Source organism: Gracilinanus agilis, chromosome 4 (assembly GCF_016433145.1).
Source record: "Gracilinanus agilis isolate LMUSP501 chromosome 4, AgileGrace, whole genome shotgun sequence".
Taxonomy (NCBI): Eukaryota; Metazoa; Chordata; class Mammalia; order Didelphimorphia; family Didelphidae; genus Gracilinanus; species Gracilinanus agilis.
This window is the reverse complement of record NC_058133.1, coordinates 35,234,176-35,375,168: the sequence shown is the minus strand read 5'-3', so window position 1 is coordinate 35,375,168 and position 140,993 is coordinate 35,234,176. Positions and strand designations below refer to the sequence as shown.

At 46.5% G+C, this 140,993-nt stretch overlaps 6 protein-coding genes across 6 annotated transcripts in view; 5 read left to right on the top strand and 1 right to left on the bottom strand.

Annotated features, from left to right (window-relative positions):
• The window catches only part of LOC123245839 (nuclear body protein SP140-like protein), a 34,644-nt gene extending 10,887 nt beyond the window's left edge, over nt 1-23,757 (top strand). Inside the window, exons 7-19 of the mRNA XM_044674834.1 lie at nt 2,788-2,835; nt 3,854-3,931; nt 8,530-8,574; nt 11,658-11,697; nt 13,531-13,659; nt 14,742-14,881; nt 16,942-17,007; nt 18,562-18,677; nt 19,321-19,444; nt 20,308-20,379; nt 20,647-20,793; nt 21,612-21,704; nt 22,881-23,757. Of these exons, the coding sequence (XP_044530769.1) occupies nt 2,788-2,835; nt 3,854-3,931; nt 8,530-8,574; nt 11,658-11,697; nt 13,531-13,659; nt 14,742-14,881; nt 16,942-17,007; nt 18,562-18,677; nt 19,321-19,444; nt 20,308-20,379; nt 20,647-20,793; nt 21,612-21,704; nt 22,881-23,087 (1,305 nt within the window). The 3' untranslated portion in view covers nt 23,088-23,757. The remainder of the gene's footprint in view (nt 1-2,787; nt 2,836-3,853; nt 3,932-8,529; nt 8,575-11,657; nt 11,698-13,530; nt 13,660-14,741; nt 14,882-16,941; nt 17,008-18,561; nt 18,678-19,320; nt 19,445-20,307; nt 20,380-20,646; nt 20,794-21,611; nt 21,705-22,880) is intronic.
• An 8,619-nt stretch (nt 23,758-32,376) lies between these two features.
• AIRE (autoimmune regulator) lies at nt 32,377-45,803 on the top strand. Its single transcript, XM_044674833.1, has 14 exons — nt 32,377-32,553; nt 32,955-33,129; nt 33,324-33,512; nt 33,701-33,772; nt 36,058-36,171; nt 36,375-36,508; nt 37,111-37,194; nt 38,581-38,696; nt 40,386-40,476; nt 40,678-40,863; nt 40,992-40,995; nt 43,638-43,774; nt 44,600-44,668; nt 45,723-45,803. The coding sequence occupies exons 1-14, from the start codon at nt 32,377-32,379 to the stop codon at nt 45,801-45,803; spliced, it is 1,629 nt and encodes a 542-aa protein (XP_044530768.1).
• Nucleotides 45,804-48,723: 2,920 nt separating this feature from the next.
• On the top strand, nt 48,724-54,247 carry FAM183A (family with sequence similarity 183 member A). The gene is made up of 4 exons (XM_044672212.1): nt 48,724-48,943; nt 51,942-52,001; nt 53,039-53,142; nt 54,052-54,247. The coding sequence occupies exons 1-4, from the start codon at nt 48,811-48,813 to the stop codon at nt 54,160-54,162; spliced, it is 408 nt and encodes a 135-aa protein (XP_044528147.1). The 5' UTR covers nt 48,724-48,810; the 3' UTR covers nt 54,163-54,247.
• A 103-nt stretch (nt 54,248-54,350) lies between these two features.
• Nucleotides 54,351-60,607, bottom strand: EBNA1BP2 (EBNA1 binding protein 2). Its single transcript, XM_044672211.1, has 9 exons — nt 60,485-60,607; nt 60,303-60,386; nt 59,914-60,074; nt 59,676-59,799; nt 56,307-56,396; nt 55,774-55,849; nt 55,594-55,687; nt 54,519-54,681; nt 54,351-54,428 (listed from the first exon to the last, which is right to left on the bottom strand). Exons 1-9 carry the CDS (start codon nt 60,545-60,547, stop codon nt 54,378-54,380), a joined length of 906 nt encoding a protein of 301 aa, XP_044528146.1. The 5' UTR covers nt 60,548-60,607; the 3' UTR covers nt 54,351-54,377.
• A 100-nt stretch (nt 60,608-60,707) lies between these two features.
• On the top strand, nt 60,708-115,750 carry CFAP57 (cilia and flagella associated protein 57). The gene is made up of 23 exons (XM_044677187.1): nt 60,708-60,762; nt 60,905-61,081; nt 64,031-64,347; nt 68,758-69,044; nt 73,409-73,616; nt 84,547-84,699; nt 85,691-85,830; nt 86,355-86,520; nt 87,535-87,654; nt 88,659-88,865; nt 92,513-92,686; nt 93,598-93,759; nt 97,169-97,324; nt 100,893-100,986; nt 104,098-104,288; nt 104,729-104,902; nt 106,412-106,570; nt 106,857-107,000; nt 113,304-113,420; nt 113,728-113,862; nt 113,952-114,095; nt 114,322-114,454; nt 115,122-115,750. The coding sequence occupies exons 2-23, from the start codon at nt 60,925-60,927 to the stop codon at nt 115,325-115,327; spliced, it is 3,744 nt and encodes a 1,247-aa protein (XP_044533122.1). The 5' UTR covers nt 60,708-60,762; nt 60,905-60,924; the 3' UTR covers nt 115,328-115,750.
• Nucleotides 115,751-125,720: 9,970 nt separating this feature from the next.
• Nucleotides 125,721-127,294, top strand: TMEM125 (transmembrane protein 125). Its single transcript, XM_044673682.1, has one exon. The coding sequence runs from the start codon at nt 126,103-126,105 to the stop codon at nt 126,787-126,789; it is 687 nt and encodes a 228-aa protein (XP_044529617.1). The 5' UTR covers nt 125,721-126,102; the 3' UTR covers nt 126,790-127,294.
• The last annotated feature ends 13,699 nt before the right edge of the window (nt 127,295-140,993 follow it).

Sequence of the window (140,993 nt, the reverse complement as noted above, 5' to 3'; positions counted from 1 at the left end):
ATGAAGTGATAGGTTTAGACTTCTTCTAGTTGGCCCTAGAGGGCAGAACCAAGAGCAATGGTTGGGGAAGGTGTTGTAGGCTTGATGTCAGGAAAAAATTGCTACCCAACAAAAGTTGCCCCAAAGGACACCAGGCTGCCCAGGCGGATGTAGTGAGCTCTGTCTCCTTGAAGGGTCTGCAAGCAGGGGCTGGATGACCAAGTGTCTGGTATTTTGTAGCATGTATTTATGTATGTTTATGTATATTTATATATGTGTATATATATGTATAAATGTATGTAGGTAGGTACATTATAAAAAATCAAATTTCCTGATTTAAATTTTTAAAAATCTGTGCCAAAAATGTGTTTTCAGAGACTTTGTATTGTTACTCGTTTGTAAGTGTGCTTCATTTAAACATGGTCCACCTGCCATCCCCAATCCATTCTCTCAAACTCCCTCTGCCCCTCCACCAAATGGGAGTGTTATTCATTTGTACAAAGAGACTTTTTATTCCCCCTTCTCTCCTGTAACACTAATTAATTTATGGAACTGTTTTTTTCTCGGTGTGGTTTTGCTTTATGTGTCCACTGGATGACAATCTTTATTTAAAAAAATACAAAAACATAACAAAAGAGATATAATCAAAGTCCCAAGCATGGTGTTTGGGGAGAACAGGCCGGCTCTGTGGCTTTCATCAGGAGATCAGGGGATATGATTTTTGCTTTCTTTTTAACCTTTAGCAGTGGCTGGCACATAATAGCTCATAGGAAGTGCTTATTGACTGAGATTTCTAAGGTTGACCTCATTGGACTGACTAGACTATTCTTGGTGACACCTATCATAAGGTGAGAATAGCATGTTATATCACATATTGGCAATATTAGTTCCACTTGGAACTGATGAACTCGATGCAAATTGAAGTGTAATTTTCTCACTTCCTTTTATGATATGGCTAATAAGGAAATATATTTTATATGATTTCATAATGATTTCATTAGCTGATATAATTTGGCTTGCCTTTTCAATGAATGGGGATGAATTGGGAGAGAGGGAGAAAATTTGGAACTCAAATTTTTAAAAAAGAATGTTAAAAAATAAAAACATAATTTAAAAAATTTAAAAATCCCTTTCTTTACCAGTTTCACTTAATTCTGATCTTTACCATCCTAATGCAATTTTTATAGGACCATACCAGGCTCTTATATTTAAACTCTGTTCTCCACCTTACCTTCTATCTTTTGTATATTTGTTTCTAAAATCTTAGTGAGTACCTTGTGCATCCCTATCAATCTGTTAAGACATCTCATTTTTCTTCCTCAGTAAAACTATTTCCCTTTGTATCTTCAGAATTTGTTCATTTTTAGTTTTCCAACCTTCCTGGACTAACTTCCCCTGTAGAATTTTAGACCATGGGATCTTATCTAACTCCTACTCCTAATTTCATAATTACCATATTGTAAGTAAACATTAAATCATCATTTGCTCATTACCAACTTTTAGGTCTTTCTTAACCTTGTTAAATTTCTGATGGATGCTTGGTCAATGGAGGCATCAAAAACTCAGTTCTGAATTCTTTAGCTAGAAAAGATTATATTTCCTAATTGAATTGAAGAAGCTTTATTGTGATGAGTATACTTGGCTTTGAAGGAAAAGCAGTTTTGGAGTACAACCCATTTGACATCCTTTCCAATAATCTCCTTTCACTTGTCTCTTTCTATTTCCTGTTCTTGCTGAGAAATTTTTCACAGTTAGAATAAGTGCTTTTTAAACATGCGAATTGCTTCTTTCTAACTGTTGGAAAGAGACTTTCTTTGCCATTGAAGCTCTGGGTTTTGTGATTACGTTACTGGGTGTATTACATAGGAGGCTTCTTTCTGTTGGGCTCCTATGATTGAAGTACAAACTCTTCATCTAGATTTAAAGCCATTATGCAATCTGACTTCAGCCTACCTCTCCAGACTGATTCCCATCCCACTTACTCCTCCTCATGTTCTCTATGTTCTGTATGAACTGGCCTACTTACTCCTTCTCTTATATAATATTCCATCTCCTACAGTCTTATACAAGCTGTCTTTCTGATTGGAATACTCTCCTTTCTCCTCTTCTTCTTATTTCAATCCCTAGCTATCATGGATCAGCCCCAGTGCAACCTCCTCTTCAAAGTCTTTCCTGATTACTCCAGTTTTTCATTTCACAATCCCTTCCTCTGACCTATCCCAAAATTACTTTGTATATAGTTTATGTTCATTTCTGTGTATACATATTGCTTTCTTCAAGCAAAATTTAAGCTCTTTGAGGCCAGGAACTGTTCAGCTTTGTCTTTAGATCCCTAGCACTTAATATATGGGTATATAGTAGGTATTTAACAAAGGTTGGTTAAATTGAGTCAAGTTGAATTGTGTTAGTCCAGATGAGATGATCACAACCTTCACTATGGTGATGGCACTGAGTATGTAGAAGAAAGAAAGAATGATAGAATTGTGAGGGACTATCCACAGGACTCACCAGGCACCCATAGGTGGAAGGTTATGGAAAAGGTGACACCTAGTCTGCCTCTGAGGCTCAGATCTTGAGTGAACTGAGAGAGGAAGTGTCCACTATAGGAAGTACAAAGTCAGAAGGAGGAACCATTGGGGGAGGAGGGAGAGGGAAGACTGTGAATTCTGTTTTAGCTGTTCATAATTTGATATAATGAAATTTGGGGATGGAAATCAAATGCAGATTTAGACATGTGGAGTGTGGGGAGTAGGGCAGAAGAAGCCACAGACAAGAAGACACTGCTTAATAACTTTTTATCCCTTTCAGAAAAAAGTTCTACCCAATCCTCCAAGAATATATGGCAAAAGAAAAAAGGTAATTATGATCTTTCCAGGAGGCCATATGGTAGATGTTTATGCTTCAAGTATTCCTAGATCAACAATGTCCAACTCAAATAGAAACAAAGGCCACTAAACTATACCTAAGAATCTCCATGGGCTGTATGTTGCCCTAGAAAACAACATATCAACATTTTTTTTCATTTTGTTAAATATTTCCTAATAATATTTTAATCTGGTCATGCTGGCATTGGACCCTACCATATTTGATGCCTCTGACCTAGGGATCCCTAAGGGTATCAAACATGATAAATGCCTACTCCTGAGAAGAATCTCTTGTATTTATTTTGTATATATGTGTTTTATACTTGGTTTCTCTCCTTATAGAATGTAAATGCCTTGAGGACAAAGTCTGTTTCATTCTTTATATCCCTAACACATAGCACAAGGCCTATCAAACAGCAGATATATAATAAATGCTTATTGATTGTTTGGTAGTTGCAGCTTAAGGAAAATGTGTTGTGAACACTACCTGATTCCTAGGAGCCAGTTATGCTTCAAACTATTAATAGGGCATAAACAGGGTTATGAAGATGTGATAGAGAAAGATCTGGAGGTCATCATAGCTGCCAAGCTAAAAAATGAGTCAGAAATCTCAATGCTTCCACACTTGCCATTGGGTAAACATCAGTAATAACACACTTAGGGAAAATAAGGTCATCTTCCTTTGAGTTGTTTTTTTGTTTTTTTTTTAACCCCTATCTTCATAGTATCAATTCTAAGAAAGAAGAGCAAGTGCTAGGTAAGGAAGATTAAATGACTTGTCCAGGGTCACACAGCTAGGAAGTGTCTGATGTCACATAAGAACCCAGGTTCTTCTACCTCCAGGCTTGACTCTCTATCCATTGTGCTACTTAGATGATCTTTCTTTGAGGTGTTGTTTTTTTTTTTTAACCTCAATTTTCACACAAATATTTCATCCTCATGTCCTACTAGTGACAGTAAATGAACTCAGAATTTAATTAACATGAACTAACTGAGTATGGTCTCTGCAGATCCTCTCTGCAGATGAAAGTGGCAGACAGCCAGAAGCCAATAATGGGACACCTACATGTCAGCCTTCACCTGCTCAGGTAAGACCTTTAATCTCAACGTGTTTAAGAAACAAATGCCTCATTGGTTCCTTCCCTAAACTTTATTTTGCTCTCTCCCAGTCTTGTGTGTTTTGTTGTCATGATCCATCTGGGAGGGAGTCCACTGCTTTATTCAGAGTCTCCAATGGTTTTTCTGAACTATCAGGATCCTCCTCTTCTATTCTTCCTTCCATCTTTGCAGGTTACAAAATTTCCTTTGAATCTCAATGAGTTCCAACTTCTCTGAAGGCTCTTGTGGGTTGCCCTTTCTCCTTTGGGGGCTCTGGTAATTACAGGCTTGATCCTTCCTTTCAGAGATCTTTCCTCCCTTTCATTTCTTCATTCTCTGTTAGTTTTCATTCTTTCAGAGGTTTTCCTAGTAGTGTCTCTTTCCTCTTTCCTTATATTTGAAACTCTTTTATCTTGTTCACATTTGTTACTCTTTAGAGATGAGGTCTGAGGAGTAGAAGGCAAGCAGAGCTGCTGATTGGAGAATGGAGTTTTCCAGGAGAGTTGTGTTGTTGTTTAGTTATTTTTCCATTGTATCAGACTTTTAAGGCCCATTGTAGGGTTTTCTGACAAAGATTCTGGAGTAGTTTGTTGTTTTCTTCTCCAGTTCATTTTACAGGTGAGGAAACTGAAGCCAACAAGGTCAAGGGGCTTGCCTGGGGTCACTCAGCTAGTGTCAATAACAACAAAAATTAGTGCTCCGTTCCCCAACTTACCACTTACAAGGAATTGTGGGTGACTTGAGAAGGTGTTGAATGTTCAAACCTGAGGTCATTCTTTATGGTGATGGGTTTTCAGGTGATCAGTTTATGGGGAAGTGGGGCACAAGGAAGGTATATTATTTGGTTTGTGGAAATCAAGCAGAGCTGCTGATGGAGAATGGAGTTCTCCATGGCATTGCAAGTCCAGAAGAAGGATACTCTAGGATGGCCCAGATTGTCCAAGGTTTGAGTTGGCTGTGGCCTGGTCATTGGAAAAGAGATCTTGGATCCTCTGGGACACTGAAGCTCGTTATCAAATGAGACAATATTTATAAGAAAGGGCCTAGCACAGTGCCTGGCACACAAGTGCTATCTAAATGCTTATTCCCAGTCCCTTCCCCTGAAGCTCCAATAATGTCAGAAAAGACCACTGGCTCTTGTCAAATGGTATCATAGAAGCCAACAATATGTGTGGGACAGAAAGACCAAGGGAAGTCTACAGCCAGAAGTGAAGACCAGAGGGCAGACAGGGAAGAATGAATAGTGTAAATTTTCTATTCTATTAAGTAGCAAGATAGTACAGTAGATAGAGTGCTGTACTTGGAATCAAGAAAACTTGAGTTCAAATCTGGCCTCAGATATTTACTAGTTAACTGTGTGACCCTGGGCAAATTACTTAATAGCTTTCAGCCTCAGTTTCCTAATCAGTAAAATGAGACCAATAATAGTGCCTACCTCTCAGGATTGTTGTGAGGAACAAATGGGACAGTATTTGTAAAGTGCTTTGCAAACCTTAAAGTGTCATAGAAATATAATAAATGGGCACTAATTATATACAAATAAATATAAAATTAAATGGTTATCATTATCACCATCATCACCATTATTACATCCCTTCACAAGAAAATAGTTCACTATATAAAAGTGTAGTTTGTATGGTACTCTCTCCTATTGAGTAGAGACTAATTACCTGATTTCCCATTCCTCCTGATGGTAAGATCTGGAAGCTAGAAGAGTACAGATCTGTCTGCTCTGTAGCTCTCACTAATTCCGCTCTCCTGACATAGTTTGGAACATTGAATATTCAGTCTCTGCCAATGAAGAGAGAATCCTACACAATTGGTCCTTGGAGGGATTGGCCTTCTGATTGGAAGGATTGTCCCCTTCTTCATTTAAATGTGACTCAATATACAACAATACTTATCACAGTATTTTAAGAACTCAATGATGGCACTGTCCAAAGCTTAAGTCTTGGGTCAGGCTTCCATGGTCATGGCTGCTTTATTTCTGTCCATGCCACATTTCCCTCCCTAATAATGATTTACAAGGGGTGGCTGCTCAAAGAAATAACTGGATCTATGGCACCACGTACACTGTGCTGGACAGTGGGCAGGGCAGATAGTGGGATGAAGGCCCTGCCTGGAGCTTAGATAGCAGTCAGGGAGATGGAGCAGTTTGCAAAAGGAATCCTAATGCAAGACAGAGGATGCAGCAAAGCCCACTAAGAAACCAGAGGCATTAATGGAGCAGGCCTTTTTTTCAAAAGATGGGGGTGAGATGACTGAAGGGAAGTCTAGGCAGGAGGTAGGATGCCACACAAGGCCCCAGCGGGTGGGGAAGATCACTGCATCTTTCATTTTTTTAGTTTCAAAGATATTTCATTTTTGCAATGACATGTAATAACAATTTTCAACACACATGTTCCAAAATTATAAGATCCAAATCATCTCCCTTCCTTCCCTGTTCACTCTCAGAGATGGTAAGCAATTTGATCTGGGTTTTACATGTACTGTCATGGAGAATATTCTTTCATGTTGGTCATGGTTTTAAAAGAATGTGCATATAAAACCAAAACCCCAAAATAAAGCCATAAAAAACTTGATGTGAAAAATGGTATGCTTTGATCTGCATTCCAGCTCCAACAGATCTTTCTCTGAAGGTGGATAGCTTTCCTTGACATAAGTCCCTCAGAATTATCACAGATGTTTGTATTGCTGAGAGTAGCTAAGTCTTTCATAGCTGGTCATTGCCTAATGTTATGATTTAAAATGATGAGGGCCGAGATCAGAAGGGAAAATAGTATTTTAATAAAAGCCATGCTGATAGAGATAAACTGACCACGCGCCTGTAAGAAAAACCTATTCCAACCTCACCTCAGCCATTTACCTTCCTCTCTCCTCGAGCTCAGGTAACTAAAGAGGAAGTTCCAAGTCACTACCCCCTACTTCAAACAATCCCTCACCTTGAATACGTCATCCAAAACCGGAAACCCATGAAACCCGTTGGACCACAGGAAATGTAGTTTTAAGGACCCCCACAGGTCCACAGAAGTTTGTCAAACACTATATTGAGGTTCAATCCTTCCAAATAGAACCCCAGGTGATTTTAACTAACACACTAATATTGCTGTTAATGAGAACAATGTTCTCCCAGCTCTGCTTATTTCACTCTGCATCAGTTCCTGCAGATCTTTCTAGCTTTTTCTGAGATCACCTTGCTTATCATGTCTTACAGCACAACAGTATTCCATCACAATCATATGCCACAATTTGTTCAGCTATTCCCCAGCTGATGGGCATCCCCTCAATTTCCAATTCTTTTCCACTCCAAAAAGATATGCTATATGGGGGCAGCTGGGTAGCTCAGTGGATTGAGAGCCAGGCCTAGAGATGGGAGGTCCTAGGTTCAAACCCGGCCTCAGCCACTTCCCAGCTGTGTGACCCTGGGCAAGTCACTTGACCCACATTGCCTACCCTTACCACTCTTCCACCTATAAGTCAATACACAGAAGTTAAGGGTTTAAAATAAAACACACACACACACACACACACACACACACACACACACACACACACGATATGCTATAAATAGTTTTATACAAGTACATCCTTCCCCCTTTTTTATGGTTTCTTTGGTAAACAGACCCAGTAGTGGTATTCGAGGATTAAAGGTTACACACAGTTTTATAGCCCTTTGCGGATAGTACCAAATTGTCCTGCATAATACTTGGATCAGTTCACAATTCCACCAGTAATGTATTAGTATCCAATTTTGCCACATCCCCTCCAATGTTTATTGTTTTTCATTACTGTCATAGTGGCTAATCTGATAGGTATGAGATGGTACCTCAGAGTGGTTTTAATTTGCATTTTTCTAATCAAGATGGATCTAGGACATTTTTCCATATAATTATTGATAGCTTTGATTTCTTCATCTGAAAACTGCTTGTTCCTATCCTTTGACCATTTGTCCCTCGGGGAATGAAAGTCATCACAACTTCACATGTCATGACCTTTTTCCTGACACCAATCCCAGCCCCAACTTGTGCTCACTTGCCCTACTAGTCACATCCATTATTAATCATTTTGTCTCTTGAGGAAGACTCAAGAGATGCTAGAGATGAGCCCAGGGAATGGTGGCTGGGCAGGCAGGTCCTCACTTAACTTTGTGATTTGTGATATAAAAAGAAAAGAACAAGTAGCTGATAAGGAGAGGAAGGCAATGACTCCTGTGGATTCTGGCCATGGAAGATGGCATTCCCTTTCTTCTGACTGATGGTGGGTTGGGGTGATATGACCTTGGGGATAGTCTGCACTGAAGCCAGGAATATGAAGAAGGATGGGACTGGAAAGGGAAATGCTATGAAGGGGCTCCCAAGATGGGGTGAGCAGGATACCAGGAGCCACATCAGGAAGTCCACAGCCAGAAGGGGAGATTAGAGAGCATATGAGGGAGCAGGGCTAGTATTCCTTCATATTAGCTGAGTTTGCATAATCTGGACACTTAAAGATGAGCATTTACATCTGAAGCAGGTGGAAATACACAGCTAGAGAAGAGAGAAAGGAAGCTCCAAGGTGGCTCTATTCATTAACTTTTTCTCCTTTTCAGAATGCATCTCAACCTGGTCCTAAAAGAAGATACATCAGAAAGGAGGTAACTGATTGTGACTTTCCCCCAGAAGTGCTAATGTGCCCCAAGAACTCTCTGAGCTCAGAACCCTTAGAGCTGGGGAGGAGGAGGGGGATGTGGTAGCTAGTCCCAAGATTCATGGGAGGAAGGACTCTTCTGCCTGGCTCCCAAGGACATTCTGAGCCAGAATGAGGTAAGGAGGTGGGAAACTACAGAGAGGGGTACATGGAGGCTCATTCAGGAAAAACTTCCTCACTCTGAGAACTGTCTGCTTGTGGAAGGGATGGTCACAGGTCCAGGGAAGAGAGGGTTACCATAGTTAGGGGTGATGCATTCCTCTTTAAGTCTGGGTTGGACTGGATGGTTGCTGAGGTCCCACCAGTTCCCAGGTCTCTAATTGTTTGGAATCTGATGAATCTCCATTTGTAGGCAGTCTCTTTTGCTGTCATTTCATTTCCAGGAAAGGAAAGGGTAAAACTTTCCTGTCTTAATAGTTAGACCAACTGGGACCAAGCATCAAGGATGATTTGTCCCCTTCATCACCACTCCCCTCACTCCCCACATGGAGGCCAATGACTGCTCCCAAATTGTGGAATGTTAGCTCACATTTAGAGCTAGCAACAGAAATAGGATTAGAGACAGGGTGTTCCTAAACCTAATTGCATTTCTCCTCCTTTAGATATTCATCCCAGAGCTCTGTTAGGGATCCAAGTGATGCTCATGGGCCTACCCCTTTGGGAGAATGGGCACTGGCTTATTACCTCCTACTCCAAACTCATGCACAGAGAGGTCCCTTCTGGGCAAGACAGCACTCCCACCTGCCAGGTCCTTCAGGCCTCTTTCTTTTTTCACTGCCCCAGTGGCTGTGCCCTCCATGGAGTCATGCCATGCAGCTGGCAGGTGATCACTCACTCAAGCCCACTCCCAATTGCCCTCCACTTATGAGTCCTCCCTAGGGAGATTGAGGGCTCAGGCCATGTTGACAAGACTGGCCTTCCCCCTGGCTGGGGTACATGTTTCTCTGATTATATCTTTAGATTTGTAATTGATGTCTTGTGTTTTCAAAACTGAGATCATGTAGTAGTAGTCTTCTTCCCATTTCTTCAGTGATGGCACATGTAGCTTTCTTGTGCCCCTAGGCAAGATTCCATTGATCTTATTGATGATCTTAGACAATGACCTCTCAGAGAATGCGGTATTCTGGGGCTCACAGCCAGACAGAGCATCCCCAGAAGAATATTGGTGTTACATGTATGAGAATAAATTAAACAGACACAAAATAAGAATCGGTTTAGAGTTGGGGAATGGGCTAGCAATACCACTGATTCAAAGAACTCTCAGAAGAGGATGCTTCATTTATCAGTGCTAGTCTGGGGAATAGCTAGATGGCTCAGCAGATAGAGAAGCAGGCCTAGGCATGGGAGGTCCTGGGTTCAAATGTGTCCTCAAACACTTCCTAGCTGTGTGACCCTGGTCAAGTCACTTAACCTCCATTGCTCAGCTCTTTCTCCTCTTCTGCCTTAGAACCAATACACACTAAGACAGAAGGGAAGGGTTTTTTAAAAAATCAATACAAGTCTTTGCCAGCTCTGAAATCATCTAAGAAGGTTGCCCCAAGAGCTAAGATGATAAGTGACTTGGCCCCTAGCCAGCAGGCATGAGGGGAGAGGTTAGCCTGATACCAAATAAATACAAGGTTATTTTAGAGGGAAATATCAGCAAGGAGGGAGAGAATGAGGAAGCAGATTAAAAAGGCGTCTAAGGTAGGCTCTGAAGGGAGCCCGGCATTCTGGTAGAGTATGGAGGACAGAGAGGAAGATAGTGCTGTGTGGGGGGAACAAAGAGAGGCCAATGTGGATGGACCTTAGAATGTGGGGAGAGCACTAATGGAGGCTGGGAAGAGCTGTAAACTCCAGAGGGATGCTATTGATCCTGGTGGCTTATGGTAAAGTGAACCTGAGTTCAGAAATTTCCAAGAAAGTGTTTCGCAGGAAGTTGATATTAAACACGGGTTTTATTATTAAAAGGCTCAGCAGTGAGTGAACAGAAGCATGTACACACACTCTCTGTGGCAATATAAATAGAGGTTCTCCCCAGGAAGGCAAGAAACTCAGCTCGAGGGGGAGGGAGACACGTTGGAGACATGGAAATAGGCTCAAAGCTGGGGTTCAAGAGGCAAATGTACGTCCCCTAAGAATGGGGGTTGGTGGAGAACCAGTACCCGGCGCCAGATGTGGGAGGGAGCCTTCCTCGGCGTACCCAGTCATGCTAGAGAAGTTCTTGGAGTCACTTCGCAATATCAGTTTGGGGTGTTACAGAACTCCTAAAGGAGTCAGTAAAAACCAAGTCATTAATCAGGAAAGAGGTCGGTCCAGTCATCATCCGCTATGGCAGAGCCAGGCACCCAGATAGAACACAAAGTCGGAACCCTGGGGGGGCTCCGGAGACGGTATCTCTGGGAGGATCCCCGCGCGAGATGGTTCTCCAGAGAACAACAGAACTTGGGGGGCCGAGACTCCCTTTGGGGAACCCTGCACACACACATTGACAGGGTGCAAGCAGGCTTGGGAAAGAGGATGCAGCCAGCAGCTGGGGTACCCGGGAGTGGTCTACTACAATGAATACAAAAGGAAAGAGCCAAACCAAGGGCTGGGCTGCCTGTGGGAGAAGCTACCTAGACAAATAAGGGTACTTAACATTGGACTGTGTCCACTAGTCCGGCCCAGACTGGGGTCACCAAACCAGGTCTACTGTTCAGTCTGAAACAGGTGAGTTCCCGGGGGCAGGACCGTTGTGAGCTACACGCTGAGGAGCATGTGCGCCACCACACATAGCTTCGGGCTCCTCCTCATGCAGGCGCAACACGGAACCAGGGGGAATCGCCACGCCTCGATATTCCAGGCTAGACCCTGGGACGGCTGGCCTCTGCCTTCCGTATTGTCTTCAGGATTGAGGAGGAGAGGGCAAAAGGTCCTGGCACTGGGCTTTGGGCACTGGGCTTTGGGTGTAGGAAATCCACATAGGTCCATTCCCTAAGGAAGAATCATTCTGCATCGTGCATGAACACACCCTGACGGGCATCTCTGTTCCATTGTTTGCCACTCCAGGTAGCAGGAAAGCCACATTCGAGCCTGCCCCAGTTACCAGGTTAGTATCAATTTTTAACTATGTAAGATTGGCAAAAGGAACAGATTGTGACTTGGGATCATGAGCACACTTGAATATTCCTCACTGGTGGCGGCATTAAGGGTGTGTTATAATGATTATAGCTAGGATCAGGAGAGCACTTTTTTCTTTTTAAATATTTTTCTTTTTTCTTTTTTAATATTTTCCCATGTTTATACTTTATATATATTAACTGAGTTGATCTTCACAACAATCTTAGGAGATAGGTGCTATTATTATCCCCATTTTACAGATGAGGAAATTGAGGCAGATGGTAGTTAAGTGACTTGCCAAGGGTCACACAGGATATAAATTCAAGTCTTCCGTAATCCATATGCATCATGCTCTCTCCTCTGGTCCACCTAGCTGCCTACGTAAAAGAAACACATTTATGTGAATGTATGAGCCACAGCAGTTAACATGTGGGAGGGATGGGGAAGCAGCAGCTTTTGCCAGTAATACTGACAAACACATCAGTCTCTCTCTCACTCTGAGGCTTCCTATATGAGTCACAAAGTGCTTGGTCTTGACAGGAGAAAAAAACAAGAGAGTCCCATGAGAACATTTTTTGTGACAGCAATGATGCTCTAGGGAGTTCTGTTTACTTTTAAAAATTTTATTTAAAATACATTTAACTTTTAAAAATTATTTAAACTAAATTAAATGTTAAAAGTTCAATGAAACTAAATTAAACCTTTTACTAAAGATGAATTTAAAATTTTAACTTACAAAAACCAAATGAAACATTTTAATTTATTGAAAACAATGAAATGTTTTAATTTATTAAAAACAAATGAAATATTTTAATTTATTCAAAACAAAGTAAACTTTAAAAATTTACTAAAAATAAGGCTCAAATTTTACTCAAATTAAAATTTTTAATTATTTAAAAATAAATTAAACTTTAAACAATTTTATTTAAAATAAATTAAAATTATTTATATTTTTATTTTCTTACTCCGAACCTGACAGTCATCAATAAACATGAGCCTTTTCAATATATTTGACATGCACAGAAGAACAAGGAAAGAGGATTGTGCAGGAGACCATAAGTCAATACCACACAAAGTTTGTTTTTAAAAAGAATGTCTTAAGGTGGTTCAACACACTTTCAGGCTTGCCCTGCTTGTCTTCATCTTCTCTGGAACTCCCTTCTGCTCTCTTCTATGTATAACTAGCTAGTTGACTTTCCCTGTGTTTCCCTTCAGTATCCATCTCTGGAGACTGGGGGTGTGCTAGACTGTGCTATCAATTTCCTTGGGGTCCCACACCTATAAAGTTCTGTATCACAAGGTCAGTAACACCCCTTTTCTTATTCTCCATTCCCCTCTTCTTTCTTGTTCTCTCATTCTCTTTTCTCTTTCCTTTATATTTCTCTCCTTCCTCTGTCTCTCTTTTTCCCTTTTATAATCCTTCTATCTCCATGCACCCTTATTCCCAGCATCTTTGCTTTGGCCATGTTGGGATATGCAGGGGACTTATGGCAACCTTTTGCTTGCCTCAACTATTCTATGGGATCTTCACTGGATTTATCAGATGGTGGCCATGAGTTTTGTCTTTTGGAAGGTCCAGTTTGAGTCACTTTTTTGTAACATCTCCAGTCTTCCTTTGTGCTCTGGCAATTTCAGTGAAATGTCACTCCCAGAGGGAGATGCCTGTTGCTTCAGAATTTCATCCGTGGGAAAGTGAGCTGTCTTGCCCAGAAGGCTGTGATCCTTCTTTAATCTCAGTACAGTCAGGGCTAAGGATGGCTGGGGATTCTTTGGTGCCCCTGAGCATTAAACCAGCATCCTCACTTTTATTTTCTTGTGCTAGAGAGCAGTCCAGTAGCAGTTTCACTGGCCAACCGACCGAAGTATCTGGCAAGACTCCAAGCCAGAGACTGTATTTCTGTGAAATGCCAAAGGGGCACTGGGATTTTGTACAAGAAAAGATTTGCTTCAGGTGAGTTCTCAGACAGGCAGCTGGGGTGTCCTTCAGGGCCTTCCTAGCCCATTACACAGTATGGTCTTTGGTTCTAACATCCTCCAAGGGACGTCACTTGCTAGATTGAACCAGAGAGAAAACCGAAGGAAAAGTGAGTGATTCGTTCAAAGTTCTCCATAGCATGAAGGTTTGTTGTCTTATGGTGTCTGGGTCCATGGATGGCACAGCCGTGAAGGTAAGTGGGTTGGCTCTAGGGTGGGAAAATTCTAGAAACAGAACTTAAGTGACACTATGGTGTCTCCATGGGACCATGATTATAACATGACCCTGTCACTGTGGCAGAGACAATCTATGCGGATTCCTAGGACTGAAAATTACTATCAGGACAAACCTGGGGCAGTTCTGCACCAGCACCAGCAGAACTACCATGCCCGTCAGCCAGGGTCCTCAGAAGGGACCGATCCTGGCACCACCCTGCCGAGAAACAACAGAGGACCAGGCGTAGCTTTAGCCTTGCTAATGGGGAGAGGGGTGTAGTGAAGTGGACAGACCATAAGTGGATGAGAAAGATGGTGTCTTACATTTAACAAGTCTACACAGTTCTACTAGCCTCGCTTGCAGGTCACCCCTCAAACTGCTATTTGATTCCTTCCCATATTTAACATTATCCTTCTGAGCTCTAGGGTAATCTAACAACAATAATGAATAAAATTTAATAAATTATTTAAATTTAATTTAAATTTTAATATAAGTTAATAAAATTTGGATTTCTCAATTAACAACTAAGCCCAGAGCCCCCACGTCAGTTTATCAAATATTATTTATTCAATAAACAGGAGAAACAAATGGTAACTCATTTCCAGGAGGGTATAGTTAAAATGCCTAACAACTGGAGGGGGCCCGGAAATGTATGCGGGACAAACTTTTAAATTGAATCTGCATTATTAACATTTTCTCCATAACTTCTTAAGTCTAGATAACCAACAGAACACAAAATCAAGCTCTGATTTTGAACAGATGGGCTGCGAATCCTGAAGGCCAAGTCTGAGGGGCTGCCGAGTGTTCCTCCTCTTCCTAGTCTCTTTCTCTCTCGTTTATAGTCGATCGGGGGAAATGCATCCTCACAGAGACACAGTGGTGTACCCCGGCCGAGTTCTTGTGCCCAGACACTGAGATGGATCTTGTGTCCTGGACCCACAACATCTTCACTGGCAAACTGTCCCTGCAGAACCTGATTGAGGTAGGCTCGTGGACCCAGCTCCTCCCGGGCTCTGGGCACTCCTTGCATGCGTGGGAGGAGAAGGATCTGAATGAGATGGCACGAGGCCACGGAGAGGCTGGCAGTGGGCCGCGAGCATCCTGTGCCCCAGAGCTCACTCTCTTTTTCTCTCCTTACTCTGAGTCAGAACTTGTCTAGCTTGTGGCTCTCTCCCCCTCAAGACCCTGAAACAGTGTAAACTGATCCTCTAAGACAGGCGCATGTGTTTGAATGGGAGCTAATGACTGACTAAGAGAGGGCAATCCTGTCATGGCATATCCTGCTTATTTCTAAGCTACATTTTTTATCCTGTGATTTTTTTTAAACCCTTAATTTCCATCTTAGAATCAATACCATGTATTGGTTCCAAGGCAGAAGAGTAGAAAGGGCTAGGCAATGGGGGTTAAGTGACTTACCCAGGGTCACACAGCTAGGAAGTATCTGAGGTCAGATTTGAACTCCCATCTTTAAGTCTGACTATCTACTGAGCCACCTAGATGCCCGCCCTGTGATCTTCCTGACAGAGAATCCTACCTTCCTTGCCTTAAGTGGGTCTCTAACATAAACTATTGGCAATAGAATGTCACCTCAGAACCCCCTAAGGGCAAAGATCATTTTGCTTCTGTCTTTTGATCCCCAGTTTGTTCAGTCATATCTGACTCTTTATGACTTTGTTAGGGATTTTCTTGACAAAGATGCAAGAGTAATTTGCCATTTCCTTCTCTGGCTCATTTGACTGATAAGGAAACTGAGGCAAACAGGATTAAGGGACTTGCCCAGGGTTAAGGGACTTAAACCCATGGGAGATCCTGGGTTTAAATCTGGCCTCAGACACTTCCTAGCTGGGTGACCCTGGGCAAGTCACTTAACCCCCATTGCCTCAGCTTCACTGCTCTTCTGCCTTAGAACTGATATCCAGAATTGATCTAAGATGGAAGGTGAGGGTTTAAAAAAAAAAAAAAAGCAAAGGTAAAGTGGTTCTCCATTAAGCTCATGAAGAACTAAAAGGTTGTCTTCCCTTTAACAAACTGAGGCTGGACGTTGGGGAGGAGAGCTCAGGTCCTCCCACCCTGGGAAGAGCTTATCTGTCCCCGCAGAAAGCTTCCTTGTCTCTGGCCTCCAGAAACTCTACAGGAGGGTCTCCAGGTCCATGATTCTCCTACAATAGCTTCAGGAGCTATAATGATGAACCCAGTAAAAAGGACTCCGACCTAAAATAAATAGGGCTCATCTTCCCTGACAGGAGTGGCCGGAGGATTGTCTTCTAGTCATTTCAGTCTAGGAAGGGCCTCCCCGGACAGCTTTTCACATTCTAACCTCTGATCAGAGCACTGGAAAGGACATTGAGTCCATCCATCCAACAAGCATTTCAGGAAGCCCCTCACAAACTAAGTGCTGGGTACCAAGCTATATTGTGGGGACACAAAGACAACAGTGAAGCAGTCCCTGCCCTCCTTGAGGCTCTGACGTTCTGCGGGGGGAAGCATGGTCAGGGTCCCCCTGAAATCCCGAGAGAATGGGGAAGGACTTGCAAGACCTCGTCCAGGATTCGGCCATTCCTAACTCCTTGACATGGCGTTATTGCTACTCAACCCTCTGATGTGCTTCTGCCCAGTACTTTGAGCAGCCCACATACTCCAGGGTGAAAGACTTGAGCCCAGAGATTCACACTTCCTAAGGTAACCCCAACACAGGGTCAGCTGCTCTAGTTTCCCAGAGCCCTGATGCTCTCTTGCTCCCCTTGCTTCTGATCCCATGCCTTTCCAGACCTTGGAGCAGGGACAGATGAAGGATACGAGCCCGGGAGCCTGGATCTTCGGGTAGCTCGGCTCCACTCGAGTCCTTGAGCGTGGCTTTGACTTTCCTCTCCGGTGGGTGAACAGTTTCAGCAGCTACGTCTGAGGAAGATTAGAGCACAAGCTGGTCAACACAGGGTCAGCTGTTCCACTCGCCCCTTGAAAAAGAGATCTGACCAAGGAAGGACATTGTGCCCCTTAGCTGGTACCTCCCTCAGTGCCACTCCATCTTCTTCTCTCTAACAGAACAAGATTTTGAAACTTCACCCCGACAGCTGCACCTGTACCATCTGTAAAGGAGACTATCCCTTCGTAAGTTCCATCTACCTCTCTTGTCCTGACATAACTGTGTCCATCTGTCAGCACAGGAAAGCCAGGCTGGAACTTCCCCCACCTTCTCATTTACCCATGAGGAAACTGAGAGCAAGAGAGGTTCATTTACTTAGCCAAAGTCACCCCAACGAGGCAGTAGAAGAGCCAAAAACAGAAGTCAGGCCTCTACACCTACACTCCAGAGCCCTTCCACTGTACTTCAGTGCCCACCTCATATCATCAGATGCACTGAATTTGTTTTCTCCTGAAGATATAAAAAATAACCCCCATGCATACTTTTGTTGTTCAGCCCTTTCTTCATGACCCTATTTTAGGTTTTCTTGGCAAAGATTTGAGAAAAGTTTGCTATTTCCTTCTCCAGTTCATTTTACAGATGAGGAAACTAAGACAGAGTTAAGTGGCTTACCCAGGATCACAGCTAGTAAGTATCTGAGGCTGGATTTGAACTCAGGTCTTCCTGACTCCAGGCCTATACTCTATTCACTGCACCACTTGGCTGCCCAAGCATGCATCAATATTTGCAAAGTATGCAAAGCACTTTATAAATATTATCTCATTGGATGCTCACAACGTCCCAAGGAGGTCAGTGCTATGATCATTGCCATTTTACAGATGAAGAAACTGAGGCAGATAGAAGTTTAGAGACTTGTCCTAGGGTCACACAGTGACTGAGGTAGGGATTCAAACTCAGGTCTTTCTAATTCCAAAACTACTCTTTCCATTGCCTCACCTGGCTGCATGCCAAGGTTGTCAATAATGCCAAGGTTAATCCGTGTTTAAGGGAATGCCCCTACTAGTGAAATCATCAATTCCTCAAAAAGTCAGGTTCAATTACTGACTACTGCCATGTATTTATAACATGGCAGGCCTGTGTAAATGTGAGTTGTTATTACTATATCTACATTTTTTTAAAAATCAGCTCACGAAACTGTAAATTTGTTTTATGCCATTTATGTCAACTAAAAGAAGTATACCAAGAACTTAAAAATTGGTCAAGTCATTTGACAGAAAAGTCTGTGAGATTGCTGTGGTGCAGTGAAGACCTGGGTTTGAATCTGTTGCTTGCTCCCTATATGTCCTCTTGAAAAATCACCAAAGTTAATTGGGTATTTGTTAGGGACCTACCACCTCATAAATGTCATTGGATGTTGGTGGGAAAGGAATCTCTTGTTCAAAAGCAGAAAAAAAGGAGGGGAAAGGTTAGCATTATATATCAAGAAGGTAACCTCATGGGCAGTGGGGAGTATGGTAAAAATCAGTGGAAGCAACTGCATTATTATCAGTGAAGTATACTACAGATCACTGGGACAGAGAGAGGATATAGATGAGGAGTTGGAGAAATCTCACAAGCCTGGCAGAGAGGCACTCACTCCTTCCTATCTCATCCAACTGTGTGGTTTCCTCTGTATTTCCTTGGTCATGGAGTTTATCTTATCTTTATAGGAGAATTCAAGTGCTTCCATGAGTATAAAATCAAATAATTCCAAAATCCCTCCAGATTCACAAGTAATGTCTTCCCTCTCACTTTTTCAGCCAGAGAATAGTGATGACTGTTTTGTGTGTGGAGAGGGAGGCTACCTCTTCTGCTGTGACTCATGCCCCAAATCTTTCCATGAGAACTGCCATATTCCCACTATTCCGCAGACTTGGTAAGATCATAGACTCCAACAGGCAGAGTGTCTGGATGGGGAAGGACTCCTACAAGTGTCAAGTTTCCAGGATCCTTGGCTATTTACCCTTTCCCCATTTCCCCAAAGGTGTAATTATGCTAACCATCAGGAGTAATATAGAGACTCATGTATATTGGCATAGAAGGACCACATCGAAGCACACAGCTCTTAGTTTGGTCCATCGTTATTCAGAAAATTGGGATGGGATGGTGGGGCCTAATATGCCACAGTTGGCCAGCATCAGGACCGTGACTCCATTAGGAGTCTAATGCTGCCAGACCCCCAGATCTAGAGTGAATTTACCATTGGTCCCTTTAGAGAAAGAGAAGGAGATGCCCATTGTATCCCTAATGAGTGATGGTATCAGCAAAGAATCTAGTTCATGGACCCAGGGGCATAGTAGAGTATCTACTATGGTCCTCAGACATGATGGAATAAGAAATGTGGAGTCAGGAGTCAGGAGTTAGGGAACTACAAAAGCACACTCCTGCCTAGTTTGTTGTCCTCCCTATCAGGTTGAGAGTGAGCTCCTTGAAGTGTTTGGCCTCTTTCTGTATCCCCAGCACTTAGCACAAATAAATGTTTATCGACTGACTAACTGATTGTTTCTCTGGCCTCTCAGGGCAGAGTTCATTTGCACCTTCTGCATAATAAAGAAGAATAAGGAGATGAGAGGTCAAAAGAGTAACCCCTCCCAAGCGGAGTCCCAAGTTATAATGCAACCGATGAAAATTGAGCAGCAGATGGTGAGTCAGGATGCCATCCTTTGTGAAGGTCAGGTCCTTTCCATTCACAGTGACCACCAGTCCCTCCCTCCCTCCCTCCCCCTTTCTTTCTTTCCCTCTCCATCCCTTCCTCTTTCTCTGTCTCTGTCTCTCTGTCTCTCTTTTTTTTTCTCTCTCTTTCTCACACACACACACACACACACACACACACACAGAAGCTGGTAGGTAGAAAGGAATTGGAATAGCCCCATTTCACTTAGACTCTACATCTGTCTACATCTCTATCTTTAAGGATGAAGGTGGCTTTCAGCCCACTTTCAGCATCTTCCAGATACCAAGAATTCTTGTGTTGTGGACAGAAAATGCCCCTCCCTCCTCTAGGATAGAAGTCAATAAAAGGGCTCATTTCAGCCACTGTAGCAAGCCAAGACAAAGAGAAGCACCAGTGTCTCCATGAAGCAAATGAAAATCAGGTTCAGGCTACTTCCCCACAAGCTCTCAGAGTGTACAGAAAATCCATAGTTATGCTGGGTTTACAGCCATTGAGCCATTGGCCTTGGGGGCAGGAGGGAAATACTCCCTATTTATATAATACTCTGCTCATCTATTATTGACCTCAGGGCCCAAGCAGGATGGACTCTTTGCTTTGGCCAGTCTGAAATGGTAACTAGCAAATGAAGGCCAAAGTTGGAGTTCAAGGAGAGCCCATTCATATGGAAATAGCCAAAGCTTCATCTCCAATGGAGTCATTTGTGTCACTGCTCCTTCACTGGCATGTTTCAGCTTGACAGTGAGTGTATCAGATCCCTAGCTCTTTGGAGACCCTGGGTGACACCTCCCAGTTGGCCCAGCTTTATCTCACACACAGGTTTCATTTTCTGCAGAAATGTGAGTTTCTTCTCTTGAGAATGTACTGTAACTTGGAAAGCGTCCCCTTTACCAAAGATCCATGCCAGGTAAGTAACAGAGATTTGAATAATAATCTGTATCACTGAAGACCAATTGATTAAACATTCATTAAACCTCCTCTGCCTGCCAAGCTCTGTGCTGGGCACTGACTGCCTAGGCAGTAGAACAGAATGGGTACCCTGTAGCCAAGTGCATCTGCCAGTACCTTGGGTCCCCTGGATTCCCTTGGTTTCCATGTGGGGCTGGAGTTTCAGCAGGAAGTGATGGAACCAGCTGCTGGACTAGCACTCATGTCCCTTTCATGTCTTTTTTAGCAAATTAACAACTATTCCCAGCGGATCAAAAACCCCATGTGGCTGGACCAGGTGAAGGAACGCCTGAGAACCGAGACTTACAACATAGTAGAGGGGTTTGTCCTGGATGTACGCCAGATTTTTAACAACTGCAAGAAATTTAACAAGGTAAGAGGCACTGCCTGCTCCCTGATGACCTGGCATCCTAACCCTGGCTCTTCATTCTGACTTCCCTGTACTGCTGCCCATCGGTTCTCTCATCTCCCCTTTACCTACTATCTGCTTAGACTACTCAGATCATAGATCAGAGTTCTCAAAGCTTTCAAATGTCATTTGTTTTTGTAACATATCAATTGTAACATCAGGATAAATTGCTCCCTTCACTCTGCATCAGTTCATACAAGTCTTCTCAGGTTCCTCTGAAACCATCACATTCATTAGCTATATTCATATACCATAACATGTTTGACTCTTCTCTAACTCAAAGGCATCCCCTCTCTTTCCAGTTCTTTGCCACCACAAAAAAAAAACACAAATAAACAAACAGAGCTTTTATAAATGTTTTTAATATATGGTTCCTTTTCCTCTTTCTTTATCTCTTTGGGATATAGGCCTAAAACTAGTGTCACTGAGTCAAAAACCAGGTACAGTTTAATGATTTTTGGAATAAAGTTCCAAATTGCTTTTCAGAGTAATTGGATTCATTCACAACTCTGCTAACAGTGCATTAGAGACGCTGTTGTTCATATCTGGAAAGCCTGTATTCACGTCCTACCTCAGGGCAAGTCTGACCCTGGGCAAGTCACTTACTTCTGCCCGCCTTAGTTTCCTCAGCTCTAAAATGGGGGGGGGGGGGCAGAAAACAAACAAAAAACAAAACAAAAAAACAACAGCCAAGACCCATCTCTCAGTGTTGTTACAATGATCAAATCAGATGATATTTGTAAAGTGCTGGGGTAATGTCAGCTATTTTCTTTTTCTTTCAGAACAACTATTTTGGTCTTCTGGGAGCAAAGTTGGAGGCAGAGTTCGAGAAGGATTTCAAAGCAGTCTTTGATATTAAGGAAGCAGATAAAGAGGTCTGATGAGTGTTTCCATGACTCCCTGGTCTTTAGCTCCTCGTGATGTTAGATGTGGACCAATCCATCCCTGAGCCTCTGCTTCCTCCTTGGTTGGGAATAAGAAATCTTGAGTCTCTCTTAGGGCCTCAATGCCAAGGAGCAGCAAGATTCTAATCTCTTTGTTAGCCTTCTTCATTCTGGCCCATCAGTCCTTAGCTTTACCAAAATCCTAGCAGGCTTCTCTTTTCATTTCATTTCTAAGCTTTTCTGGCTGGTTCAACAAGCATTAGGACAGAAAAACAAGGTTGCCGATAATAAAAAGATATTTTTTCCTCATTTCCCAAGCACTTACTAGGAGATGAAGCTAAGATCACAAGCAGCACATCTTTTAGATAATATTGCTAAAGACTTAGAACTTCCTACAAACTTATTAACTCCTTCCTTACAGTAAACAGAAAATTAAAACCTAAGGTGCTAGCTAGCAGCTTCATTAAATTTTGATCCAGTATAAAAAATAATACTACAACCAAAGCCAAAAATAAAGAGATATTTTTAAATGGTATATATATATATATAAAAGAGAAATTTTATATAAATCATGACAATTGAATAAACTACTCAAATACCTATATGGAAATATTAGAAATGAAAAATTATACGTTTTATGGGAAAAATCTAGCATGTGTCATTACACCAAATGCAAATTGTACACTAAGCATTTCCAAATCTTTAAACAAAGTAAATTAGTAATGAAAGGATAGTCTAGCAACCCATCCCACAGCTCCTGCCTTACCAGCCCAAAGTGAAAAGTTTATTATGAATGTTTTGCAGCAAAGAGAAAACAATTAAGCATTTTCCTTGACTTTCGGTATAGAAACAACTGGAAGTTTGAAGCCATCATCAATCCAGATAACATTAGTGGAAACAACCCCCATCAAAATTATTAACCCTTTTTCTATATGAATTGGGAAGAAGTGCCAAATAGTTTAAGCATTATCAGTGAGTACTGAAACTCAGAAAAGACTGGAAAATTATTGGAAAGAAAAATTGGTAATCATTTATTAAAAAAAAAAGGGAAATACCATACTATATTTATACCGTACTGTATTTGAAAGTAACATTACCAGATCCAAACCTATCAAATTTTTACAGAATTATAACATGGGAGTCAAGGTTTTGCTTTTATTCACACAGGAAATGAATGAGCCTGGATCCACACCACCAAGACGGAGCAGCAATATGATGCAGCAGAAGACTGTCAGGAATGATGAAGTATGGAGAATACAAATGGACACCCCAAGGACTCAAGCCATGAAATCCATAACTTGGGGACAAGTCAAAATTCATATGGCAGAACAATCCCTAGAGGTGACCAGCCTCCCCAGGATTGATCTATCTTAACTAAGCCACTTCTCAAAAAAACATTTACCCAATTTTATGTTAAGTGATTATATCACCCTTTGTTTTAACCCCAGCCCAATCCAAAGAGCCCCATCCATCGCATCTGTAACTTATCATATCATTCCCCTTTCACAAACCCTTTTCTTGTCATTCTTCTAGTACATACTCCTGATCCCTGGTAGTCAGACTCAAATATCTATACTCCACTTCTACTTCAGATAATAAAAAATTGACATCAAGCATTTACTTCAGCTTTGTTTGTCTGATAAGAGAGGAGCAGATTTAGCGGGCAGAGTCTGAAAAAGCCCCTTGGAGCAAAGCTCTGGGAAGCACAGACCCTCAGAAAAACTGAGGCCATAGCTCAGCTGAAGTTAAACATGTAGCTCACTCCTCACCTGAGGTCTCAAACCTGTCCTGCTGTAACTGAATGTTCCTACAAAAATCACTGATGTATGCATTCTCTGAGAATCTGGTTTAGATGATTACACATTAACATATTGATTTATTAACCTATAGAAAACTGTTTAGATTCGATGAGGTAAGCCAAATCCATTGTACCACCTTGTAAATCATTGCCTTTTGTTGTGCATGTGACCTAAGCTCTTGGCTTGTTTCTACACTCTCTATAAAATGGAAAACACAATCAATAAACTTTACCACTGATCAGCAATCAGCTCATAGATGGTCTTCCTGATCCCAAGTCTATTTCTCATCTCCTCCACCCCGTCTTAGGGACCCTTCAGTAATCTGTGTGAGCAGGATTCATCAGACTCATCAATTCCTATGATGTGCTCAATGTTGCCAATTAAACATTTCCCCCACAAAGAAAAGTAAAGCACTTTTGCTACACTCCCCAAATGTCAAAAACAACTCCTTGTGAGCCCTGTATAAATGGAGATTTTGAACCTTGGAATTCATCCCCTATAAGTCCCTTAGTTTTCCCAAAATTCCCTTTAATCTCTCCTGCACCTCCACATTTGTGTGGTCACGTTATTGTTTTATAGTTGGCTGTAACTCCTCCCTCTCTCTCTCTTTGGTTCCTGGGAGTGAGCTGGTTAGTACCTTTTAGTTAGTCTTTTTTGTTAGTTTATGATTAATAAAAACTTTATTAAATATAATATTTAGTCACTGATTATTAATTTTAAAATCCACATCCCATTAGCCTGAGATTCCTGCTTTTGTTAATTCATCCATCCATTCATGAACCAAATACTTACTTAAAGGAACCCAAGACTGATTGAGAGCTAACCCTACCCTCTAATTTTACACATGAGGAAAATGAGGCATGAGAAGGAATGCATTTGACTAAAATCACATGAGTAGAAAATGGCAAAGCCAGAATTCTAACCCAGGTCCTGTGTTCTTTCCACAACTCCATACTGCCTCACTGCATACCCACCCAGGCAGGGTCCCTGCCTCAGAGGGCTTGGGACATCCTAAATTCACTTGTTCTCCCAGCACAGACAGTAAGAAAACCATACTTGATGGGACCCTGACAGCTTGGAGCTTCTTTGGGGACTCTTAGGAGGTTTCCAATTCCTAGCCCACATAGACACTGAATGAATATTTGTAGAATTGCCCCAGATCCAATTTGAAGAGAATTGACACCTAAGTCAACCACAATCATGCTTCCCCCAAGTCTGGCATCTTGGGGGATCTTGGACATCTCACTGCATGTCTGGGGACCCCAATCCCTGGGTTGCTTCTGTCCATCCTTGTGCATCATATACCCTGGAAAAGAAATGCTATCTTGGGGATTGAAGGATGCAAACTTACAGGAGCAGCCTCTCTCCAGGCACACTGGGATGAGAGCCATCAAGACAACAGCACAGTCCCTGTATGGTCAATCTTATACCAGGCCAAAGGGGTGGTAGTTATGTGGTTTATCAATAGAATGATTCCCAAAGGCCAGAGGATCTTTGCAAAGTGCATAGCACAGTGCCTTGTACATAGGAGAAGCTTAATAAATGCCTGTTCTGTTTTTTCCTTTTTCTATTCCTTATGGAATTCTTGGAATGTAAACATTAAAACAAAAGAAAATGATACCTCTATTTAGTTAAAATATACTTGACAGGGACAGCTAGGTGGCTCAGTGGATTCAGAGCTAGACCAGGAAGAAAGGGAGGTCCTGGATTCAAATCTGGCCTCAGACATTTCCTGCCTGTGTGACCCTGGGCAAGTCACTTAACCCCCATTGCCTAGCTCTTAATGTTCTACCTTGTAATCAATACACAGTATGGGTTCTAAGACAGAAGGTAAGAGTTTTTTAAAAAATCAATAGGATCTGACAACTAGTTGCATATAGGTTTAAAAGAAAAAGTGAGGGGTTAAGAGTGATGCCTAGATATGAGTGACCGGGAGGGTGATGGTGCCCTGTGCAAAATAACTTCACCCTGTGCTTATTGCCAATCAATATTATTCAACCCAATGTCATTTCCATAGGGGATGTGATCGATTCTTTTGTACCTATCTCTTAGTACAGATGAAGTGAAGGTAGTTTAATCAGTTAATGTGAATCAATTCCTATTGCTTTAACTAGGTTAAAAAGATTCTTTCTATAGCAGACCTTTTAGGCTATAAGCAGATGTTAGTCCAAAAACCTGGCAACAAAAGTGGCCTCGCAAGGCAGAGGCATGGTGACAACCACCCAGAGACCTATCTTCTCTGTTACCGATACTCTGGGGCAAAGTCCTATTTGCCTCTCTCTCATTATGCATGGTGCCTGGTTTATAGTAAGTACGCAATAAATGCTTGTTGAATTGATTTAAGAATTGATCAAATTATAGAATTTTCTCTATATATTGTGACATATTTTTCCATTGAGAGAAATGTATTTATCAATTTATTAAACAAATATTTTTTAAAATTAAAAAAAAAAAGTGGCCTCGCTGGAGGATACCCGCCACGTGGCTTAGTCACTAAGTGCCAGGATGGGGAAGGGGACCTCTGACTTCCCTTCTCTGACATTGTCTCATTGCCCACCTTGGGAAGATAAACATTCTCCGGCCCATCCTATGACCCTTTAGTCTACATCCTGCCCATCCTCTTGGCAGAGGTGACTCTTGTTTTGCTCCTCCTGTGGCCACTCATGGAAAATCCCCCGGTTATTTTGGGAGCCACTCAGCCCTTTGTCCTTTCTCGCTGTTGCCTGACTTTGGGAGGAACGAGTAGGATGGGGAGCGCAGTTTTGCTGGCCCGTAACCGCCAATGAAATTTTGTATCTTGCTGGACCTTCTATGAAATATGGGTTATGGGGGCAGCTAGATGGCTCAGTGGATTGAGAGCAAAGCCTAGAGATGGCAGGTCCTGGGTTTAAATTGGGCCTTAAACATTTTCTAGCTGTGTGATTCTGAGCAAGTCACTTAACCCCCATTGCCCAGCCCTAACCATTCTGCTGCCTTAAAACCAATACCCAGCATTAACTCTAAGATGGAAGGTAAGGATTTTTAAAAAGAAATATGGGTTATAAAAATCTGGACCCTGGAGGGAAGGGCATCTCGGATCACAAGGAAGGTCTGGTCCCCTTGACAAATAGCTTTTGGCTCAGAACTCTGTCGCCATTGTTTTAATACAGATTAGATTGATTTTTTTCCCAGTCCTCAACAATAACAGGAAAGTTAGTGTTAAAATCATTATCTGGGACAAGATGGATGCCACTTTGAATGACAGGACCAGCAGTTGAGAACCTCGGAATGTCCCCAGGTGCCATGAGCCATGGGCAAAAAGCAGTTGGCCCCAGCCCTATAAATACCCCCAAGTGACAAGATAAGCTGGCTCAGATTGGAGCAGGCACTTGGGATGGTGGGAGGTAAAGGCTGAAAGAGTAGGCCTGAAACCTGTGACCTGTTATCCTACTGAGCGAGCTAGAGAGCAATCACCATCCTTGTTAACAGAGCTGAGAGAGTTTACTGATATCATCAAACAATATCATCAAATAGCCTTCTCTAATTTCTGGCTTGGCTGTGGCCAAGTCAAGTCAGAGTTAGTGAGAGGGTGAAGAACCTCCAGTTTCTACTAAACCTAGCAATCACCAGAACTTGATCAATAACCTAGATTATTAGCCTAAATCATTAGCAATAGGGTTCCTAAATCCTCAATCCCATTCCCTTATTTCCTAATCCCATCAATAGATTCAATACAGTGTTTATCTTATCATCAAGTAACTTTCCTGAGTGGTGATTATACTAAAGCCCTTGGGAAGGGGAGATCAATACGCAGTCAGATTATACTGTTCTCCAATAGCTAATCAATAGCCCTTACCAACAAATATTCCAACCTCAGGTTGGGACCTAGAGAGGTTAACCATCCACACAACCTCTCGGGGGTTCCCTGCCTGGGCAAATTGTTAGAAGGGGATAACTGACAAGCTTATCCAACCAAGCTTGTCAGGGAGGAAAGACACAGATTATACCAACAACTGTGAGAGGAAGTGTGCTTTCTCCCTCACCAACTACAGCCAGCTTAGGCCTGGGCATACAATCCCTCCTCCATCCATACTATCTCTGAGATCCATCTGTATGATCTATTTTTCTCTGAGCCTCTATACCAGTGATTCCCAAAGTGGGCGCCACTGCCCCCTGGTGGGTGCTTCAGTGATCCAGGAGAAGCGGTGATGGCCACAGGTGCATTTATCTTTCCTATTAATTGCTATTAAAATTTTTAAAAATTAATTTTCAGGGGGCTAAGTAATATTTTTTCTGGAAAGGGGGCAGTAGGCCAAAAAAGTTTGGGAACCCCTGCTCTGTACCATCATAACATTAGGAAGAGGAAAGAACATTAGAGGAGACCTAATGAATCCAGTTTGGGACTTATTAGTTTAAGAAGTCTCTAGGACATCTAGTGTGAGAGGTCTAATAGGGAGTTAGAGACTGAAGATCAGGAGAGAAGTTAGGACAAGCAGTTCTGAGTCATCTGGCTGGTGATGATCACTGAAACTATGGAGCAAATGGGATCCCTAAGGGAAAGAATATAGAGAGAGAAAGGAAGGGAGCCCAGGCCAGAGCCTTGGAGGACATCCACTGTTAGCAGGCATGGCACGGCTGAAGAACCAGCAAAAGAGACTGAGAGTGGGGAACTAGGTGACTCAGGGGTTGGAGAGCCAGGCCCAGAGATGGCAGGTCCTGGGCTCAAATCTGGCCTCAGACACTTCCTATCTGGATGACCCTGGGCAAGTCCCTTAACTCCCCATTGGCTAGTCTTTACAACTCTTCTGCCTCAAAACCAATACATAATATTGATTCTAAGAGGAAAGGTAAGGGTTCAAAAAAGAAAAAGAGAGAAACTGAGAAAGATTGAGCAGACAGGTAGAAGGAAAACCTGGAAAGAATAGTGGAATGCCAACCAGAAGGAGGGTGTGAGTAGTAGTGAGTGGCAAAGGCTGCAGGCGGGTTAAGAAGAAGGAGGACAGAGCAAAGGGCATTAAACACTGGGATTGCAAATATAAAGGAAGAAAGCCAGGCCCTTCCCCCAGAGAGCTGATGATCTGTTGGGAAGACAACCCAGAAGCCGAAGAGGAAAGAGGGAGAAGGCATCCCCATGGTGTAGGGGCATGGTGGAAAAGTCCAAAGGAGTTAGTTCAGTCTTGTGGGGAGAAGGACAGAGAGATCTGAGCTCCATCACTCAGAGGAGCTGAACTCTATCTGAGCATCCGTGCTTGGTCACTGAAGGGATGGGACTCAGTTTCTACAGCAGCCTTGATAAACAGTAAAAAAAACACACACACACAAAAACACAACCCTTCAGCTCTATGGAAAGTCCATAAATTCTGCAGGTGGCCCACCTTAATGGCCCCAAACCATGGGAGGCCTCTATGTCCTGCGGGCAGATGGATTACCCCCTCTCTACCAGCTGAGTTTGCTGAATCAGAGCCCAACTGAAGTCATTCATTTAATGAGCTTAATCAAGCGTTCCCGATTTCAGAAGCCAGAGTGTTTGTTTAAATAAAAAATGTGAAATCTAGCCCTGCCATCAGGTCTCCTTCTCCCTTTGCTGATGTCCCATTAGTGTTAATTAACCCAAAGCTAGATAAAACAGAGAAGATATCGGCAACATGAGAACCAGAGACAGAGCCACAAAAGTCCTGTCTCGGGTGAGTCCAGGGCCAACAGTGGAGTGTCATGCCACACGTCCCAGCCACCAGAGACTGCTCTCCTACCTCCTGACAACCAGACTATTAAGCAAACCCAGAGAGGGGCACTAGGGGCAGCCGTACCAGCCCCCTCGGGCAAAGGGGCATCACTGAGCCACTCAGGGGAACATGGCAGCAGGCTCCTTACTTAGTTGGATGGTTTTATTTCTTGTCTTCATTTTTTTCTCTGCAATCCCAGAAGGCAGTTACTGGGGGAGAGGGAAGGTCCAGCTAAGCTGCCCATTTCCACAGGAGAGCAAAGTCAGAGTTCCAAAGTTAGCTGAATTCCATGAACCTGAGAGGTCAGGAACATGAAGGTGTGGGATGGGGAATGTGTGAGTCAGAAGGACAGGAAGAGAGAGGACTTCAAGAATTCCTCTCCAGGGGTAGCTGGGTGGCTCAGTGGGTAGGGAGCCAGGGCTGAAGACAAGAGGTCCTGGGTTCTAACCTGAAACACTTCCTCGCTTGGCGGTCCTTGGGGCAAGTCACTTAACCACAGGCAATTACCTTCTGCCTTGGAACCAATTACTTGTATTGATTCTGGTAAGGGTTAAAAGGGGAAAAAAAAAAGGAATTCCTGTCCTTTCTACAGGACCACAGAGGTCTTGCCTACTCAAGGAAGGCTCATGGACAACAGTGTCTCCCTAGCTCTCTAGACCCACTACAACCCCAAGGGCAGAAGTCTAAAGTAAGAACTATTATTATTTCCATTTTACAGATCAGGAAACTGAGAAAGCCAAAGGTTAAAGTGACTTGCCTAGGGTCACACAGCTAGGAAGTATCTGAAGCCAAATCTTACTGTCACCAGATCCGGCACTTGGTTTAAGAAGGACATTGAGAAGGACAGCTAAGGTGGCTCAATAGATAGAAAGCCAGAGCCAGAGATGGGAGGTCCCAGGTTCAAATCTGACCTCAGACATTTCCTAGCTGTATGACCCTGGGCAAGTCACTTAACCTACTTTGCCTGGCCCTTACCATTCTTTTGTCTTGGAACCAGTACACAGTATTGATTCTAAGATGGAAGATAAGGATTATTGAAAAAGAAAAAGACATTAAAGAAGCTGGAAGTGTCCAGAAGAGGCGGCCAGCCTCCAAGGTCAAGGATCTTGGGTCTATGTCTTCTGGGGATAGGCTGAAGGAACAGGATTGTTGTCTTCAAGAATTCAAAAGGTCCTTATTGTAGGAGAGGAGTCAGACTGGTTCTGTTGGTCCCAGAGGGCAGAGCCAGAAGCAAAGGCGGGAGGAAGAGTTTAAAAAACTCCAGTCCGTTAGCTCTTGAGGAAAGCTTCCTATCAATGAGAGCTGTCCCATAGTGGGGAGGGCCTTCCTCTCCGGGTGGTAGGCTTCCCCGCATGGAAGGTCTGCAAATAGAGGCTAGACGGATGCCCCCTGTCAGAGACTCTGCGGAAGGGGCCCTTCTGGATATGAATTAGAGAAGATGGTGCTTGAGGTCCCTGAAGTTCTGAGGGTCCTAAAGGGGGCACCATCGGCTTGGTTAGGGCTAGGTTAGGGCTCTGGTTATTGCCTGTTTTACACCTCGGTGCCGGCTTCCTCTTAAACGACAACTTCTGGTCCTCCCCCATCAGTCACAGACACACACAGAGAGAGACACAGCCCTGAAACGGCCCTGCTGAGCACGGGCCTCGGAGGGGTCCATCCCCAGGCGCTGGCCCTTGCTCTGAGTCAGGCCCAGGCAGAGAGATCTCAGAAGGGGAGCCCACAAGCCCAGCTCTGCTTAGGTGCTCCCCAGATTGACCTGGGCCCCGTCCAGTGCCAGGGAGAATCCCCCCACCCCAGGCCAGGCCCACCTGCTCACCAGGATGCTTGTGACTAACGCTGACTGATTGCCTGGAAAAGTCGCCCAGGGGCCTCCGAAGCCTGACTTGGGAAAGTCCCCCAGCTTCCGCCTGGGCACTCCTGACCTCCTCTAAGCCTCAGCCACACCTCTCAAGTCACAAGTTCCCCTGGGGGTCCTGAGGAGCTCCTCTAATGGGGGCTTTTCTGTTCTCCCCATGGATAGAGCTGGGTATAATAGCACAGGAAGCAGGGCTGAGAAAGGGGACAGCTCAGGTGCCGTCTGGGTCATCCTGTCCATTTTCCCCAAGATTCCTGCTGCATTTGTCAGAGAAAGAAGGTGAGCTACCTGCCAGGAGTCAGAGAGCCACCTGCGCCCAGCCAAGGCCAAGAGAACAGAGGAGAGCCAGAGGCAAGTCCTAGCACTGAGGCAGAATCAGAGAGAGATGGACAGACAGACAAGGAGACCTTCACAGAGCATTTCCTGAGTCCAGTGGGGTACAGAGTGGGAAAAGGGGTGTCTGAAATAGCATAAACTTGGATAGGGATAGACGGATACCCTGTTATTCCAAACAAAGTGAAGGGAATATTCTCTTTCTTGGTCTCTATTTCTCTGGGTCTCTTTCTATCTCTGTATTTCTGTGTTTGTCTCTGTGTCCATATTTCTTCTCTCTGGCTCCTTCTGTCTCTGTATTTCTCTCTGTTTCTGTTCTTCTGGGTCTCTACTCTCTATCTCTATATTTCTCTCTCTGTCTCTGTATTTCTCTTTCTGTCCCTGTGTTTTTCTCTCCCTCACACACTCTCTCTGTATTTCTCTCTCTAGTTCTGTCTCTGTTATTTTTCTCTGTCTCTGTCTCTGCCTCTCTGTCTCCTTGTCTCTGTCTCCCTGATTCTGTGTCTCTGGTTCTATCTGTTTGTCTGTCTCTCCCTCTGCTTGACTAGGGAAGCCTTTATCTCTGTCTCTCTGTCTTCTTGTCTCTGTCTCTCTGTTTCTGTCTGTCTCCATCTCTGTCTCTGTCTCTGTCTCTCTCCTTTGTCTCTGTCTCCCTGTCTCTGTCTCTTTGGCTCTTTCTATTTCTGTCTGTCTGTCTGTCTCTCTTTCTGACTGAATAGAGAAGTCTTTGTCTCTGTCTCTCTAATTCTGTTTCTTTCTATCTGTCTACCTCCCTGTCTGTCTTTCTGTCTCTCCCTCTGACTGACTAGAGAAGCCTTTGTCTCTATGTCTGTTTCTTTGTCTATCTATCTGTCTCTCCCTCTGACTGACTGAGAAGCCTTTGGCTCTGGCTCTGTCTGTCTGTCTCCCTGTCTCTGTCTGTCCCTCTCTCTCTCTCTCTGACTGGAGAAGCCCGGGAGGTCAGCTAGCTCGCCATGCTACCCGGCCCTGCCCCTCACAGGATGTCCAGCTCAGACAGACCCTCGGGGGAGACAGATGTCCGGCAGCTTCTGAAACTCTACCGAACGGAGATCTCTATGGCCGTAGATGACACTTTCCCCCTGCTCCATGGCCTGGCTGATCATGATGTCATCACGGAAGATAAGTTCAAGGTAGGAGGACGAGGAAGGCGTTAAGTCTCCAGGCTTCCTCCCCGAGGCACGTGGGTATCTCCCACCTCTTTGTACCCTGATGCTGGATGAAACCCCATAAAGGAAGCCTGTTCCTCACCCCTCCCATCTCACTTTGGGGAACAGCCTTGATTTGATGCTGCCACCTCACACTGCAGGCCTTTGGGGTTCACGCTGGGAGTCAGGGTCCCCTTTTCCAACCCTTCTTCTAAACTGCTGTGTGTCTTTGAAGAACTTCCTTCCTCTCTCTGGGTCCCAGTTTCCCCAGCTATCAAGGGCTGGGCTCAATGGCCTCCAAAGTCACTTCTAACTCCATGCTTTCAGGATAGAGAAAAATCGAGCAGAGCTGCCCAGACCTTCCCATGCCCTGTGCTTCCTCTTAGGAGACTCAGAGTCTGAGAGAAAAGGATGGCTGCCACAAGGCCCTCCATGCCCTGCTCAGCTGGCTCCTGGGGAGGGACTCGGCCTCCATACGTGGCTTCTGGACTGTACTGTTTAAGGACTACAACCTGGAGAGATACGGGAGGTTACAAGCCATTCGTAGCAGCTTCCCCAAAGGTGAGGGAAGGCCGGTCTGGGGGCCTCACTGTCCGCCTGACCTTCTTCCTTGAGCCCCAGCTGCCCCACCTCTACCTCCTCTCCAAAAGAAAGGCCGAGGAAATCAAAATACAAGATCCGGAGCCCCCTAAGGCAACTATTCCCCCAGAGAGCCCAGCCTGCTCCCAGCTCACTTGGAAGCCCGTTTCTTGCAGATGTGGACCTCAGCCGAAGCCACAAAGGGAGGAGAGCCCCAGCCAGCACCCACAGACTCCAGGGGAAGAGGAAAGGCCCTGAAGAAAAGGAGTCCCCTCAGCCAGCCTCTCAGGCGCTGAGAAGTGCTTCCAGTCCAGGTGTGTGCCAGAAAGATGTCTGGAATGTGCGTGGTGGTCCCGTGGCCCTCGGTGACCCTGCTGCCCTGCTCCCAGGCCCCGGCCACCCTGGTGGTCCATCCCCACCCGCTGTGAGCACTCACCCTGCCTTAGTGGGCTCTGCCTAGCACTAGCCACACACTGCTCAGGCCCGCCATCTTTTCCCATGAAGGACACCCAATCTCCATCTAGGAGCTGTTGACTCTCTTGTAACCATGCAGGACCCCCCCACAAGGTGAAGCCCCCCAAGAAGCCAGAGAACCCAGAGCCGCCACGCTTCCCTCTGGGAAATGGTGAGTAAACTCTCTTTGAGGCATCAGTCACAAGGGGCTCCGGTAGGATACTGTAGGATACTCCCACTCCCCCACCAACCTGCCACAGCCAAGTCAGCTCCTAACCCAGAGCCGGCCCAGCCTCCTTTAGGGGCTGAGCCTGAGCCCCGCAAATGCCTGCCTTCGGTACAGCAGGGAGGGGTGAGAAGAGCAAGGGCTTCTGAGACTGCTCTGCCCATGGTCTCTTTTTTTCTTTTTAAACTCCTACCTTCTGTCTTTGAATCAATTCTGAGTATCGGTGCCAAGGCAGAAGGGCAGTAAGGATAGGCAATGGGGGTGAAGTGCCCTGCCCAGGGTCACCCAGCTGGAAAGTATCTGAGGCCAGATTCGAACCCAGGACCTCCCATCTCTATACCTGGCCCAGAATCCACTGAGCCAGCTAGCTGCCCCCTGCCCACGGTCTCTGTTTGCACTTCAGACTCCTTAACCCAAATCACCAACATATCCATTTGAGCTTAAGATTTGCCACACTCTTTACAAACGTCTCTTCATCAGGCCCATTTCACAAAACACTGAGGTTCCGAGAGACTCGGTGATGTCCACAGTCATACAGCTGATAAGGATTCGGATCTAAGCTCCGATAGTTTGGATGGGGATGGGGAGAGGAGCAGGAGACGATGGGGCAGGGCCGGCAGCTAATTCACCCTCTCTGGAAGGATGTCGTGGGCAGTGGCCGGGAGAATCATTCTCTGTTGTTTCTGAATTCACCTCTCTGTTAGTCACTGGGGCACTGGTGAGACCTGGTCTGCCCATGTGGCGATGGGCACAATTGAAGAGTCTGGGGCCAATCCTGGGTGACCCGCCTGATGTCCATCCCACTTGGGCATGGAAGCTAGACTAAACGCTAGCGTGTGGCAAGGAATGACGTCTCCAGGGCTTCCAGGCTAGAATGTCCGATGCTCAGTTTATTGGTCGACTGGCATGTATTAGGTGTAAACAGACTAGCAATATTCTGGAGAGAGAGACAGACACAGAGACAGACACAGAGACAGAGAGAAAGAGATGTGGGTAACTTGGGGGGAAAACTGTTTCCAATGATGAGGTCAGCAGCCACGTTACAAAGATCTGAGAAGTTAGAGAAGAGGTAGTAAGTGTAGACAGTTTTTTTTTTCAAATCTGAGTGAGAAAGAGAAGGGAGATAGAGGATGGCAGTTAGCAGGGATGATGGGAGCTAGCGAGGGTTTTTTGAGGGAGAGGGAGACAATAGACAAGGAAAGGCTGAAGATCAGAAAATGGTGGTGATTGAGGTGGCAATCTGCTAGAAAAGGTAGGAAGGGATGGAATTAAGGATACATGTGGAAATATTGACCTTCATGAAGAGATATCAACCTCTTTATAAGAAACTGGATAAAGAAGAGGGTAGAGGATGATGCCAAGAGGTTGTGAGAGGAGGAAGAGGGGAGAAGGGGAAGCTCTCAATAAATGGTCTCCATTTTTTTTAAGTGTGAGGTGAAGGTGCTCAGCTGATAGGGAAAGTTTAGAAAAGCTACTGTGGTAAGCAGGATAGTGAATCAATTAAAGTATAAAAGGAATGATCAATGATACATGTAAAACCTAGTGGAATTGTGCATTGGCTACAGGGAGGAGGAGTTTGGGGGGTAGGGAAAGGAACATGAATCATGCAACCATGGAAAGATATTCTAAAAAATAATAATAAAAATAATAAAGTATAAAAGGAAGGGGGCAGCTGGGTGGCTCAATGGGTTGAGAGTCAGGCCTAGAGATGGGAGGTCCTGGGTCCAAATCTGGCCTCAGAAACTTCCTAGCTATGTGACCTTGGGTGAGTCACTTACCTCCCATTGCCTAGCCCTTGCCACTCTTCTGCCTTGGAATCTTAGAACTGGTTTTAAGACAGAAGGTAAGGGTTTAAAAAATAAAGTATAAAAGGATTGCCTTGCTGCAGTGAGAGCCCAGTCAAGATTCTATTGTTATGGATGGTTCTGTGATTTTCTCTTCTAGCTCCATTTAGTAATATGTGAGTTGGGGTGCAGGCGTCAAAAGCTGAGAGTGATCCTAGACTGAAGCATCAAGATGGGGAAGGAAGGAAAGTGTAGCTGGAACAAGGGTTTTGGCCCAGGAAAGAACTGAGGGATGGATTGAAGATTGAAGGTTGCAGTGAGGATGAAGAGCAGAGTTAGGTATCTGATAGATGTGGGGGGAGGTTGTACGTAGAAAATGTTCAAATCAGTGTGTGCTTTGGTGCATGAGTGGATTGACAACCATCTTCTTATTTCTTGGTCCCACAGGAATTCGGAGCATGTCTGCATCAGTCCAGAGGGCTGTGGCTGTGGCTTCTAGCGAGCTCCCAGGCACCTGTGGGGCAGTGGAGGGAGTCCTTATCAAACAGGTGTTTGAGTCAGGTAGATGATGTTGGAGGGCAACTGAAGCAGGAGGGATGAGAGACTCTCAGACCATCTTGTCACTATAACCAAAGTAGGGAAAGGGCCTGAGTCTGATTTGATAAGATGGTCCAGCCACTCGAGTCATCCTCCATCACAGGCACGAGGCCAGGAGAGCTGACGTGGGGAGCTCCATGGCTGATCCCAGTTGCCCCACTTTCCAGGTAGCTCCAAGAAATGTATCCAAGTTGGTGGAGAGTTTTATACACCAGGCAAGTTTGAGGACTCCATTGGAAAGAACAAAACAAGAAGCCCCAAACCACCAGCTCGAACCAAAGCTACTCAAGCATCCCACCATGTAAGGCCTGCAGGGAGGTAGGATTTACAGCCCCTGTCTGAGAATGCAAAGTCCTGTTCCCTAAAGTAGGCATCTAAGGCTTCCTCTCCCCTGAACTACCCAACCCTGTTCAACAGCAGCCCCAACATCAGGGCCTCAACCCAACATAGAACCAACAAAAGCTGTTGATCAGGATCTGAGAAGTCTCATAGGCAGTGCCAGAACTCATGTGGTCCACTGGACCATCTCATCCGAGCTGCTGGTGGCCTTTTTGTGACTCCCAGTTCTCCTGGACAAGCCCAGCCAGACACCATCCCTGATCATCCTGCCAGAAACAATGTGATGATGGGGACCTACTCAGAAACCCAGTGGGTGGACAGGACCCCCATAGAATCTCCTCATCTATTCACGGGTTTGGGGGCCAGAAGAACTGCCTCTGAAATCTCCAAGGGCACTTTGGGTGCCCCTCCAGCTTCTCTGTAGCTCAGTCACATCTGCAGAATGGGAACATAGCTCATCTTTATGGAACTGCTGTGGAAACTCCTCTTGAAGGAGCTTTGCCCACTGTGGAAAGCTACGACATGGAGGCAGAGCAAGAGTGCCATCTTGTTTTCCAACCACAGGGCAGCAGGGCAGAACTACAGCTGAGCCAACAGGGCAGTGTGTCTGCCACACCAGCCCAGCACCCTGAGCTGCACCTCCACCAGGTAAATATAGGCTACTTGCTCCCCTACCCCCTTCATCCCACTTACTCTCCCTTCTCTGTTTCCTCTCCTCCTCCTCCTCTCCCCTGCTCTACCCACCAGGTGGCACAAGCACAGGCATTTACAGAAAAGTAAATCTATTGGGATTCTAACCTGCTCTGACTGAGGTACTAGAGCCCCAACGAGTCCCAGAGAGGGGCATGACTTATCCAAGGTTACCCCAACACATGGTCACTCCAGGACTGGCACTGACGACCTCAGGCCATGTCCAGGTCTCTCTCCACTCCATTGTCTGTCTTCTCCAGCAAGGTTGTTTTGAGCCAGGCCCCAGAGAAGCCCAGCCCAGGAACCCCAGGGAGGTCTTACTGGGGAGTCCAGATGTCCTTCCTGGATGATGCTAGACAGAAAACTAGAGCTGCATCTGTCCTTCCCAGAGCAGGCCAGGGGCAGCAGCAAACTGGCCTCTTCCTGGCATGCTTAGCTGCCAGGTGGTTTAGCTGCACTCACAGATTTCCCTTTTAAAGACCCAGAATCCCGACACCCAAAGGACCTTGGGGCTAGTCAGGACACATAGTCCTACTACCGTGGAGCTGAGGAATGGACAACTGGCTTCTGTTTGGAGACCATGACAGGGCTGGGAGAGACATAGATGCAGGAGTTCACACTTAGGGCCCCTCCTGAAGGAACTTGGGCCTCTAGAGAGCTCTAGGTAGCTACCTCAGGGTAAATGGAGTCATCATGGTGCCCCGTCCTGCCACCACAGAGCACCATTTTCATAAGCCTTGGGACCTGTGCCCTCCTGATGCCTCTATCTGTATTCCTGTTGAGCCCAATATCCAAGAGATCGCTACACTTTGATTTGGATAGATGTGGCCATTTTTAAGTATCTGAAGGGCTGTTCTGGGAAGGAGGAATCAGCCTTGTTCCATGTGACCAGGACAGAGCAAGGGGTGAGGAGGGGGAAGAGCTGCAACCCGGGTAGCAGAGAAGACCTTCTAACAATTCAAAGTGTCTCCATACAGCAGGAGCTGCCTCAAAAGTGAGCTCCTCCTCCAAGTGGAGGCTGAGTGACCCCTTTCTAAGGACACCGTAGAGGAGACAGCCTCTGAGGGGATGAGAGTAACTACATGATTATATTAGTAGCTCACTGGACTTTGGGAAGACCCTCAAGGGAGCCAAAGCCAGCTGGCAGGTCTGGGCTCCCAGGAGAGAAGAGATGAGGCTGAAGAACCCCTGTTCACTGGGTGGGTGACCTCATAAACGGTAGTTGTTGCCTGTCATGTTTCAATGAACCCATCAGACTGGGGTCTCTGGCTTGAGTCTCTGCTTAAGGAGGAAGTGTACCAGAGCTGGCCCTAAGACTGGCATTTTGATTCCCCCTGGATTTAGAAGAATGACGATGAGTGTGCTGTGTGCAGGGATGGTGGGGAGCTAATCTGCTGTGACGGTTGTCCTCGGGCCTTCCACCTGGCCTGCCTAGAGCCGCCATTGACTGAGATTCCCAGGTAAAAGCCCATACTCACAGGCCCCTGCTTAGCAGGTCAGCCCAAGGTTCCCATGCTTGGAGGTCTTGTCAGCCTTACATATCCCTTTGTATACCTCCTCTTCTAACTGAGGAGAAAAACTAAGGGGGTGAGGTATGATTTGCCCAATTAACCATGGTCCTAGCCATTGTTCAGCATGACAGATGGGGGTACTGGGGGCATCCTATGGTGCATTATCATCACAAGCCACTCTCTAGTCTGCCTCCCAACCAGAGGATGAGAGGTTTAGCTAGACTGTAAGTTCAGCTGAAGAAGATGGAAGTGGGGAAAAGAAAGAGTAAGTGGGTAAGTGGACTACAAGCTCAAGAGGGACCGATATTTACTATTGCTGAATAGATAGCTGTATAGTTTAAAATAGCTAGAGTTCTTTTTTTAAAACCTTTTCTTCTGGGGGCAGCTGGGTAGCTCGGTGGATTGAGAGTCAGGCCTAGAGATGGGAAGGTCCGGCCTCAGACACTTCCCAGCTGTGTGACCCTGGGCAAGTCACTTGACCCCCATTGCCCACCCTTACCACTCTTCCACCTAGGAGCCTAAACACAGAAGTTAAGGGTTTAAAAAAATTTTTTTAAAANACCTAGGAGCCTAAACACAGAAGTTAAGGGTTTAAAAAAATTTTTTTAAAAGCCTTATCTTCTGTCATGAGTTGGAGGTCCCAGATAAGGACAGAGGGGTAGGGTAGCACGAAGGAGAGAGACACTCATACTGGCAGGCTACTAACAATCTAGATTTATTCCACCGTGTTCCTCTATCAACAGGCTCCAGGCTACTGCTTCCTCCTAAGCTAGAAGCAGACCCTATTTTATCTCTTTTTTCTGTGGGAACGGAACTTAGCTCATTAAAGGAATCAGTCAACAAGCACAGTTTTGACTAGAGCCTGGCCTCTGGAGCCAGGGAGGAGACTTCTCTCTGCCTTCACATCATTATACTCAAGGTTACTCCTTCTTGAAGCTGTACCCTTTTCATGACCCTTTTACAGGAGAAGAGGGGAAAGCATTTGGGGGGATTTAATCCCTTGGTTCCCACAGTCCCCCACAATCTTCCATCTTAGAATCCAAGTCAGAAGAGCAGTAAGGGCTGGGCAACTGGGATTAAATGACTTGCCCCAAGAGCACACAGCTAGGAAGTATCTGAGTTCAAATTTGAATCCAGGACCTCCAGTCTCTAGGCTTGGTTCTCTATCCACTGAACCACCCAGCTACACTTCCAATGAGTTCTTAAGCTGCATCCAGGACCAGAGGGCTAAGTGCTTTGCTAACCTCTGCTCTGGTCAGACTCCTTCTGGAGCCCTGTGGTCAGTTCTGGGCAGTACAGGCTGGATATAAGGAACAACTCCCTAATCATGAGACTCATCCAGAAGAGTAAGGGACTGCCTTGGGAAGTGGTGAACTCTCCCTCTTTGGATCCTCAAGCAGAGGCCACTTGTTGGGTCTGTTAAGATGGGGGTTCCTTTAAGGTAAGGGTTGGATTAGATGCCTCGGGGGCCCTGCCAGCCATGAGATGCTATAATTCTGTGACCAAAATAAAGTCATTTCTAGACTTCCTAAAATGATGTGTTTGGAAGGAAGTGGTGCTAAGAAGCGCTGGTGAAAGGGCTCTCCCCTTTCCCCCCTTCTTTGCCCTCTTCTGTCTGCTGAGAGACACTGTTTCCAGCGGGATGTGGCGGTGTGGATGCTGCATAGTTGGGAAGGTGCACCAGGATGGGCATCACGGAGAGGAAAGAGACCCCCACTCAGAGACTGCGGTATGTACTTGAACTAAGGCCCCTCGGATCTGGAGTTACCTTGGCTATGGTCCCCGTCATCTCTCCCAGAAAGGGCAGGACCCCAAAGTCAGTGGGGTAGGGAGATGGTCAGTCTCAGGGTCAGTCTTCCCTTCACATTAACATCGTCCAAAAGCAGTCATTTAATACTCAGGGCTGGCCATTCCTGTTCTGTCCAAGCAGACTCTCCTTGGACTGAGGCCGGCCAGAACACAGGAGAAGAACCCCATCCAGGAGCCGAGCCCAGGCCTGGTGGCTACTTTTGCCTTCAAACAGCCTCTCCCCGCTGCTGCTTCTCCATCTCTGATGCCGGCAATACCTTTGGCTACCTGCCAGCCCCTGCAGAACCCGGAGTCCGAGAGCCAGCAGGTGAGTGAGACGCCACAGGGTCATGGGCCTTTTCTGACCTGCAGGACTTGGTCTGCCTCCTTGCTTCATCGGGCCTGACTCCAGGATTCTAGGCCCTTCTACTCTTTCTTCCTTACAATTGTATCCAGATAGGTAAGTCCGAGGCAGGTGCTGATCGGGGAGTTACTAAGGACCAAAGCAACTGACAGGTACCCAGAGCATCCCTTAGAGGGGAGCAGCCCAGGCCTTTTAGACTCAGGTCCAACTGATGCAAAATGTAGTGAGATTGCAGCCACCAAAGCAGAGTCAAGCTGGGGCCACACTGAGAGGCATGGTGTCCTGGGCTGGGAGGTAAGCTCTGTCCTGTGCCTTAAATCAGACCTCAGGGAGAGGACTATGGTCAGTTCTGGGTGCCACAGTTTAAGAAAAGTGTTCTCAGCCTGAGAATGTCCGGAGGGAGGCAGCCAGCCTGAAGAGAGAGCTAGAAGTCTGGCCCAGTGCACCAAGGGTGTTTGGACTGGAGGAGAAAAGACTGGCTTGGGGAAGGAGAGGTGGGAAAGATAGAGAACATTGTCCTCAAACATTGGATGAGCTGTCACCTGGAAAAGAGATTAAACAGGCTCTCTTTGGCCCTAGAGGAGCCATGGCAGATGCCAGAAAAGGCCAATGAATGCTTGATTGAGGGAAGAACTTGCTACCAATGAGAGTTAATCCACCCACCAGCTTCCAAGTGGCCTAGACTGCCTCTGGAGGTGCTGGGTTGTCCCTCGGGGAGATCTGTAAGCCAAGGACTTACACTTTCCTTAGCCTGGGAGATTCTTTGACTACAACTAAAGTTATGGTTCAGGATGAGAAGATAGTAAAGCTTCGATTTGTTTTTGGCATGTATAAAGGTGGCATAGTGGATAGAGTCAGGAAGTCCAGAGTTCAAATCCAGCCTCAGACTCTTACTAGTTTGTGTGATCTTGGGCAAGTCACTTAACTGTTTTCCTCAGTTTCCTCAACTGTAAAATGAGCTAGAAAAGAAAATGACAAACCACTCCAGTGTCTTTGCCAAGAAAACCCCAAGGTCAAGGCCTGAGTTAGCAACATGGTGATGAGCTTAATCTGAGAGGGCGTCTTTCTCCTGAGTTGCAAACTGGTAGAATATCAAGTGGGAGCTCTCTGATCCCTCCAGAAAGCCCTTTCATTCTGGGGAGCTCCCAGGCTGTGGATGGATGGGGCTGCGTTTATTCTATTCTCTCTCAGCAGTCTCAGACCGCTCTTCTATGTTTTCACCCCAGATGTCCTTTTTTCCTGTCTTTTTTTTTTAGTAAAAACAATAGTCACATAAGAAAGGAGGCAGCTCCTTACATACCACACCGGGGTCCACTGTGGGGCCGTACCTACAGAACGTCCCAGATGGGGGCCTCTCCATCACCCAAGGCAGTGCTATGGTCTCAAAGACACAACAATTCATCCCCAGGTCTCCTTTTTTCTGGCAGGCTCTCTCAGAAGAGGAGGGATGCGTTGGCAGTTGGGGTGAGATGGGAGGAGGGGGTATGCCGTGCTGCCTGGCTTCACATACCCACACTCCCTTCTGGTGATGGACTCTCTCTGCAGCAGAAGCTCTCAGTGGAGGACAGGTGTGAGGTCTGCCAAAGAAGCGAGGATTTGCTTCATTGTGCCCAGTGTACCAGGACCTTCCATTGGCACTGTCATTTTCCAGCCAACTCTAGCAGGACAGGGTGAGTTCTGGGTAATGCCAGGCTGCTGGTCAAAGCAAGTCTGCTGGAATGAAGCCCTCTAGGACTGTAGCCATGTACTTTTCTTTAAACCTTTATTTTCAGTCTTAGGATCAATACTTTGTATTGGTGCCAAGACAGAAGAGTGGTAAGGATTAGGCAATTGGGATTAAGTGACTTACCCAGGGTCATACAGTTAGAAAATGTACAAGGTCAGATTTTAATCCAGAACCTTTCTAGGTCTAGACCTGGCTCTCTATCCACCAAGACTCTGTATATATATATACACACATATATGTGTGTGGTGTATGTTTAAACCCTTTTATTTTTTTATTAAGAAAATATTTCCATGGTTCCATGATTCATGTTCTTTCCCTCCCCTCCTCCTACCCCCCTCCCATAGCCAACATGCAATTCCACTGGGTTTTATATGTGTGTAAACTTATACTTTCAAGACTCCATGGGGGACCAAGAAAAGATACCCTTGGAACTCCAGAAATTGGGTACCTTAAGCACACCTTATGACCTATTAAAAGGATACTGAAATTTTGCCTTTAGAGATACTTTACTTTGGAAGTCAGGCATTATGGGGCCTTTACATATTACTATGAAAGTTTAAGTTAGAAAGAGATTATCCTTGGAACTTACAGTCCAGAGGGAAGGACAGGGGTGGATGGGGAAGATGGGAGACTGGAGCTTCCACAGGACACCAAAATATAGTTGAACGTTAAAGCTTAAAAGACATCAGAATTGCTTGCTTTCCCAAAGGGTGGATGACGGGCAAGAGGGAGGGAGGGAGGGAATTTGGAACTCAAAATGTTTAAAAAGAATGCTAAAAATTTTTAATTATAATTGGGAAATATTTCATAAAATAAGTTAAAAAAAATTTTTTTAAGATAGAGTTGATCTAGGCCCCGGGGCCATTACTGACTACAAAAACACCTGGGACAACCTTTTCAAACCCAGTTACTTGAGCCTGGTCAACTGAGCCCTTCCCTAGGAATGGAAACATTCATGTGAGGGGAACCCGAGCCTCTGCTCTCCTTTGTCCGCCTGCGTCTGCCGTTGCAGGTGCCCAACGGTACCTCTTTGACCTCTCTTCCCACTCTAGGGGGATGGTCAAGTGCAAGCTCTGTTCTGAAGACGCCGTCCTCACTGCTGGAGAGGAGACTCTGAGCTCCAGTATCCCAGCCCTGGACTCTGTGAAGGTCAGCAGGCCTACTACAGCCTTTACCAATCTACTGCCCAAGACGTGCCAAATATGTATGCGATGATACATCCTACAAGGTCTAGGAAATCCTTCTTTATGTGCACAGGGGCGATGCTGAGATGCCCACTGTATGGGTTCTCAGGAGACGTCCCAGGAGCCATAGTATCCCTCAGGCTCTGCCCTGTACAAGGTTTTACAGGTCCCTGCCCACTGGAGAGGAGGGGAAGCTGGGAGGTCCAAGAATGGGCCACGTCCTCTTTATGTATTCGTCAGTCCAGAAGGCACTGATTAATGTCTTAATTAACTAGTCCTTTTTTTTTAATCCTTAGTTCTGTCTTTGAATCAATACTGTGTATTGGCTCCAAGGCAGAAGAAAGGCAAGGGCTAGGCAATGGGGCTCAAGTGACTTGCCCAGGGTCACACAGCTAGGAAGCGTCTGAGGCCAGATTTGAACCCAGGACCACTCATCTCTAGGCCTGGCTGTCAATCCACCAAGCCACTTAGCTGCCTGATTAATTCTAACTTAATTAACTTAACTAACCCTAAGTTCATGTTGCCAGCTTTCCAGGCTCCCTAATCCACAAGGTTCTCCAGACTATCAAAGGGAGCTTAAGGCAGAGCCCCTTTGGGCCTGTGAGGAAGGATGGAGAGTGGGGTGTGCACTGGCCACTCACCCTTCAGGACTGGAGGCTAGCAATACTCCAGGAGGATCAGGGCCTCTGGGGCAGGCTGCTAGTTGGGGCTGGTATTTCGGGGAAATATCTCACTATGGCCCCAATTTCCACTGGTAGTGGGGCTGACGATTCACTTTTCTCCAATCCAGGTGGTTGGAGATGCTTCTGGGAAGGAGACCATTGTGAACAAAGATGAGCTGGACGTGTTTCTAGGAGAGGTAACTGCCCTGGGGGACCTTATGTTAGCCCTCGAGAAGTCCATCCTATTGGATTGGACTCGTCCTTCTAGCCCTTTGAGATTGCCCTAAAGTCTGATTCTGCCACCCATCATGTGAGCCTCGAAAAGTGTCCCTTCCATGCCTTCATCCAAGTCATTGCTAAAAATGCCAAATAATCCAGGGCTCAGCACAGATCCCTGAGGCACTCCATTAGAGACCTCCATCAAGGCCAAAATGGATGGATAACAAACTGTGAACCCCGTTCTTCAGGCAGGCACGAGCCTGGATACTTATTCCGCCTCCCTATTCCTCTTCATCTTTCATGTAAGACTTTGTGACATAAGAGCATGTCTAAGGTACCTTCCGACTCTGACTCTAGGGCCCCAGGGTACCTCTTTGGACTTTAGTCTCTGCATTGATGACATGAGAGGCCTGGACTGAAGGGTCTTTAAGGGTCCTGCCAGTTCTGTTCATCTGGTCTTCTTGGTGTCAAGGAACAGAAACATTTTACTGGCATCTGCAGTGTCCTAGGACCTGGCATGGGGAGTTCCTACATCTAATCAAGTTCCCGGTCAAAGATAATTATTTTTGGGGGGATGAGGTCAGGGTGGGGCTGAAGTAGAGGGATGGGTTGGGGTAGATGGGTGAAGAGAGAGGATCTTAAAGTTGGTGTCTAGGAAGATGGAGAACAAAGGCCCTAACTCTTAGGATTCTGGACTGAGACATAGAAAGGATCTTAGAAGCCATGGAGTCCATCGCTCTCGTGTAATGAGTGAGGAAAACCGAGGCTGAGCATGGCTTAGGGAGTTGCTGAGGGTGCCCCAGCTATTGGGTGTCTGAGGCAGGACGTGTAGGTGCCCCTACCTCCAAGTTCTGCACTCTACCCACTAAGCCCATGGCACTTTTCAAGTAGATGTGTGAATGGGACTCCAACCCCTTCCCTCCACTCCAAGGCTAAGAGGGAGGTAGGTGGGTGGCCTCATCCCCTTTTCCTACAGCATGGTGGTCCCCTGCACCCACTGAGAGCATGGGGTGGGGCGGCTCTGTGTTCCAGAACTCTTTTGATGGAATCCTGCAGTGGGCACTCCAGAATATATCGCGTCCCCTCTCCGAGACCCAGAGCTTTTTCTCTTAATGCTCTATAAAGATGGAGACCAGCCAGCTCAGGAGGATTGTGGACAGATTGTGGTGACAGACATCTGGAGAGGCCCTGGTCTCTTCTCCACAACTAGGACCATCCGCCTGAAGATTTCTCGAGCATCCTCTGAATGCAAAAGCAATAGCTTCAGTATTTGAGTATATGATGTCGGAGGATAAAATTACTCATTGACTTACTCAAGATTACTCTTTTCTGTACTTTGTGGGAAGAGTTAGGGCCACGTTGGTGAACCTATGGCACTTGTGCCAGAGGGAGCTGCTCCCTTCCCCCTCTCCACTGCGCCTGAGGAAGTTTCTCACATCACCTGCCCCTCTGCCCTGCAGACTAGTGGGAGTACTTCCTCCCTCTCCTGTCTGGGGTAAAGGGAAGGGCACTCACATGCAGTGTGAGGGTTGCATTTTGGGCATTTGGTCTCTAAAAGGTTCCCCATCACTGGGCTAGTGGGTAGAAGGAGAGTGGGATGGAATGAGCCAAGGAAGGAGGCCTCACCTTATCCTGGATAAAAATCATTGAGGTGAAGAAAATAAAGACTAAAAATCCACTTTAGAGGCTGTGTGGCATAGGCAAGAGGGGACTTCAAAGTTTACCTCTGACATTTAGCTTCTGCCCATGACCCTAGACAAGTCACCTTCCCTTTGGTGCATCAGGAATCTCCCTAGGGTTTACCTAGCAAGGCATCAGATGGAGGGACTCATAGTAAAAGCTCATTCAATGCTCAGCCATGGGACAGGTGTGGCTGAAAGGAATTGGTTTGAATACCAGCTTAAATACTCAGGGGTCCACCTCCTCCTTGGTAAGATTAGGTATCTGTTAGCTCCGATTCCCATGACTCCAGGGCTCTCTTGGCTGCTGGAACTTTGCTGTTCAGTCATTTCAGTTGTGACCTACTCTTTATGACCCCATTTGGGGTTTTCTTGGCAGAGACACTAGAGTGATTTGCCATTTCCTTCTCCAGCTGATTTTACAGATGAGGAAACTGAGGCCAAAAGGGTTAAATGACTTGCCCGGGGTCTTACAACTAGTAAGTGTCTGAGACCAGACTGAACTCATGAAGACCAGCCTTCCTGACTCCAGGCCCTATCACTGAACATCTAGCTGGTATTTAGAGAGTCTCATCTAGTAGACAGGTCAAACAATTTCATCCTACCTTTCAGGGTAGGGAAATATTCCAAAAACAGTGAATTGTGCTTAAGAATGAGAGAACAAGAGGCCAGAATCTAGAATTCTTTCCTCAAAGGTTTTGAAGCCTCTGCAGCAACAAGAAGGTATGACTGGCTCAGAGAGGAGCCAGGCACAGTGTAGCTTCAGAGGAAAGGACCACTTCATGGAGTATAGCTTTCTGGGCTTCCTGGAGCCATATTCACAGTCTTGGTATGGGTCTGGGATCTCCTTTGGCCAGGGTGCACAGCCTCTCCTTGGGCACTGGACTTGGAAACAGCATGCTCATCTCAGACCTCTCTGTCTCCCTGTGTGCCCCTTGGCCAGAAAAATGACTCACTATGACTCTTTCTTGGATTTCCCCAACAGGATTCAGTTTGGTGCTTTTCTAGGTTAGTTTGAAGGAGTTTGGGAGGAGAGTTCATCCTACTTCTTGCTTACTTTTCTGTGTTGATTCTGCCTTCATCATAAACTTTCAATTCAAATCAACACCTACTATGTGCTGGTCGCACAAAAATTAAATAGACCTTGCCCTCAAAAACTTATATTCTACAGGTCTAGAGCCAAGAGATCCTGGGTTCAAATGTAGCCTCAGACATTTCCTAGCTATGGGACCTTGGGCAAGTCACTTAATCCCTTCCTGCTTTTCTGCCTTGGAGTCAATACACAGTACTGATTCGCAGACAAAAGGTAAGGGTTTTAATAAAATAAAAAGTCAACATGAGGGGCATCTAAGTAGCACAATGGATGGAGCACCAGGCCTGGAGTCAGATGGAAATCTTTGGTTCAAATCTAGCCTCAGAACTGTGGGAGGAGGAATACAGAGGAAAAACAACTGCTTGAACACATGGGCTGATGGGGATATTACTGGGGATGTAGACACTAAACGATAACTCTAGTCCAACCATCAATGATATGGATTAGGTCTTGATCAATGATACATGTAAAACCCGATGGAATTGTGTGTCAGCTAAGGGGGGCAGTAGGAGGGTTTGGGGAGAGGGAAAGAACATGAAATATGTAACTAGGGGAAAATATTCAAAATAAAAATAAATAACGAGCTTCAACAACAAAAAATCAAGCCTCAGACTTCCCAGCTGTGAGACCCTGGGCAAGTCACTTAACCCCCATCGCCCAGCCCATGCCCCTCTTCTACCTTGGAACCAATACTTAGTATTAATTCTGAGAGGGAAGGAAAGAGTTTAAAAAACAAAACCCCAATATTCTACCAGGGGTGTGTAACACGTAGGCGTGTAAATACAAAATCCTTGCCAGTGAATACAAGTGCTTCGGCCACCAGATCGGGATCCGGGATCCGGGGTGGTGGACCGGTACAAAACAAGGAAGCCAGGTCGGCCTTTCCAGGGCCTGCGGTGACCATTCCTAGCCTTCGGGAGCCCTTGGCCAAGGCCAAAGCCAGGAAAGGGAATATTGATGGACAAGTGGAGCAGGAGATGGGGAGGAGCCGAAGCCAGCTCCCAGGGCGCTGGGCTTTGGGGGCCCCCATCCGTGGCGGAGGGACACCACGTCCTGGCAGAGTTCACGGACTTTTAAAACAGTTAACCGTGGGGGAGGGGGCGCTGCAGCACACCCCGGGAGAGGGCAGACCCTGGCCTCGGAGCGGGCAGACCCTGGCCTCGGAGCGGGCAGACCCTGGCCCGGGAGCGAGCCCTGGGCTGTTCCAAATGCAGTGCCGGGGTCGGGGCGGCCTCTACCACTGCGGGCCACTTGGGGGGGCGAGGCTGGACAGAGGTTGCCTGGAGACCGCGTCTGAGTGAGCGGCAGACTTAAGCCTTTCGAGTAGCCAGAACAGGGGATCCCGGCCATGGCGGCTAAAGGGCGAGAGAAGGAGCCTATTGACGAGGTGCACCAGACCCAGATCATGTGTGAGGTGATCCGCAAGGAGCTGCGAACGCAGAAGCTGTACACTCAGTACCACGTGAACCCCCACCGCAAGGGTGCGCCCTCCGCCCGGGGGGTGGGGGTGGGGGAGAGGCGGGAAGCCTGGCCCCTGGTCCAGGGATGCCTGCGAGAGGATTATGGGAGTCCCGGGACTCATGGAAGGGCACCCACACCCACCCTTAGACCCCAAGGGTTCAGTGGGAGTCCGCCTGGAAATTCCCCTAGCCTGCTTTGTTAATGTGTAAGCCAAGGCGGGCCGCTTCGGGGTGAGGGGATAAAGAGAAGCGTCCTGGGCGGCTCAGCAACTAAAGGGCTGGACCTGGAGACCCAAAGAACAGCATTCAAATCCTGCTTCGGATATGTATTGGCTGAGGGGCCCTAGTGGGTCATTTGCCCCCTGCTTCAGTTTTCCCATTTGTTAAATGAGGAAACAAGACAGTTTAGCTGCCCCCCTACTGTTAGGAAGAGTCTGAGGCAGAATTTGAAATTGGTCCTTTCTGATCGCAAGTGGGGGATTCTGGCCACTGATTACCTGTCTAATGGAGCCTACCCTAGCTTTTCCCCTTTCCACTCTTCCCCCAGTGAGTAGTGGTCCCCCGTCTTTCCTTGAATTTCTCAGCCCAAGCTATTTGACAGTTTACTCCTTGTATGTACATATTTGCTTTTCTTTGCTAAACTGCCCCCCACAAGTTTTCTCCCAAGTACAGTGATGGCAAATCTATGGCACAGATGCCAAAGCTAGCATGCTGAGCACTCTCTGTGGGCACCCCCCCCCAGTTCTTTACTAAAAAGGCAGAAGGCCTCGGGCAGAGCTGCCCCCTTCCTCCTCTCCACTGTGCATGACATTTTTTTCATATTCCCACCCCCCCTTGCCCAGCACCCCAATGGGAGAGCATGGAGGGTAAAGTGGGTAGCTCACAAGTAGCAGAGCTGGAGGGGAGCGGAGTGCTCCATCCACTCCCTCCTCCTCCATACAGTCACTGGCTGAGGTCATCTCACAGCACCCTGTCTCTGGGGAGGGGGGGGGGGGTAGGGCCTGGCACTCCCATCTCTAAAAGGTTCACCATCATTGTTCTAGTATCTAGAATATTAGGGTAAGCCTATGTTCTGGCATAATAATATAGAAGAACCTGGGGATGGTAAAGATTCTCTCTATGCTCAAACTGGTCAACTCTGTTGAGAGCCTATGGCAGGGAGGGATTCCAACTCAGATTTCATTCCTGTGGGTAGCATCCAAAATTTAATCCTTCCCCCAAGGCAGATCTGGATTAGATAGACTTAGAAAGCTGCCTCCTTCAGGCTGAGATCAAGGAGCCTGCCCAGGGTCATACTATATGCATCAGAAGTGGGATTTGAATTCAGGGTTCCTTAACTAAGAAGCCTGGGCTCCATACCCAGCACCATGGTGTCTCTTAGCCCAATGGTTAAACAAAGAATCTCAGTTTGGAAATAAGGTTCATCTGGCATGATCTGCTCTTGATGAAACCATATTGGCTTTCTATGGTCACTGCTTCCTTTTCTAGATATTACTCAGCCATCCCTTTAATAATGCATTCTAGAGTTTAAGAAACCAGATTTTGCAGGTAATTTTTTGTGAATTCCTTTTCCATTCTAGGAGATCATTACAGTGAAAAGTGGACATGGTTTGAAAAGACAATCAACAAACGTTTATTAAACACCTAGGTGCCAGCCCATTTACCAAGCTCTAGGGATGCCAAGGCAAAAACCAGGGAGTGCTATGGACAGTTGAGAAGTCGGGCACAAAGTTGGGCATCATGAGTAGAGAATCTCGGGGAGGGGGGGAGAAAAAAAGGACTCCAGATCTTAGACCTAGCATGGAGTAGAAATCTTGAATAGAGAATATCAAGGTGGGAAGGTGATAGTTGAGGGGAACCCAGTAGGGACAAGAGGAAGAATTCTGGAGCTTGGTTTATACCTCTGAAAAACACAGATGTGGAGGAGCTAGGTAGTAGAGCAACAGGCCTGGAGTCGGGACCCCAGTTCAAATTTGAACTCAGGCACTTCCTAGCTTGTGGTCCTGGGCACACTTAACTTCCATTGCTTAGCTCTTGCAGCCCCTCTTAGAACTGATACTAAGACAGAAAGTAAGGGTTTAAAAAAACAAAACAAAATCAAATCAGAATACTACCCATGCTGACTACTTCACAAGGTGGTTGGTTGTGAAGCGCTAACAGAATGCATAGAGTGGGATCTAGATGTCTGCTATCAGCACCACCTTGACAGTGAGACAAGAGGGAACTAGTGGAGACGGGTCATGGTCCTCTGGCATTCTGGCTTTGGCAGGGGGGGTAAGCTATGAAGGGAAGGGGAGTTAGTGCTGTGGTCATGGTCTCTTAATGTTTTATTGAATTGTGGAATGGGGGGGGGGGGTTGGAAGGGACATTAGTGGCCAAAAACCCCAACCCCTACCCACAAAGGAATCCCCATTTACAACATCCCCAAGCAGTCATCCTTCCACCTTCTGGTTTCTCTGCATCTCTCCGCAATTCACACCATTACTATACTTTGGGCAGGGAAACGAAGGTAGGAGAGTTAATTTTAGGCTAATAGTTCTCTATTACTGTTTCTCTGCATCTCACACCATCACTACTCGAGGGATGGGGCAGAGGGGGAGGTAGATGCTGAGGAAAAGGCCTTCTGTCATCGTATCCCCGAATCATCCCCAGGCTTGGGTAGGATTAGAACAGACAGCAAAGGAGTGCTTTAATGTAACATTCCCAGGTGCCGTCTCCAGTTCACACCAGTCTTGGGGCAGGTATTGGGTAGAGAGGAAGAATTAATGCTGAAACAATACCTCTCCAGTTTACACAAGGCTTAGGACAGAAGCGGGGTGTAGAGGAGAGTTAATGTCTCTCTTGTATTGGTGCCTCTTCAGTTCACATCAGGCTTGGGATAGGAGTGGGGCATGGAGAGGAATTGTTAATGCCCCTCATATTGGTTTATCTCCAGTTTACAACAGGCTTGGGCCATGGGGGTGGAGGGAGGGGAGAGGATTAGTGCTGGGATAATGGCTTTCTTGTATTCTTTCACCAGGTTACACCATCACCAGAAAACCTATGTCTTGGCATGACAACATAGAAGAACCTGCAGATGGTAAGGATTCTCTCTCTGCTCAAACCGGTGAACTAAGTGAAAACATTTTACCCTGCTGAGACCCCATAAGTTTGGTTCTGCCCCATTCTGGCTCCTGAGGCTGTGGGGCAGGAGCAGCAAGTTAACAAGCATACAAGTAGTAGTGTTCAGAATGGGATTCAGAGGGCTCAGATTTTGATGTGGCTCAGGTCTGGAATTACAGCCAGATCATCCCGAAGCCTGCTTTTTTAGGTGGAAGGAAGAGTTTACTCTTCTTCCATCCATCTTCCCCTGACATCTCATCACACCCATGGGGTACCCTAGATCCCAAAAGGCTAAGAAAGTATTGCATTCAAGTTGGGCCCAATGATGCATAGATAAATCATGGAGATCATTTATAAGCATACTTGTGTGGGCCAGATCTGCAAATGGACAATGAAATAGGCCCAGAGTTAACAGGTAGCAATGTGTGGGTTAAGCAGCCTAAGAAACTGTCCAGTGCTTTTACTGACTATAGGCTGCTCTGGAAAATGAAAGTCATTCTTTTTAACACTAAACATTCCTGTGTCATCTTGGCAAGTAAAGACTGAAAGTGGACTATCATGGGGAAAGTGAGGTCAGGCTACATAAGGGAATGATAAACTGTGCAGAAGTGGTATGAAGAATGTCATCTGGGGCAGTGAGGTGGTTCAGTGGATAGGATCTAGGCCTGGAGTTTGAAGGGCTTGAGTCCAAAATCTGGCCAGTCACTTCCTAGCTGTGTGACCTTGGGCAAGTCACCTAATCCCCATTGCCTAGCCCTTACCACTCTTCTGCCTTGGAACCAATATTTAGTATGGTTTCTAAGACAGAAGGTAAGGGTTTAAAAGTCATCCAAGTAACACAGGATGAAAAAACCCACCACTACCACCACCACCAACCATTGGGCTGGCCACATGGCGAGAGAAAGATCAACAGCTGACCCATTTACCCACTGTGACACATTTATAGAGGGAAAAGGCCAGAATACAATTGGATGGCAATCCCAAATCCTCCCTAATTTGTCTCTTATCTCATAGCCAAATTCCTCAATATCATTCACTACGCTGCCCAAGGACCCAAGAAGAAATATTCGGAACCTCAGACAGAGAGCCAAGAAATTGGCTGGGACTCAGATCCTTTGGTGAGTGTCCTTACCCACACCCTGGGGCCATCCAGGTGCCAAATGGTAAACTCTCACTTATTAGGAATACCAATGAATAGATTTTCAACATTAGTCCTACTGATGCCCTATCCCCTATAGCCAGAGACAAAATGACTAAAGACAAGATAAGGAACACTAATCCTCCCTCCCAGAGGCAGCCCCCACTCAGCCTCCAAAAGCACAAACAACCCTAAGTCCTCACACAGCAAGCTTCAAAGCTGAAAGAGACTTCAAAGGCCTACTCCAACCCCTGCCTCCCTTTTTATAATAAAACTGGGGAGTGGGGTGAAATGTTTTGTCCAAGTGAAGCAGCAATCAGGATTCCAATGCCCTCTGCTCACTTGCCAGCCCCCTGGATTTCCATCCTTTGTCCCCTCCCTCTCCTCCCTTCAGCCTTGATGCTGTGGTTGAACAATTCAGCCACTTCCCATGTCCATCTTTTCCCCCCTTCCCCCTTATGCTTTCCATCCTTAACTCAGAGATGAGGAATTGAAATAGAAAGTAACCCAGTAAATCAGTTCAGGACTGAATCCAGGTCCATTGCTGACCCCTGCCACATCACAAGTGGTGGGTACCACAAATAGGGCACAGTGGGCTGAGGCTGCCATTCCAGAGAAGCAAGGGGGAAATAGATGAAGCCATTGTGTCCAGAGAGCATAGAGGAAGGGAAGCCACTCCCTGGGCCCACTCAGGGCTATGCACAGTACACATAGGAGCCTTAATATTCTTGACAGTCATTTATTATGTTCTTGACAGTCATTTATTTATATGGCCCTTGGAAAGGGGCTGGCTAAGATGCCTAGAGGCAGGGACAGGGAGATTCGGGGCAGGGTACAAGAGGGACAGCTGTCCACGCACTTGCTCACAGCCATGTCCTCCCCTTTCCAGATCCCCAGTGAGCGCTGGGACACCAGGATCAATTTTTTCCGTAAATACATGGACATCACGAAGTATATGGCAGAATTCTGGCGCATGAAGGCCAGAGAGAGCTCAGACTAGCAGGGCCAGGGACATTTGGCTCCTTGGTCCTTTGTACACTCCAATCCATCCTATGGTCCCCACCCTACCCCCAGTTCCCTCTAGCCAGCCAGTGCTGCAGGGGTGGCCCCCACCTGCCCAGCCCCCCAACTCAAACAAAGGCAGCCAAGGGATGGCTGAAGCATAAGCCTACGTCCTGTCTTTTTTTCCCCAATCCTCTGCATAAAAGGTGGCACTTAGCGTGTTCTATTCTTCATTTTGTCTCTTGCCCGTTTTCCAGGTCTCTTCTAAAATAAAGACAAAAATTCAGTCTTAAATGTGTCCTGCTGCTTTTCCCCTCCCACCAGCCCTCAGGCCCAGCCTCTGGGTTCACTCACATTGGACAACTTCTTGCCCATCTTGTGGGGGCCCTTGCCATGGGCGGTCCGGGCCCGGAAGCTGGACACGTCATCATAGCTCTCCTTAGTGTTCCGCTTAGAACCTTTCTTCCTCCCACCAAAACCAAACTTCTGGTTTTTGTACCGTCGCTTGGCGCTGGGCCTAAAATGAAATATTAAGGTCTCTCCCCTCTAAGCTCTAAAGGTCGTCTTAGACCTATTCTCCACAACTCAGCTGCTATGGTCATCTTTCTAAAGCTTGGGGCTGACTCTAGGAACCCTCCCCTCAGTTAAATCCAGTGACTCCCTGGGACCTCCAGGATCAAAAAGACAATCTTGTTTGGCTTTGACAGACCTTCCTAACCTGGCACCTCCCTCTCTTCCTCCATGAGTTCTCTGATCAGTGACAATGGCCTCCTTCCATCTCCACAGCTTGCCTCAAAAGCCCCACCACCTTGTTGACCACCCACCATATGCCACATCCCACTTCTCTTCCAGGGCCCTTTCTCTAAGCTTACTTCTCATCCCCTCCAATCTAGCCTGAATATACACCACTCATCACATGTTGTTTTTCTCAGTAGAATTTGGGCTTTCTTGAGGACAAGAAGGGACTGACAGTAAATGCAAAATAAGTGGACCAGCCTACCAAAGGCTTCTACCCCTGGCTGGCTTCTATGTAATACAGTGGACAGACTTCAAATCTAAACTCAATGACTAAGCTGTGTGACCCTAAGGCAAATCCCTTAGCCTCTGTGGGTTGAGAGCCAGACCTAGAAGTAGCAGGTCCTAGGTTGAAATCTAGCCTCTGATACTTCCTACCTGTGTGAACCCAGGCACGTCACTTAACCCCCACTGTGTAGCCCTTACTGTTCTGCATTGGAATAATATTGATTTTAAGATGGAAGGTAAGAATTTAAAAAAAGAAAACTAACCAGGACTTACCGTATTAAAGTGATGAGGATCAAACACTTAACATGGCACACAGCATTTAATCCAACCCTCCCCCCCCCAGACTCTTAAATAGGTTTCTTGTCTTAAACTACTCATACAAAAGCAGGAGAAAACACAGCCTCACCCTTTCTTCATCTGCTTGGCCTTGGCTCCTTCCTTCTGGCCCCGTGAGAGTGCCTTGTCATCTCCCTCAAGGAAGTCTAGTCTGTCTGAGAAGCCTGGATTTGCAGAGTGAGCTGGTGAGCAGGGCAATGTCCCAGGAGAATCTGCTTCCCCCCATCTCCCACCCAAGCCAGTCCCCAACCTTTCTGGTATTTCTTGATAGCCGTCATCATCTTTGATTTCTCCTGCTGTCTCTTCTGAAGAACTTCTGTCTGCACCTGTAAAAGACATACCCTGGGCCAATCCAGAAACTCCAAACATGCTGGTGAACACACGCACAATGCCCCAGAAAACATAAGTAGTAACAAGGAACCAACAAGCTAAGGTGCCCCATACCCATGGAAACATCAAGGTGGGGCCTCAAGATGAAGCCCTAGATTTCTTTTCACCTGATCATGGGTGCAAATCTTCAGAAATCCAGACCAGGATAAATGATCCCTGGGCAGCAACACCAATGCTGTCCCATGGCATTTTTCTCTGGCTGCCGGATGTACAGCCATAGATACAAAGAAAACCCCCTTCTCTAGTAACATCAGGAAACAGCACCAAGAGTCGGGATGGGGCCCAGGTCTTGCTCCTACTAACAGACTGGATACCACCTCCCCTGGTGTTTGACCCCAAAGTTAAGCATCAAAACTGGGCCCTAATAAGCCCCACTTTCTTTCTTCCTCTTACCTTCTTGCCATATTTCCTGAGTGCTCGAAGCTGCTTGGCCTTTTCAGACTTCGCCATGGCAGCCTGTTTTGTTTGCAGCTTTTGTCGAATCTAGAGGAAAGACAACAGAAGAAGCACTGAGGCCAATGATGCCTTGACTGGCATCTGGGTTCCCTAGTCCTCAGCATTAAGTCCTAAAAGGCAGAATTCTACTCATTAACATCAACAAGAATTTGGGAAGTGGCTACTCTGTAGCAGTCACTAAAAATACAAAGGCAGAAATCATAGCCATCACCCTCAAGGAGCTCCCAGTTCAAGGAGAAAAGACAACATGCCAATAGCTGTGTGCCAGCAAGACATACACAGAATATGTCAACTTTAGAAGGAAGGTGTGACACATGGGACCCAGATTGAGAAAAGAGTCAGGAGACAGAGGCAAGAGGGAGAGCATTCATCTTGCAACACTCTCAGGCACCCAGAGTTGATGAGAAGGAATGATCTCATTCCCAATGTGTAGAATGGGATATAGAAATAAGCCCCCATCAGGGGGAGACTGGGAAGAATATTGGACACAAACTCTCTGCCCCACTGCTACTACTACCAGTGGGGGAAAGCTTTGCAAATATTCTTTTTATCTTCACAACAATCTTAGGAGTTGATCATCCCCATTTTAGAAGAGGAAACAGAGACAGACAGCAGCAAAGTGAATTGCCTAGGAACACACAGCTAGAAAGTGTCTGAGGCCAGACTTGTCTTCTTGACTCCAAGTTCAGCAGTCTATCCACTGCACTACCTAGCTGCCTCTGTCTGTGTCTGATGCAAAGGAGATGGTGAACACATCAAACTCAATCTGTCTGGGGAAAGCTACTCTTAGGTCACAGATGTAAAGATGAAGGGCCTCAGGGCCATCTAGTCAGGGTGGGACAAACCCAACCTCTGCCTTCTGAAGGCCTGTCACATGAGGAGGCATCTCTGAGCCTGGGTGGGATGGGACTCTGGCCTGGCACATGACCCTGGGGAGACAGACAGAACAGATCCCAAAGAAATAGACTGATGGAAGTAGGGAGAAGGTTGTTCAGCCCCAAACATTAAGATAAAAGGAGACCATGGTGGAGAGTGTTTGGGTGAAGCCCAAGGGAGGCAGAATTAGAAGGGACAGGCTCACCTTGTCTGCCAAAGGAAATGGATGAGAAATTCTAGAGGTGGCTGGTATCCATGGCAGGGACTACTTGAAGTCCAGACCTGGAACTACTGAATATATAGAGATTCCAGACCCTGAAAGTCAAGTGACATCTTCCCTAACCTGGATGAATAGTGACCCCAAAGCCCCACTGCCAGTAGCTGTCAGAGGCAAGACTTGAACCACTACTTCAGGTGGATTTTCACAGTAGTGATAAAGCAATTTATTTACATTTCAGTTAAAGAATCTTTCATTAAGCACCACACCCACTCTCTGTGTGTGCCAGGCCTGGTGCTTCTGGAGGAGCTCACAAACACATGAGCAAGTCCCTGACCTCCAGTATACATATTTTATGCAATCAACACAAAGGGATTCTGAGAGAGGAGCACTAAAAACAGAAAATCAAGAAAGGTTGGCCCTGGATATTATTTGAGTTAAAGTTTTAAAGGGAGCAAGTGATCCTAAGACAGGAAGGGAGGGTATTCCAGGCATGGAGGACAACCTGTACAAAGGCTAAAGATGGAGAATGGAGTCCAGGGGATAGGAAGGAAGGAGACAAGCATCTATCAAGCACTTCTGTGCCAAGTAGTTTGTCTAAGAACCAGCCAAGTTAGCACATTGATAATAGGAAAATTATAAAAATGTAATCAGTCTGGAGAAGATGGAAGCCAGTGTAAGGCACTTTAATGCCACAGAAGGTCATCTGTATTGTCCTAGAGGCCAGGGAGCCAATGGAGGGCCTTAAGCAGAGGAATAGTGACATCAGACCCATGCTTGAGGAACACCACTTTGGCAGCTATGTAGAGGACCAAAGATGAAGCTGGAAGACAAGCCAGAAGACCATTAGAGTAGGAGATGGTGGACTAGAGAATTCTGTAGAGGGGCAGGAGTGAATTCTTGGGCATGGGGGACAAGGAGGGTGTCAGGGAGTATCCAACAGGCAGGAGGAGTCATGGAAACTTGGATGAACACAACTGGGCATCCTGTACACAGAACCAACAGGGCTGCCACCACCCCACCCCTAAACCCACTGGTAAGAAAAGGGAGAAGCCACACACTGGCAGATACCTGCCCCAACTCCTTCCCCAAGCTTCAGCCAACAGCAGTGCAGAAACTGATTTCTTAACTTTCATCCTTCAAAAGGGAAGGGGGTGTCCAGGCCCTGATGCTGACCTGGCTGGGAGGGACTCACTGGCACCTTGGCAATGAGGCCCTGATGAAAGGAGAGCCAGACACATCAGCACCCACTCTCACCTTCCACCTGGTTCAGAGATGTATCTCCTATTTACTTATTTTCTCAGTCAAGAACGACCTCAGGATCAGAAAATATAAGAGGCTAGCACCCATGATAAATAAGGAAATATCAAGAAAACTTGGGGCAGCTAGGTAATGCAGCAGACAGAGTGCTAAGCCTAAAGTTAGATAGATCTGAATTCAAATCCAGCCCCAAATACTTTGTAGCTATATGCCTCCATTTTCCTCATCTGTCAAATGAGCTAGAAAAGGAAATGGCAAACCATTCTAGGATCTTTACCGAGAAAATCCCAAATGGGGCCACCAAGAATCAACTGAAAAAAATTGAACAAGAAAGAAAAACTCAGTGCCTTCAAAGAGTTCAAGTCATAAAGTCATTGATCTAAGACACAGAAGCAATCCTGATAGATCAGCCTCTCTCTGTTCAGGTTTAAGTGGCATGCCTGGGATCACATGGCTAGGAAGTTTCTGAGGCCAGAACTGAACTCGGGAAGATGAGTCTTCCTGACTTCAGGCTTGGCTGTCCATCCACTTATCTGCCCAAAAGGAGATATGACAAAGTAGAAAAACGTCCTGTCAATTTGAGTTTTTGATAATGAAATGAAGGAATTGAAGAGAAGGTGGTTCCCTCTACTCCTTATTCAAAGAGAGGCTGAATAGCCACTTTGGGGGACAGGAGAGGTATCCCAAGAGCAGATTTTTTTTTGATCTGATATGGTTGTAGTCTATAAAGTGGTTTCCAATACTATAAACTGAGAGCTTTCTTTCCTGCAAAAATCAGTAAATATTCTACTAGACATTGACATTTAGTTGCCAGAAGATCTGAAGGGAACCAAATCCCACCTGACTGAATTTCTTCCATTAGAAGAAGCAAGAACCTATTTTCCAGCAAACACAGCCCAACGAGAAGTAAGAAAACAAGGGTAGCTCTGCCCTGCCCAGGGGCAGACACCAACCTTCTGCATCTGCTGGTCAGATTTGGCCATCTCTGCGAAGTAATCCTGGGGCCTCTTGGTGGGGATCTGGTGCTGGTGGAGCCGGGGCAGCACTGCCAGGACAGCAGCCTGGGCCTGTCGGTAGCTGGCAGAAAGACACAGGGTGCTGCAGGGAGTAGCATCTCTGCTGCCTCCCCATCCACATGACCCTAGCCAGGCGGGAGGGTCAAGGTCAGGTTGCCCCTCTCCCACCACTTACAAGGTCATCTCCCTCCGGAAGTCATCCTCGGGGTCCACGGATCCAGGTTCCACAAGCGTCTGCTGTGATGGGAGCTCTGGCGCTGGCCCCACGGTCACGTCTAGGCGCTCCAACCATGCCAGGTCCCTTCGGAACTCAGCCAGACACTGACCGAGCCCAGCCTAGGGAGGATTCGCCGTAAGCTCCGCTAGGGGGGTGGAGAATGGGAGAACCAGCTCCCCGTGCACTCATCTGCGACCCCCAAACCCAGGCCAAACTTATAAATACGCGCACGTGCTCCCTAGCTCCACCCCCCACCCCGCACGCATGCTCCTCGGCTCCAAGAGCAGCACATGGAGCCAGAACAGCATCCCACTCCCTTCCTCCACATCTTCCCCGTCCGCGCTCACCACATCATTGCGCCTCCGTTTCGGCGCCTCGAGCTCCACGTTGAGCCCCGGCTTCAGATCGCCCCGAGCGAAGGCCTCCTGCAGCTGCAGAGACACAAAAGGGAGGGAGGTCAGGGAGCTCCCAGGAAGGGAGCGGGATCGGGGCCATAGTCGGGCTTGGGAGGGGTAAGGGAGTCACTAACCTCGGCATCCGAGAGCGCCTCCGAATCCGTCTCCGAGTCCGAGACTGAAGCAAACGGTGCCATCGCAGCCTCCCTCTAGCCGACACTCTCCTACTCTTCTCAGGCAGTCTGAGCGCCGCCGGAACCCCGTCGCCTTCGCGTCCGGAGATATACTTCCGCTTCCGGCAAGCGAACACGCCTTTTCCTGTTTGCCGTTGCCGTGGGAACACATCGCTAAGAGAGGCGAAGCCGAAGAAATAAGGAGAGTAAAAGAGAGAAAGAGACAAGACAGGGGCCAGGTGAAGCGAGGACCCTGGGGTCAGAGGTCACATCCAGGGGGTGGGGCAGTGGGAACCCAGCTCGGAAGGGTCGGGAGGTCCCAGCCCGGGCTGACGGACGGGGTCAAAGGTCAGGGGTCACGGTCACTCTTCACCTCTACAGCCCCTGCCCCCCGCGGCGCCATGTCCTCTGTGGTGGCTCAAGCCCTGCACATCTTTGGGCTCCGTGCTCACGTCGCTAACAATCTCTGCTTCTTCGACGAGCAAATCATCATCTATCCATGTGGCAACCACTGCGTGAAGTACAACGTGGACCAGAAGTGGCAGAAGTTCATTCCAGGTAAGTACCTTTTCAGGCAGGCGGGGAAACTGAGGCAGACCGCTCGGGGCACCCCCACCCTTCCTCCCCTCGTGTGATACACATTCTTCCTTCAAGGTTCCCTTATTACCACAGTGCCCCACATTGCTAACAGACCTCAGGTAACATTGACTGACTACTTCATTTCTGGGGAACTTTAAAAGTATTATCTCCTTGTGGGAAGTAGGTTCTGTGGTTAATCTCATTTACAGATTAGGAAATCCGGACAGACAGTTTAAGGAACTTTTCCAAGCCCCATAGCTAGTAAATGTTTGAGGCAAAATTTGAATCCTTTTTTTCTACTGTTTCCTCGTTTCATGCTCTCTCTCTCTGTCACTTTGGAGATCTCATGTGCCTTTTCATTCTTTATTTTACTAAACTTCTGCCAATCAATCCACAAGCTTTTATGAGGTGATCAGAGTTGGCACACTTGTGGAGGATGCTGGACCCTGGCATTCTCTCCAGATTCTCTTTCATGCTGGTATGAATTCTCATTTAAAGCTTTCATTTTGAGGGCTCAGTGGATTGAGAGCCAGGCCTAGAGACAGAAGGTCTTAGATTCAAATTTGACCACAGACACTTCCTAGCTGTGTGACTCTTGGCAAGTTATGTAACCCTCATTGCCTAGCCCTTCTTGATCTGTCTTAGAACCAATACACAGTATTGATTCTAAGATGGAAGGTAAGAGTTTAAAATAGTAAATCCGTAAAGCTTTCATTTGTGTAAGGACAGAACCATAAAGAAGAGACCCTCTTCACTTTCTCTGGAATTGCCTACAGGCTACCTGTAGCTAAAATCCCCAGCTTTGTCAGTCTGGTTCTCATGGGTGGTACTTGAACATGCCTTTCCTTGACATCAGGGGAGCAGACAGACTTCTCATGAGGGAGCTCCTCACTTGCAGAAATCATGACTTTGGATTGTCCAAATTCTTAGGGCTTTGTGGGTTGTGGTAGGGAGGTTAGTACTTGAGGGTTCCCCTCCTTTAAATCGTGGTGTTTGTTTTTTCTTTTTTAACACATCAATACTATATTGATTTTAAAAATTGGATTTTTAATCCTCCCCATGAGCTAGATCCTGTGCCAAATGCTAGGGATACAAAATATCCACCCCAGCCCTACAAAAGCTTAGAGTCTAAGCAGTGATTCCCAAAGTGGGTGCTACTTCCCCCTGATGGATCCAGGTGGGGCAGTGATGGCCACAGGTGCATTTATCTTTCCTATTAATTGCTATTAAAATTTTTAAAAAATTAATTTCCAGGGGGCTAAGTAATATTTTTTCTGGAAAGGGGGCAGTAGACCAAAAAAGTTTGGGAACCACTAAAGGGATAACTTGCAAATAACTAGAAATATAGAAGATCTATAGAGAGTAACTTGAAGATGATCTCTTAGGTAGCTGGAGGGACTAGGAAAGACTTCTTTTAGAGTTCGGGATTTGTGGTCTCAAAGGAAGCCAGTGAAATTAGGAAGGGTAGGTGACAAGAGCATTCTAGCATAGAGAACAGCCTAGACAAGAGGTGTCTTGTGTGTGGTATAGCAAGGAGGCCATCAAGGCAAACTTTTGAAGTATGTGAAAAGTAAAGATTCAGCTGTTTATTAAATATTTGTTAACTACCTACTATGTGCCAGGCACTGTGCTAAGCTCTGGGGATATATAGAATCCCTGTCCTTAAAGGAGTTCACAATCTAAGGAGGGAGACAACACACAAATACACAAAGCAGGCCATTTACAGGATAAATAGAAAGTAATCAGCAGGGGAAAGATGCTAGAATTAAGAGGGGTTAGGGAAGACTTCCTGTAGAGGGAGGGATTTTAGTTGGACTTATACCAAAAACTGGAAAGGGGGGAAGGAACCACCTGGAATGGGTATGAATAACAAAACAGAGGGCTTTCTCTTTGTTCCTTGAGGTAATAGGGAGCTTGTAGCTTAATCAAACAGAAGGGTGACATCCTCTGATCTGGGTTTGGAATCACTTTTGTGGCTGTGTGGAAAATGGGAGAGACTTGGTCTATGGAGACCATTTTGAAATAGATTGACTTGGTGGCTTCCTGTTAGGCCTTTTCTGCCTTTCCTCTCACTCCCCCTTTGACCCACCCTTTCTAATCAAAACAATTCAGCTCCATACACATTTCATGAAGTTCCTTCTCCATGGCACCTTGCAAGAAGATGGAGGTGAGCAGAGAGACTCTATAGAACCCCTCCGCATTTAGGGGCTTACTTCCTACTTGGAGGGAACCACATAATCGGTAAGGGCAAAGCAATTTCAAAAGAGATTGTTAATAATTCAGATTAATTTTTCACTACTCATACAACTCATTAGGTCTCTGCTCAAAACCCTTGAAGACACTTTATTTCCTACCAATTACAGCTCAAAATCCTTAGCACAGCATTCAAGACCACCCACCCAGTCTAGCCACGCAGCTTGTGTTTCACAGTTTGCCCAGGTGGAAAATTCACCCTGTGGATCCCATAACTACGACCCTACTTTCAATAAGCAGCCTGTCTCGGCTCCCTTGCCCTCTGTCAATTAGCTCCCAATTATCCTGTCTGTAGTTTGTTGATATTTAGTTTTATCTGAGGCTCATGTCAGCCATTCTCCCACTCCTTCATTGTCCATACAGATGTCTGCTTGTACACCCCAATTATATGAGGGGATTTTCTCCTCCTTCCTCTCTCCCCTCAGCCCAGTGTATTCCTCTTCCCCCTCTCTCCATTCTCCTCTTAAGATCATCAGTAACAGAGACACTCTCATCCTTCTGTGACTTCTGATAATAATAGTTAAGGCAGGAACACAAATCATCTCTTCATATTAGAATATAAACATTTATCTTTGGTTGGCCCATTGTGACTAATAATTACTGGCTACATGAGCAAATTGATTAAAAAATTCACTACATTCCACATGACCCAATTGCATTGACTTCCATTTGCAGGTTCAGAGAAGAGTCAGGGTATGCTAGCCTTGGCCATCAGCCCCAATCGGCGCTACTTGGCCATTTCAGAGACTGTGCAAGACAAAGCTACCATCACCATTTATGAGCTATCTTCAGTTCCATGCAGGAAGCGAAAAGTCTTCAGCAACTTTGACTTCCCAGTTCAGAAATTTGTTAGCATGGCTTTCTCTCCAGACTCCAAGTATCTTGTGGCCCAGACAGGAGCACCTGAGTCCAACTTAGTCTACTGGTTGTGGGAGAAGCAGAAAGTGATGGCAATGATTAAAACTGATAACCAGGGCAACGCAGTCTACCAGGTAACACCTGCTACAGCATAGGCTATGTCAATGGCTGTGGGAATGAATAAGAGGTGGGCCCTTCCCTCACAAAGCTTGTGGCCTCTGGGCCAGTGATTAAGATCAGGAAGTCAGAGCATCACAGCATCCCTGAGCTGGAAAGGCGTGGAGGGGCATTTTGCTTCCCTCAGTTATTAAGATGAGGCCAGGAGAAATGGAGGGACTGAAGGTGGAAAATGAATGTGTCCTTGGCCCCTCCTGTCTTTGATAGGGGCTCACATCCAGCACATACTAGGGAAGAACCTGGAGTAGACTTTCCTAAGATTGTAGATTTCCAAGTTTCTCAAGCTGTGAGCTTTGAGTGACATAGGAAGCAGAACCAAGGTTTGGCATGAAGCCTAGCTGTGTTATGGTGTCCATGTCACCTTCATTCATGTGCCCAGTAAACACAAACTGAGCCTGTGCTCTGTGTTTGTGTACCTGTGTGAGTTATGCTCTCCAGGCTAACCAGGAGGGCTATTCAGATGTATGTGCTTCCTATCTTCCAGGGGCTGGATAAGGCCATAGGAGAGATCCAACTCTGAGGCCTCAAGGGGAGGAAAAATGGTACAAGATCATGGGATGGTAGACACACAGAGCTACAGGAGGACTGAGAGGGGAGTAGGACCCCAGAGAAGAGGGCTTATACAGGCCAAGAATAGCGGGGCTGGGTTCAGCCCTGGGAGATCTACTTCCCAATCCAGGCTTCCTTCCTTGGCATCTCTGCCTTACCTTCTCTTTGTGAAGGTTAGGCAGAAATAGGTTGGAGCAGATGGTCCCAGATAAAAGCATCTGCCAGAATGCTTCCTGGGAACCAGCTTGATGGTGATGATTCCAACTTCTTTGAAGCTTCCAAGTCTCCAAAAAGTTTTACATACCTCATCTCAGCTGGTCCTCACAGGATCCAGTGAAGTGCACACTTCTGACACATGAATAAAACAACACTCAGGTGCAAGGAATTTCCCAGAGTCCTATAGAAGCCTAGAAAGTACAGAAGGCAAGTTTGAAACTCTGTTCTTCCTTACTCCACTTCTAGACTTCCTCCACCATAGCTTGATGCCTTCTAAAGCCGAGAATAATAGTTGGTGACCCCATAATGCCAACATCTGTTTTCCTAACATGGCCCATGTGTGAGGCCAGGGAGGAGCTGGTCAGCTCTCTTTGACCTACAGGCAGGGATCTTGAAGTCATCTAGATCAGAGATCTCCTCTTGTTTTGGCTTGAAGACGTCCAGGAAGGGGAGGGAGTGAGCTATGATGGAGTGGTCCACCCTTTCTAGAGCAACTGGCATACTGGCTTTTCTCCAAAGATACCTGTGTAGGGGGGCAAAGAGCCAAGATGGCGGCATAGTAGCAGGGAAATCCTAAAACTCCTCTGAATATCCTTCCAAACTAATCTTTAAAAAAATACCTCAAAAGGACAGAAGTCAAAGCAGGACAAGCGAGGGGGCTCTCCCACTGAAATCAATGTGAAAAATAGGCAGAGAGAGTGTATTTCCACAAGTTAAAGGATAACTGGTGGCAAAACTACACAAGAAAAAGTGCAGGCCAACTACCTCCCCCCAACCCACCATGTCAGGCAGAGCCAGTACCTGGGCAACCTCAGGATTCTAGGACATGGGCTACACTAACAAAAAAGTGCCACAGACCTACCCACCCTGGAGGTGCCAGGCCCTGGCAGTGAGATTCAGAGCTCCATAACACTGGGATCACTTGAGTCTCTACAGCAGTGGTAGCAGCAGCAATGAAGATAGTCTCAGGGCAAAACATTGTGAAGTGTGCTACACTAACCAAAAAACACCACAGACTACACCTGGAAAGCCCAGGCCCTGGAGGTGAGGTTCAGAACTCTATAGTACCAGGCTTAATCGGGTCTCTGAAAGGGCAGTGAAGATAGCCCCAAGGCAAAACCCTGTGAGCCAGAAGCTAAGATAGAAATCCCCAGCAACGTACAGGACTCCTAGTCCTTGAGTTGGAAAATGAGTAAACAGCAGCAAAGAAAGCTCTTGACCCTGGAAAATTTCTATGGAGAAAAAGTACAAAAAATAGAAGCAACAGGAGAGGGTGAGAAACAAGCAAATACATGCAAACTCTCCCAGAAAAATGAAAACTGGTCACAAGCTCTGGAGGAACTCAAAAAAAGAGTTCAAGAACCAAGATAGATAGAAGAAAAATGAGAAGAAAAGTAGGGAAAAGATGAAAATAATGCAAAAAAAGAAAATTACAGCTTAAAAGGCAAAATTAGTCAAATGGAAAGGGAGAAAAAGAAATCAAATGAAGTAATAAGCAGATTCAAAACCAGAATTGACCTGCTTGAAGAACAGGCAAAAAAGTCCAGATGAAAAGAGTGCCATGAAAAGTAGAATAGACCAAATGGAAAAGGAGAATCAAAAGATCATGTATGAAAATCAATCTTTAAAGATTAGAATTGGGCAAGGAGAAGCTAATGATTTCATGAGACATCAAGAAATAATAAAATTAAAAGAAAGAAAAAATAGAAAAAAACATGGAATTTATCATTGAAAAGAAAACTGACCTGGAAAATAGATCCAAGAGAGACAATTTGAGAATTATTGGACTACCTCAAAGTCACGACCAAAAAAAAAAAAAAGTCTAGACATCATATTATAAGAAATTATCCAAGAAAACTGCCTTGATATTCTTGAACAAAAGGGCAAAATAGATGTTGAAAGAATCCACAGATCACCTCCTGCAATAAATCCCCAAATGACAGCTCCCAGAAATATTACAGCTAAGTAGAAGAGCTCCCAGGCCAAGGAAAAAGTACTGCAAGAGGCCAGAAAGAAACAATTCAGGTATCAGGAAGCTTCAGTCAGGATTACACAGGATCTGGCAGATTCCACATTGAAGGACCATAAGACTTGGAATATGATATTCCATACTGACTATATACTTTCAGGGGAAAGTATGAGCATTTAATAAAATAGAAGAGTTGTCATTTGGGGTAAGAGGCTGGAGCAGAATTTATTGGGCCATCAACTGAGAAAATGAAGACAGGAGTGCAATCATGATCTCTGACAAAGCTAAATAGATCTGATTAAAAGAGGGAAGGTAATTACATCCTGATAAAAGGCAGTATGGACAATGAAAAAATATCAGAACTCAACATATGTGCACCGAATGGTATAACACCCAGCTTTTTAAAGGAGAAACTATTGGAGTTTAAGGAGGAAATAGATAGTAAAACTATACTAGTGGGGGACCTCAATCTTCCCCTATCAGATCCAGATAAATTGAACCAAAAAATAAAGACACGTGTATCTTTGCCCTTACCATTCCCTCAATTCATCCTCCAAGTGCTCCCCAGCCTCTCTCCCATATAGACACCTTTCCTGATCCCTCTTCAAACACAGTACTTATATTTGGTACCTCCCTCAGTATGGCATTAACTCCTTGAGGGAAGAAAAACTGTCTCATTTCCTCCTTTGCCACCCCAATACCCAGTGCAGTGTCCTGGTGCATCACAAATGCTTATTAAATGCTTGCTGACTGGTAAATGGTCAGACACTTAGGCATCCCCCAATTCAGGTCAGGTTGGGACCTTTAAGTGGAAGTGATGAGAGCCCCTCACTAGAGAGAGGAAGGAACAGCCTCTGTTTGCAGACCTCCAAAGAGGAGGAGCCCACCACCTTTCTGGACAGCCCACTCTTTACTCCTGCTTCTACATGAAATTTGTTGAGGTCCTCTGGCTGCAGCTTGCTCTGACCAGCTCAGCACAGAATGGGATCAGTGAGTAACCAGCCCTGGCACCTCTGACTGATTCCCTTTGATTCCTCCCACCCTTACCACAGGCCATCTCTCACTCCAGTCCTCATCACAGAGATTAGAGGAACTTCCCGTTAAGAATAATAACTTTGGCAACCAGTACCCGGTGATTCTCCTTTCCCTTTTCTAGGGGTTTAGTTGCTAGCCTTTTCTAAAACCCATATTCAAAATTTGGCTAGGATTGAAAGTCAACTTATAACTTCATCCCAGACTTGCCTAAACACAGGGATTCCCCCATTTTACATCTGTTTTGTGGGCACCAGTTTACTGGATTCATCAAAGTTCAGGTGCCAAGGAGTCAGCCGGATCTGAAGGTACACCAGAACTGGCAACCATCTGGGCCTTCATCATAACCCAGGCAGTCAGGCTAACGGGTTCTTTCTGTTGAGATTCTCCTTTCAATGATACTAAGCTACAACCTAGAAGGAGGGTTGCCTGTGTGCCCGAGAGCACATGGTGCCTAGGGGATATGTGCCCATGGACACATGGGGCATCTTGGAGAATGGGGAGCAGCTCTATTTGGTTGAAACATGAGCTGTTTGCAAACAGAAGATATTTTCTTTTGGATGCATCTGAAAAAACTGGCTTCAATTTTTCCCTCCTGCAGGTGAGCTTTAACCCCCAAGATAGCACCCAGATTTGTGTCACTGGAAATGGAATCTTTAAGCTTTTCCGTTACGCTGAGGGAGCATTGAAACAAACCAATTTTCCTCGGGGAGAGCCCCAGAATTACCTGGCCCATGCCTGGATCTCTGAAGACCGAATTATTGTGGGCACTGACATGGGCAAACTTTACCTGTATGAATCCGGAGATGTGCGCTGGGAAACCAGCATTGTGTGCAAGGAGTCCTCCACTGATGCTAAGAAGCTGGATCAGCTTCAGGAGTCCGAAAGGTAACAGGGCTCTTCCCATTGGGTTCAGGGAGGTGGGATGAGGTGCAGGGCAGCCAGTAGTTTCTCTTTAAGCCTCTCAGCAGGCCTGGTTTAATCCAGCTCCAGACCTGACTATCTCAGTCATGGATTGGAGGTTCATCAGGTAGGGGTCTGCTAATATCACTTGGGGTCACCCATCCATTGATCATTAGGGAGCCTTGTCCCATGCCTTTTCCAGCTCCCTGACCCTCCCCTGGAACTACAAGAGCTGCAAGTGTGGAGGAAGAGGCGTCTGGCTATCCATCTTGGCCCACATCCCATCCCTGCAGGATGCCTGGCCTTTGGCCAGCCTTATGGGTACCAGCAGGGCAATGAGCCTTTCTATGCATTCAGGGAACAGATCTATTCCATGGGTTGTGTTGCCTAATGTGTATACGTCAAATTGATCTGTTCCCTCATGAGGTTTCCTAAATTTTCCTAAAGTCAGAGAATTATGGGGAGCCAAATCCTAGAGCTGGAAGGGACTGGCACATTTATGAAGCACCCCCTGCTGTGGGTACTCAAGTCACAATAACAGAAATAGGCCATGCCCTGTGGGCACTTACTTTCTCAGATGTCTAGTTTGGGGCCAGGCCAGTGATGAGTGAAAGGCTAGGTGCACTCTGAAAGGAATCTCCTCCACCTGCAGGGGCACATTGGCCCTTGCTCCAGAGTCACCCGCAAGAGGTCACTCAACCAGGATGTGTCAAGAAGTTGTGTGGCAAAAATGAGAGAACCCACCATCCCACTGGACTCTCCCAAAGTCCCTGCTGTAGCCACCATTCTACAGATGAAGAAACTGAAGCTCAAAGGGTTGCTGACTGAAGAACTCCCAGCTAGTAGATCCAACAGGGAATTGGTACCTGGTCTGGGATGTCCATTTTGCCCTGCAGCCCTAGGGTAAATTCAAGTCTCAAGAAAAAGTCTAGGTCCGTGTTGGTGAAGACATGGCATATATGCCCTAGCACTGGAGGGGGCCATACCCCCTCTCCACCATGCTTGAGTACATTTTTGCATACCCAGCAGCCAAATGTGAGCACTTCCTTCCCTGTTTGGGGTAATTGGGGGAGGGGGTGGTTTGGCCACTCAATCTCTAAAAGATTTACCAACACTGGTCTAGGGTCATATGATGAACCCATTTACCTCAGGGCAGCTATAACCCTGGCTTAGACCTTCTACACTCCCCACCCACCAAAGTAGGAGGCAAAAGAAGGGAGTTGTTCCCACTCGGGCTTTGGGGAAGAAAGACTCCTCCCCCTTCAGAGCCAGGAGTGATTAACTGGGAGCAAAAGAGAAAGGTACCAGCTGTCTACTAATGCCTTCCATTCATGCCGCACTTGAAGTTTTACAAAGCAGTTTCCTCACCACTCAGCCAGGTGAAGAATATGTCTCCATCATTCACACTGTCAGTGAGGAAATAGAGACACCAGATCATGGAGCTGGTGACTTGGAGATGCAATATGAACTCGGGTTTCCAGGCTTACTTTCTGGTCTACTCTATCTGCCCCAACTCAGTTCCCCCTCTTTCCCCTACTTTCCACCTCCCCTTCAGGTGTTGCCTCCCCTATTAGAGTGGAAATTCCTCAAGGGGAAGCACATGCCAATCTCCATTGTTCTTTTACTTTTGTATCCTCAGTGCCTAGCACATAGTAAGTGCTTCAAGAAATGTTTTAAGTTACTATCCAAAAGTTTAATGTCCAACACTCTCACCCCACCCTCACTCCCAGCTGGAGATCTTCATATGAAGGCTGGATGATGTTGATGATGCAAATGATGGTGGTGGTGGTGGTGGTGAATGAGTGATGATGGTGACAGTGGTGATGCTGGTGGTGGTGGTGGTGGTGGTGGCAGTGATGATGGTGACAGTGATGATGGTGATGATGATAGTGGTGGTGGTGGTAGTGATGGTGATGATAGCCAGCAAGCACATAGTACTTTAATCTTTACAGAGTATTGTGCATATGTGATCTCGTTGAATCCCAATCATGGCTGCTTTGGAGGGAACATCCCTTCTGGTCAGGTACAGGTTGGACACAAGATGTCCTTGCTTAATTCTTCCCAGCTGTCAGCACATGCTCCTGCCCTGAATTTGCTTGTCATTTCTTACCTGGAATCATGTTGCCCCTCCCTTATAGGATATAAATTCCCTAAGAGTGAAGCCTTGGGACCCCATCTCAGAATCTTATTTGTAAATCTTTAAAATAAAACAGAGAAGAAACCAATGCTTTTGAAACACAGCAGGGGCAGCTGGATGGCTCAGTGGATTAGAGCTCCAGATCTAGAGCCAGGAGAACCTAAGTTCAAATCTGGTCTTAGATACTTACTAGCCATGTTACTCTGGGCAAGTCACTTAACCCCAATTGTGTAGCCTTTATGGCTCTTCTGCCTTGGAACCAATACTCAGTGTTGAGTCTAAGAAGGAAGGTAAGAGTTTTGGGGGGTGGAGGGAGAGAAGATAATGAGTTCAGTTTGGGATACATTCAGTTTAAAATGTCTGTGCAACATCCAGTTTGAGATATCTAGTCTAATAAGCAGTCAGAAGCAGGAGACTTGAAGTTGGGAGAGAAATTGGAGCTGGATTATCATTAGGAGAGAGAAGAGAATTAAGATCATGGTTGCTGAGGAGATCACCAAGTGAAATACTGGACTATAGAGGGAGAAAAGAAGAGGGTCTAGGACAGAGCTCTGACTCTACAACTGCTACAACTACCAGATTTGACCTGAATGCAGATAGCAAGTGAGACCTACCCTAAAGAAGCTTTCTGCCAAATCCAGAGAACACAAACCTATTACAGAACACATGCCTATAAAGAGTATGCCAACAACTAAATCATCAGGGCATGTGTAAATGCAGAGAGAAAATCAGATGCTGATCTACTCTGGGTGGTTGGGTTATTGAAGTTCCATGTTTGGACAACTCATTTTCCAAAGCTATTGGAATAGGCTCAGCTCAGCAGGTATTCAGAGGCCTCCTAACAGGACTGCCTACCCTAGGCAGGTGAGTGTCCTTCAGGATCCAGGCCTCCTGTTGGGTTGTTTGCAAGCCGTTTTCTTGTGCTCCTGGTAGAGACTACAAACAGCTTGTTCACCTTCCTGCTCTGATCCATCTCTCTTTTGAGCAACAGCTGCTACCACTGCAGCTCATGAGCCCTCCCTTGTGGCGTGGCACATCACCTGTGTGCTTCCCCTCCCACCCTAGCCTCTCACTTGGAACAAAAGACACCCAGACTCTTCTGATTTCCCTACCAGAGACCAAGAAGGTCAGGGGGGCAAAATGATGAATTGACTCCCTTTGAAGCCTCCCACCAACTTCACTAAACTTCCTCATGGGTAGAACACAAGAAAAGGGGACCTGGGGACTGAGTGAATATAGGTGAAGAGTTAAAGTTAAAGAAGAGAAGATGTAGAGATGGAACAGAGACACAGACACATAGAGTTCCAGCCTAACAGTAAGTCTGACAGCCAGTTAGCTCTGAGCCAACATACTGATTTATTTGGGGGTTATAAAAAGGGAAGGGGAAAGGGAGAGTGATAAAGGGTGGTCTGATCAATTAACATTATGAGGTCATTGTCACCAGATACACGAAACAATAGGCATAGCTAAGGCCTAGATCAGGAATTCATTTGACTTAAGGCATCTGAGCTTGTTTGATACAAATGTTGTTATTGGCAAAACAAAGATACTGAGATATCTGGTCAATCTTCCTCTGAGATGGGTTAGGAATTTGACACAATTAAGGTCTTCACTGAACTCGAGGTTACAGAGCAAATTGCTCATAAGAGCCAGCTTTTGAGTACCCCTAAAATATTTTCAAGATTAATACACCCCTTCCTCTCTCTGTTTTAAGTATCCTTTACACACCTTATGGCCTGAGAGAATGCATGTGTTTTGTGCTAGGTCACTGGTACTTCAGAGCACCTCTGTCTGGTCTAATCTTAGGAGGAGAGATGCAGGCCTTAAAGCAGAGAAGTATGGGACTGCATGGCGAGAATGAAACATTTGCTGTAGAGTAGTGTAGACACTCTGTGCACTAGACATGACAATTCTACCTATATTAATTTACCTATTTTTGGTTTATTAAATACAGTTATATATTACAATTATACATTTTTGTTATTTAAACTATAAATATCACGAAATTACAGTTTTTTTCTTAGTGACACTTCACCTGAGTTATGCTTTGTTTTTTGGCAAATTTTGACACACCAAGCTCAAAAGGTGAGCATCCGCATCCTGTTCAGCAGCCATTGGGTTTCTTCCTTCTCACCACAGGTAGCCTCAGCCCCCCCCCTTTTTTTTTTGAGGCTCCTGTGGATTCATGTGATTTGATATTTTCCTTTTGCAGCCTCATTGAATTCCCAGTACCAAGCTCTCCTGATATGTCTAATGAGCAGCTCTTTTTGGAAAGGGGCCAGAGCCAGAATTTGTTGCCCCAGGTGTCTGCCATTGCTCCCTACTCGAAGGGCTTTGCCTGCTCTGCTGGGCTGGGGAGAGTCGTACTCTTTGAGAAGATGGAAGAGAAGGATTCCTACCGGGAGAGTCGGGAGATTCGGGTAAGGAAGAGGGCTGAAAGCATAGCAAGAGCTCCCCTGTCTATCTTCTTCAGGATTCCTTGGGAAAGTAGGGAGAAGGACAGCCCCCTGGATCTGGATTAGGAGTTATATTTGGATTCAGGCAACCTCCAAGGAGATAAATAACTAAGGGACTGCAGCAGAAGGAGTATTTGGAAGTGACTCTGGGGACCAGGGAGTGGTGTGACTCCCTCCAGGATCACTGCATCATGGGTGTGAGAGGTACAATTGGTCCTAGAAAGAGTGGCTAGGGATATGGTGTCATCAGCTATAGGGGAAGTGTGAGGGCCAGAAGATAGAAGGAGCAGAAAAGGAAGAGATCTAAAAAACCAGACTGACCTGAAGACATAGCCAGATCTTGTTGGAAAGGTCCTGGAATCTCCCAAAGGAAGAGAAAAGGTACAAGGAGGATTACTGAAAACAGATACTCCTGCATCTTTCCAAAGTCTTCTTGGGTTCTTGAAGGCCCTTCTAGAAGCTTCTACCAAGCTGGGTCCTACAAGAAAGGGTATGCCACAGGAGGCTGAATCTTCAATACAAAAAGTATTAAGTGCCTACTATGTGTTGGGGGCAGTGTTTGCCTTCAAAGAGTTTACTCACCAATGGGAGATAAATGTTATCACATAAGAAGTGAAAACAGGTACTAAATGAATAATGAATAAGAGGCCTCAGTGCTAGGAGACAAACAGCCCAAACCTGTGCCAAGAGCCTGATCTGAAAGGAACCCCAAGATTTTGAGAGAACTCAGGAAAGTTGGTAGGATGGAAGGGGAGAGGCATCGTCCAGAGGAGGAGAACAGCATCAGTGTACCTAAGAAAATGCCTAGGGAGAGCCAAGGTGGGACAGCAACGTCTCCTTACCTGCCCTGACATCATTTCTTTTGTGCTTTCCCTATTTGAATCTCATCATTGATAGAACCACTCTCTCCAAAGGTGTCATGTGCTCTATAACCCAATCTTAAAGGTGCTGAGGTCCACAGGATCTAGGTTTCAAAGCTGTCTATCTTCTTGGTGCTCTCTAGCCTACCTTCTCTTCCCTTCTCTGATTTTTTTCTTTTCTTTTTTAAACCCTTAACTTCTGTGTATTGGCTCCAAGGCAGAAGAGTGGTGAGGGTGGGCAATGGGGGTCAAGTGACTTGCCCAGGGTCACACAGCTGGGAAGTGTCTGAGGCCAGATTTGAACCCAGGACCTCCCACCTCTAGGCCTGACTCTCAATCCACTGAGCTACCCAGCTGCCCCCTCTGATTTTTTCAAAAAGGTTCCTCAATAACTATTTTTCTTTCTTTTTTCCTTTTTTTAAAATATTACTTCCCAATTTGTATCCACCCCTACCTTTGCTTTCCCCATTGGAAAAGAAAAAGGAACAAATTCCCTCACTAGCTTCATCCAAAATGTATGTTTCCTTCAGTCTCTTTGAGTTGATCACCTCTCTTGTAAGAGGTGGGAACACACTTCTTCATGAGGCCTCTAGAGTCATAGTTGATCAATGTGCTGATCAGAATTCTCATATCTCAAAAAAAGTTGTTTTTCCTTATACTGTTGTTGTTGTATAATTTGTCCTCATGGTTCTTCTCAGTTGACTCTGCATTAGTTCACATGAATTTTCCAAATTATTTCTAGGTTTCTCCAAAACCATTTATTTTGCCATTTATATATTTCATTTCAATTCATATACCTCCATTTCTTTAGCTATTGCCCAGTAAATAGATAATTCCTTGGTTTCCTGTTTTTTACCACCACAAAAAGCTGCCATAAACATATAATTTTCACACATATGGGTCCTTTTTCTCTGATCTCTTTGGGGCATAGACTTAATAGTGGTTTCACATGATCAAAGAGTATGTACAGTTTAGTGACTTTGGCTGCAGTAGTTCCAAATTGCATTCCAGAATGACTAGACCAATTCACATCTCTCGTAATAGGGTATGTCTATCTGTTTTCTCACAGTCACTCCAGCATTAGTCATATCCTTCTGTCAGCTTTGCAAATCCAATAGATGTGAGGTGGTTTATTTAATTTACATTTTTCTTATTAGTGATTTAAAGCATTTATCATGTGGGGAATGACTCTTTTTCTTATAAATTTGAATCAGTACCATATATATCTTGGATCAGAGAAACTTCCTACAGATATTTTCCCTTCTAATTATATGTATACATGTGTGTGTGTATATAAATGTGTGTGTATATATATATTTAAAATCCTTTAAATTTTACATAAACAAAATTGTCCATTTTTTTTTGGTGATACAATATCTATTTTTTGGTAATGAGCTCTTCTCTTCTCTTATCCATGGATATGATAGGTAATTGAAGGGGCAGCTGAGTAGCATAATGGATAGAGCATCAGGCCTGGAGTTAGAAAGAAGGTCCTGGGTTCAAACCTGGCCTCAGACACTAATTAGCAATGTGACCCTGGGCAAGTCACTTAACTCCAGTTGCTAGGCCTTGCCACTCTTGTGGCTTAGAATGGATAATAAGAAAAAAGGTGAGGGTTGTTGTTCTTTTTAAAAAGAAAGGCAATTAATTTCTCCTTTGCTGCTCTAATTTTTTTATAATATCAACTCTATATCTAATGCATGTATTTGGAATTTATCTTCATAGAAGTTTCTGCCAGATTATTTTCGCAGTTTTTCAAACTGCTTTTGTTAAATTTTTTTTTTTAACCCTTCCCTTCCACCTTAGAATCAATACTGTGTATTGGTTCCAAGGCAGAAGAATTGTAAAGGCTAAGCATTGAGGGTTAAGTGACTTGCTCAGGGTCACACAACTAGGAAGTATCTGAGGCAAGAACCCAGGACTTTCCATCTCTAGGCCTGACTCTCAATCCACTGAGCCCCCCCAGGTTACCCCCTGCTTTTGTTAACTATTGAGCCCTTATCCCAGCTCCTAGGGTCTTTGCATTTCTCAAACACTAGGCAACTGTGTTTATACCTTTCTATTGTATATATAATCTCTTCCACTCATCATATTCTATTTTTTAAACAGGACCAAGTAATTTTGATTATTACTGCCTTATAGTCTAGTTGAAGATCTGGTACAAATAGGCCTTCTTCTTTCCCACCTTTTTTTTTCATTCTTTCCCTTTAGATTCCTGACCTTTTGTTCCTCCAGATCAATTTAATTATTATTTTTCTAGCCCTTACAAAATAGTACTTTAGTACTTTGATTGGCACGACATTGAATAAGTTCTTTGTTAGTAATTTTATTATATTAGTTTAACCTAGTCATGAGCAATTAATATTTTTCCAGTTATTTTGGTCTGTATTTCTATAGAGATTGTTTTGTAATTATATTCATTTAGTTCCTGTGTGTCTTGGTAGGTACATTCCCAGATATTTTATTTCTTACATTATTTTTTATGAAACTTCTATTCTCTTCCTACTAGGTTTTTGATAATATATAGAAATTCTGGTGATTTGTTTTATATTTTGCAGTTTTACTGAATGTATTAGTTCTTTTAGCTCATTTTTAGTTGACTTTTTCTAAATCCCTTACCTTCTGTCTACTAATACATAATAATAATATTGGTTCCAAGGCAGACGAGCAGTAAGGGCTAGGCAATTGAGGTTAAATTACTTGCGTAGGGTCACACAGCCAAGAAGTATCTGAGGCCAGATTTGAACCTAGGACCTTCTGACTCCAGGCCTGACTCTCCACACACTGAGCCACCTAACTGGTCCTTTACTTGACTCTTTAGATTTCTCTACATACACCATCATGTCATTTGCAGAAAATATTAATTCCATTTCTTCTTTGCCTGTGTTTATGCTTTTGATTTATTTCTCTTATCACTAGATTGAGAACTTCTAGAATTATATTAAATTGTAGCAATAGTAATGAGCATTGACCCTTGCTTTACCTCTATTCTTCATGGAAAGTCTTCTAATCTTTCTCTATTACATATATTTGTTCTTGATTTTAAATATATGCTACTTACCATGATGAGGAAAAGTCCATTTATTCTCATGATTTCAAAAGTTTTTGACAGAAATAGGTTTTGGATTTTGTCAATCTTTTCAGCATCTATGTATATAATGTTATTTTCCTTATTCATATGATCTATTATAGTTGTGATAAATTTTCCTTTTATCAAACTGAACCTGCATTTCTGGTAAAAATTTAACCTGGTCAGTGTATATAATCTTTTTAATATGTTTTAGTCTCTTTGCTAGTATTTTATTTAAATTTTTTGTAACAATGTTCATTAGGAATATTGGTCTATACTTTTCTTTTTCTGCTTTGTCTCTCCATGATTTAGGTATCAGGATCCTATTTGTATCATAGAAGGCACTTGGAAGATTCCTTTATTTTCCTATTTTGGTGAACAGCTTAGGTAATATTAAAATTAATTGTTCTTTAAAGATTTGATAGTCCTAGTGTTTTTTTTCTTTCAGAAATTAATTTACACCTTATTCAATTTCTTTTTCTGATATTAGTTATTTAAATAACCTTCTTAAATAACTTACTTCTTCTGTTAATCAGAGGATTCTATTTTTTTTGCAAATATTCATTCATTTCATCTGATTTATCAATTTTGTTGGCATGTTAGAGTTGAGTAAAATAGCTTCTGATAGTTTCCTTCATAATTTTCTTAAATAGTTGTGAATTCTCTTTTATTTTTGATATAAACACTTTGCTTTTCCCATCTTTTAAAAAATTAAACTAGCTATTTTATTAGTTTTCCCCAAGAAAAACTATTTCAAGAATTATATATCTACTCACTGAAGTCCTTTCTTTTTAACTTGTTAATATCTTCCTTGATTTTCAGAATTTTTATTTTGGTATTGGAGGGTTTTGATTTGTTGTTTTTCTAGTTTTTGAGATTTTTTTAGCTATATGCTCAAAATTATTAAGTTGTCCTTTCATTTATTGATGAAAGAGTTTAAAGTTACAAATTTTACTATAAAAATTGCTTTAGCTGTATCCCATACCTTTTGGTATATGTCTCAATTTTTGTCATTTTCATTGATAAAATTTTCTATTATGCCCGTGATTTATTTTCCATTCTTTAATTCTTTAAGATGTATACTCCAATTAATTTTTATTCTTTCTTCAGAGATCCCTTATTGAATATAAATTTTATTATATTATAGTCAGTAAATGATATAGTTAATATTTTTGCTTTTCTGCACTTATTTATTTATTTATGCCCCACTGTCAATTTTTGGAAAGGTGCCATGAACAATAAAAATAATATGGAAGCTTCTTTCTGTTCCCATTCCAAAGTTCTCTTTATATCCTTAAATTCTCATTTGTCTTTTTATTGTATTTGTTTAATTCTTGACAGATGGCATGTAAATAGATTGGAGGTTGAGTTAGAAAAGATACATTGGGATCTCCCAGTTAGAGGATTTTTCTCCCTTTTTTTAATAATTTTTTTTTAATCAGCAAAAATCTTCCTTTCCCTCCCACCTATCTAGTCCTTCCTTGATAAAGAAAAACCCCAGTTACAAACCTGTATAGCCAAGCAAAACAGATTTCCATATTATCTTATCAAATATCAAATAAAATCTTACAATTTAAGTCTTTCACCTTTCTTGGGACTCCTAGAATTGTAGTTGGTTCTTATACTAAGTTACTCAGTCTTTGGCTTTACTGTTTTGTCACTGTATAAACTGTTCTCCTCATTCTGCTCACTTTATCAGTTCATACAAGTCTTCCCAAGTTTCTCTAAAACCATCTCCTGGATCTCTTCTTATAAGACAAGAGTATTCCATCACATTTATATATGAGGATTTGTTTAATCATTTCCCAGTTGATGGTATCTCCTCAGATTCCAATTCATTGTGACCACAAAAAGAGTGACAAACATTTTGTACATTGTTAGAGTTTGTTTTGCTTGGAACATTAAATCTCTCCCATAATGTAACCTCCTTTTAATTTCCTCCCTCTCCCTTCTTCCCTTTCTCTCCTATTCCTCTCTTGAGAGAGTATTATTTCTGTGCCCAACTTTGTGTTTTCTTCCTATAAAATAATGAAGACATCACAAGACACTCGCAGGCCTTCTCTTAATTAGACACCTTATATGACCCCAGATAATGATAGGGTTTAGACGGGACACATTCTCCATATTAGAATGTAAACAGATTATCTTTGTTTAGACTGTCCCAACCCTGGTGTAAGCCCTTTTCACCTCACAACTAGACCACTGTACTAGCTGCTACTGGGTCTGCCTGTCTCAAGTTTCTCCCCATTCTGGACTATCTTCATTTCATAGCAAAGTGACCTCCCTAAAGTGCAGATTTAACTGTCACCCCCTCCCCTACTTAATAAACTCCATTGGCTCTCATCACATCCAGATCAAATATAAAATCCTCTGTATGGCATTCGGAGACCTTTTTAACCTTTCCTCCCCTCTTCTTGTCCAATCTTCAATAAGATGTAAATCTTCCTCTTCATATAGTCTGTGATCCAGTGATTGGCCTCCATGCTGTTCCTCAAATAAGACATTCCATCTCCTAGTTCTGGTCATTTTTATTGGCTGTTCCCCATGCCTGGAATACTTTTCCTCCTCATCTCCATTCCTTGGCTTCTCTGGCTTCCTTTGAGTCCCAGCTAAAAATCCCATTTTCTACAGGAAGCCTTTCCCAAACCTTCTTAATAGTAGTAATGCCTTTCCTCTCTTAATTTTCTCCACTTTATTCTGTCTTTGGCTTATTTGTATTTAGTTGTTTACATATGCTTCTCCATTAGACTGGGAGCTCTTTGAGAACAAGGACTGTCTTTTGCCTTTCTTTGTATGCCCAGGCCTTAGCACAGTGCCTGGCACAAATGCTTGTCAACTGACTGATTAACTGACTGTCTCTGTCTTTCACTGTGCTGGAATGGAGGACTAGGTCATGGGAAATCATTAAACTGAGGAACTAGCAGGTTAAGGTATTTTAGAAAGTATCAGTATGTATGCTGAAGTCTTCTAGTTTGAGAGTAAGAGTTGGTTAGGAAAGACTGCAAGCCAGGCCTGAGCTCTGAATGTCTTGGAGGTCTGTAGACAATAGCTGGCAGAATCTTGAATAAATGATAAGTATGGGGAGCTAAAAGGGCAGAGGGGATGATCAGGAAGGGGAAATTCAGCATTCTGGATTGTAGAGATGTAATGTAATGAGATTTGTAAATGCAACTGGGGAGAATAGAGAGCCAGATGCTGTGATGGGAGGCCAGACTGAGGCGACACCAAAGTGTCCATCCATGTCCCTGTGCTTAATGTACCTGAAGGGAATATGTTAGCTGACTTCAAGAAAGCCTAGATCCTCGAAGGCAAGAGTCCATCTGCCTTCTGCCCTGATTTGTCTATATCTCTAGGACAGTGTTCAGTTCTAGGTACCTGAGGGGTACTTAGGGGTTGAGAATTCAGCAAAAGCCGAAGGTCTATAAGTGCCTAAAAAACAAAGATAGTATAAGGTAAAGGCAAGAGCCTTCAAACGGAAAATAGATTTTACTTAGCTGAGAAAGGATGGGAGGCTTGAATACTTTAGTTGCATATGAAAAAGCCTGCAATACAATGAACTTACCCCTTACACCTTGTTCCTAGATAATTCTATATTATATTAGATTGCTCAACAGTATTAGAGTTGAAACTCACTGAATCTAACCCCTAGGTCAACATGCAATGGCTTACTCTAGATGAGGGGTTTTTGAGACAAGAAGATTTGGTCAATAGGAAGACAAATCCTTTTTCTCCTGGCTGGACCTGAGCCTCTGAGGGAGTCCGAGGGGATATGTTTCTGTTTCTCCTAAGTTTCTCCTAAGCCCTAGCTGAAAGAGCTTTGTAGCATTCCTTATGAAAAAAGGACATAGGTAGCACTCTGACTGAATGAATGCACAGTACTGCCCAGCTCAGCTGATGTCCAAATGTTGAAAAGTACCAATGCTGCCCTTTGAAGAATGAGCCCAGGAGACCAGCATGAGTCTCTGGCAGAGACGCCATGTCTGAGAAGGGCCAGCTATTGAGCCCTACCCAATCTGGCAGCTCTCTGGCAGCCCTGGCCAGCAACAGTGTGGCCTGCTTGGCACAGTCTAGGAACAGCTGAGCATGGTGGTGAGGAGGCCGAACAGTCAATGACATGACCTGCTCCACCCATCCTAGCAACAGCGTAGCCCATGCAGCCCCACTACAGCCTTGCCAGAGCCAGCCCAGCAAAGCTGCCCATCCAGGGGAGGTATCGTGCCCTGCAAAAAGCCAGCCCTGCTGAACAGTGTAACTACCTGTAGAGAACTTTGGGAAGCCCCTCTGAAGAGAGAAGGACATTGGGGTCCACAGTTCCAGAGTTGTAGGTTGCCTTGGACCCATGGATGCTCTATATCTATCTACAGTACATTTCACTGTATTTTAGATTTGTGCCTACTCTTTCTCCCACCCTTCTGGACTCTGTGTGTATTTGTGATAGCGTCCACCCCTTGGGAGGAAATGCTTTGTAGCTGCTGCCTTTACTATGCCCCTTGAGGAAATGCCTCTGTTAAAGTTTCAAGTCTTTTGGCTGATTGTTAAAGGGAAGCACACTGGTTAGAGCTTGCAGGCCAGAATGTTGGAGGATAGCCACCTACAGGGTTACACATAGGCCCCTGTAGTGGTAATGACTACTTTTGAGGCTACTGATCAGTTCTGGTTAAGGACAAACAGAGGAGAACATTCAGAAGAGAAAAGGACCTAACGGCCAAGAACAGCTTTAAAGGTGTGGGGATGGAATCCAGAGAAGAGGAAACTTTGGGACAATATGGCAGCTCTCTTAAGTATTGGAAAGTCTATTATTTGGAGGAGAGATCAGCTTGGCTTGGCATAGCTATAAAAGGCAAAACTACACGGAGAAGGAACGGAAGTTTCGGAGAAGCAGATTTTGGCTGGATGGCAGTTAAATCCTTCCAAAGGGGGCACCATCTCAAGGGAGATTGGGCTGCTTCTAGAGGCAGCAAGTACCTCATCACTTGGGGGCTTCCAAAACTGACCAGATGACCTTTTGTCAAGAAAAGAAGATTCTTCTGGAATGACCTCCAGGAATTGATGCAGAGTGAAAGGAGCAGAGCCAGAAGAACATTGTACATAGAGACAGATATACTGTGGTAAAATCGAATGTAATGGACTTCTCTACTAGCAGCAATGCAATGATCCGGGACAATTCTGAGGGATTTATGGGAAAAAAAAAACCGCTTTCCACATTTAGAGGAAGAACTACAGTAGTGGAAACACAAAAGAAAAACAACTGGGGCAGCTGGGTAGCTCAGTGGAGTGAGAGTCAGGCCTAGAGACAGGAGGTCCTAGGTTCAAACCTGGCCTCAGCCACTTCCCAGCTGTGTGACCCTGGGCAAGTCACTTAACCCCCATTGCCCACCCTTACCAATCTTCCACCTATGAGACAATACACCGAAGTACAAGGGTTTAAAAAAAAAAAAAAAAGAAAAACAACTGCTTGAACACATGGGCAGATGCAGACATGATTTGGGATGTAGACTCTAAACGACCACCCCAGTGCAACTATCAATAATATGGAAATAGGTCTTGATCGATGGCACATGTAAAAACCAGTGGAAATGTGCATCAGCTATGGGCAGGGGGAGCATAAGAACATGAATCATGGAACCATGGAAAAATTTTCTAAAAAATAAAATTAAAAAAAGAAGAAGAAGAAGAAGAAGGTTCTTATTCGGGGATGAGATGACCTGGACTGGATAGCCACTGATATGACTTCCAAATCAAGTTTTGTGATTCTGTGAACTTTCTTGATATATAGTTGAGGGAGAGGACAGATTGTTGGATTAATGAAAACCTGGATAGACACAGGTATCAAGTCCAATGAGTGACAAGTCTGAATAAATTGAATGTGGTCACATGATAGGTTTAAATCCCGTGAGTTTGGAAATGAACCTCTAGTCTTTGGGGCACCATTCAATGTCCTTGAATATAAAACTAAGGGGATATAATAGAATCCCCCCTTTTATGGGTCAGAAGGTTGGCATAACAAGCATTTACTGAAATAGTGTGGCATGAACAGTAGTAAGAAAACTATCCCATTCCCCAAACTGAGAGCACACTCTCCCATGGAATACATGTGGCATCAGTGGGAAGAAGCGGCACACACGTGGGCAGGAAAGGTCGCCAAGGTAACCTGCCTCCAGTGCTCTGGGTCCCACAAAGCCTTTCTCTTCTCATGATTTCCTCGCTCCTCTATTGTCCCGGGCAGCTTGTGCTCAGCTCAGCTCCCTGGGCCTTCTTTGCAAAATGATTTGTCAGGGTAGCTAGATGGCTCAGGGGATAGAGAGCCAGGCCTGGAGTTGGGGAGGACCTGGGTACTCTGACACTTCCTAGCTGGGTGACCCTGGGCAAATTACTTAGCCCCCAGTGCCTAGCCTTTACCTCTCTTCTTCCTTGGAACCAATTCTTTGTATCTGAGAGTCTAAGATAGAAGTTAAGGGTTTAAAAAGAAAATGATTCATCAGAAAATCCTACCAGGAAATGGAAAATCTTCATCTTAAACCAATAATAACCAAACACCTATTCTTTGATAAATGCTATTCAAAGTGGAGAAGTTGAAGATTTCTAAGTTCTCCCTCTCCAAGTCTGACTGGGTCAAGCTAAAGCTATTAAAATTAAAATGATCAGTGAGAATAGTCAAAGGAAATAATTTATTGACTCTGCAGAGAAGCTGGTCCCTACTGTTATCCCATGGCACAGTCAGTTTGAGTACTGGACTTGGAGTCAAGATCTAGTTCAAATCTTGCTTCTGACACTTACTAACTGTAGGACCCTTGGGAAATTGCATCCCTTCTCTCAGCCTCAGTTTTCTCTTTTGTAAAATGGAAGTAATAACAAGAGCCTTCAAGGTTCAGGAAGAATTAGACAGTGCATGTGAAGCACATCTAACATGTCAGACACTAGAAACGTGAGCTATTTTCCTTCTCTGGGTTTGGTGGCCATGCAGATTCCAATGGACCCACACAGCAATGACCCAAGCCAGTCTGACAAACAGGAGATTCTCTGTATGTGCTTCAGTCCTTCTGAGGAGACATTGATTGTCAGCACCAACAAAAGCCAGCTCTACAGCATCACTATGTCCTTGACGGAGATCAGCAAGGTGAGAGAGGAAGGGCCAACCTTGGGCGAATCTTGGCCTCAGTTTCCTATCTGTAAAATGGGGGGGGGGGGTGCGGATAAGGCCCCTTTCAGCTCAGAAACTCAGAGTCCCAGGATTTTATTTTTTTTTTACATTTAATAATATTTATTTTTTAGACAAGTTAACATGGTTACATAATTCATGCTCTTACTTTCCCCTTCACCCACCCCCACCCCCAGCCAATGCGCATTTCCACTGGTTTTGTCATGTGTCATTGATCAAGACCTATTTCCAAATTGTTGATAGTTGCATTGGTGTGGTAGTTTCAAGTCTACATCCCCAATCCTGTCCGCCTCAACCCATGTGTTCAAGCAGTTGTTTTTCTTCTGTGTTTCCTCTCTTGCAGTTCTTCCTCTGAGTGTGGGTAGCGTCTTTACCATAAATCCCTCAGAATTGTCCTGGGTCATTGCATTGCTGCTAGTACAGAAGTCCAGGACTTTATTAAAAAGAAGCGTACTTATCAGTTTTCTAAGTAATTCCTACACAGTCAAGTTGACCAAACCATTTCCACCCCTACAGATGTCCTAAGTCAACAAGCACTTATTAAACACCTTTGGTGTGCCAAGTACTAGGATAAAATATATATACATACATACATATATATATATATATATATATATATATATATGTATATATAAAGAAAAGAAACCACAAAAGTCTGTGCTCTAAAAGACCTGACATCATTCTTAGATGTCGCAGGGTCCAGCATAAGCCATTCCTGTAAGGGCTGGTGTCCCTTGTGTGTCTGTTTTTCCATACACCATTCCTATATGATGTCATTGATAGCAGGAAATCACTGGGAGACTGTGAGCTGGACTTTGATTTTCTCAGCATTATTCCCTCAAAATGTGATTTCTTCTGGTTTCTCAGCCCATCCAGCCTGGAGTGATTGGGATGGGCCTGGGGTACCTGGGCAAGTCCCCATCAATGACTCCTTGTGTGATTTTCCCAGGGGGAGCCTGCTCATTTTGAGTACCTCACATTCCCGCTGCACTCTGCACCCGTCACTGGAATGGCTATCTGTATCCGTAAGCCCCTTATTGCTACATGTTCTCTGGACCGATCAGTGCGCATCTGGAACTACGAGAACAAGTAAGAAAGAAAAAGATGAGAGTGAGATGTTTGCCTCATTGCCATCCTGTCTGGCTCAATTCACTTTCTAAGTGCCAGGCTAGAAAATCTAGAAATGGCTAGAAATCCATTTTTAACCCTGCCTCTGGCACATGCTAGCTTTGTGTGACCCTCATTTTTCAGGGCCTCAGATCCCCTGACATCTCTGAAACCATCCATCAGAGGAGATGCCAATAGGCATTGAGTGTAAGCTTGTCCACACTTGAGACTTCCCCTCTCCAATGAAATCTCAAGTCCAGGCCAAGAAATAAGGCCAAGGCACTGTGCTGTGTACCAGGGATACGGAAGCAACTAAATCCTGCCATCAGGAAGCTTCTGTTCTGTTAGGAAATGTGGGAGAGGCGAAGCTTGCTGATTGCTTAGAACTCTTTATTTGACAAGGACTCTTTAAAGAACAGATGTTGGGGAGCTGCCTATTTGGTGGGAATTGGGTAGTCACCTGATGGACTTTGGAAGAGAATGATGGATCCCCATTCTGTCCCCAGTAACCTGGAACTGTATAAGGAGTACCAGGAGGAGGCATACACCATCTCTCTTCACCCCTCTGGGCACTATACTGTGGTTGGCTTTGCTGACAAACTGCGCATCATGAACCTTCTCATTAATGACATCCGATCATTCAAAGAATTCCCTATTCGAGGGTGCCGAGAGGTAAGATCTTCCAGGAGAGCTGAAAGCAAGGCCAGGCCTCCTGGGGAATTCAAGAACTCAGAACCACAAGGGCCCCCTGAGAGAGGCCATTCAGCTTCCCGATAGCTCCCTCTCTCCTAAAGCCCAAGACAGCCTCTCACACTCTAGAATAACTCTGATTGCTATGAGTTTTTCTTTCTCTTTTTTTAAAACCCTTCCTTTCTGTCTTAGAATCATTATTTGTACTGATTCCAAGAAAAAAGATCACAAAAGGCTAGGTTAAGTGACTTGTCCAGGTCACACAGCTAGGGAGTATCTGAGGCCAGATTTGAACCTAGGGCCTCCCCATCTGTAGGCCTAGCTCTCTATCCACTAACTGTACCCCTAGGAGTATTTCCTTTTCATGAATAAAGCTCAGCTCTGGGCTACCCTGTTCATGATCCATTTCTCCATTTATTTCTTCCCTCTGCCCAAGTCAAAAGATAAACTTCTGTTTATCTCTGTTGTTCTTCACCCAGATGTTTTCCACCACACTTCCCCCTGCCTCTGATTTCTGGATATTCTCCCATGAGTAACCTTCTTAATGTCCAATGTGCTCAGATACCTACCTTCCCCCTGTTCATTGATGGCATGACTGTCATCATAGGGCCTTCTAGGACCAGAATAGAGGCCAGAGTAGCATAGCTTGGCTCCTGGCCATGAATGGAAAGTCTTCCAGCCCCTTCTCTTACTACCCACCCAAGTGGACTAGAGACTATAACCTACCCAGAGCTCCTTGGGTGAAAGAGTAAAAGGAGGTCCTGGCCAGGAGTGGGGAACAAGTGAGGGGATCTGCAGGCATGAGGCCCTTTCTTGTGCCTTGGGACTGGTGGGTGCAGCTGGTGGACAGTGTTGGCCCTCCTTGGACATCCTGGTGGAGTTGTTTCTCAATCCCACTGAGCCCAATGTAGTTGTCACTTTAGACACTGAGCACGTGGTCCTGCCTGCTGGATGCTTAGCCCAGGGTTCATGTTTGTCTCTAACTCAACCCTGTAGTGTGCCTTTAGTAATGGAGGTCACCTATTTGCTGCTGTCAACGGGAACGTCATCCACATCTACACCTCGACCAGCCTAGAAAACATCAGTAACCTGAAGGGACACACAGGCAAGGTGAGGGTTTTCTTGGTTTGTGGAGGCGATCTCCACCACCTTCATGTTCCAGCATCTTTGTCTGTGTGAGTTTCTTTCCTAAATTGGCATTGCTCTTGGCTGCCTTAGCAGACAAGTTGAGCAATTGCCCACTAAGGCAGTTTGGGTTTCTTTGGGTCTTTTCCTTACAGCAATTGGTTTAAATCAGTTAAATTTGTATTTCCTTACATGTGTACAAGTTGTGTGTTCCAAAGAGCCCTTGGGAGTGTAAGGGGTAAAAAGGGGTTTTATGGGTTCAATATATTAAAAGGTGGTTGCCAGGGGAAATTTCCTCAATTAAGGAATAATCTCAAGTCAAAATTGCCTTTTATTTACATTTATGAAGGTAGGGAATTGAGAGAGAGAAACTCTGGCCCGGACTAGAGGCCGGGACCAGGTAAGGATTTGGAGGCCCAGCAGTTGGGGCGCAAAGGTTAATTAAACAAGGCTTCTAGCTACAAGGCCTTTACAATTAGAGAGGCCTCCCTGCGGGTAGAGCCTCCAGAAATGCCAAGGAAAGAGAAAGAGAGTCAACCTAACTTGCCCATGTGGAACAGTCTAGGTCACAAACCAGCAAAGCTCCCTCAGGTCCCCTTCACCGCAACAGTCGCAGCATCACTCACTCCTGCAGCCTCACTAGATGCTGTCTTCCACCCAAGACCCCAGCTGACTGAGGATCTCCTTTTAAAGGGGTTACTTATGTGTCACTTCCGCTCCTCCCTCCTAATTCACATGCCCAATCACAAGGGTGCCTCAATTCTGATTGGTCACTCACTCTAGCACCCATGGGTTAGGACCTCCCAGAATTGGAAGGTGCTCTCACCTTTGTGTAGACTTAATTTAATTGTCACAGGAGTGGGCAAGCTCTCATTTTTTTAATACACCCAAGGCCTTGAACATAATAAGGGCTTAATAAATGTTAGTCAGATTTAGTTTTCCAGGCCCATAGCATTTTACTTGTCTAAATATTCTTCACTATCTTCCAGATCAAGTCAGTTGCATGGAATCTGGATGACAGCAAGCTGATTTCCTGTGGCACAGATGGTGCTGTGTATGAATGGAACCTGTCCTTAGGAAGGAGGGAGACTGAGTGCGTGCTTAAGTCTTGCAGCTACAACTATGTGACCATCTCTCCTGACTCTAAAATCATTTTTGCTGTCGGATCTGACCAGACCCTCAAGGAGATTGCAGACTCTTCGGTGAGCAAGACCATGACTTGGGGAGGCAGGGCTGAGGTGGAACTAAAGCAGCAGCATACCAGACCTTCATGGTTGACTAATTGCCATTGTGGAGGGAGATCTCAGATAGGGAATCTCTTCAGTGGGTTACTGTAAGTACACATAGGACACCCAAATATATCCCAGAGAAAGCCCCTATAGTATAGCACACCCTCTTGAGCTGTTCTCTCCCAACTCACACTTTCAGGGTAGGACCCCAAAGGGGCATCTGCTCGAAGATTCAAGATATTATATGGGGTTACCCTCCTCAAAATAAAACTCATGAGCCCCCACCAATGTGTTTACCTTTAATACTTAGCCAGAGGGCACAGCTAGCTCAAAGCAAAGACATTTATTGAAATGACATAGCATGAAAAACAGAAGCAAAGCTGCCCTCCATAAACCTGGGGCACTCTCTTCCCAGCACACGTGGCATCAGCAGGAAGAATAGAAACACATATGGAACATAAGAGAGGTGCACATGTAGGAAACACATATGGCCCAGGAAACTCTCACTTCTGACTGCAGGAACACAATGTCCTTTTCCTTCTCAGAGTGTCTTCATGAAGTTCCCCTGAGTGCAATATCTCTGTTGGACTCCCTTTAAATTCACAAAGATTTTCGAGTCTTGGGCCTTGACTGGCAAGGCCTATTTCACTCTGGGTGAACATTTATTAAGCATCTTCTCTGTGGTAGGCACTATGCTAAGTGCTTTACAATATTATCTCATTTGATTCTTACAACAACCCTGAGAGGTAGGTGAAACTGTTACAGAGATAGGTGATATTATCCCCATTTTACAGTTGAGGAAACTGAGGCAGGCAGCAGTTTAGTGGCTTTCCCAGGTCCTACAACTAGTAAGCACTGGTGCCGGATTTGGAATGGGGTTTTTCTAACTCCATGCCCAGGCACTCTATCCACTTCACTGCTTAGTTTCTCCTATGGGCAAGTAGTCTACCTACAAGGCAGAACAATGAACGGGATATAAAGAGGAGAAAGAAATCCCCTCCTCAAATGATAAGGAACAATTCTTTTTCAAAAGCTGGCTTCTTCTGAGGCTGGCACTACGATGCCAGAGGCCATCCCTTTCAGAGCTAACCCTTGACTTGACTGACTCCTTAGAGCACATCTTTCTGTTTAAGGGCAACCAAGGGCATGGCACCATCCCTGACCAGACAGTGGTTAAGTGCCCTCTATTTCCATCAACTTGGACCGAAAGATTTCTTCACATCTTGTTAAGGAGCGACAAGACGTTCATTATGCATTGACTTTCACACCTGCTTGTCTCTTACAGCCTTCTCCTTACCTTCTGTAATTTCATCTGATGCCTAGGCTGGAAGAAAATCAATCAATCCACAATGTCCTGACCAGCTCCTTCCAAGCCTGTGCACACATCTATATTGGGGAAAGAGAAAACAAAGAAGGGGCAGAATGCTGCTGGGGATGACCATAGGCCAGTGGACTTGACCTTGATCTCTGGGGAGACAAATGGGTCTGTAAAGGGATGCTTAGTGAGCATCTAGGGAAGGAAACGGTAATGGCAAAGATCCAATATGGTTTCATCCAATTCCTGGGCAGACAAAGTCCCTAGACTGGCAGGCCAGGAGAATGCCATGGACACACATAGTGTTTCTGCAACACAGAGGTGGGCACGAGGACGGTAACAGACCAGAAGACTTTTGCTGGCTTAGGGGCTCCAGGCTTTCCTTCCAACTGAGTGACCCAGAGATTACGAGATGACCAAGACATTGACAGGAGAATAGCTCAAACACTTTGTAGGGGAATCATTGAGGGATAGAAGAGTGACTTTGTGTCCTCTTAGTAGAGGAACCATGAGGAGGAGGGTATCCATGTGCTGTCTGTGTCAACAACAGGCTATTATTGAGTGCTTTCTTTGTGCACTGTGTGTGAATGGAATTAGCTCACCCTCATTCATTTGTTCAGACTAGCCACCAGGAATAATGTCACCCCATCCAACTTAGAATTAAGTGGGGAGGGGGAGGCTGCCATTTGTCCACTTGAAATTGGAGGTGGACACAGGAAGTGACGAAAGATGCTATCTTTTAAATATGATGGTAACTTCCTGTGGAGAAGTGGGTGCTTTGAACTTGGTGTTGAAGGATCTCTGGTGAGACCTCAGACTGCTTCCCTTTGAATTGTCACGTGGGTAAGTTAGGCTGACTCTTTCTCTTCCCTTGGCATTTCTGGAGGCTCTAGCCTTAGGGAAGCCTCTCTTCTTGGAGGAGACCTTGTGGCTAGAAGCCTAGTTTAATTAACCTCTGTACCCCTCTGCTGGGGCCTCTAAATTCCTACCTGGTTCAGGCCTGTGGTCCAGGCCAGAGTTTCTCTCTCTCAATTTCCCTACTTTCAACCTTCCTAATTGTACATTAACCACCATAAAAGTCATCCTGACTTGGGTCTATTTTATTTTGAAATCGAGTTAATCGATTTCTGGCGGCCATACCTTAAATATCTAGTCTCCCCTCTTACAACTGTGCTAAGCCTGGGGAATACAAAACCCAGCAAAAGCATGGCTTAAGATGCTCATGTTCTAACAGGGGAGACAACATGCAAACTGTACTCATATAGGGTAAATACAGACTGGAGGGTTGTAGGCCCTGACAGCTGGTGGGGAACAAGGACAGGCTTTTAGAAGATGAAGTTGGAGCTGAGTCTTGAGGGAAGTCAGAAGGTAGAAGTGAAGAGGGAGAACCCTCCAGGCCTGGGTAAAGGAATGAAGATGGGGGTGGAGTGCCTTGAGCGAGAACCAGCAAGGAGACCAGTGTAGCTGCATGCGGGGTGTAGAAGAAGCCTAGAAAGGTAGGAAGAGGTTGAGTTCTGAAGGAGAGGAACCAACCAGTCAGAGAGAGAGACCAGAGAGTTGGAGTACTATGTATTTTCATTGTGTGAAGCCCAGAGTTGGAGAGATCTTTCAGGTTGGATCTGTTTCTGGGAGTATTTGTAGAGTCCAGAAGAAAGTCAAGAGGGCAGTCTGGAGAAGATGATGGTGCCTTCAACAATCATTGGAAAGTTGAGAAGAGGACTTGGTGAGGGGGAAGATGATGAGTTCAGTTTTGAACACGTTGATTTGGAATTGACCTCAGGATGTCCAGTTTGAGCTGTCCGATAGGCAGTTTGTGGTGCCAGACTGGGGCTGATAAGAAAGTATAGGGCTAGACAGATAGGGATTGGGACCCTGTGAAATGGAGGCTGAGGAAACCAAGCAAGAGGTAGAGAGGGGAGAAAAGAGAACTCGGGACAGAGCCTTGGGGGCCCCCCACAATTAAGAAACCAGCTAAGACTAAGAAGCAGTGGTCATGCAGTTAGCACGGGTTAGCAGGGAATCATTGTATGTTCTCTCTAGGACAGAGTTTTCTGACTCCTTCTCTTTATCACCCACCTACAGTGTGTGGAGGGCTAGAATCTGAGAGGAGGGACCAAAATTCAGTGGGCTGGTGTCTCCCTTCTAGGATTTTCTATCCAGTGTTGAGTGCTATTGCCTGTCACCAGCAGGAGGAGGAGCCTGGCTCTGGTGTGGGTGAGCCACAAGAGAGCCACATCTGGTGGCTGCCTCACAGAGGGACACCCCAAGGTGGCTCAGCCCCTGAGCAGAGTTTTCTGTATGCCAGGTGCTTCGGGAAGTGTCTGCCTTTGATGTCATCTACACAGCCATTGTCATCTCCCACTCGGGACGCATGGTGTTTGTAGGCACCACGATGGGCACCATCCGATCCATGAAGTACCCCCTGCCTATACACAAGGAATACAATGAGTATCAGGCACATGCTGGGCCTGTCACAAAGGTAAGAGGGTCCTCCTGCCTTCCCTTCCTCTCTTCTCCATGGTTCTAAATATCTTCTTCGCCTGGCTCCCGTTGGCCTACTTCCTGCAAAGAAAGGCTCAAGATGGGAAAGATTTAAACAATTATTCAGATGTCTTTTAATGCCAAGAAATGCTAAAAGTCTTCCAAGGACTCATGGAAACTTCCCTTCTGACTACCATAAGACCAATGGAGAACAAGACACCTTAGCCCTAATGGGACAGCGTATGGCCTCTCAGATTGCAGGAGGCAGGGTGTGTGTGTGTGTGTGTGTGTGTGTGTGTGTGTGTGTGTGTGTGTGTGTGTGTGTGTTAGAGACACATAAGAGGAGCATTATCTCTCAAAGTGGGGTTAAGGACTGCCTCATGGGAGGACACTGTCTCTTACACCAGGATTAGAGGTGCCCTAATGGCATGGCATGCCTAAGAAAAGGGGTTGAGGATTAGTGTGAGCCTGGGACTGAAGTGGATTCATGAGTTTGGATTAAAAGGTTGCATTTTCCTAGGGACGTGAGGATGAGGAACCATGGGGCAAGTGCTGCTATTGGTCCCGCCCCAGCCTCTTTTCTCTCCTTCCTTTAGAGCTGACCAGCCATAAGTGAAGCCTACTGGACAGTCAGTCTGGGACGGCCATACACTTTGGGGAATGCTATTCCTTCTGGCTTCCAAAGAGGATATTCCCTTGTTTAGAGATTAAGAATCTGAAGAAAAGAGCCCTGTCCTCCTCTTTCCTGGACTGGTGCTCTGGGCAGGATATCCCCTGTTACTCAAAAGTCAAGGTGTGTCTTATTTTTCTAGGAGATAATAAGGGCTAGACATGGCTGAGAAGTGTGGCCCCCACTGCCATTGTGGACCCAAATGACCTCTTCACCACCCCTCATTCCTCCCTCTTTAGATGCACATTACATTTGATGACCAGTACCTGTTGACCTGTGCTGAGGATGGCTGCCTCATCACCTGGAAGGTCTACGATAAGGATGGCCGGGGTGTCAAAAGGGAACGGGAAGTGGGCTTTGCTGAGGAAGTGCTGGTCACTAAGACAGACATGGAAGAGAAGGTAAGGGCTGGGGGGTCAGCTTCTCTCTGTTTGTCCCTTTTGCCCTCTCCTGGCCAGTTCCTGGGTGGTAGAGGTTGATTATGAGAGTGTCCCTGTGAGCTAAGATTTCACTGGCAGGAAGGTTCCTACCATGGTCTCCGATGGCAGACAGTACAGAGCCTCAGAAGCTGACCAGAGGCCATACAGCCCCTGCTCTGAGTGCTGGTATACCTGAAGAGGCAGGAGTATCCTGGAGCCAGAGCGTACTGGCTTGAGAGAGTCCACAGGTCCAGTTGTTACCATGAGCATTTACACCAAAATGCTGGTCAGGATTTGATTGTACTTATCTAGATTTTATAAAGTGATGGAAAAAATGCAGAGTAAACCCTAAATGTGTTAGGCATGCCTTTTTTTATTCAACACTTGGTTAAACATTTACCAGCACACCCTTCCCCAATAATGAACCTGGCACATGACTGTCCTATCTTTATAGAAAGGCCTCCAATGAGGGGAGCCCCCTCCTCCTCAGACTGCCCCATCTCCTCTAGGTTAGCTCTCATTGTTAGGGCATGTGTCCTGAAACAGAGCCCACATTGGCTTCTTGATCTTCTCATTTAAATCTGAAAGAATTTTTTCCAGCTCGTTAACTAGGAGATCCATTTCATGCACACACTCAAAACGACCACTTCCTTGCTTCTCCCTCCACCCCTGATGCCTTCCTCTGAGACCCCCCCAAAATAAATTAGATCCCTCTTCTCAGTGATAATCCTTTGGCTCCTGGAAGAATACTTGGCCCCAAGGCTGGCACCCCAGAGATTTGCTGACTTAACCTATGGGTTCTGCTGCTGAAGGGCTTATCAAATTCAAATCTTCCATTTGACTATTGAAGTCAGCCATCAGCCATCCCTTTGGCTGTCCAAGTGCCCCCCCCCAACCCCTCAGGACTTCTTTTAGCTAACTGACCTTAATCAGGAAGTCCTATATATACAGGGTTCTCTGTGCCACCAGTGAGTTACTGGTTTTGAAAGAAATAATTAGGTATTACCAGCAGGTATCTCCAGCAGGGCGAGGAGAGCTCAGCTCCCTGGTGCCCAGCTTGATGCCTGGTCTTGAATGATGACTGACTGATCCCAAGCTGACTGCCTCCAGCAGGGGCCAATGAAGAGAGTGAAACCATTAGCCCATCTGAGAGGCCTCAGCTTTCAAAGTATGATGAACGGTGCCCTTCCTATGCTATGTGGGCAATACCCTTTTGGTTTTAAAGCAGACTTTCCTTATGGGACTGATTACTAACAATAAGAGAGAGAGAGAGAGAGAGAAAGAGAGAGAGAGAGAGAGAGAGAGAAGGAAGGAGGGAGGGAGAGAGACAGAGAGAGAGAAGGAGAGAGAGTGCTATAAAGATAAAGATTGATGTATATGTATGTATATATCCACACACATATATAATATGTACATATAGAGTATGTATAGGGGTGTGTATGGATAGATATGTGTGTATGTGGGTAAACTATGTCTTGGAAGAGGCTGAGGGCCTCCTAAAATTTGCCAGATCCTTAGGTACCAGAGAGAAGTGGAATTTGAGCAGGCGGAGCATGTCCTGTAAAGGCAGCATCAAGAAGCCATGCTAAGGGGCAGTTAGGTGGCTCAGTGCATGGAGCACCCTCACAGGAGCTTCTTCTGCCCAACCATTCCACCAGCTATGCATGCAGCCCTGGGGCCATAATGGTCAGGGAGAAACAGCCCCTGACCTCTGGGCACTTACCATCTACCTAAAGGAGACAATATGCAAAATAGAAGGGTGGCGCATTAGCAGCAGCTTGGGAACCAGGACAGGCCTTAGTAGGGTTAAGTTGTATCTGGAGGGAAGCCAGAGATTCTAAGAGGCAGGGGCTGGAGAGAATGTTCCAAGGACAGAGGACAACCTGGGCAAAAGCCTGGAGATGGAACATCGAGTGTTATGTGTGAGGAACAGCAAGGAAGGCAACTTGACAGAACCATAGTGTGAGGAAAGGAGGAAGGTTGAATAAGATTGCAAAGGCAGTGTGGGGCGAGGGCTTTAAATCCCGACCAGTGTTTATGTAAGATCTTAGAGACCTTCCTTGGCCCTTCACTCATTTGTCTGGGGAGCATACCTTTGGCTTACAGCTCTCTTTTCTATGTAAGCAGCCCATCTGTTTGCTCAGTGGATTGTTCCAGAGAAGGAACATATTTACTAAAGGAGCAGCAGTAGCTGTCAGAGGGAGGCTTCCCCCACCATGAACCCAATTCCTGCCAGTTACTGCCAGAGACAAGGTCCCTCCCACAATGAGTCTGAGACCTGCCAGTCCTATAAAACTGAGCTTACATGTCTCTGAGCTTGAGTCAGGATCTTTTGGACTCACACTCAAAGGTCTGCTACAGGCTGTGAGTTCACTGGGAGGGTGCTGTGAGGGCTGAAGAAACAGGCACTTTGATCTCTTTTTTATCACCCTACTTTGGGGGAGAGCACTGAATCAGGAATCAGAGGACCTGGGTTCAAATCCTGGGTCTACTGTTCTTATTTTCTGTGTGACCCTAAGAGTAGAAACACAGAAGAAAAACAACTGCCTGATCACATGGGTCGATGGGGACATGATTGGGAATGTAGACTCTAACCGATCACCCTAATGCAAATATCAATAATCTGGAAATAGGTCTTGATCAATGACACATGTAAAACCCAGTGGAACTGCATGTCAGCTACGGGAGGGGAGTGGGGGAAAGGGAGGGAAAGAACATGAATCATGTAACCATGGGAAAATGTTCTAAATTAACTAATTAAATAAAATTTTCAAAAGAAAAAACCTCCATGAACTGATGCAGAATGAAATAAGCAGAACCAGGAAAACATTATACACAGTAACAGCAATATTGTGGAATGATCAAACATGAAAGACTTGGCTACTAACAGCAATGCAATGATCTAGGACAATTCCGAGGGACTTAGGAGAAAGAAGTGTTGGAATAGGCATAGAGATGAAAGCATACAGTTTTTCTTTTGTTTATTTGGGTATATGTTTGGGGGTTTTGGCTTTTTAAAATTATTACTTACAGTAATGAATAATGTGAAAATGTTTTGTGTGATAATACATGTATAACCCAGATTGAATAGTTTGCCAGCTCTGGGAGGGAGGAGGGAAGAAAGGAGGGAGCCAATTTGGATCCTATAACTTTGGAAAACTTATGTGGAAATTTGTTATTAAAATAAAATAAATAATAGAAGTCATCAGCAAAGCCAGCACTGTGAGTGTTAGACACCCAGATGGTGGGGAAGAAGCTAACTAATACAACAAGACAGGGGCCCTTCCCTCAGGGATAGGGCTGCCCCCGTGAATGAATGCAATCCTCACCCAAGACAAGGGCCCATTGCCCAGGACAGCCTGTCCTAAGGCTGTGATATCTCCCTCTACAGGCTCAGATCATGCTGGAACTGAAGACTCGTGTGGAGGAGCTAAAGATGGAAAATGAGTACCAGCTACGACTAAAGGATATGAATTACACAGAGAAGATCAAGGAGCTGACAGAAAAGTTTGTCCAGGAGATGGAGTCTCTGAAGACAAAGAACCAGGTATGTCTGTGCTCGAGGGAGCTCCCAGAAAAGTCATCCCAGCCTCCATCCATCCGTGTAGCCGTCCATCTGTGGTGATGACGCACACACCCCACCTGGGCAGGAAGGGAGGCTGGTGATCCTCATTACTAAAAATCCCTTCAATCCTAGACCCAGCTGAGATGAAACATGGGCGGGAGTAAGGGAGTGGCTGAAATCTGAACACACAAGGGCATTGAGAGCCCTGGAACACGTGGCAAATACAGACAGCCATTTGTTCATCACTTACTACATGCCAGGCTAAGCCATGCCAATCGCTGAAGATATAAAAACAAGATGGTCCCTTCCCTCAAGGAGCTTTACGACACGTACAGAGAGGTGGAAAGTGGGGGAGAAGGGACTAGCATGGGGGGAAGAGGGCCAGTGGGCAAGTGGGACAGATTGACAGTAAGCTGGGAAGGAGAGGAGGCAAACGAGCAGTGTGGCTGGGACTAATGGGAATATGACAGCTCTGAGCAAGGACTCATCAGTCCACTTGATTACTCCAGTGGAGTCATCCTGTGGGAAGGAGGAGGTGATTTCCATTTCATTTCATTATTATTCCATTTTATTCAATTTAATCTTTCAAGTTCTTCAGTGAATTGAACTATTTCAGAGAAAAATTTCCAAAAATATTTTTTTTTTAGTCTAATGGCATCATTTCAGCTAATAGACTGACCACCAAAATAGAGTTGTCAAAAGCCAGAACGACATTTCAGACACGGAAAGGATGGGAAATGGGAATTTCTTTTGCTTGACTCTGCATACTTATTGCAAAGATTTCACTTTTCAGGGTTCCCCCAAAAAAGAGGGAAGAGTCAGTCATCAAAATGCATCAAAGGGAACTGAAGGCATCCCAGACAAGCAGGACAGCTTTGAGAGTAACCCACTGAGTGATTGCTTCTCAGCCCCCAGGAGCCAAGATCCTGCAAAGAAAAGCCAACTGTTTATAATAGGGATTTGCAGTTTCCAATAGGACTGTCACTATCCGTTCTTTCAAGTCTATGAAAGTACTCCTTTCTGGTAACATTTAAGTGCAGAATTCGGAGGGGTGGTAGTAAAGAGAGGGAAATAAACATTCACAGACACCTACTGTGCATCAGGCATTTTACAAATTTGATCATCACAACAACCCTGAGAGGTGTAGGTAGTGTTATTTCCATTTTACAGCTGAGGAAACTAAGGCATACAGAGGTGAAGTGACTTTCCATGGGTCATAAAGCTAGTGTGTGAGGTCAGATTTGAACTTGGATCTTCCTAACTCCAGGCTCCACATTCTGTCCACTTTGCTACCTAAGGGTAGGGGATCATGGAATATAGCTGTTGCAGTACCTTCTCCCACAATGTCTGATGGAGAGTGTTTGACTATCTCAGGACCTCACATGGTGTTGCCGAGGCAAGGACCCTAGGGAAGAAGGAGGAGCTCTTTAGAAATACTCCTAAGGACAAGCCTCAAACACCCATCAGCCTGGGAAAACTCAGGAACCCCCTTTGGCAAAGACATTGGAAGCTCACCTCTGGTATCTGTAGTAGCAGATTCTTTTTTTTTTTAAAGCATTTACGGGGTGTCTTTACAAACAGCATCTCATTTGACCCTTGCCACCACCCTGGGAGGTAGAGGCCACACGATTCAAGGTCACAAAAAAGAACTGGAGGAATACAATGTGGGGAATGTGCCAGGCATTCTTCATGTCCATAAGCCAGAATGAGAAGCAAACTGATGAAGAAATGAACAGCAAAAAGTGAAAAATCCAGCCTCCCTCAGAAATCATCTACCAGAGGTCTGAGAAGCCACGGCTTGGGAGGATTGAAACTGGAGCTTCTCTGCCAAGCCACTGAGGGACAGATTCCAAGATGATCTATCACTTATTGGCTCACCCGTGGAGCATTACCAGCCTCGTCCCTGCTGCAAACCTGATGGAAGGCATCCTATATTGATTGCCAGAAGAGGAGCCCACCAGCAACCCCTCCCCTATTACCCGACAGGAGGCATTCTTAGAAAAAATTACCGACATTCATGAGAAAACAATATCCTGATGAAGGAGCAAAAAGGGTGTCCCAGAAAGTCTCGGGAGTATAAAGAACAATTCTTTGTCAATCTGGGAATTATTGAATGAGCTGCCACCCCATCCTTTATACTGCCTTTGCTTATAATCACACCGTTTTTCTATTCACAGCTTTACAGCCAGGCATATCAAGACTGTTAGAGTATTTGACGTTTACATGGAAATGACCAATATAATAACATCAAGAACAATATTGATATATAGTATGGCATCTCCCCCAGAGGCAGCTTCAGCCCACTACGGTCCTTCCTCGCCATAAATCCAGTCTCGTCACTCCCGAGTAATAATGAGTACGACCTTCAAGTCAGAGGGAGTTGTGGAAATCCCTGGATGTACGTGCATGGCACCAAGGGGTACAGCTCCACTCGAGAGCACTTTGAGCAGCTCCCACATCTCAAAGAAACTTCCTCCAACTTTAGCAAAATGTCATTTGGATGTGATACATCTAAAATTCTCCTGGGTCCTAGAAGACAGTAAAGGCTCTGAGCTCAAAACCAGAGGCCAGGTTTAACCCACGGACAACAGTAATTCTTACTAACATCTTTGTCTTCTCTAAGCAAAACACAGTGTGCCTAGGGCTTTCCGGGAGAAATCTGAGGCTGTGGATATTAAGAGAGCAACTGGCATCCTCAAGTGACCGCTGAATGGGAAGCCCATGTTTAGAGCTATCAGTGAAATGGACACCCGTGGACCAACTCCTTTGTCCACCCGTTGTGCCACACTGCCTCAAATCCAGCAGTGTTCATGAGGAACAAGTCCATGGCAATGAAGGACTTTGGAGGGAGCGGAGGTTAACTGCTACTAGCGCTCCTCAGAATCCTCAGGACCAGAGCATGGTAGGAAGGGTGGAGGGAACTGTAGGTTCTCTAAGCCTGGGAAGGCTTGTGGGTCAGCATCACCAGAGCTGCTACAGGACAGTCATTATCTCAGCAATGGCCACTCTGAATGACCACACACTGTTTCGGAGATGTAGCCATCAGTGCTGGGGGAGAGACTACCCACACCAGAGCGTCACAGATCCTTGAAGGACTGAAGCGCTTGAGAAGGAAATCAATCAGTAAGGCTTTAAGAAGCACCAGTCTATGCTTGGACCTCTTCTGGGCACTCTGCAACAGATCAGGGAGATCCAAGTTCCAGTCTAGCCTCAGATACTTCCTGGCTATGTAGCTTTCCTTAGGCAAGTCAGTTCACCTCTGCCTGCCTCAGTTTCCTCCTCTATAAAATGGGGGTAACAATCATGCCTGCATCCCAGGGTTGTTGGGAGGATCAGTGTACCCTAGAAAAGGAAGCAGTTGTTATTGTCACAGGGCTAGCAGAACCCTCCCTCCATGATTATCCCTGGAAGGATGCCGGGGAAGGCCGGATGGTCCTTTAAGAGAAATTGCCCTCCGAAGTCCCACCTGGCTTCAGGGATCTTCATCCATCCTCCCAGGAACTCTTAAACAGGAAATAGTACCAAAAGACTTATTTTGTTTGGATTTCAGGTTCTGAAAACAGAGAGGGAGAAGCAAGAAGTCACACATAGTAACTACATAGACGACCTCATGGAAAAGCAGGGCAGAGAACTCCAGGACATTGGTGGGTGAGGGAGCCAGCTTAGCAGGGGGGCCCTGAGGTGGGTGGAAGTGCCTGTCCTGTCCATGCAGACACCTGGAGACCTCAGAGTGGGGTCGGACCCCAGAGCTGGGTTTTACCAGGGCCAGGCCAAGGCACAGGAGCCCTGAGCATGGAGGGGAACATGCTCTGGGTGAACATCAAAGTCACTTAACCTGTCAGCCTCATTTTCCTCAACTGTTAAATGGGTATAATAGTACTTACCTCCCAGGTATGGGGAATGATAGAAAGAAACATTTATACAGCTCTTTGCCTGGCAAATAGAAGCTGCCTAACAAATGCTTGTACCATCCCCTTCCTCTGAGGTCTGCCTTCTGATCCAATCATTCAGCTGAAAGTGCAAAGTTGTTCAATCATTTTTCAGTTGTGTACAACTATTTGTGACCCCATTTGGGGTTTTCTTGGCAGAGATCCTGGAGTGGTTGGCCATTTCCTTCTGCAGCTCATTTGACAGATGAGGAAACTGAGGCAAACTAGGTTAAGTGACTTGCCCAGGGTCTCAGAGCAACATTTTCTTTTTTTTAAAAAAATATTTTTATTTTTATTTTTAGTATTTTCCCATAGTTACATGTTTCATGTTCTTTCCCTCTCCCCCAAGCTCCCACCGCCCCCGCCCCCGTAGCCAACGCACAATTCCACTGGGTTTTACATGTTATCATTGATTAATACCTAATTCCATATTATTGATAGTTGGACTAGAGTTATCATTTAATGTCTTCATCCCCAATAATATCCCCAACAGCCCATGTGTTCAAGCAGTTGTTTTTCCTCACAGAGCAACATTTTCATTACCAAATCTCTTCTGTGTCTTTACCCTCCTTGACCTCTCTACAGCCTTTAACACTGCTGATCACCTCTTCCTGGATACTCTCCCTTCTCTGGGTTTTCCTGACATTGTTCTCTCCTGGTTCTCCTCCTACCTTTCCCATGGTAACTTTTCAGTGTCCTTTGCTGGACGTCCAGGTCATTCCCACAACCACAGGTGTCCCCCAGGGCTCTGTCCTGGGCTCGCCTCCCTCTGCATTTTCTCACTTGGTTATCTCGCGGCTCCCATGGTTTCACCCAGCATCTGCAGATGGATGGTTCTCAGAATTCTCTGTCCGGCCTGGCCTCTCTCCTGACCTCCAGGCTCCCATCTCCAGTTGCCTGTTGAACATTTCAAACCGGATGGCTGGGAGATAGCATAAACTCAACCTGTCTGAAAGCAAACTCGTTCTCTTTCCTCCTCAAACCTTCCCCCTTTTCCTAACTTCCCCATTACTGGCAGGAGCAGCCAGCATCAAGGCCCGGGTGTCAGCCTCAGCTCCCCGCTTTCTCTCCGTACCCCACCCTCCACAGCCAAGCCGTGGCCAAGGCCCTTTGGTTTCAGCTCGGCAGCATCTCCCCTCTGACACAGCCACCCCCTGATGCAAGCCTGCATCCTCTCCCCTCTTCCCAACTTCCCAAGTCCCAGAGAGAAGCCCAGAGTCTAAAGTGAGCCCATAACCACAGTGCACCCCCCCACCCCGCCCTCTCGGACAGGGACAGAGGAAAGGAGAAAGGGTGTCCGGCTTGTGCCTGCACAGAGATGTGTGTCATCCCTTCACCCAAGTTCAGACATCCTCAGGCCATCCATGCTGGCAGCCATCCCCAGGGGCTCCCCCTCACATCTGCCTGCTTCTCCCTACAAACTCCCTTGGGCTCTGGGTCAGGGTCAGAATTCAAACTTGGGAATCTGTTTCTCTACCCAGCCAGCAGCTCAGTCCCTTCCCCCAGGTCTTTCTGCTCTCTGTCCGTGGGGCAGGAGGTAGGCTGCAGGTTTCTCTTTTCCATATTTTGGATGCAGAAAGGCAGTGTGTAGTCATGGTTGGAGAGCTGACTTAGGAGTCAGGGAGGCCTGGCTTCAAGGGATAGATACTGGAGGCCTGGGGGACTCCAGGCACCTCCCCTCACCCCCCAGAGGAATAAGGCAGAGAAGCCAAACCATCCTGCTGGCCCTGCTGTCTCCTTCCTAGAAACCCTGTGTGGGTCAGTAGCTTAAGACTCAGTTTACCTCCTGTCTTCTGAAGGAGCTTCTTCCAGATCCAGTGCTGCCACCACACAACCGGGGCTTCCTCCAACATTACCTCCCAGTCTTGTCATTTAGATATTGTCTCCCCTCTTGACTGTCAGCTCCCTGAGGGCAGGGCCTGCTTTTTGCCTTCGTATCTTAGCACAGCAAGCACACACCTAGTGAGTACCTGTTTGGTGACTGCTACACCTCCAGAGCCACAGACCAGTTCAGCAAGCATTAAACATCTAGTGTGCCAAGGGCTCTGCTGCTCGCTGGGGATGGAAAGGCAATGTACAGAGCGGGTCCTGTTTTGTCCCACCGAGTCTCAGTGAGGCCTGTGAGGTCTCCTTTGTCTCCTTGGGTCCGGACCCCAGGTCCTCCTGTGTCACTGAAGCTTTGGCCATTTGGGAGCACAAGCCCCAGGCCTGACCACTGGCTCCCTGTGACCTTTGAGTCTGTGCAGCTCTTCTTTCCTTTAATTGGAGCAGGAAGACCTTGTCTGGGGACCAGACTTCACAGACCCCATTTGCAAGACACCCCACAAAGATCTTCCCATTTTCCCACTGGCCTTGTAGGACACTCCTGTCCTCAAAGCTGTGGTCCAAAGATCTAGACCGCCTTTGTGGACCTCTGTTCACTGCCCAGTCAGCTCTTGTCTTCCATGTTCCGTGGCTCTGACAGGCAGCTGTGAGGGAAACGTCCCCAGTGCCCCTAGGCCAAAAGCAATGGAATGGGCCTCAGTTGTGGGCAGCCTTTGTCTTGTGTCTCTCCTTCACTGTGTCCCACTTTGTCCCTCAGCCTATGTGTGGATGTCTGGGCAGGAGCTGCCTCTGGTTTCAGCTTGGAGCTCAGTACTGTGCCCGCAGCAGGTGTCGAATGGATAGATGATTTGCTGACACAGGCAGCAGCCGTGCAGTGCCCCCTCCCTTGGCCCTGCCCTTTCTCTGGGAGGAGATGGCTTTGGGGGGCAGCCATTGGCAGCCAGTCCCAGCCCCCCGAGCAGGGCTGCACTCACTCTCCGTGTCTGCCGCCATCCCTTCCAGAGTGCTGTAACAATCAGAAGCTGCTGCTGGAATATGAGAAGTACCAGGAGCTGCAGCTCAAGTCTCAGCGGATGCAAGAAGAATACGAGAAACAGCTGCGGGACAATGAGGAGACCAAGAGCCAGGCCCTGGAGGAGCTGACCGAGTACTACGAGGCCAAGCTCCACGAGAAAACCAGCCTGCTGGAGGAGGTGCGGGAGGGCCCAGGGCAAGGCTGTGGCTTGCTGACATGGCTGATTGCCTGGATCCCCAGCCACAGGTGGCTTGGCCAAGGGGAGGGGATGAGGACACCGTGGGCAGGAGGCAGGGCCCAGCCCCACATCCAGGGAGCATCCATGGGGGTGCTCCGTCTCCCCCTTTCCTTCATGTAGAGTCCAGTGACCCTTAGGCCATTTCCTGGCACACAGGGAGCCAAAGGCCTGAGCCTCTCTCACACATCACCTCTCTCACACATCACCTCTCTCACACATCGCCTCAAAACCCAGGTTCCCTGCCTACTGGCTCTTACCCATTCCCAGCACGTCCAGGGAGTAAGGCAAAGCTCGAGCCCCCTGCTCACAGGCACACTCGGGGAGCAGGGTGAGGCTCCTTATCCCTCCTGTCCTCCCCCTACCCCCAATCTCTGAGCCAGGCTCAGGATGATGCGAGGCAACAACTGCGAGAGTTTGAAGAGACAAAGAAACAGATTGAAGAAGACGAAGACCGAGAAATCCAGGACATCAAAACCAAATACGAGAAAAAGCTCCGGGATGAAAAAGAAGCCAACTTGCGACTCAAAGGAGAAACAGGCATCATGCGGAAGAAGGTGAGGGCTGAGGGGGGGCTGAGAGGAGCCTCTGGCCCAGCCAGAGGACGTGTCCAGGAGGACAGCCAAGGAGGGACCCGCCAGCCCGGCTCCCCTTTCTTTGTCCCTTTGTCCTTCTCTTGGCGGCCCCTGAACCTTCTCATCACACTGGGGATGACCCCGGGCCAGCCTCTCCATCCACTCCTTCCACAAACATTGATTCATGGCCAACACAGCATGTTGTTTAAGCACCCTGGAGACAAAGGCAAACAGCCCAGAACCCTTTCTCTGCTGCAGGCTACACAGACCTGACTCCTTCCCCCATCCTCTTTCAGTCTAGCTTGCCAGTCCTCATCTTGTGGCATCTCCCTCCTAAAAGGGGGGGCCCAGAGCAGAGCCCCACGTTGTCTGCCCAGAGCAGCTTGTCCTGGGGGAGCTTCAGAGACTCTCAGTAATCTCAATGTGCCACGTGACCTGATCCACCCATGCTGCAAGGATCCAGGAGTCTGTCCTTGGGACTTGGCCTCAGCCATGGTCCATGAGAACTGCTCTATACACCAGGGGTTTCCTGAGTGGCCAAGGGTGGTCCTCGGATATAAAGAACAAAACAGATTAGAAGCATTGGCTTGTTAGCTCAAAGTGCTTCGAGGTACAATGGAGTCACAGGTTTATTATATATGAAGTAAAAGATCACCCAAAAGCACAGGGGAAGTTCTCACAGCTGCCAGAGTTGCATTTTTAACAGACAATACAAAAGGCTTTAGAAACTTCAATGCTAAACTTTCAGCTACTTTGTTATCAGCAAGCTAAGTGGGAATATTTTGGTAGGACGGGAAGCCCCTGACTTTTTCAGCCTTGATTACTTTTGAGACCAAGCAGTTTATTCTAAGTCTGGGAATACTTCTCTCAGGGGCGAAATGCCCCTGCTAACCTAAGGTTTCAACCTTGGCTTGCCAAGCAGCTGCATTCCTGACCAAAAGAGAAGAATGTTAACCTCTTGACTGATGGTTTGCTAAGAGCTTAAAGCTTTCCAGGAAGACTATATTGCTTTCTAATAAGAAAAGGTGTGAATCATAAAAAGGAATCAAAAAAGGAATCTCAGATTTTTATCTTAGATAGCCCAATTCAGTCTCACTCTGATTATCAGAAGGGTTAACACACAACTCTGCCAGGCTGTGTTGACCTTTTGATGGGGTCCAGATAAAAATATCTATTCAAAATTGTTTCTCTTAATGGCTTCCCACAAGCTGCTAGAACCAGCTCAGTGAGGAGCCCCCCAAACTCATCCGGGCTGGTCCTAGGACAGCAGGCCCCTAGCCCACCATCACCAGGCCACATCCCTGGGCCACTTCTGGCTGCTGGGAGGGATTCCTCATCCTCACCAGCCCCCGGACACTCCTGGCATTCACACACCACTTCCTGGAGTCCTGCCACTGTGGGCATGATGCTCCGGGGCCATCCCTTTGCAGGAAGCCACTAGGGACACCCAGGGATGCAGGTCACCAACTGTCCCCTGGTGGGGGGGTTCAGTTCAGCAGCTTGCAGAAGGAGATTGAGGAGCGGAGCACGGACATCGAGGCCCTGAAGGTGGAGCAGTTGAAACTCCAAGGTGTCATCAAATCCCTGGAGAAGGATATCCAAGGCCTGAAACGGGAGATTCAGGAGAGAGACGAGACAATCCAGGACAAGGTGCCCAAGCAGCTGTCCCCAGCACCTAGCTCCAGGGGCACAGCCCACGAGGGCAGTGGGAGGGCACCTAAATTCGTCATCATGGCCTCAGCTTGATTGCCCCTGGCCAAGGGGCTGCCCCTAGAGCATGCCCCTTCACCTCCAGCCCCAAAAATGAGCTTCCCCTCCAAGGTGTCCCAGGCCCAATCAGATCAGGGAGCAGAGGGGAAAGGGAAAGGCTTAGATTCCTCCCTGTGCCCAGCTCCCCAAGTCCTTACAGGAGTCTTTACAACACTTTTCTCCTCAGGAAAGAAGAATCTATGACCTGAAAAAAAAGAACCAGGAGCTGGAGAAGTTCAAGTTTGTGCTGGATTACAAAATCAAGGAGCTGAAGAAGCAGATCGAGCCCAGGGAGAATGAGATCAAGGCCATGAAGGAGCAGATCCAGGAGGTTAGCTGCTCCCCTCTCCTCACGGGCTGCCTCTCTGGGCAGGCCCCTACCCTCCCTATGGCAGCCCCCAGCTGGAGGGACAGTACCTGCACCCTGGGGAGAACACAGCCAAGAAAGGCAATTATGTGACTCCATCAGGTGGGTCCAGAGGGTTTCTTTCAGGCCCAACAGCAGGTCCGTCTCTCCAGCACTTTCAGGATCAGGGCCTCAGCGTCCCCAGGCAGATGCTCAGAGAAGGGGTTTGGCCAAGACTCCCCAGGGCCTCCCAGCACCTTTGTAGGAAGGGATCCTGCCTGACTGGCTCAGCCTGCAGTCCCTCCTCAGCTCTGCCTGGGGCCAGAAGCTGCTCTCTGCCCCTCTCAGCTCCTCACCACAGAACAGGGGGCCTCACCTTCCACGGAATGCCCGTCCTTTGAGCCACGTGTTGGCTTCCTTTTCATCCCTAAGTTTTCCCTCAGGTTTGGTTTTGATGTCCTGGAATTCTCGGTCTCCATCTTCTTCCTTCTGCTTCTTTGTCTCTGAGCAGTGGGGATGAGCTCTGACTGAGTGTCAGCTTTAGATTCTTCCCTATGACACACCAACCTTTCCACCTCTGACTCTCACTACCTGAGCAACCTGGGACAAGGCCCTCCCTCTGGGCACAGACTGGCCCCAAACCTGGGATCCCAGGGGGTGGGCTGGACTGCCTCTAGGTGAAGGCCTTCAAGAGAGGATGAGCCCCGCCATTTTCCAAGGCAACTCTTTCCTCATGGAGAAGCTTTTCATGACACAGAGCCAAGATCTGGCTCTCTACAACTTTCCCAGGCGGTCCTCATTGTGCTTCCTGGAGCCAGGAGTAACAAAGCTGATCCACCTTTTACACTTACTGGCCTTCAGGGGCAAGAGGTCAGCCCAAGTATTCCTGGGAGCCTCCTCCCCTCCTCCTCCCCTTCCTCCTCTTCCAATTTATCCTGTTTAGAGTTTATTTGCACCTCATTACTCTTATGGTTTTGTGTCCTCCATGAGACTGTGGGCTCCTCAAGGAGACCAGTTTTTCCTTTCTTTGTATCTCTGCACATAGCATGGCACCTGGCCCATAGCAGACATTTAAGAATCCTGGCAGACTGATGGGCTTCTCTTCTGACTTAATCTCAAATGCAGATGTATTATCTATGCCTTAATGGGGGCCATTAATATCTTTATAAGTAGTTTACCACTTTTAACATTAAAATTTTTTAGAAATAGTTTCATAGTGAACAGTTTGACTATTAACTTATTTAATTATTAACTTGTTACTTATTAAATTAGCTAATTAATTTAAATAGGGCCAGCCCCAATCCCTGGAGCCCTCTACGCCCATCTCTTTTCCCTTTCCTTGGCAGTGGGCTCACAAAATGACTCGGAGTTCTACCATCCCACCCATTCTGGATCCATCCAAGTGCATTATTGGCTCCTCCACATCTCTGTCTTCTCTACCAAGATACTGTGAGGCGCTTTATCCAAAGCTTTGTTAATTCAAGTAGACTCCCTCCTCATCATCTGCCGTCTGGCATGACCTGTTCCTGACGAAGCCAGCAGGTTCTTTGCAATCATTACTTCCCTTTCTGGATGTTCAGCCAACCATCTCTTTAATGAACAGGTCTAGAATTTTCTGAGCTCACAGATTAAACTCAAAGATTTGAGATTTGAGTGGCTAGAACACTGAACTTGAAGTCAAGAAAACCTGATTTCAAATTCTGCCTTGGACCCTTCACAGCGGTGTGACCCTGAGCAAATAACCACCTTTCTCCGTTTGGGTTTCCTCCAGTGTAAAAATGACGACCATATTAGCACCCATGTCCCAGGCTTGACCCTCAGGGAAGATCAAATGAGACAGCATGTAGAAAGTGCTCTGTAAACTTTGAAATATGTAAATGGGAGGCAGCTGGGTCAGTGGATCCAGAGCCAGGCCTAGAGACTGGGAGGTCCTGGGTTCAAATCTGACCTCAGATCTTTCCTAGCCGTGCTAACCCCAATGGCCCAGCCCTTACCACATTTCTGCCTTGGAACCCATACATAGTATTGATTCCAAGATGGAAGGTAAGGATTAATAAAATGAAATATGAAAATGCTAAGTATTATTATTACTTTCCTTTAAAAAAGATCCAAATATTTGTTCTTCTTCACTGTTGTGCCTCATCTCCCCTCTTCTGTGCTCCCTTCCATATCAGGGGCCTCCATGCATGGCCCGGCACTTTGGGAGGCCTGGGCCAGAGCAGCTATGCAGGGGCTCCCTCCCTGAACCCCCAGCTTTCCTGTGTGTGCCATCTGGGTCAGGAGGTGTTGTGGCTTCAATAGTACATGTAGGTTGCAGTCCTTTTTGTCCTCAGTCCTCAGCAGAAGAAATGGGCAAAGCCACAGCGGAAAGCCGCCTCCCTGCCCCAGCCCGAATGCCCTGAAGCCCACCTGAGCAGGTGCTCCTCCTTCAGAAGCTTCTCCGCTGCCTTCCAGACGCCGGCTCCCTCTGCTCCTCCTCTTTCCGGGGCAGCCTCCTGGACCGATGGACAGACACTGGAAGGAACTTCGCCTTCAGACTACGCAGTCCCACAGTGCAGCTCCCAACCCACACTCAGCTGGGGCGAAGGAAACAGAAGCAGCAGAACAATGTAGACGAAGATGACGACTCTAGAAGAAGACTTAGAAAGCAGCAAGGCCCGAGCCAGGCGAAGAACCGGGACTCTACCTTCACAGGACCTGCGAGATCTGCTGGAGAGGCGGGGTGGAGGAACAGACATTCAGACCTCTGGGGATGAAGCCACTCCGGGAAACTGGGGGCCTATTTGTTAGGAGGGGTTTCTTTTCTCTGTTTTGGGGAGAAGAGAGAAGTTCAGAAGAAAGCGCGAGCCAGCAGGGCAGTTTTGAGAGTCAATCAACAAGCAGTTAAAAAAATCTTTGCCTTTAGTCTCAGAATCAATATGAAGTATTAGCTCCAAGGCAGAAATGTGGTAAGGGCTGGGCTGTTGGGGTTAAGTGACTTGCCCATGGTTACACAGCTAGCAAGTATCTAAGGCCAGGTCTGAGCCGAGGACCTCCCATCTGTAGGTCTGGCTCTCTAATCACTAAGCCACCCAGCTGCCCCCTCGAACTAGCATTTATTTAGCCTCTACTATGTGCCAGGCATATAGGGCAGCCAAGTGGTACAGGCTTGGAGTCAGGAAGACTCATCTTTGTGAGTTTGAATGCAGTCTTGGATACTAGCTGTGTGACCCTGGATAAGTCCCTTCACCCTGTTGACCTTAGTTTCCTCATTTGTCAAATGAACTAGAAAAGGAAGTGGTAAACCACCCAGGATCTCTGCCAAGAAAAACCCAAATGGAGTCACAAAAAGTTAAGACATAACAGAAACGATCAAACAAAAACAATGTCCTAGGTACTAAGGAAAAGAAAAATGGGGGAAAAAAATCTCTGCCTTGGAGGAGCTCACCTCATGCTCTAGGGAGAGACAGCAGGCATACAATATCCACAATATAAATGGAAGTAATCCCAAAGGGAAGGCACAAAAAGAAAGGAAGGGCAGTATAGACAAGAGTCTGAGATAAGGAGGAAGGGTGCTCCAAGCATGGGGCTCAGCCAGTAGAAAGGCCCAGAGGAGGGAAATGGAATGTTGGAGTAGAGGCCCAGCCAGGAAGCCAGTGTGCCCAGACTGTAGAATCCACAGGGTGTAGAGTGTCAGGAGATTCATCATGAAGGACTTTAAATGTCAGAGATTACCTTATATCTGATCTTGGAGATGATATGGAGCCATTGGAATTTATTGAGGAAGGAGTGACGTTGTTAGTTATAACTGCTTATTAGTCACTGGCAGTTGGGAGTAGGATTAGGAAAGGAAAGTGTGGAATTTATTAGAGGTTTGGGTATTTTTTTAAGCGTATAGCATGGCTTGGTGGGTGTGGTGGCACACCTGGAATCCCAGCTGCCAGGGCAACAGAGGTGGGAGGGTCCCTTTTTTGTTTGTTTGCTTTTTTAATCTTTTATCTTCCCTCTTAGAATAAATACCATATATGGCAGAAGAGCAGTAAGAGCTAGGCATTTGGGGTTAAGAGACTTGCCCAGGGTCACACAACTAGGGAGTGTCTGAGGCCAGATCTGACCCCAGGACCACCCCCCTCCAAACTTGACGCTATCCCCTGACGAACCGGGCTGCCCATGGGGGAATTTCTTGATCTAGGCTGCTACAGTGGCCTACACTGATTGGAGGGTCATCCAGTCCAGGCTGAAATCGAGGCAGGTCAAAGGTCCCCCATTGGTCATCAGTGAGCTCAGACCCCCGAGTGGCCCCTGCACTTCCATCCTGGCTAAGATGGGGAGTTCCAAGCTTTATTTATTAGTTCAGTGGTCTTTTTATTTTTCATTTTATTTATCTCTTCTTTGACTTGTAAGATTTCCAATCTATGGCTAAAATAATAGTAGGGGAGATTAATGAATATTGGAGGGTTTGTGGCAAAATTGGGACATTAATGCATTGCTGGTGGCGTTGTGAATTGATCCAACCATTCTGGATGGCAATTTGGAACTATGCCCAAAGAGTGCTAAAAGATTGCCTGCCTGCCCTTTGATCCAGCCATAGCACTGCTGGGTTTATACCCCAAAGAGATCATAAGGGAAAAGATATGTATAAAAATATTTATGCTGTGCTCTTTGTGGTGGCAAAAAAAAAAAACCAAAAACTGGAAAACAAGGGTATGCCCTTCAGTTGGGGAATGGCTGAACAAATTGTGGTATCTGTTGGTGATGGAATACTATTGTGCTCAAAGGAATAATTAACTGGAGGAATTCCATGTGAACTGGAATGACCTCCAGGAATTGATGCAGAGTGAAAGGAGCAGAACCAGGAGAACATTATACACAGAGACTGATACACTGTGGTAAAATTGAATGTGATGGACTTCTCTACTTGCAACAATGCAGTGATCCAGGACAACTATGAGGGACCTATGAGAAAGAAAGAACTCTATCCACATTCAGGAAGAACTATAGGGATAGAAACACAGAAGAAAAACAACTCCCTAATCCCATGGGTGAATGGGGATATAATTAGGGATATTGACTCAAAATGAGCACCCTTGCGTAAATATCAATAATATGGAAATAGGTCTTGATCAATGACACATGTAAAACCCAGTGGAATTGTGCGTCGGCTATAGGAGGGAATGGGAGGAGGTGAGGGATAGAACATGAATCCTGTAACCATGGAAAAATGTTCTTAGGATTTACTGTTGTGTGGAGATGCAAAGCATGGAATCCCTGCAAAGGTACAGGGATAGCCTCACCCAGAATTCCAGGGGACCCCCCTGGAGAACTTTGGGTGAGGGGGCAGTTGAGAAGGGTTGGAGTCAGTTATTTGGTGGAGGTTGAAGTGAGCAGACACCTTGTTTACTTCTCCATACTTGAGGGTTCTCCTGAGGTGGCCATTGTAGCATAAGCCAGTGGTTTCTACTCATAGGGTTAGCCTGTTTGTTAGTACTATTCTTCATTAATATAATTTAGTTAATTAAAAGATAATATTAAAAAAAAAGATTTCCAATCTGGTATTGGGGATTTTTTATTTGGCCTTTTTCTAGTTTTTTTAGTTGTATTCCCAGTTCATTGATCTGTTCTTTTGTCTCTTTTATTAAATTAAACAATTAGAGATATAAATTTCAGCTTTGGCTGCATCCCATAAATTTTAGTATATTGTCTCTTTGTTTGCCATTCTATAATGAAATTATTGTTTCTATGATTTGGTCTTTGACTCATTCATTCTTTTTTTTCTCTCTTCTTACCTTCCATCTTAGAATCAATCCTGTGTATTGGTTCCAAGGCAGAAGAGTGGTAAGGACTAGACAACAGGGGTTAAGTGACTTGCCCATTGTCACCTAGCTAGGAAGTGTCTGACTGGCGTTTCATCTCCTTTGCACCTTCTGTGTTTCAACCAGCTGGCCTGCTTGCTGTGTAGTACACACTGCAGCACCCCATCTCCCATCTCCATGCCTTTACCCAGGCAGCTGGGATAGCTGCCTGGAATGCCCTCCTTCCTTACTGGTTCTTAGAACCCCTTCGAAGCTTCATTTAGGCATCACCTCATCCAGGAAGCCTTTCCTGCTTCAAGGCAAATTGCTTTGGGTTTAATTTTCTAAATACATTTCTCTTCCCTGTTCCCTGTTCCCTTTGCCCCATGTAGGCTCCTCAAGGGCACAGACTCTTGCTTTTGTCTTTGTATTTCTCTTACTCAGAATAGGGGATGCTGAATAAACGCCCCCTAGCTTGTGCCACTTCACTGGAGGCCTTCCTTCTTATTTTCTGTAGATGGAGGCTGAGTTAGAGCGCTTCCACAAACAGAACACCCAGCTGGAATTAAACATCACAGAGCTGTGGCAGAAGCTCAGGGCTACGGATCAGGAGATGCGCCGAGAGCGGCAGAAGGTACCAGCCGAGGCCCAGCCCCGAGGGCCAGAGTCCTGACCTAGAGATAGGCAGAAGTTGGTCCTGGCACGGCAGGGCTCAGATGCAGGATCTCTCTCTCAACTGCCTGACTCCCCGCTGAGAAGGGTGGGGGCTGGGTGGGACACAGAAGCAGAGCTCCCCAACCCTTGGGTGCCTGTGACATCAGACTCCAGGCCGCATCTGCCCCTGCAAAGGCAGGGGAATTGGGAGTCCTCAGACCCAGCCAGAGCCCAGGGTAGGGGCATCTGCTCGCCCCGGCCAGCCGCTGAGTTGGGGCTCCTTTCAGGAGCGGGACATGGAAGCCCTGGTCAAGCGGTTTAAGATCGACCTTCACAACTGTGTGGGCTTCATCCAGGAGCCCCGGCAGCTGAAGGACAAGATCCGCAACCTCTTTGAAAAGTACGTCCAGCAGGCTGACATGGTGAGTGGGACCCCATGAGCCCCCTCCTCGGCCCCCACCGGCCTGGTGCCCCCCCACCCACCTGGCCTGCCCTGCTGCCCCCCTCGCAGGTGGAGATCGTGGGGGTGGACACGGACCTGCAGCAGGAGTACATCCGGCAGAGGGAGCACCTGGAGAGGAACCTGGCCACGCTCAAGAAGAAGGTGCTCAAGGAGAATGAGCTGCACCGCTCCGACAACGTCCGGATCATGCAGGTACCCGCTGCCCGGGCACAGGGCCCCGCTCTGAACCGGCCGGCGCCAACGCCTGGCATCGGTGGCCCTGGGCGATGAAGAGGGAGAGCTGCCCCCCGCCGCCCCGGGCCGAGACGGCCCTCGTCTCCTGCCCCTCTCCAAGGGAAGAGTCAGCCTGAAGTCCCCCTCCTGGGGGATCCCGCTGTCCCGAAGGGGCTGGCAAGGGTGGCCGCCTTCTCTTGTGCAGGAAAACGTGAGCTTGATCAAGGAGATCAACGAGCTGCGCAGGGAGCTAAAGATCACCCGCACGCAGGTGCACGACCTCGAGTCGGCCCTGAGACTCACCAAGAAGCTTCGACACCAGGAGACGCCCGAAGCAGGTGAGCCTGAGCCAGAGGAGCCTCGGCCCGGCCCAGCAGAGGTCCCGAGAGGGCCCTTCCACCCCGGATCCCCGTCAGGAGGCTGAGCCAGGCAGGAAATGGGGAAAGGCCCCTGCGTTCCGGCCCTCGGCCCTCCTGACACACACACACACACACACACACACACACACACACACACACACACATATATATATANACACACACACACACACACACACACACACACACACACACACACACACAGTCCCTGGGCCTCCCTGGGCCCCCCTGTCTTGGTCTGGATCCCCAGATGGAGCCCTTTGTTTGATATTCTAGAGCCTCCATCCCATCCCCGGTTCTGCTCTTCTGGATGTCCTCGCCTCCTTCCCCGGCCTTGTGCCTTTGCCTCACGTCCTGGGCCTCTGGGTCTCGTGTCTGGGGTGCCCAGCCTGGGAGCTCCCTCGCTTTTGTCGAGGGCTCTCACGTTCTAGACCCCCCCCCAGCCTCATTCGTGCGTGTGATTTCAGGGCTCCCCCCTAAACGTGCCTGAGGTTCGGGCCTGGCCCGCATAGCTGCGTCCCCTGGGCCGGGTCCCCGGGCCTCCTGTGTGGGGTTATCGGAGCACTGGCTCGGCTAGGCCCGAGGGTGGCTCGTGGAGCCCCGTCTCTCCCGCCTCTTTGCCTTCTAGCGGTAACCACCGCGGAGAAGCCCGTCACGACGGGGATCTTGAGACTGCACGAGGAAGAAGAGACGGAGAGAATCATAGAGATGCAGCGCCTGGAGATCCGGCGCCTCCGAGACCACATCCTGGAACAGGAGATGATCATGGGGCTGCACCCCCCCGGGAGGCTGCCCTCCTTGGACAGCGAGAAGGATCTGGAGAGCAGCAACTGAGCCTCCCGTCCGGGGAGACGACTCTGGAGCTAGCTGAGGCCCGCCACGGGGAGGCCTCTGCCCTCCCTGGCCCCGCGGGATATGGGCCCGCTCCGCCGCTGCCCTGAGTCCTGGGTCCTGTGGAAGGCAGGGGAGAGGGGAGCCGAGGAATAAAGAAAGATGCCTGCCCTTGGCCTTCGAAGCCTCAGTTGTTGGGCAGGAGGCCCGGGGGGTTCCCATGGCTTGTCGCTACCCTTTCTTGCTGGGCCCCAGGGCCTTGCGCGCTCCTCATCCCCTGTACAGCCAGGCACCACCTGCCTCCTTACTTCCCCTACTGGTTTCGCTGCCAGTAAATTCAGGCAAACGAGGAAAAAGGAAGTCGTCTCATCAAATGTTTTTTTCTTGTTTGTCAAAATTGAATCGTGCCAGCCCCTCACCCACCCTACCCAGGGGGCTCCAGCTCCTAGCTGTGCCTTTAAAAAAACAAACAAAAAAAGCCTTTTCTGTCTTAGTATCAATTCTAAAATAGAAGGGCAGCAAGAGCTAGGCAGTTGGGAGTTAGTGACTTGCCCAGTATCATATAGCTAGGAAGTGTCTGAGACCAGATTTGAACCCAGGACCTCCAATTTCTAGGGCTGGCTCGATCCACTGAGTCACCCAGCTGCCTCCTTATGTACATTTTTTAATAGAGCCAGGCCTGAGCCTCAGCACTCACCATCTCCCTTCCCACCAGGAATGCTTTACCTCCTTACCTCCATCTTTTGGCTTTCCCATCCTCAAGACTCATGGGGCAGCTGGGTAGCTCAGTGGATTGAGAGCCAGGCCTAAAGACAGGATGTCCTAGGTTCAAATCCGGCCTCAGACACTTCCCAGCTGTGTGACCCTGGGCAAGTCACTTGACCCCCATTGCCCACCCTTACCAATCTTCCACCTATAAGTCAATACACAGAAGTTAAGGGTTTAAAAAAATTAAAAAAAAAAAAAAGTCTTTCCTGTCCCCCAACACACACCTTTGCACTTTGCCCCTAAATTACCTCCCATTTGCCTGTATCTGGCTCAGACTTAGCCTTTGCCTGTTGTGCCCCTTTCTTTGTGCCCCTGCAACATAGTAAATGTTGTTACTAATACAGAGAGGAAGGGCTTAAAAAGAAAAAACCGGATTGCTGCTCGAAGCACAAGGTCCTCTTCACTTCTGACCGTCTCTGGTCTTGGGCTCGGAGAGGTCGTGATGGTGGCGAGGTCACTCACTCTCCCAGGAAGGGATGGGGCCAAGACTAGAATCTGGTCCCGATTCCTGGATCCCCTGTTACCTCTAGAACCCATTTAGGAGACAGGATGTTTCATGAGAATGGGGCAAGGGTTGGGATACCCATCCAGGCACAGTAAGAGAGTCACAGAATCTCAGATGTAAAAGGACCCTCTGAGGCATCCAGACAAACCCATATGCAAACACAAAGCCCCTCTTTATTGCCTTTGACCCGTTGGCAGCCATCAGTGTGGGAGAATTTGGGGTCAGAGGACCTGGGTTGGATTGAATCCTTGCCCACTTGGTCTTGGGCCATCCACTTTGACTTGTCTGAGCTCCCATAGGGGCAGGGAGAGGGGGAGAAGAGCTCAAGGACCTCCAAGGTCCCTCCCAGCTCTAGGCCTATGTATGAGCCCAGGGAAACTTCCAAGGAAGGGAACACCACATCTCTCCAGGGAGCCCGTTCTTCAGAGGGATGACTCATTGGCAGAAAGACACATGTACCATCCAGCCCAAAGACGCCTCTTTACAGCGTCTGCAAAAGGCTCCCACATTTCCTGGATGCCTACTGTGGGCATGGTTAGTTCTGAAGAGAAAAAGACAAGAAGCCAAGGGCTCCCTGCCCTCCAGGGGCTCCCAGTCTCTTGGGGAGGGGGGACACAGCCCGGGTGACAAGGACTGGATAAGGAAAACCCAAGGGGAGAGATGACCTGCTGAGGAGAGCGGGCAGCTTCTGGGAAATGAGTGAGAGGAGGCAAAGACGGGCGTCACTGCCCAGCAGCTGCGGTGCTAAGAAGGTTAACAAGGTATGAGTGAAGACGACTCCAGGGCGTTGGCACCCCGAACTTCCAGGAAGACAGACTAAGGCTCCCTCCATGCTCCTCCCCCCCACTTCTCACAGGAGAGACCCCACATCCCTAGGCACCGTCTTGAGTCCGGGATGCTCCTCTCATACCCTGGACCAGAAGAAGTCTCTCCCAGACCGTCTCTTTGCTCTAGTCGGCTACAATAGCAACAACAATAACAATAGCATTTGAATGGAACTTGAAGATTTGCAAAGCACTTGGTTATCACATTTGAGCCTCGAAACAGCCTCGAGAGACAGATGCTATTATTATCCCCATTTTTTTTTTTTTTGACAAGTGAAACTTATGTCAACAGAAGTTAGACTTAGCCAAGGTCACAAAGCTAGAATGTGGCTGAGACTGAATTCAAATTCAAGTCTTCTAACCACAAGCCCAGTTTTACCCACTGTGGTACCCAGCTGTCCACCCACCTCCTATCTTTCAGTCTCTTCTCTGACTCCCTGGGAATTTTGTATTGTTCATTCTTTCCCTTGGTTTTGGGTCATTTGGTCTTACTCTTCCTCTGTTCATTCTTTCATGTATTCCGGCCTATTCAACTCTACCTCATCAGCTCCCCTTGAACCCTTCAGGCCCAAATCCTCCTTGCCAAGCCCCAGCCCTTAGTTACTTCCTCTTTTCCCCGTCTACATTTCCTGCCACACACTCCTGGAGAAAGATATGTGACCTTGATGACTGGATGCATGACAAATGGGTCATTAAATCTCAGCTGGGTCCTCCCCACTGCCCAGAAGCCTTTAATTCTCCTCTGATTGACTTTTTAATTGCCCTCTCCACAGTAGCTGTTCCAAACCTCCTCTCTCCTCCAGCCCCATATCCCAACAGAGAACCTCTAAAAATCGAGGCCACTCACCACAAGTTCCTTCTCCTCTCCAGGGCCAGGCCTTCCACCTATACTGCACCTGATCCAATTCTCTCATCTTCAAACTCTCCTTCTCTATTGGCTCTTCTCGGATACCCATTAACATGCCCAGATCTCCCCCGTTCTTAAAAAATAAACCTTCCCTTGATCCTAGTGTCCCCCTGACACCCTCTATCTTATCATAGGATGAATGAATGAAAAAGCATTAAGCACTATGTGTCGTAAGAATTCAATTTTAATGGTTGACTAAATTATATGAAAATTATAAATAATATGGTGGTCGCCAACCTCTCATTTTTACAGAGAAGAAAACTGAGGCCAGAGAGATTTTGATTTGCCTATGGTTCCACTGATAGTGGCAGGGCTGGGATTCAGGGTCAGGTCTAATGGCATCATCTCTCCTCCCTTTCACAGCCAAACCCCCAGGAAGCTTTGTCTACACTTTGGTGTCCATTGCCTCCAACTCATTTATCAAATCCCTCCAGCTGGGCTTCCAACTCTACCACTTCACAGAAATGCTCTCTCCAAGATCATCAAAAGATCTCAACCAATGACATTTCTCAATGTCTCAATCAATGACATTTCCTCGGTCTTCATTTAGCTTGCCACCTCCAGTTTTTTATACTGTTTGCTGTTAGCCTCCTCCCGCACCCTCCTCCCTCAGCTTTCATCACATTGTTCTCCCCTGGGTCTCCTGTCAGAAATCTGTCACTTTCCCTAGCTCATCCCCCCATCACCCCCTATAGGTGGCCCACAGGGCTCTGCCCTTGGCCCTCTTCTCTTTACTCTCACTTGGTGATGTCTCCAGTTCCCATGGCTTCAGCGATCTCTATACAAATAAACTATGATCCCAGCCCTCTTCTCTCCAGCTCTAGGCTCACACTTTCTACTGAATATCTACATCGTGAGTAGACTGTAAGCTACCTGAGGGCAAGGAATGTGTTTTTACCTTTCTATGTATCCCCAGTGCTTAGCAAAGAAAGGGATGAACAGAGGTACAGATTGAGGAAGAAGACTGGAAGACCAAAAACCAAGGGAAATAGTGAAAGATGTAAAACTCAAAGAGGAAGAGCCTGAAAGATAGGAGGATAGAGGGTGTGGGTGGGGAGAATTCTAGAGGCAGCTGAGGGCTACAGTAGGGAGAACTGGACTTGTTAGGAAGACCTGAGTGTATATCTACTCTTAGACACTTCCTAGTTTTTTGTTGATGGTATTGTTCATCCTTCATTTTCAAAGAGGACCAGTGGCATCACCAGGTCATGTCTTGATTTGCTGAACCACGTTGAGGGTAACTAACAGAACTCAAACCCATAAGTTAGTTAGGATATATCTACCCGAAGCATGTAAAGACCCCACCAACAGAATGGGTGGAGGAGAACAATTTGTTCAAACTCAACATGACCAAAACAAAACTTGTCATATTCCCTGCCCTCCATCCCTGCCATGTTCTGCCCAGATCACCATCATCCTTCTGGTCACTCAGGCTCACAACCTCCTCGTTATTGGTTCCTCATTCTCCCTCTCACCCCATATTTCCAGAGATTTGCTATATCTTGTCATCTCTCCACATTTCTCTGACTCCTCTTCACTCACATAGCCATAAGGTTGGTCTCTCGACCTTCAGCCCCTGTCATCTTCACAACCTGCATCCAACCAACATTTCTCACTTTATGACCCATGAGTCTTCCTCACACACTTGTCAGTTCAGCTAAATTGGCCTTGCTTGTTCCCTGTACACAACACTTCATCTACCAGCACTGTGCCTTTGCCCAGGCTGTTCCTCCAGTCTGTTTCTTAGAATGTCTGACTTCCTTGAATCCCTGGCTTGTCTCAGGTGCTCCCACTAAATCATCAGGTAAGGACTTGTCTGTATACAGGTCATATTCCTCAGTTGAATGTAAACTCCATGAGGATACGGACTTTGGGAATTAATAAATGTTCACTGGAGGGAGGTTGGAACTGAGACTAAGCAGGGATAGGCTCAACAAGGCTCGGCAGAATGCAGACCCCCTTCCATCAGGACCTATCAGATAGAGCAAGACTCAAACTATCCTATTGGGCTGAGCTCCCCATGAGACCTACATACTCCCCAGTCCCCAGACATCAGCTTTAAACATCCTGAAGGGATGAGGCCCAGAAGACAGCCAGAGCCCCACTGGGAGCAATGAGAGATCTAGGGGCTCAGGAACCATTCTGGGCACCAGGGCTTCGAGGCATATCAGGGCAGGCAGTGAGGGAACCTGGAACCGTGGAGGTGGGAGCACTTAGAGCACCTGAGGCCAAAGTAGGAGCATCCTGCTGGGTCAGTAGAGGCAAGCGTGGATAAGCCTGGGGAAGTGGGATTTGGGGGGCAGTCAGAGGGCCAAGAGTATATCAAGAAGGCTCTACAGGATCAGTGGGTGTAGCAACTGGGTAGAAAGTATGTGATGGGGACAGGTAGGGAGTTGTAGGGTGTATCAAGAGGGTTCAGTGTTCTTGGGGCTTTGGGAAATTAGGGGAACCAGAGGATCAGGGTGGACAGGCAGCATTCCTCCTCCCCTCCTAGCCCGCACCTCTTCTTCTCTCTTTTCCTTCTTCTCCCAGGGCAGGGTGGCCCTGAATTGAAGAGATTCAGTTTCCAGCAAGGCCCCCGCCCTACCCAACTGGGGAATGTCCCTGCCCAGGTCCCGCAGGGGGGGGGGGGGGGAGGCCTGGAGGCGGGCAGGCAGACCAGCTGCAGCCAATCCAGGGAAGGCTCAGGGACAGGAAGGGCCACCTGCTGCTTGCCCTGCCTCCTTCCCAGCTCACCTGAGACTCAGTGAAGGCAGGTAATCTTCCATCTGGATTTTCTTCAGGGTTTAGGCTTCCTTCCGGGCTCAGTTCAACACCTCCCCTCCTTGCCGCCCAGCCTTCTCAGTCCTTGGACCCTATGGACCCCACCTCTGCCTGCAGGTCAGTCCTCAGCCTGTACCTTCCTGAAATCCCTGAGATTCCCACAGGAAGGAGCCCTGGGTATGCCTCCCCACCCCCACCCCCACCTCTGCTGGACAAGTCATTGACCCTCCTTGGGCCTCCATTTCTCCTCTTATCAAATAAAGATGACTAAAGGTGATCTGCCCTGGCCACCTCCCAGAACTGCACTGAGGGGAGATGAGGAGTAGCATATGTTTAGGGTCCATGGAGGTAAAAGGACAAGACTGAACAGCTAAAAGTACACACCTCCCCATCATAGCCTCTCACACCCTCAGGGTTCAAGGATTCCATCCTCAGGAGCCGTAGTCAGGCCTTTTCAGCTAGATCCTGGGCCAAATGTTGTCTCCTCTCTGCTGGGAGCCTTCTGAGGGTCAGAAGCTTACCATCAGCCTCTTCCACTCTGGAATAGCTATCAGTGAGCATTCAGCTTCATTTGGCCTCTTTTCAACTTCCCCCCATGTGCTCCTGATTCTGCCCCCATCCCTCCTTCCCTTGAGAATCCTTCAGATCCCTAAAGATAGCTCTCCAGCCTTCCCTAAACCTACTCTAGGCAAAACACTCTGGGTTCTTTCAGTCCAGCATCCTATGCCATAGATTCCAAGCTTTTCCTCATTCTGGCTGTTATTCTTCAAGACAGCCAGTCAAAAAACCTTTATTAAGCCACTTCTCCATTCCAGGCATTGTGCTAAGTTTTGGGGTTACAAAGAAAGGTAAAAGGCTATTCCAACCTCAAGGAGTTCCCTATTTAATGACCTCTCTGGTTTAATGGTGTGAGACTGAAATTCAGGAGAGCTGGATGTATAGATCTGGTAGTCATCTGCCTGGAGATGATAATTGATCTTATGAGAGTCACAAATAAAACTGGAGAAAGAAACAAGGACCCAGGACGGAGCCTTGGGGGATGTCCACAGTGAAGGAGTATGAAGGAGAATGAAAACCCAGCTCAAGAGGCTGAGAAGGAATGGTCACTCATGTAGAAGACAAACAAGGAGAGGGCAGTGTCTCAAGAATCTAGAGAGGGGAGAGGAAGAGGTTATCAATGTGTCAGAGGCTACAGAGAACTCAAGAAGGATGAAGAGGGACTGGTAGCTTTGAAGAGAGCAGTTTGGGTTGGAAGTTGGAAGCAGAGTTGAGAAGTGAGGGAGAGAAAAGGAAGAGACCACAAGTGTAGATAGCTTTTTCTAGGACTTTGTGAAAGGGAGGAGAGATAGGGATGGTAGGGTCAAGTAAGTTTGTTGGGTTGTTGTTTTTTTCAAATTAGGGGAGATATGAGTGTGTTTGTAGGTAGCAAGGAAAAACAGGAAGAGATTGAAGATTAGAGAGAGGTAGGGCAAGGTAGTGGGGGCTGATCTATTGGAGAAGATGGAATAGAATAGGAACTCCTGTACTTGTAGAGGGGCCCTCCTTGGCGAGAAGGGCTATTTTTTTTCTTCCCATACCCATTAAGAAGGCAGAAAAAAAGATATCCATTATATATATGAAGTCATACAAAACATTTTCACACATTGTGTGGCCAAAAAAAGCAATAAAATAAAAGATTTTCAGTGCTTTCATTTGATTTCAGAGTTTATTGGTTCTCTCTCTAGAGATAGAGAGCATTGTTCATTGTGAATCCTTTGTTTGGATCATCGTATTGATTAGAGCTAAGTCTTTTGCAGTCAATTATCTTTATAATATTGCTGTTGTCATGTACATACAGTGTTCTCTTGGTTCTGTTCATTTCACTTCGCATCAACTCATATAGGTCTTCCTAGGTTTTTCTGAAACCATCTCCTTCATCATTTCTTAAAGGATAATAGTATTCCATCAAAATTATATACTACAACTTGTTCAGCCATTCCCCAATTGATGGGCATCCTTTCAATTTCCACAAGAGAAGTAGCTATAAATATTTTTGTACTTGTGAGTCCTTTTCCTTTTCCTCTGATCTCTTGAGTTACAGACTTAGTGGCACTATAGCTAGGTCAAAATGTATGCAGTTTTATAGCTGAAAAGGGTTCCTTCTGAGGGCAGCTGAGTGGCTCAGTGGATTGAGAGCCAGGCCTAGAGATAGGAGGTCCTGGGTTCAAATCTGGCCTCAGATACTTCCTAGCTGTTTGACCCTGGACAAGTCACTTAACCCCCATCCCTAGCCCTTACCACTCTTCTGCCTTGGAACCAATACACAGTATTGATTCCAAGATGGAAGGTAAGGGTAGAAAGAGAGAGAGAGAGAGAGAGAGAGAGAGAAAGGGGTTCCTTCTTTAGAAACAAGAGTGAAGGAACAGAAAGTGAGAAAGTTCTGTCAGGAAAGTGTAAGATGAGGAGAAGGGAAGAAAAGGTAGCTTAAGGTGAATGGTCTCAATTCTCTCAGTAAAGGTATGAGGCAAGGTTCTCAGCTGAGAAGTGAAGGCTGAAAGTAAAGAGAAAGTTGGGAACATTCCTTGTGGAGAGAGGACTAATAGCAAGAATCAAAGGATTACCTTACTGAGGTAAGGACCCAAGTAAGTTAGCTAACAGATTGATAGTGGATCTAGTAGGCACAATTGGGTGACTTCCTAATCTCTCATAAGAACTGATAGGACAAAAGATGTAAGGAGAGAGGACAATGTGAAAACAAACTAGTCAGCTCCAAAATCAAGATTGGAAGGGAGGAAAATAAAGCCAAAGCAAGGGAAATGACCTGGGGTCTAAGGAAGGCAGGGGAGGGGAGGTCATGCTGATTGTGGGTGATAAGTTTCAATTGTTTAGATCTAACTTTATTTGTGTGAAAAGTGTTTTGTAATGGTGTTAGTATAATTCCTGTGTTTGGCTTGGCAAATAGATCCCCAAGTATTTAATATTGTCTAGAATGGTTTTAAATGGAATTTCTCTTTCTTTCTCTTGCTGCTGGACTTTGTTGGAAACATATAGAAATGCTGAAGATTTATGTGGGTTTATTTCAGATCCTGTCACTTTGCTAAGGTTATTGATTATTTCTCTAGGATTCTTTAAGTATACTGTCATATCATCTGCAAATAGTGTTAGTTTAGTTGAGGAATAAGTTTCAGAAGAATAAGGCAGAAGGAGAGATGGAATGATGGGAGATTAGGAGCAGATAAAGGATTTCCAGATTTTGTGAACACTTGTGGATGACAGTAAGATCAAAGGTGTCACCATCCATCCCTGCGTGAGAAAACTGAGTGAAAGAAAGGAGGAGGAGGAGGCAGTCATGGTAATTGAGGAGCCTGAGAAATTAGGAGCTCAGAGTGTTTGGGGGAACATCAATATGCACATTGAAGCCTCCTGGTAAAGGGTTAGATGACAAGGCAGTAAGTCAGGAACTGAATCCCTCATGAAAGAAGGGGAATGATTTTGGAGCTGGTAGATAATGGCTATTAGGATATGGGTTGGGTGGCAAACTTGGAGAGCTTGAACCTCATGGCAGCCATGGTGAGCCATGGCAACAAAGGAAGGTTCTGGAAGCAGCAGTGAGGAGCAAAGAGGATTCTGACTTTGTCACAGGACTTGGGGAGAGGAGGTATAGGCAGGGCTGGAGATGATGGCCAGGGATGCCATATCTTTGGGGTTGGGGAGAGAAGCAAGGACTCAGTGAATGCCAGAAAGGGGAAGGATCACTGGAAGAGCAGTTCTCAAAGTCTGCTCCTGGGTTTCTAAGGGTCCCCTTTCAGGGGGTCTTTGAAATCAAAACTATCTTCGTAATAATACCAAGATGTTTTTGTATTGAATAAAGTAAATGTCAAAAGGTATATTCTACAAAAATAAAAATTCCTGGGGGTGATGGGAAATTTTTAAAAGTATAAAGGAATCTGGACCAAAAAATCTGAAAATCCCTGGGTTGGAGAAAGAAGTCTGAGATCAAGGTAAGTTGATTAATGTCTCAGGGCTTCCAGAGCACCTGGTGTCGGGGATGGGCCTCTGACCACTGGGCATCTGGCCAAAGCTTCACCTGCTCTCTTCTTCTCCTTATTGACCAGGGGCTCTTGTGTCTTTAGATTTCAGATCATGGGTGAGCATTAAGGGCCCTATCCTGAATTTACTACCTAGCAAGTGCCTGCAATTAGCCAAGACAATGACCCCTAGGGATGAACCCCTTCTCCTTTGGGAAAGAGACTAGGCCCTGGGCATAAGGGGTTCCAGCTCTCTGGGTGCTAAACAGTTACACTGCAGCCCCATGGAGCTGGTGGTGACAAGAGGCAGCTGAGGTCATGGGAGTGGCCTGAGTCTCAATGGGCCTTTTTATTCCAGGCACTGCTGGGGATGCTGCTGTGAGCACAGCTTTGGAGCTGTCCAGATAGGGACCCAACCAGCTCAACATGAAGGAGCCAGAAAAATGGAATCTTGAAAGGTGGGCAAGAAAAAAATTCTTTCTACATGGGGGGAGGGGGGGGGAGAAAAATATTATGGAAGGGAGAAGGAAGAAAAGAAAGAGGGAAGGGAAGAAGAGAGGGAGGGAAGGAAGAAGGAAAGGAATCTTGAAAGGTGGAAGAGAAAAAAGGGAAGGAAGGAAGAGAAAGATGGATGGAGGAGAGGGTCTGCTGGGAGAATAGGAGAGGGGCATTGCTGGAAAGGAGGAATTGTCAAAGGACCCCAGGGAGGGGTGCTGGAGAAAGGATAACAGAGATCTTCCTAGGAAAGATAATCTGGAGGAAGAGGGTATCTTTCAGGAGCAGCAAGCAAGGATCTCAACTATGTCTCTGTCCTCTTAGGTGACAATGTCTTTGCTGTGGATTATGTGGAGGGACTAGACCCCCAGGGTCTAGGCCAGCTGTGGGGCAGGAGGCAGCCATGAGGCTAAGCCCTTGAAGCCCCTGTGACTCCCCCTCTGTCTCCCAGAACTCTCCTACCCTGGTCCTCTCTAGCTCCAGCCTAGCCCCCATTACAGCTGCAGCAGATGGCTCAGTTGGAAGCTTCCCCTGGCCTGCAGCAGCAGGGGATGACCATGCCCATGGCTGGAGCCCCTGATGCTCTGGAGGAGCACGTGGAACTATGGTGGTCTCAGGAGCCCCGGCGTGCTGCTCTCTGTTTCTCTGTGGCTGTGGCACTCGTGGCTGGCTGTGGAGCTGGAGGGGTGGCCCTGCTCTACTCCACCAGCAGCCGCTCTGGTGAGTGGCGCCTCGCCATGGGCACTGTGCTCTGCCTGTTGGCCCTGCTGGTGCTGGTGAAGCAGCTGCTGGGCTCAGCCGTGCAGGACATGAACTGTATCAGGCAGCCCCAACACGTGGCCCTATTGCGCAGTGGGGGAGGAGCAGACAGTCTCGTGGTCCTGGTCAGTGGCCTGGTGCTGCTGGTCAGTGGCCTAGTGCTGGCTGGCCTAGCTGCTTCCCCCGCCACTGGTCCTGGCCCCAGCCCCAGCCCAGCCAGACCCCTGGCCACCATGCTAACTGCGGGCATTGTCCTGAGTGTGGTGGGGGCTCTTCTGCTATTGGGACTGCTGCTGTACCAAGCGGGCATGGGAGGCCGCTGCCTCCTGCCTGCCACAACTATGGGCTCAGGTCGAGGCCGGGGACTAGGAAGCAGCAGCATCTTCAGCATCTCCGGACGGCTTCCAACCACACCCAGCATCGCCAACCTCCTCTGACTGACCTCGGAGCAGCTGCCTTTCCTTTGACTTTCACTGGTGACCTCTAGGTCCAACGACCAGCCTTTGGCCTCCCACCTCCATCAGGGGCCACCTTCACCGCTTGTCTCTGCCCTTGAGCCTCCACCTTCTTCCATCCATCTCTGACCTCCAGGATTTGCCTCCTCACCTGAACTCCCATCTCCAGGACTCCCCTGAGGCCCCCATCTCTGTCCTCCCATTTCCCATCATCACTAACAGGTCTGGCTCACATGTTAGTCCTGCTTGGGCAGTTAGAAGTTATCTGGAATCAGAAACCCTTTACCTGTCCTGCAGACCATTTCTCCATCCTTCTTGGGGATCCCAAAACCTCCCACCTTCCAACAACCCCCGAAAAGCCGACAAACAGAAAATCCTCCATCCCAAGTCGGAGACTCTTTCAGAGCCCATTAAATGAGAATATTTGAGAAGCCCTTAGCACAGGACTTGGCACAAAAGGACTTAATAAATTCTTACTATTCCTCCATCCCAGCTCAGAGACTCCTCTGTACCCCCATCCCATAAGAGGAACCCCTTTTGACCCCCCCATCTCAGCTCAGAGATTCCTCTTCTGGCCCCTATAACAGTTCATGGATCCCCTAAGTCCCCCATCCCAGCTCAAAGATCCCCCTGTGATCCCCATCCCATCTCAGGGACCCCCTTTGACCACCCTAGCCCAGCCCAGGAATTCTCCTCTGACTCCTACCCCAGCTCAGAGACTCTCCCCCTCTGGCCCAGCTAACCCCTCTCATCTCAGATCAGGTTCCCAAATAAAGGTGCAGAACAACAACATGCAAAGCCGTCCACATTTATGGAGCATCTCCTGTGTACTGAGTGTTTAGCTCAAACCCAGTTCGGGCCCTAGAGAGGGCTTAGGAGAGAGGCCTGATAGCCCCAACTCAAAGTGAACCCGCTGGAAAAGTGCAGACTCCAATGGAGCTTTGAAACGTTCTGAACCAGCCCTCCCCTCACACAGACAAGGGCACTGAGGCTCCACAAAAGACGAGAACCTGCCCAGGGCCACGTGGAAAGTAATGTGTCAAAGGTGGGATTTGAACTGATGCCAGATCCAGCTCTCTTTCCACTCCAATATTCTGCTAAGCTATATTATTAGCCACACACATTTTAAACTTCTGGCTGCGTCCTCTAGAGCCAAACAACATATTAACACTACGAAAGCCTTCAGAGAAGTGAACACCACTGCCCACAGCCCCTCAGCTCTCTCTTCTGCGCCTGGTGTAGACTTGGGCTCAGATTCCACCTTTGACACAAACTATGTGATCTTGGGCAAGTCCTTTGACCTTCAGGAGCCTCATCTGTCAGGCGGGGGTCGTGGCGTCTGTCCCACTCGTCTCATGGGATTGTGAGGTTGTGAAAATCCAAGGGGACAAGGGGCAGGGGTCCAGCATGGTCTACAGATGTCAGGCCTTGGTGCACTGAGGGCCTCCATCCCTGGGGCAGGGACAGTCCTGGCTGGCTCCCCCAGGCACTCTGGGGCTGAGCAAAGCCCTTCCTAACCTACTTCCCAGAACTGACCACAGAGGTCACTCATGGCTCCAACTGAGGCAGCCCAGTTAGGTCTTTCTCTGACATCTCTAACTCCAGCTTCTCCAAGGCCTCTAAAATCTTAAGAATCTCTGACATATAGTGAGACCTCAGCAGTAGGGAGTATCTCTGGCATTTCTAAGTTCTTTGGGATCCTGAAGCTTTTCATGCTAAAGATGGAGAGAAGCAGGCTGTATTATAGTGCAGGTAGGTACATATGTTCATGCATAAAAAGAGCTAGATGTGGAATCTGGAGGGCCTGAGTTCAAATTCTACCTCAGAGACTTTGTATGACCCTGGGAAAATCTCTCAGTTTCCTTATCTATAAAATGAGAAGAAGAATAACAGCACTTTCTTGGGTAGGCTATTGTGAGGATTAAATAATATATGGTTTGGCAAATTTTAAAACACTGTTTAAATGCCTCTTTCGGTCGTAGATCTCTCTACATGACTTTATTTAGGGTTTTCTTAAAGATACTTGAGTGGTTTGCAATTTCCTTCTCATTTTACAGATGAGGAAACTGAGGCAAAGTTAAGCAACTTGCCCACAGTCACATAGCTAGTATCTGAGGACAAATTTTAACTCATGAGTCTTCCTGGCCCCAGGCCTGGCATTCTAGTCACTGCATCACCTAGCTGCCCATTCAAATGCTATATGTGGTTATTATTGAATGATTTGATCCAGGAAGTTGTCTTTAATGGGTTAATGTCAACTTGGAAGGGGGTCCCTAGAACAGTGGCACAAGGATCCATACTTGGCTCTGTGCTATTTGACATAGTTTATCAATTACTTAAAGGAATCAATGGCCCACTCATTATATTTTCAGATGCCACAAAGCTGGGAGGAATATTAACACACTGAACGAGAGATTCAAGACCCAAATATATATTATTTGACTGTGGCATAAAAATGAATGTAATAAGATGAAATTTAGTAGGGCTATATATAAAGTCTTGTGCTCATGTTTTTAAAAAAATCACTTGCACAATTATAATATTAAGGAGACATAGCTAAATGATAGTTCCTGTGAGGGGGAAAAATCTGGGGGACTAGAAAAGTGTTTGATGAATATAAACCAACAATTTTCAAAAGAATTACAAAGTATCGACAACCACATGAGCAAATGTTACAAATCACTAATAAGAGAAATGAAAGTAGCTCGAAGACTTTAAACCCTCACCTTCTATCTTAGAATCAATCCTGCCTATTGGTTCTAAGGCAGAAGAGTGGTAAGGGCTAGGCAATGGGGGTTAAGTGACTTGCCCAGGGTCACACAGCTAGGAAGTATCTAAGGCCAGATTTGAACCCAGGATCTCCCATCTCTAGGTAAGGCTTTAAACCTAATACCCCCAAAACTGGCAGATTGACCCAAGATGGAAGTGATCAATATTGAAAGGGCTGTGGAAAGATAGGTACACTGATGCCTAGATGGTGGAGCTCTAAATTGATCCAGTCATTCTAGAAAGAAATTTGAAATCACACAAAAAAAGTGACTAAAATGTTGATAGACCCAGAGATCACACTACTAGGCACATACTCCAAGGAGGACAAAGACAAAAAAATTAATCCTATAGATGTAAAAATACTCACAGCATCTCTTTTTGTAATAGTAAAGAATTGTAAACAAAGGAGATTTCCATCCATGGGGAATGGCTAAACAAATTAAGATACACTAACGTAATAGAATTTTGCTGGGCTACAAGAAATAATGAGCATGAAGAACTCAAAGAAGCCTGGGAAAACTTACAGGAACTTCTCCCTCTAGATTATTTCGCTTGGGGATCTCATCAGCTCCCCTGGTCCGGATGATCATTTCTACGCAGATGTCTCTCCTATCTACCTGTGCAATCCTAACTTCTTTCCTGATCTCCAAGTCTCATATGTCCAAGTGCCTTTTAGAAGTCTCATCTTGTCCAAAACTGAACTTCTTGTCTTTCCCCATAAATGGTCCCCTCTTCCTAACTTTCCTTATGCTGTCCACGGCACAACCATCTTCCCAGTCACCCAGGCTCAAAATGGAGGTGCTGTCCTCGACTCCTCACTCTCATTCCTTGTCTCCAATCTGGTTCCTAGTCCTGCCAACTTGACCTTCCTGAATATCATCTCTCTATTCCCCTCTCTCTCTCCTCTGGCACTGGCACTACTCTGGGAGAAGCCCTGATCACCTCACTCTTAGACTGTTGTAATAGTCTGCTGGTTGATCTCCCTGACTTAAGTCTATCCCGTTCTCCAACCCTTCCTCCACTCAGCAGTCAAGGTGATATTCCTAAAATGTTCTGACCCTATCATTGCCCTCAATTCCAATGGCTCCCATTACCCTCAAGATAGCTATAAAACCCCCTATTTGGCTTTCAAAGCCCTTCATGATCCTTCTCATTTCTACCTTTCCAGTCTTTTTTTTTAAACTCTTACCTTCTGTGTTAATTTCTAAGTATCTTAGTATCTAAGACCAAAGATGGGCAAGGGCTAGGTAATTGTGGTTAAGTGACTTGCCCAAGGTCACACATCTAGGAATTATCTGACACCAGATTTTAATCCAGATCCCCCCAACTCCAGATCTGGCTCTTTATCTACTGTGCAACCTAGCTGCCCCCCCTTTCTAGTCTTCTCATACCTTACATTCCTCCACGGACCTTTTGTTTCAAGTACAGTAGTCCCCTCCCCTTGATCTTCCTTAATTACAAGACTCTACCTACTCCCAGGATTTTCACTCACTTCGTCCTATGCCTTTTCATCTCGGGTTCATCTCCTGGCTTCCCTGGCTTCCTTCAAGTCCCAGATGAAATCCTACCTTCTACAAGACGCCTTTCCCAATCCCCCTTAAAGCTGGCACCTTCCCTCTGTGGAGGTCCACCAATTCAGTCTGTCGACATCTGCTTTGCATTTGGGTTCTTCCATTAGACTGTGAGCTCCTAAAGGGCTGGGACTGTGATTTTGCTGTCTTGCATCAGCAGTATGTAATAGGTATTTAATAAATGCTAGTTTAACCGACTGACTGATACAAAGTTAGGTAACCAGAATCAGAAAACCTGCACAGTGACTACAACAATGTAAATGGAATGAACACCCCCAACAAAAAAATGGGAAATGATGTTATGCAACTGTAATGACTGGTTGGACCTGGAGGAGAGATGAGAAAACACCCCTCCCAGCCTTGTGTGCAGAGGCAGAGGGTTATGGGTACAGAACACGGTCAATACGCTGGTCTGAACTATTTTTTAATATTTCCTTTTTTCTTTGTCCCAAGGGATTATTTTCTGGGGAGAGGAGGAAGAAAGGGTACATTTGTAAGTGAAGGTGATAAAAGAGATCAATAATATTAAATAATTTAAAAGGAAATGGGATGATAAATGTAGTCAGGTGGGGTGTTGGCTGGGTGCTAGGCAGGGCGGTGATTACCTGAATAAACACCCCAACCACCACCTCCCCTTTTTACTGGCTCATTTCATTGTCAAGTCTCTCCTGAGGTCACCAGCAGTCTGGGGTATGGGGATCTCAGGTATCATTAGCTGCATTAATTAACTCTCTCCTAGGCTCGGTTCCCTTCTCAGCCTGAGCTAAGGAAAATCTCCCAGGAGTTAGTTTCCCCTCTCTCAATCCCCAACCAGGTATTTGTTGGCTTTGATTCAAATCCTTGTAAATTGGCTGAACCTTTTAATAGCAATTGCCAATAAAACAGGAAGGCAAAGAAACAGCCTTCCTAATTCAGGCTCCACTGGCCTCGAGGGTTGAGGCTGCCCTTCCATCAATTGGAAGAGAAATAAATGGTGTTTCTCCAGGACAACACTCAGGGAAATGGAGGCTGGGCTGGTATAGTCTTCCCCCCCTCTACCCCTCCTTCTGGCCTGCTCTCCCCTCCTGGTCCCTGCCCCCACCTGACCCAACAGCATCCCTCCTTATCTTCATGCAAGATTCCCCCCACTGCAAGAGTGGGGGTCGGGTCTGCCCCGGCTGCCCTCATTTCATCTGGGCCTTCATGGTTGAAGAAAGTTCTTACAAAGCCAAAAATTCCACAGAAACTTGGGGAGTTTTTGGTGACGTCTGGATGCCGCTGCGGCTCTATGGCAACGCTCCTGGGGAAGGGAGGGTAGGTGTGGGGTTTAGTGGGCAGGTTTCCTGATAGGCAGCGAGCAGCGAACAAGAGCAGGTGCCATCTGGAGAGAAGCAGAGCCTTCGGGAATAAGGAGGAGACTGCTCTCTGCCCTTTGCCCTCTGGCCCAGCCAGACCTCGTCTGGAGAACTGGGTTCAGTTCAGGGCAGCATGTGTCAGGAAGAGCATTGAGCAATCGCAGTGTCCAGAGGAGGGCAACTAGAATGGGGAAGGACCTTCAGTCTGATTGGTTGGAGGACCTCAGCTTATATAGCCTGAGAAATTCAAGAGATTCCTATCATCTTCAATATCTGAAGGCCTGCGATTCTGTTTGGGACATTCATTCCATTGTTTCAGGCATGACGGACTCCTCCTGACCCCATTTGAGGTTTTCTCAGCAGAGATCCTGGAGTGGTTTGCCGTTTCCTTCTCCAGCTCATTTTAAAGATGAGGAAACTGAGGCAAACAGACTTAAGTGACTTGCCCAGGGCCACACAGCTAGTAAGTGTATGGATCTGGATTTGAACTCAGGTCTTCCTGACTCAATGTATCACCTAGCTTGCCCCAGTGGGCAAAACCAGGAGCAATTAGAAGTTGTGGGAGGTCACTTTAGGTTTGACATCAGGGAGAACTTGTAACAATTGTATTAGTTTCCCCAAAGTAGAAGGGGCTGCCTTGAGTGGTCTCCTTCTAACTAAGGGCAGTATAATAATTAATAATAGTTAGCATTTGTATATCAACCCTGAGAAGTAAGGTACTTTTATTATCCCCATTTTATAGATGAGGAAACTGAGGCTGAGAAAGAGGTTTAGTGATTTATCCAGGGTCACACAGCTAGTAAATATCTGAGGCTAAGATTTGAACTCAGATCTTCCCGATTCCAAGGCCAGGGCTCTATATACTGTACCACCACCAAATTGCTGCAATTTGGACAAATGGGTTTTCTTTTTTCTTTTATTTGTTTATTTAGGGCATTTTTCCATGGTTCCATGATTCATGTTTTTCCCACCCCTGGGTACTCTGGTAGGTCATCATGACCCAGGCAGTGCTCATCTGAGGAAAAGAAGTCCCAAGAAAAGGAGAAAGAAATGGCCCAGGGGACAGCCAGGTGGCTCAGTGCATTGAGAGCCAGGCCTAAGAGATGGGAGGTCCTGGGTTCAAATTTGACCTCAGATACTTCCTAGCTTTGTGACCTCGGGCAAGTCACTTAACCCCATTGCCTAGCCCTTAGGCAATGGGGGTTGAAACCAATATTGATTCTTTTTTTTTCTTTTTATTTAGAATATTTTTTCATGGTCACCTGATTCATGATCTTTCCCACCCCTCTTTCCTCCCCACTCCCAGAGCTGACAAGCAATTCCACTGGGTTACACACATATAAATTGTTCAAAACCTATTTTCTATGTTATTCATATTTGCAGTGGAGTGATCTTTTAACACCAAAACCCCAATCATATCCCTGTCAAACCACATGACTGATCCTATGTTTTTCTTCTGCGTTTCCGTTCCCACAGTTCTCTGGGTGTGGTTAGCATCTTTTTCATAAGTCCCTCAGAATTGTCCTGCATCATTGCATTGCTGCAATAGAGAAGTCCATTACATTTGATTATGCCACAGTTTATCCCTCTCTGTGTACAATGTTCTCCTGGTTCTGCTCCTCTTACTCTGCATCAATTCCTGGAGGTCTTTCCAGTTCACATGGAATTCCTCCAGATCATCATTCCTTTCAGTACAATATTATTCCATCCCCATCATATACCACAATTTGTTCAGCCATTCCCCAGTCAAAGAGCATCCCCTCATTTTCCAATTTTTTTTCTGATAAATGGGTTTTCTTGGCTCATTGCTATATGTGTTTCTCATGGAACTGGTATTTGGTTAGAAAGGGAACAAGCCTTGGAGAAAGAGCTAGGCATCCCCACCACCTCCCAAAATGACAGAGCAATCAAGTTAGTTCGAACCTGATCCTATACCCATGTCTAATAATTTTTAAAGGAGCAGAGAGGCACCTTTCTTTCTCTCTGAGGAGAGCACAGTGCCTCCCACTGCCCCTCCTGCCAAGAACCCACGAAGGATAATGGGGGGAGACAAGGCTAGAGGGCTCTTTTCTGCCTCCCTTCAGCCTGCTGCCATACGTGGAGCCTTAAGCCTTGCTACAGTGCGTGGTACTGCTCAACACTCTTCTTTCCTTTCATTAAGGACCGATGGTGTGCCAAGCTTTGCATTGGGAGATAGAGATACCAATACATGAAGATCTACCCTCAAGGAACCTAAGTTCCAAAGGGGAAGGAGAACAGCATGTCCAAATACACAGGTAGTTTTGAGGTGGGGGGCTGGAAAAGGTCTCAGGGAAGGTGGGATTTCAACTGAGTCTCCAAGGAAGTCAAGGATTCCAAGAGGCAGACGTGAACAGACTGGCATTCCATTGTAAGCAAGTGTCTTGTTCTTCCAGGAACAGTAAGGAAGCCAGCGTTCTGGAAATGCAAGAAGATGCCAAGCTGTGAAATTTCTGAGCTGTTTATATTTTGTCCTAGAGGTAATAGGGAGCCACTGGAGTTTGTTGTATAGTGGGAGAACATGGTCAAAACTGTGTTTTAGGCAAATTGCTTTAGTGACTGAATGGATGATGGGAGACCTGAGGCTGGGAGAGTCACCACCACTAGTCCAAGAGGGGGGTGATGAGGGTCTGCACCGGAAGGCCAGCAGTGTCAGAGGAGAGAAAGAGGTGTATTTGAGAGGTGTCCCAAAGGCAGAAATGACAAGATTTAGCAATCGAGAAGCAAAAACGAGACTTTGAAGAGAGAATCTATCAATTAGAGAGGTTAAAGAAAGGTTGCCTGTAGGAATAAGCATGTGAGTAAACCTTCAAAGAAGCTAAGGTTCTAGGAAGGAGACAGGTGAGCAGGAAAGGCATTCCAGACATGGGTTCAAAGATGGGGAGATAGAATCAGCCAATTCAGCTGGAATGGCAAATTTGAACAGGAAAGTCATGTGTGGAAAAGTGGGCTCCGGCCAGACTGGGGGGATCTTTCAGGGCCCAATTGAGGGGTTTGTGTTCTGGCCTCCAGGCAAATGTGGGAAATGATTCCAAGAGGATGCAAGCTCAGGTACTGGGAGGACTGAATGACTCGAAGGTCCCCTCAGGGTTTCTCCCTCTGAGGCTGGGGAGCTTTCTAAGTACCCTTGGTTTGGGGGGGTCCCTAGAATTTGGGGGATCCTTACTGGTCCCTGAGCTCTAGTCATGAGGGAAACGGTGCTGTCCAGATGTGGTTGGGGTCCTTTTGGGTCTGGAGGAGAGAGGATAATGGGGCTATGATGGTGCTAAGTGGAATCTCCCATGAGAAGTTACAAGGACAAGTTGACAGAGAACATGTTCCATAAGTGTGCCTGGCCACCACTGAGGTCCCGTGAGAACTTAAAGGGCCACTGGGCATGTTCCTGGGATGCTGAGGGCACAGGAAGACTCCTGAGGAGGCTGTAGAGGTCGTTGCCTCCTGAGGAATGTAGGGTGAGCCAGAGGGTGCCCTGGACCCAGCCAGAGTGACCTGAAGGGGCCACTGGACAAGAACCAGGATCCTGTGGGGGGCAGAGGACAAAAAGGGAGACCAAAGCAGGCTCAAGGCCCCGGCGGGCACAGGAACTGAAACGTGGGTACGAGTTGTCTCCTTGGCTCTCCCTCCTTCCCCCACATCAGTTTCTACCCTCCAGGAAGGTCAGGACAACCCAGAACTGCACAAGGTGGGTAGGGAGGGGGGAACGCCCAGCCCAGTCACCATGGGGTCAATGTCCACAAGCTTTCCTTTTCCCCTCTTTCCTGGGCCTCTCTGCCAGCCTGCTTAGCCAAGGCCTGGCCCTGCCCCCAAGTACCTGCTCACTGCCCTCCAAGGGCACTGAGACCTTCTAGGCCAGGGCCTACGGGTGGACATTCTCCTAGTTGCAGAGAGAGCCAATGGAATTTTCCCAAAAGTAATTTTACTAAACAACTCAGGGTGACTAAGACACAGGAAACAAGAGCTTATAAGCCAAACATCTCTGCTGCTAATTTCTGCATCCAGTAAGACAGGAGCCTCACTGCCTCTCCCACAAGCCCTGGGGATGGTAGAGCTTTGGGCTTGGGAATCAGGAAGATCTGGGTTCAAATCCTGTTTCAACTGCTTCTACCTCACTCATTGAAGTTCCCTATCTTTAAAATGGGGACAATGATATCTACAGTCCTTAGTTTGCTGCGTGGTTGTGCCTGGGATGCCCTAGGCCCTCTCAGTGCCAGGCATTTGATTGCCCTGCTTCCCCTTCTCTCCCAGGCCTCCTCGGCTTTCCCAGCTCTCTCCCCCGCTCATCTTCAGGCCTTCCTCTTTTGGCTTCTTTTTTAAACCCTTTCCTTCTGACTTAGTATCATTCTTTTTGTTTTTTAATATTTTTCCATGCTTATAGGATTTTAGTATCAATTCTAATATAGAAGAGCAGGAAGAGCTAGAGGATTGGGGTTAAGTGACTTGCCTAGGATCACATCGTTAGAAAGTGTCTGAAGGCACATTTGAACCCTGGCCCTCCCGACTCCAGGTCTGGCACTCCACTCACTATGCTACCTAGCTACTAGTTCCAAGGCAGAAGAGTAATAAGGGCTAGGTGAAGTGACTTGCCCAGGGTCACCCAGCTAGGAAGTGTCTGAGGCCAGATTCGAGACCTCCTATCTCTAGACCTGGCTCTCAAGCCCCTGAATCACCTAGCTGCCCCTTCCGTGGCATCTTTTGAATTCACCTCCTTCCCTCCTCTGACACTGCCAGCCCCCTTGTACAGACCCTCATCATCTCATACCTGGACTATTGCAAGAGCTGCTGAGGGGTCTGCCTGCCTAAGTCTCAGTCCACCCCTCAACTCACCTATCAAATTGGCCTTCCTACAATGCAGGTCTGACCATAACGTCCCCAGGGCCAATCAGCTCCAGTGGCTCCCTGTTACCTCTAAGATCTGATATCCAATCCTCTGGCTTTTAAAGCTCTTCACAGCCTGGCCTCTTCCTACCTCCCCAGTGTTCTTACCCCTTAATCCCCCTTATAGACTAGGAACTTTGGTCTCTGTTGTCCTGGGCCCCAAACACTCCATCTCTAATTCTGGGAATTTCCACCAGCTTTACTCCAAACCTGGAATTCTGTCCCTTCTCGTCTCCACCTCCTTCCGGCTTTCCTGCTTCCTTCAAGTCCCAGATAAAAGCCCACCTTCTGGGGGAGCCCATTTCCTCCCCCCTTCATGCTAGGGCCTTCTCTTACAGATTAGCCCCAGTTTATCCTATCTAAATCTTGTTTTTGCATGATGTCTCCCCCACTGGACTGTGAGCTCTTTGAGAGAAGAGACTTTTCCCCTTTCTTTGATCCTGAGCACTTAGCACAGCACATACCTAGCACATAGCAATAAATTCTTTTTGACTTGACTAATGACTAGCTCAGCCTGGCTCAGGGTTGAAGTCCTCAGAGTCCTGGGCCACCCATTTCACTCTGGGCCAGCTCCCATTGTTAGAAAGTCTGTCCTGACACCAGGTTCAATCCTCCCCTTCCCTCCCCTCCCAACTGCTCCTTGTTTGGCCCTTTGGGGCCCAGCAGAACAAGGCTGATCCCTCTTCCACAGGACAGCCCTTCAGATGCCGGAAGAGAGATCTTATGGCCCCTGAGTCTCCTTTCCTCCGAGCCAAACATCCCCAATCCCTTCATGATCTCTAACCATCTCGCTAATTCTGGCCAGCTACTTCTGGGTACACTTTAGTTTGCCAACCTCTTTCTGAAAACATGGGGGCCCAAAGGGAATGTACTTGTCTAGATGCCATTTGACCAAGGCTGGAGGCAGGGGGGACTGACTTCTCCCCCTGTCTGGATGCCGTTTCCGAAGAGTATTTATTGGACTCTTCTTCCTTCCTCCCCATGCAATAAAGCACAAATTCCTTGAGGACAAGAACTATTCAGCCTAGTGACTCTTTCCTTCCTTCCTTTCTTCCTTCCTTCCTTCCTTCCTTCCTTCCTTTCCTTCTCCTTCTCTTTCTCCTTCTCTTCCCTCCTCCTCCTCCTCCCTCCCTTCCTTACTTTTCCTCCTTCCTTCCTTCTTCCTTCCCTCCCTCCCTTCCTTCTTTCCTCCCTCCATTCCCTTCCTCCCTCCTTTCCCTCCCTCCTTCCCTTCCTTTCTCCCTCCTTTCCATCTCTCCCTTTCTTCCCTCCTCTTCTTCCTCCCTCCCTGCCTTCCTCCCTTCCTTCTTGTTTTCTTTCTTTCTTCCTTCCTTTCTTTCCCCTTATCTTATGCTTAAAATCAATTCTAAATACCTTCCTAGAACTGATATCAATTATTGACCCCAAGGCAGAAGAGCAGCAAGGACTGGGCAATGGGGATTAAGTGGCTTGCCCAGGGTCATGCAACTAAGAAGTGTATAAGGCCAGATTTGAACCCAGGATCTCCCATCTTTTACTGAACCACCTTAGTGCCCTTCTAGTGACTTTCACCATTTAGGCACAATATAAGCATTTTGCTGAATGAAATTGAATACACAGGGGGCAGCTGGGTAGCTCAGTGTATTGAGAGCCAGACCTAGAGATGGGAGGTCCTAGGTTCAAATCTGGCCTCAGACACTTCCCAGCTGTGTGACCCTGGGCAAGTCACTTAACCCCCATTGCCTAGCCCTTACCACTCTTCTGCCTTGGAGCCAATACACAGTATTGACTCCAAGACAGAAGGTAAAGGTTTAAAAAAAAAAAAGAAATTGAATGCACCCCCCAATCCTGCTCCATTGGCATGACACCGATGACTCCTCAATGGCTTGTGGGCCATTGGGACTCCCAAATTCTTTTCCCATGAGCCACAGCACACCTCTTATCCTGAACCTGGGCAGTGAGTGCTTTTTACGTGGGGAGGTTTCTTCCCTCTGAGATTTCATCTGATTAGACTTGGCCCAGATTCAGGAGGAACTTCACTGTCTCCAAGTGTTTAAAGGGCTGTCACATAGAAGACAGATTGGCCTTGTTCTGCTGGGCCCCAAAGGCAGGACCAGGGGCAACGTGAGATTGGGGGGTGCGCTGGTAGGGAGGGAAGAATTACAGGAAACAGACTGTAACTCAGCCGGATCCCTTAGGGAATGTCAGGAGACAGGAAGCTGGGAATGCGCCTGCCTGAGTCCAGGGTGCCTGGTGGAGGGGCCCTTTGGGGGCACTAACTCCATAAGGAGGAGCTTCCAATGAGACGACGGCCTCGACTGCCTAAGCATTTCAGAGACGGTAGAATATGGCGCTTGGAGGGTCGACTTCCTTAGGGCAGGGGCTGAATTGCAGAATCCCAGATCTCCAAGCTAGACGGTACCATCAAGGCTGTTGAGTCCAACTAAACTTGAATGAGAATCCTCTCTGTCTACCTCTGTTTGCCTCATTTTGCTCAACTGTAAAATGGGGACGATAATAGCATCTACTTCCCAAGGTTGTTGTGAGGACTGAATAAACTCATACTTCCTTAGAGCCCTGAGTATAGTGCGTGGTACATAGTGGAAATTATATAAATGCTCATTACCATTTTTTCTTTGTCTTCTCTGGGGGGATAGAACTATCTATTGGGAAGATATTTTCAATCAGTCACAGCATCAGAGGATGTGAGAAGTGAGGGGACCTCCGTCGTCATCAAATCGGACCCCCACACCAAAGGAACTCCCATGATCTCATCACAACCCTAACCCTAATGGACAAACATGAACTGAGTGCTTGTCGGGTGCCTGACACTGGGCTAGGGGCTGGGGAGACCAAAGATCAGAGAGCTTCAGAGGGCTCCGGAGGGCTCCGGGGCCGTCAGAGACATTGCAAGAGCTCTGGGGACACAGGACAGGCTGGAGGCCCAGGACACACGCTCTGATTCTCTTTCTGACCCAAGTGAGGCATCTGGCAAATTCCTGACTTGCCCGAGCGGCCACTTCATTCTTCAAAAAAGAGAAGACCTGAGCAGGGGCCTGCTCTTCTGGTCCTGATGCTGATTCATTACAACAGGATGCTGAAGGAGAGGAGAAGAGAATACTGGAAGGAAGGCAGCCTGTCCTTCAGATTGGGATGGGCATCTAATGCATGCCCCAGGCTTAGGAAGGGTCCGTTTAATGACAGGGAAAGGAGCCTGTGGCCTCAGATTCCACAGGGATAGTTTGCTGAGGGGAAGTTCTCAGGAATGTCATTCTGAGAGGTCAAGCACAAATGATTCCGATGGGGGTAGCGGAGCTCTCTGCAAAGACCAATGTGGATGCACAGGGAGCTCCCAAGCTAATTCAGCTTGTAAAAGCACCTGGACAGAAGATGGGAGCCAAAGCAGTCCATGATGTCCCTGGGGTGAGCAGTCCCTCAACCCAAAGCAGACCACCAGGTTCCTCAGACCTGGCTAAGATACTTCTCAGATAATAAATGCTTAGAAACCTTCCTGGGTTCAATCAACTTCTGGGAGTTCTTCTACCAGTGTAGGGTTCAAGAACACAGTGTTGGAGATCCCATGGCTGAACTGGCTATACTTTAGAAGAGAAAGTAAGAAGGGGTAGAGGATAAATCCTAT

What these genes read in the sequence shown, in the direction of transcription:
- AIRE (XM_044674833.1), top strand. Translation starts at nt 32,377, where the DNA reads ATGCTACCCGGCCCTGCCCCTCACAGGATGTCCAGCTCAGACAGACCC. An exon ending in CTACTCAAGCATCCCACCAT is followed by an intron (nt 36,509 to 37,110) that starts GTAAGGCCTGCA and finishes TTCCAACCACAG; the next exon opens with GGCAGCAGGGCAGAACTACA. An exon ending in CAGCCCTGGACTCTGTGAAG is followed by an intron (nt 43,775 to 44,599) that starts GTCAGCAGGCCT and finishes TCTCCAATCCAG; the next exon opens with GTGGTTGGAGATGCTTCTGG.
- FAM183A (XM_044672212.1), top strand. Translation starts at nt 48,811, where the DNA reads ATGGCGGCTAAAGGGCGAGAGAAGGAGCCTATTGACGAGGTGCACCAG. An exon ending in CATAGAAGAACCTGCAGATG is followed by an intron (nt 52,002 to 53,038) that starts GTAAGGATTCTC and finishes CTTATCTCATAG; the next exon opens with CCAAATTCCTCAATATCATT. An exon ending in GCTGGGACTCAGATCCTTTG is followed by an intron (nt 53,143 to 54,051) that starts GTGAGTGTCCTT and finishes TCCCCTTTCCAG; the next exon opens with ATCCCCAGTGAGCGCTGGGA.
- EBNA1BP2 (XM_044672211.1), bottom strand. Translation starts at nt 60,547, where the DNA reads ATGGCACCGTTTGCTTCAGTCTCGGACTCGGAGACGGATTCGGAGGCG. An exon ending in AGGCGCTCTCGGATGCCGAG is followed by an intron (nt 60,387 to 60,484) that starts GTTAGTGACTCC and finishes GTGTCTCTGCAG; the next exon opens with CTGCAGGAGGCCTTCGCTCG. An exon ending in CTGACCAGCAGATGCAGAAG is followed by an intron (nt 56,397 to 59,675) that starts GTTGGTGTCTGC and finishes TCTTTCCTCTAG; the next exon opens with ATTCGACAAAAGCTGCAAAC.
- CFAP57 (XM_044677187.1), top strand. Translation starts at nt 60,925, where the DNA reads ATGTCCTCTGTGGTGGCTCAAGCCCTGCACATCTTTGGGCTCCGTGCT. An exon ending in CTCTGAAGACAAAGAACCAG is followed by an intron (nt 97,325 to 100,892) that starts GTATGTCTGTGC and finishes TTTGGATTTCAG; the next exon opens with GTTCTGAAAACAGAGAGGGA. An exon ending in CAGAGAACTCCAGGACATTG is followed by an intron (nt 100,987 to 104,097) that starts GTGGGTGAGGGA and finishes CATCCCTTCCAG; the next exon opens with AGTGCTGTAACAATCAGAAG.
- TMEM125 (XM_044673682.1), top strand. Translation starts at nt 126,103, where the DNA reads ATGGCTCAGTTGGAAGCTTCCCCTGGCCTGCAGCAGCAGGGGATGACC.